Consider the following 144,179-nt stretch of genomic DNA (forward strand, 5'->3'; position numbering starts at 1 on the left):
ATCACTGTAGAAGGGCTAATAGCAATTATGGGAAACATGAAACCCACGTCATGTGCTGAGAATGTTCTCCCTGCGCATATTGTACTGGAACACAAGGTACAGTTTGCACCTGTCTTAGTGAGAATTATAAACGCTTCCTTCAAGGAGGGCATAATACCCAAAGAACTAAAAAAGGTCACTATTACCCCTCTGGTAAAGAAAGCAGGTCTTGACCCCAAGTATCCAGCCAATCTCCGTCCCATTACGAATGCTAATTTCTTGCTCAAAATAATGGACAGAATTGCCACCCTCCAGCTACAAGATCACGTAGAGCAACAGGAGATACTTCACCCACAACAATCAGGATTCAGGGCATCTGACAGCATTGAGACTGCAATGCTGGACCTACAAAACCAAGTGTTGGGGCTAATGGACAGAGGAAAGACAGGGATCTTGATGTTATTGGATCTGAGTGCGGCCTTTGACTTGGTTGATCACGATCTGCTAGCTAAAGCACAGAGGGATAAAGTGAGCTGCTCTAAAGCGACACTAAGGTGGTTAGTATCCTTTCTTACGGACCGCAAAGCAAAAGAACATTGGGGGAACAACTTTTCGGACCCTTTGGCCATAATATTCGGTGTACCACAAGGTGCAAGTTTATCACCAATGCTGTTCAACATTTACATGCGCAGTTTATGCGACATCTTAATGAAGGCAGGCGTGTTTTTCACAAATTATGCGGATGACACGCAGTTGGTCATTGAAATAAAGGATCATACAAGGAGGACAGTGAGAGAATAGCACTCGTTTATAGCATAATAAACAAGGGGATGCAGAAGAATTGGATGTGCCTTAACAACACAAAAACGGAACTCATGTTATTTGGACATAGTAGTGCTCTTGATAAGTTGGGTAAGGAATACGGGAGTTTCAGGATTAATGAAGCCACAATCATGGTATCAGACCGGGTAAAAACACTAGGAATGATGGTCAATTCCACACTTAATTCAGAGGCTAACGTAAATTACCTGCTAAAGAATTCAGCCTACTACTTACGCTTAATGAGGGCTATTAGCTCTTATCTGGAGGAAAGTAACATAGAAACAATAAGAAGGGCAATAGTATTATCCAGATTGGATTACGGTAACGCTCTCCTGGTGGGCATAACAGCAAAAGATTTAGGGAGATGTCAAGTCCTAGAAAACAACACAGTAAGGATTGTAAAAAAAACGAAAAAGACACGATCACATCACCTTAGCGAGATAATCCTTACATTGGCTTAGAGGAGCGCATCAAGTTCAAGACCTTGACACTTGTGCACAAGTGTCTCTTTGGCAAAGCACCCATCTACCTCAAAAATTGATGGGTGCCGTATGCCCCGTAGAGAAGATTAAGATCAGAGGGCAAAGGACTGCTCGTGGTACCCAAGCATAGGTTGAAACGAGGGCTGGGCAGGTCGTTTGTAGTGCTTCCACCACAGCTGTGGAATAGTCTACCACAAGCTGTAAGACTGGAAGAAAGCCACCAAACCTTCAGGAAGAGAATGAAAACCCTCCTTTTTAAATGAACTCGTCCACTTCAAATGTATCTCTGATCGGACTTCCGATCGGGAGATACTTAGCAGCATAGGATCCTCATATATCTGTCTGTTAGTTTTTGTTCTGTGTAAAGCGCCCTGATGCCCTCGGGCTGTCGACGCTATAGAAGCAGACACATACATACATACATATATACATACATACATACATACATAGATACATACATACAAAACAGTACTTTGCCACCTTCCTGAGTTGGTTTGGTTATTTGGACTTGGAATTATTCTGTATGATCCCATTCATTACACATGCACGTTCCTAAAGGGCCCTATGCTCATCCCACTCTCTCTCCTCAGCACCGGAGTCTCTCGCTCCTCTCCACCCATGAGTCTCTTGCCTACTCTCCAGCCGCCAGTATCTCTGTTTCCCTCTCCTTCCACCCACACTCTCACCCCTCTTATGCTGTCAGTCTGCTCTGTCTCTTACTTCCAGTCCCACCCACCTCTCTTTTCCTCCTCACATTTCTGACAGAATCTTGTATTGGCTTTCTTTGTATATCAGATGTGGGTGTTTAGCAAATTTCTAAGCATTACTAATGTTGGCAAATAGAACAAAGGCACTTGGGGTAAACTGAAAACCCAGGATCAAACAGTTTTTGTCAAGTGAGGCAGATGTATTAGAACTCTTGTAACCTCTTTTCCTCAGTCAGTAGTGGAACCGCTTGGTCGCATATTCTTCTCTAGGCTCAGGCTGTGATGGACAAAATGTATTAAATCTGTGGATCAATGAACACACACAAGCTACCGCTGGAATGCACATCTTGTTGCATACAGAAGACTCTTCCTGTTTTAAGGGCATTTGTTCACTAAGGGGCGCATTTAGACATAGTAGTAACAGGAAAAAAGGCAGTTTTTCTGAATACTGGCTGTTGTACTACTCTGTCTGTTTATGATGTGTGGCTTTTTACCACATCTAGTATTTGTAGCAATATCATATGTTGTAAATACTTCAGGAATATGTGTTTCAAATTCTGCTCAAAAACCTCCAATGTTTACCTCTACCCAAAAGTTGGAGGTAAACATTGGAAAAACTCAATATTAGGGATTTTCCTGAAGTGAAGGGAAGCATGCTTGGGGTAATCTATGGTGCCCCTTTTTCATCGTCGTTTCCATACAATGCACAAAAAGGTCAGAAGAAAATGTACTTTTTTTTCAACTGCTTCTGTGTGCAATACATTTACATCCTCAAAACGAGGGAGATATGGTTTCAAAAAATGCTAATGCATGCAGATTTCCAGAAATACCACATGGTGCACTTTAGGAAATCTACATCCGTTACCACCAACGAGTCAGTATCCTCATAAATAATAATACTCATCGTTAATTTCCAAAATGTATTTAGTACTTTCAGTTGTACTGGTTAACAATCTTCCTAAAACAAAATGAGGCCCTAAGTGAACCTGGTCAAACACCCTGACAGGCCCTGTAGAATGGTCATTAGTTCCCTCTCTGAGGGGCCAGAACTATAATCAATCTAATCTGTCAGAAATAGATAAGAGAGACAGAAGAATTTCCTTACCCTACCCAGCCCAATTAAAGGTAGAATGACAGCCTTAGCTTCCCTGAGCATTGATTCCTTGGCGCCCCATTCCAGACCTGTAGGCCCGCTCCCACGCAGATTGCTTAATATGTGTGATTGATAATGAGGCCCACTCTGCTGCTGACGTCCGCAAAGGGTCTGATTTCAGACTGCTAGGGCCGCCCGAGGACTCCCTGGGCCTGCATATAAAAATAAGTCTTTCTGGCTCGTTCTCTTGGCATTGCCCAGTCTCAGCCTGCCAGGTTTTGGATCAGCAGGCCACATCAGTAGGCGGCAGCTCTGTCACAGGCACCTTTGCACTGATCTTGTATTGAATACAATTTAAATAAGTGCATTAGCTTACACTTGTGTCGATGGGCAAAATGATTCACTTGGCTGATGCACAGCAAAAGCATAAACAAAATGTGTGCCAGCAGATCAATGTCTACTCAAAATACGGGCACATATATTGGAGAAAATATGATTTGAAGAGGATGCATGGGAGTCTCAGAACTTACAAAAATATATATAATTGCTCACGAGTTATTATTAAGTATGTTTTGAGGAGTTTTTGTTTTCTATGAGATGCAACTGCATGTGGGGCTGCCTGAATGAATGGAGTTGCCTACATAAAATGCTGGGAGAAGTAGCAGCTAAGATGCACGGCTAGGGGAATATGGGTGAGAAAAGCATCATTCACACATCTCTCTCCTACTTGGAAATCTCCCCTACCACTACAAAATGTCTGTCACTGCAACAGAGCTTTCAGCAAGATACAATTGTTATTCTTCACGCAGCAGCAACTTACTTATAGCAGGGCCCCTCTACGTGTCTGCATGAAATAGGTTGACAGAGTGCAAAGCTTGTTCCTGCCAGACCTAAAAAAAATCAGACATTCTGTTTCAAGCCTGCACTGGTGTCAGTAATGACAAATGTTGCGTTGATTCAAAGGGGGTTATAATTAGCAAAACGGTCTTCAGAACAAACGCAGATTTATGTTCGAAATATAACGAGTGCTCATGATCAATGTATAAAACATGTTGTCCTTTGGCTATTCCTAAATAAGTTTAAATTTGCCCCACCCTGAATATTTTTCCCTTTGTTTATTCTGAATTCGCAGTGCTTCGTCCCGGAGTGACTGCACTAGTGCTGAACAGCTTTTCATTCAAACGTTTGTATGCCAGAAAACGTTGTTCTCTGTAGGTAGTTATAACATGTAAGGTACAGAAGGAGCTCAAAAACAGAGCACCCAGTTCACGTGAAGCTGTTTATCCCAATACTGTATTGTGGGTCTTTATTTCTGCTGTTGCACAATGTTTAGATCTGCATCTGGGGTCCAATGTTCTCATGATTGAGACGAGTTATATGTGCAACGCAAACATGTCTGTGCCATTCACAATCATTTTTATCTTGATCATGTACATGCCATTGATTGGTGTATACATGGAAATGCTGGTGGTACTGAAAGCATATTGAAGAATTCCATGGAATTCACTGGCTCCAAAAAACCTATTTATTTACTGAGCAAAGTCTTAGGGAAATGTGTTTAAAATGCCCTATCATTTCTCAAAAGGTTTCAAGGTTTCTAAGGGTATCTCCACTGAAAGGAGGTGCATCTGCTTGGTGGTTTAGAAAGTGCTGTCCTGGATTTGCTTGATCAAGTATTATCTGTGAGTCATCCGCCTAAAAAGTGTAAGAGAACCCAGATTTAGCAATGATAGCCAAAAGAGGGGAAGTACAAAGAGAAATAAGTAATGGTCGAAGAGCTAAGCACTGGTGACCCCTGAAATGGAGTCGAGGGGAAGAAGTGCCAGCCCAAGATACTGGAAAAGAATGGCTGGATAGATAAGAGGTAAACCAAGATAAAACAGTACTGGAGAAACCCATAGACCAAAGTGTGGACAGTAAAGAAGGGTGATCAACTGTCTCAAAAGCTGCTGCAGGATAAAGAAGTACAGGAATAGAAAATTGTTTAAAGTGAGTCGCAGAAAGTAAAGAGTTAGTGACAACAAATAAAGCTGACTGCACAGAATGCATCAGACCGAATCCAGATTGATAGAGAGGATGCAAGGAGTAAGTACGCAAAACGTTGGAAATGTGAGAATAGACAGTGGGCCTCATTACGAGTCTGGCGGTAAATTACTTTGACTGCATCCTATAACAATGCAGTCTGTATTGCCACACCAGTTTTCAATATGCACCCTAGGAAGGACTCTCATTTCCTGTGTTCTGATGCATGTTTGACCCACTCTTTGATGTAACCAGACCAGGACTGTGTTCTGAGCGCCTTCCTTCAGTCAGGTTCCCATGGCTTCACAACACTGGTGGGTCGTGCCTAGAAACATGTGTGTACAGGCGCGTTATAAATGACATATCATATCATATCATATCAGGTATGATGTTCCTCAGCTCCATAATAAACCCCCTTAAGGGGTTTTGAGACTTTCTAGTACGAATATCCCTTGAAGGTGGTACATAAGATGTAGTATAAGAAATAGCCGCAGTTCCAACTGACTTTGAAGATGATGGTGCAACACCATAGGGGGATTCTGCCACTGATCTAGAGACGAGACAAGCTTGTTCTGCCTGATGTTTTAGATTTTCAACAGATTCCCTGTTAGAAATTCCCATGTCATAAGTTTCAATTAAGTTTATGTGACAATGTTGAGTAACCCTGTCATGAGTACGCCCTAACAGTATGTACCCGAAGTACCCTTGTGCCCAATGAGGCGACCCAGGAACAAAATTCCACAACATTTGTACAAGAACTGAGATCACGTATATTAAGCTCCTTAATGTTCTGCCATCTCCCTGCATTAATTGATTCATCATCCATCCACCTATTATCCATAGAGGACTGCACCAAAGCTTTCAGATATCACATCCTCCATCCTTTTCGTAGGGGACTGCATTGCCAGGGATAAAGAGGACACTAAACTATCATAAATGCCAGCTCCAATTCCTAGTGGTGTTTCCCCAATAACACAGGACTGGTCAGCCTGATTAGCTGTTACCTTCTTCATCAACTCCATACCACACATGGAAGTGTCCTGAGTTGGACCTGGGACAACATCATCATCATTGACGGGAGATTGACATTCCTTGTTCTGAAGTCTCTTTCTCGTCCTGGCACTCCATGCCAACACTTCAGACAGTTGACTCCTGCTCCCAAGGGGGATGGAGCCTCAAAAACAGTGCCAGGCTTCACAGAACGGTGTATCATTTGAGGGCGTCTGTAGCATTTCTGAACTCAAAAGGAAAAGTCACAGTAAAAAGAGTAGAATTCAAAAGTGCAATACGATACAGAAAGACAGAAGGATAGACTTCATGTATGAAAGAGGCAGGCATAGGATTGTCTGGAGACATAGCAGATTGTGCACAGTGAAGAAAGATTGAATTGTCAATATTATCAATAGACCACATTACAGCACAAAGCCAGCAGAACAACTGGACCCCTATCCTAGATAAAATCTCCCTTAAAACTGCTTCACTAACTTACAAGTCCCTCAATGACACGGCCCCCACCTACCTGACCGACAGATTTCACAGACTGACATCCTTGAGACTGACAAGGACAGCATACAGAAACTGGCTCTCAGTCCCTAACTTCAAACGTTCCACCATAGGTGGTAATAGTTTCCCAGTAAAAGCAGCCAAACTGTGGAACTCCCTACCACCCACTCTCAGAATGGACCTACCCTACCAAAACTTCCGCTCCAAGATAATGTCTTGGCTGAAGACAGCCGCCGTCTGAAACATAGTGGGCTAGGCTCTGCCTCTCCCTTCTGCCACCTGACATAACAGGACACACATCTTCTAACTGTATATACGTACATATTCCTGCTTTCCTTCTTTATTACTGTGTATATGCCATGTATATGCCATGCTTATATTTTATTGTCTGTAACTAAGTTTCGCAAATTCATGTGTCTGCTGCGCCTTGTTACCCTAGGGTATTCTGGCGCATTACAAATAATAAACTAAACTAAACTAAACTAAACTAATAAGAATTAAGGAAGCGAGGGTTTAGTAACAGAAGGGGAGAGGAGGACAAGAGAAGGGAGGAGAAGAAGGGCCAGAAGATAAAGATGATCACAGTTGCAAGACGCTGTTAATGAAGTAAAAAGCAGGGTCTGATGAAGAGGGAGTGGAGGACAGAGCCAGATCAGGACAGAGAGGAGAAAGAAGGTGGTTGACTAATAGGAAAAGTCAACAAGGGTTAGGGGAGTAGGAGAGAATAAGGTCAGAAAAAGAGGGTGTTTTAGCAGCCAAGAGAGGAGTGTCATTCTAAGAATAAATAGAGGAGAGATGGACATGGACAGTGGTAGAGTGAGATTTTCACCCGCATCACTCTGCATGCCTAAAAGAGGTGCAGAGGGACCAAAGCTGTGGAGAAACCCAAAGTTGGTGTGAACGATGTGTGTGGATAGCAAGAACCAAGGGTTTTGATAATCCAGGAGTTCAAGGAGGTAGGAGCCACATCAGAATAAAGAAGGAGGAAGAAGAAAGAGATGGTACAGAGGATCGTGTTGAAAAAAAGCATTAGGCTTAATGTTCTTGGGATTGTGACAAGTAATAGAGAAGGAAGCATGAGGGTGAGAGAGTCCAGATGCAGGACATGGGTGGATAAAATAAAAAGTAAGAAGATGATCAGGGGAGTAGAAAATGGAAACAGATGGAGGAGAAGTGAGAGAACTAGAAGAGAGAATGAAATCAGCACCACAATGCTTAAGGGCTGCTGCACACTTTACAAAAATAAATGCTAATAAATAAATAAATCAAGAGGAGAGCCAGAGAGATGATTGGGAGGGGGACTGTAAGATTGAATGATTGTAGGAGAGGGAGGATAGGATAGGATGAGTGTATAGAAGAGAGATGGGGATTGAAGTATCCTAGATGAAAACATGTAGAAGGGGTAAATAAAGTAGTGGAAAGAAGAATATCCAGATCTTCACAAAAAGAAGTTTCCTGGCTTGAGAGGATCTGTTATGATGAGGATTACTCAGCCTCTTCTCTAGGTTTGTCTGGGAGGAGTTCATCTGGGAGGATACAATTTGCCGTGATGCCTGTCTGCGAGGGTCTTGGTGGTTTGGTCTCTGAGGGGTTTAAAGGCAGTCCCAAGACACAAATTAACTTCCAATGGCCATGTTGGGCCTAAAAGCGCAGAAATCCTTTCTTGTGATTTGAAAGCACACTGTGAACTGACAGAGAAAAGGCCAGCCATTAATTTTCAAACTGCAAAATATAAAGACGCTGTGTCCTTTCATAAAACAGAACTGCAAGGTTAAATATGTGCATCTGCAGCATGGAAAAGAACATGTACAATGGAAAATCCCTTGCCTGTGTCAGTTAATAAAAAGTATAATTTAAAGATGGACATTAATGGCCTGGGGCAGTAGAAAAACAAGATGTTGTGCTGTAATATATTTATGAAGGACTGAGCTATAAAGAAATACATTGTGCCATTTAAAGCACAGATTTCTGATCATTAGAGCTGACTTCAACACTGAGATTCAAAGCCCAGGTACTGCTCACCTACCCCCATCAGATACAAGGGTCCAGGTCTGCTCCCCTGTTCATTTAGAAATCTGTTTGACTATTTCAGGGCCAGAAAGGGGGATGTACTCATGCATGACCAAGGAGTTTATTGGGGCCAAGTAAAAACAAATGAGTAAACAGAGTGTCAGCCCTTGATGGGTTGAAATTTGAAAAACCTTTGGAAAACCTTTGGAATATAAAACTAATTTTGTGATCCCTCCTTGGACTGACTGACAAATGATATGCAGCAGCAAAACACCTCATGATGACAGGAGGTGGAACGTGCTCCTCTGCTCTCAATGATACATGAATAGACGGTCCATTAGTCCTGGGGAAAATAATGTAAATTACTTTATGGAAGGCTTGAGTCAGCACAGGCCAGAGGCCAGGCCTAGACCTAGATCTTGGGAGCAACATTCTGCCAGTTAATTGAAGGGAAAATATGCATGTCGATAATTTTTACATTGGAGTGTAATCATGATCATACTCTGTCCACTATCTTTGGAACCACGACACTTACAAAAATGGGACAAATATCACTGAAAATCTTATGGTACCACCTATCTGTTGCTTCAACTCTGATACATTTTACGATGGGAAGATTCAGGGAAATCATAGCTGTGCATGTGGCCACTTGATTTATAAGCATTGTGTGTGATCGTGCATCTGAAGACCTATTAAAAACAAGCATTGCCAACAATGCCTCAACAAAATTGCACACCGCTTCCATAACCAGTGAAGACAAGCACTGGCAACCCCAGTTTTGTCTTGTTTGTAGGTATGTGTCAGGCACTCCTATCATATGCCCAGGTACTCAGAGAATGTGCAAGCTGTTCCCATTCTATGACCAGTTACTACCATGATAGCGGTGCCTGGAAATTGCCTATCCCATGCCTATATACAAGCCAAAACAATTGGATTATGCAGTCTAGTTGATCCATTTTTTGGAAGGAACTATGTGGTTTACACCACATCTGCCTTCGTGCATACTGCCCCTTCCCCTTCATCCAGATGAAACCCACCAAGTCCCTACTACCGCCTTTCACTCTCTGCTGTGACTCACTCTCCATTCTACATTGTTGTTTTAGTGTGGAAGTCATGTCTACTCACATACCAGTGTTCACATATTATGCTGAGGTGAATTTAATGGTGTCCCATCACTATGCAAATATTGTATTGTGAACGGGTGCATTCGATCCTTGCAGGTTCATAAATGTTTAAATGTCTTCAATGCCTGAATTTTACCTTTGTTGACATCTCATGATTCTGTTATTTCCAAGCATTTTCCGGCACATATGTGTTTACCACATATTGGCAATATTATATGACAAATGATATTGCATACATACATTTCACATTAATATGTAGTTCAACAATTGTGTGCTTGGGTTGCACAGGCATCAACTAGGCACAGGAAGACTGATTGCATACCATAGTGGGATATATACGTTAAATGACACCTGGCAGCTGTCATCACTTATTGCAGCAAATTCCTATTTGCCTGGTTGCAGGGAGGTGTTTGGCTGACCATGTCAACTGCTAGTTTTGCAAGTTCCATCATAGGGTGTCCAATGCCAAGGGAAGTGCCATAGGGTTGTTTTAGCATAATCCCTCCATCAGGAATTGTGAATGCTGAATTGTGTATTGTGAATGTTTGGAGTGAAGAGGAAAACAGGAGTTGGAAGGAGGATTGGGGAGAAGGAATGTGAAGGAGACTGCTGGAAATCATATGGAGGACGTTGGGATAAAGGAACAGGTGCTTGGTTGGAAGCATCAGAAAAAGACTGGTGCAAGGAGGCAGGATGCTGTTTGGAAACATTGGTACACGATTGGAGGAGAACACCAGATATGCAGAGAGGTCGTAGTAAGTAAGATCACGAAGAAATGTGTAGAAGAGGTGACACAGCAGACATTGAGTAGGAGCAGGACCAGAGCAGGAGTAGAAAAGTTGTGAAGAAGGATGACAACACCAAAGAAGAGGGCGGTGGCAGGACTTTTCAAAACCACCTGTTTAAAATGGGGATGGATTGCCAGTCCAGTTGTCTCTGTCTCAATCTGTAGAGGCGGTCAGCTACTTCTGACAACGACACACGCATTACCCTGAAATGTGTAGAATACACGCAGAATGGTAAAGCAATACCTTTCAAAATAATATGTTAAGGATCAGCTCCTGTAACTTTCACAACGCAAGTGGTTTTTGAGGAACACTTTGATACACAATGTACAAATATACAGTATTTGAGACCTAGCTAAAGAAAAATGAGTGGAGATTGAGAAGTAATGAATGCATTTACAGAATCCTACAAAGAAATTACATTTCAAAAGAGCTTTCTAATATGAAAAAAACATATTCTAACCAACATGAGGAATCCGAGGAATAATCACTTTACCCAAATGAGCAAAGCATAATAAATGAATGTTGGATTATTTAGAATCTTACTATATTCTGGAAATAGATGGAGCATAAGAAACATTTGAATTTACATTGCCAACATGACAAATTCAAAATAAACAAAGAAATATGAGATTGGCTTCTCTAGTAGGTTAAAGAAGAGATTGTCATTAATTGTCCAATTGCATTCTAAAAACTATATTCTGAATATTGTGTTCAATAAGTATATAATTAAGCAATATGACCCGAGCGGCGGGGGCATTACCAACTCAGGTAATGCCCCGGAGCCCATAGTTAATAAAGGCCCCAGGACATTAACAGAGTCGGTAATGCCCCCGCCGCGAGGGTCATATTGCTATTAGTACCCCGGCCCGCATTATATGCGTGACCGGGACACTAAAAGCATTTTTTTCTGTCCCGAAAAGCCGCTGTGTTTCGGGACAGAAAAAAAAAAACAACCAAGAAAATGGCCGCCGGGAAAGGGAAAACAGGAGTCTGTTTTCTCTTTCCATGGCGGCCTTCGGGAGGGTGTCTAGTCAAATAGTCGACAGACAAATAGCGACAGACAAATGGTCGACACAATTTGGTCGACAGGTCAAATGATCGAATTTTTTTTTTAGTTATATATATTTTTTTAGGTTTTCGTTTAGGGAAAAAAAGTGTTTTTTAGCAAAAAAAAGAGGGTTGGGGGACCCCCCAAAAAAAAATAATAATTAGAAAAAACAAAAAAAAAATTTGATCATTTGACCTGTCGACCTTTTGGTGTTGACCATTTGTCCTGTCGACCATTTAGATTCGATCATATGACCTGCAACCCTTCGGGAGCGGACGCCCTGGGAACACAATTGTTTTTCTCACTCTTGCTCTTTCACCTCCTGCTCCCATGTGTACACCTCATCCTGCCTCTGTCCTTATTTCTGACCATCCACTTCCTACGGCTTCTATTATCACCTCTGCTCCTCTGCCTCCCACACAAAGCTAGTGATAATTGTCTGACTCGTATAGTGTGGATGATTAAATGATTGGAGCAATAACCGCTCTGATAGGTGGAATTTTTTTTTTGCATTCGATGTCCTACATCAACCATGTTCCTCCACCTGTGTTTAAACCACCTATTGGTGAGGGTAATTATGTAAGGCTTAATACAGGCTCCTGCATTGGCTCTCAATATCAGAATCATGCAGAGGAATAATGATGGCGTCTTGAGCCAGTGTTCTGCTTTCCTAATTTTTTAAAGATTGGCTCTCCCCTCCATACTCCTTCATAGAGAATTGAACGCTGGTGATATTGGTTGTGTGCCACATATAAATGACCAATTCTTGCTTCTGTCATATGTTTTATTTGGAAGCCCACACCACAATCGATGTTAGGCTATGTCTTTTGATCCAAGCCGAGCTTAGACTCTCTCTCCACACATGGATCTGTAGACCTCAGACAGACCAGACAGCATGTGTTCTCAGTCAATATATGCTCCTTGTGTGGGTACATAGGAGCTATCTACTCTGAGTGTGTATTTACTTCCAGCTAACTGTGGAAGGCAAATGTGCGATTTTCATTTCTTGCCAGCATGAATGGAACTCGCTGAATTCCGGGGGATTACCTATGTAACACCCCCAAGAGTTACATCATGGCCATTCTTTGTGTGTTGTAGCAGATCAGAAGAAGGACGCAGATGCTGTAAAGACATTTTTACTGTGAGGATTATTGAAAGTGAAATAAGGCCTATCTTTGCTATGACTACAGGTGTTCCCTACCTATCTTACTGAGTCAGGTGCTTGTCAGTCAGTTTCAATGTCCAACACAAGTCAGCCCACTATCCAAATCTAACATATCTAACCTTACCACTAATATAACTAACTAAGACAGGAGAATGACTCACTTCTCCCGGATACTGTGTTTTTCACAGGGATTTCACTTTGATTCTTCTGTTCCACTCAGTAGACATTTGATCCTCAATGTAGGTGTATTTTCATTTTCTGCTGCACTGGGAAACATTAGGCCTTTGTCCCACTACCCAGGAAACTTAGATCTAGCTGTGTTTTCATTGACTGTTGCACTGTGAAATCTAGGCCTCTTTCCCACCATCCTAGGATTGTTTCAGACACTGCTGGGCCGGAAACTAAGGCCTTGGCCTCCTCCCCCTCCTTCCTCCCTATGCAGGAAATCAACACATCAGGAAACTGCTTTGCTACCTGAGCGAAACCTTAGCTGCCCACCCTCTATTAAGATATCTAGACATCCCCATACTGAAAACACAGGAGCATAGCAGAGCCCCCACCAACATAGAAGGGACCCTACCCTAGTTTACCATATACTATACTCTGATTCCAAGATAGGCCAGTCATAGGATAAGGACACCGGAGTCCTCCTCCACCAGCATCCCCTCCCATTCCATAACTACAAGTCACAAAACACCAAGAAGCCTAAAAACCTGTACAATCCCTAACCCCCGGAAGGTGCTGCAGGTGGGCTACAGCCCATGCGACCGAAACATAATGCAAACATCTAAAACAACATACTCCAAAGGGCCACAATATGTAATGACACAGAACATGGCAAAACGAAAATAAAAGAGGAGAAGGAATAAATCAAATGGAACCACACCACGCCACCTCTCTATTAGACATAGTCATGACTATGGAACACCCCCCCACAAACACGGTCGGATACAAAACAAACTCAGCAAGAAGAGAAAAATATCAATACCTAAAACCTACCAGAACAGCTCACTACCATCGACAGTGCTAGTCGCTTCAGTATCATCCAAGGACCATGCAGGAAAAGAACAGAAACACCCAGAAGGAACAAAAACATATTCAACTTTCCCACTCTATTTATCACCAAATGCCTGGGGCATCTGCATCAACCGCAACAAAATATAGAAGAGGATCCGGAACACATCAGAAACCCAATATGCAACCTAGCAGACGTAGTCAACGACAAAATAGACCCCACCGAACAACCCTCACACCGGGAAAGCAACACCAAAACTGACCAACACGCCAATGACGAGATGAAGCCAACAATAATAACAAAACTAAACCGTGCCCCAAAGATTTTCTGCAACCTAATCAACGCAGGATCAATGTCCAAACATGCTACAGAGATATACGAATTACTCTGCGATGGTGGTATTGACATCCTATTTGTCACAGAAACATGGTTAGAAAACATCTACAAAATCACACTCCACAGCTGCCTACCTGACAACTACAAATGTTCACAAGTAAACAGAAAAGAAAAAGAGGAGGAAGACTTGCAGTAGCCTATAAGGAACACCTGAAAATAAAAACAGACGACAGACTAAACATCAGAAATTGTGAATCTCTTGTCTTGTTCAGTTGTCAATAAACCCCAAAACTAACCTCATATTCATACTGGTCTACAGACCACCGACCTACAATGCCACCTTCATTGACACCTCGTTAGATGCCATCACGAACCTAGCCATGAAACATGAACACCTGGTAATCTTCAGGGATTAAACATATGGTTTGAGGAAGAGAACGCAAACTTACAAAAATCACTAATCAAGCAACTCAAAACAATGAAACTATGCCAGATGGTCAAAGGAGTAACACACACAGTGGGAGACGCGCTTGTTGCAATCTTTGCCAAAAAACAAAAAACTAATCACCACTGTGCCACCAATACAGATACTCTGTAGTGGCCACATCATCATTCCTTTTGTGATCAAACTACCAACTAAGGAACTCAAAGAGTTCCAAACACTTCCCACAATCATGAAAGGAAACTGGAAGCCCATCAAAGGTAGTAACTTAACAGAACAACTGGAACTCACAAAACCATCAACCACTAGCCTGGATGGAACCAACGTTGACAAAATAACACACCTAATTCAGAAATGGATCATCGAAACAATCAACAACATCTCGCCTCAAAGCAATGGCAAGATGGTTTATGCCTCTCCTCAGTGAAAGAAAAAAAAAGCAACAAGAAGCTTGAACTAGAATGGAGGAAAAATTCCGACCAGGAAAACAAATACTGCAATACCAACGACAAATCGGATCATACAATAAGGAAATACGCAAAGCCAAAAAGAAATACTACGACAACAGAACCTCCTGTACATGGTGGACATGGCCTTGTCTGTTGCAAGGGTAGATGTGCATAACATCTAGATATACATCTACATAAACTGTGCTTTTATCATAGGATACACAAAGTGTTGAAAGGCAGCAGGAACATTACAGAGGCTGGAAGGCATGGCAGCCTACTCGAAGGGGGCGCACTTGGTGTTGAATGCAGTCTTCCATTTTTCTCCTTTTCAGATCCATACTAGATACAATGCTCCTTGTAAATACAGTGTAGGGAACCAGGAAGCATCTTGAATTTGCTCAATGAGGTTGAAAATGACAGGCACAAATTGTTGATCGTGAGCTGGTCCTACTCTTGGTAGTGAATACACAGCCAGAGCACTTTCCTTTCTTCTTCATGAAAACATCAGGCTCCAGTAAACGAGGAGAAATGTTGATGGAACCCCTTTCACGCAGGATTTTAGAACTCCTCTTTCATAGACTAGAAATAAATACATCCATTCAGAATCTTCTGATTAAGTGTGAGGTTTATCATGCAATCGTAGGGGCAGTGTTGCAGTAGCATCTCACTCCCATCATCATCAACACAGTGTGAACGCTTTATTTTTTTCTGTGGATTCTCACTCAAAGTGGCAGCTATGGTGAGGCATTTCAGGGATACCTGGGGTACCTTTCTGACAAATGCAGGCAACCGCCATACTTGCTGACAGTCATGAGATGAGAAAATAATGTGATACTTAACTCAGTTTATGCTGGGATTGTGGCAGGAAAATCAAGCCTCCCCAGCATATTTCCTCACAGCAGATGATCCCCTTATGATCTTGGATGGGCATACTAAAAGCAATCTTTACATGAGTGAGCCATGCAGAGTTCGGGGGGAATCATGGAAGATGGACTGGCACATGGATCTTACTAGTAAACTGTAGAACTATATAGTTGCCTGGTGCCCCACAACCAATCAAGTTAACAACTTTCCCTGAGCCTGTAGTAACTACAAGTTCAAAGGGTACATTGGCATGCAGATATTGGGCAGTCAAAGAAGAGGCATATGGGGAGCACAGGAGAGAATTAGATATGCTTGAACAGTTTCCCATTATCTTATAAATGATAGCCTCATATAAAGTGCCTCTTGTTTCCACACACATGCATAGGCCTTCCAAGTATCTCTTATTCCATGTGAATGATGTAAGAGGACCGCAGAGTTGACCAATCTGCATTGGTGAAAGTTCTTTCTCAACCTCCGTCTTAACGACGATGGGCCGACTGTCCCGGAAAGGATGCAAAGGTCTACTACTTTCAGGTTTCTTTCATTCAGATTGGCGATCCTGAATTTTTGGATCAATTCAAAGTGCCACTTCAATCAGATCATAGAGAGTGGCCAAGGTGGCATATGCTGAGGTATCCTGAATTTCATCTCAGAGTACACAGTGAAAAACATCCATCTGAAAATGTTTGGACCAGTAGAACTCTGCTTAATTATTGGAATGGCACAACATAGGAAAGTATGTCTCAGGCATCCTGTTTCAAAGTCAGCATTTCCAGAATCTTGGCCTGAGATGAGGAATGGCTAGAAAACATTTTTTTTTTAATGCAGCACTGTAACCCACAATATATTAAAGAATTGTCAGAAGGGAGTATTGGAATGGTCCATGTCAATGCACCACCCCCCAAGTTTGTTATAATGCCAACAACCTTGCATTGTTCATTTGGAAACTGTGAGGGTTTTATGAGCAATGTTGAAGGTGCTGCATTTGTTAGAATCCATGCATATTCGATTTACCATCAAAGAGTTCCAGTAAGCTGCATCTCTGTTTGCTGCGTTGAAGCTGAGTGTCAAGTATTTGAGGAACTAGCTTCACAACCCAAACCCCCCCCCCCACTCCTCCGAGTTTCCCATCTACCTTTTCTTGCAAGGCCTTTACTGATATGTGCACAACAATCGTTTATGAGTGATGGTCTGTGACCTCTGTTTGGACGTGGACCAGCTGGGCCATTCATTGTTGATGCTCAGTGGCAAATTCCAACAGTTCAAGTGAAGGAAGAGGTTAGCTTCGCAAACTGTCAGGTTTTGGACTCTCTGTTATCGCGCAGGAGCTAATGTCGACCAGCACCCACCCCCTCACCTCCCAAATACTCTTCAGACGACAGCGAGGTGTGTTGGGAAGGCGAATGTGTCAGGACCATTTGAACAGGACAGCAGCAAGTGTTTCCCTCAAGCGTACAGCATAGAAGTGGGAAGGACTGGGATGGTTAATTGCACATTGGAAAACCAGTGGGGCTAGAATGGAGATGCATATTAAACCTTACCCAGACTTGTCCAAAGCCCTCCTTACTTCCAATGTGCTCAGGATCTCCTGAATGTCCACAGTCTAGCCGAGGTGGATGGTCCAGTGGGTGATAAACACTGCTAGAGGAACTCTGGCAGGAAGGACTTGATGGAAGACTTGTGGGCTTGTCCATATATTTATTTATTATATTTGTAAAGCGCCCAAGCACATGGGCATCAGGGTGCTGTTGCAACCAGTTACACTTGAGGGATAAATGATGTGATAGGGGATCACAGTGGGAAGGTAGGAGTGCAGATTAGGCAAATCAGCATGAATGAATCACGAATACATACAGCGGGTAGAGGAGCTCTTTCCCTGGGCTACGGCAGTTGATAAGACACCAATGATGAATGACAAGGCAGGCGAAGGGCAAGGGCATGCAGCCAACTTTTGTAGATGGCGGTTTACAAGTGAGGTGAATCTTCTGATGAGAACTAGGCCAGTTCAAGGAACTGCAGACAAATCTAACGTCACTGCCCCTAATGGTCACTGAGGCCTGTGTAATCAGTGTCTGTGTGAGAACCTGAGCTGATTCCTGTGTGTGTGTGCATGTGTGTGTGTGCGTGTGTGTGTGTGTGTATGCGCGTTTGCGTGTGTGTACGTACGCGCATGGGTAGGAAACGCATGTGAAAATACTAGCCCAAATATGGGGGGAAGGGCAGTGCTTAATTTGTAAAAAAATAAGTGCCAGTCCCCAAAAAATATTGGCCCTATAATACCGGGCGCGGTGCCGACCGCAGTGCGGGCGCGGTGCCAGCGCGCCGCCCTCACCAGTTCAGTACTAGACCTAGATCGGCCCACCACCAGCCCATCACACTGCTGCTGCTTCATGTCACATGTTTGGCGCTGCATGAGCAACTGCTGGCACAGGCTATTAGTGGGATGGATGGGGAAGGACACACATGGGTTGAGAAAGTATAATGCTTTAAAGTTGGAAAACACTTGTTATGGTAGGTGTAGTGGTTCCAGCATTCCGGCAACCCCGGAGGCAAAAGAGTGCCAAAAAATGCCAGAGGCAAAAGAGTGGGGTTATTGCCCCCTCAATCAATCCCCCCTTTAGCAACGCCTGCTCCTCCTCACCCCCGCCCACAGACTCAACTGTCCCAAATGTCAATAAGGTAATGCCCAAAGGCCTGGTCCAACAGGGAAACAGGGGTCTCTTTTGTATGCTACCGTGGGCATGTTTCATCACTTAGTGTTAATGCAATGTGCTGTCGGCAGTATTGACCAATTTTACTTGCACAGTGTGCATGAGAAAGCAACATTAAACACGCACTTTCCCCAAACTAAAATCTCAGTTGCTATGAATTAAGGTATACATTATTATATGTATTGGTGAATTATACAGATTAACTATTCAAACGCGCCACTGGCATCCAAAGTGCACAAACTGAACATTATTCGGTGTTCCATGAAGTAAATGTTGCTATCGATAAATCATTCATTGTGTTTGAAAAGGCATTTTAAGTCCCGGTGCCTATTTGAGTCCCCCCTTCTGGCCTTTCTGATCATTACCGGCAGGGGGCCAAATTAGGGCAACTGCACCAGTGTCACAAAACTCACAAATGAAGAATGCAGTGCTGCATTGTATTTTTTGGCTATTCTGCTCCACTGGTGCTAAACCGCACTGTGCACAAGGCAATATTGGGGATGATGGGGATGAATTGCACTGGGTGACATGTTGAACTGCTTCATTTTAATTTTTTCTAAAAATATTAATGCGTCATTGATGCCGGCTCACATCCACCGCACATTAAAAAGAAAGCCACATACCAAGATGAACGTCTGAACCACTGATATATACCATCACCATGTTTAATAATGGCCTGGTCGAATTTGTGGCACCTGACAAGAGTATAATAACACAGAATGGCCATTTAGTGCTATTATTGTTTGTATATATTTGCTTGCATAATGACGTAAACGGTAGGGTAGCCACCTAACTTGCAGGCATGGAGCCCTACTGCCGTCCCCCTTCAGACTGCGCCCTCTCTCTAAGCAGACCGAGACAATAAATAGGAGGTTTCTGGCTGATTGAACCCTTTATATACCTCCCTCGCAGTGTCGGTAGAAAGGACCGTGATAAAAACCACCTCTTAAAACTAAATTCGTCACACGCTGTTGCCATAACTGGGCCACCCCGTAAAGCAATTCCTATTTGGACCTGTGACAGACATGGCACGTCCCTATTGGCACAGCGGGCGCTCAACTCACTGAGCTATTTTACCAGCCGAAGCCCCTTAAGCACAAAAACTTGTGCCAAATAAAATGTTTGTTCCTGTGCACCGCATTGGATGGAACAACGAGCGAAGCAAATCACAATCCATGCATGTATTTTATCGCAGCACATAAACCCCTCTCACCTCTCATTCCAGTTCCTGGCAATAAACCCCCTGGCATAATCCATATGGCTAAATGGTCTTAAAACTAGTGCGGCTTGGTGTCCATCCACATAATGCTATGCTGGCGTGCTCCCCACCCCCACTTAGGCACCCACACCAGCTGGGGAAAACAAGCGTGAATAAATCACACCAAGACATAGTAACGCCTATGGGGAACAAACTCTACATGCCTCTCTGCCCTGCGCGTGTAATCCTACCAAAGAAGGGATCTTTAACACTGAATGAAAAATGGGAGCAGGCGCAAAAAGCCATCTGAATGAAATATAGTAACTTAAAGTGTCCCGGCCATCACTACAGTGATTGTAATAACAAACCCCATGCACGATTGAATTCGAAAGAAACTACGGTTATTGCGCCCATTTCCCATATGACCTTAATCGAGGTGACGGATATTAATGCGTTAATATTAATTAATTTGCAATGCTAGACTACAGTCCCACAACATTATTTGTTTCCTTTTGCTAGAGAGCTTAATTAAAAACACCCGTCTTGTTCATGGCCACTAGTAGCCAGTATGGCGATCGGCCTGCAAAAAAAAAAAGAAAAGAAATTTGATTCCAAGTTTATTCCTGCAATGGCTGCTGCAGCATGGAGAAAATGCGCAGCTGAGCTTAACTGCCAACAGATAATTGTCAAGATACATATGTGGGGGGCAGAGGGGATAAACCCACAGGTGCACTTTTTATAAAACATTTTCAGAACACTGAAAAGGCGTGCGTCCCAGAGGCCAAATGCAACATGCCTGATGATAGGTAGCTCGAACCCTGCATGTGGTTTCTGATAGGCTGATGCTCTACACGTTGAGCTATTGATGTTCCATGCGCAACTAGCCATCAACTTTACAGTAACATAAATAATCAAATGCACCAGCCATGCCCAACTGCCCATGTACCGCAAATTCACAACATGGCTTTAAATTAACGCGGCTAACGCGCTAGCCTAATTAATTCTCCCGGAAAGCAGATGTCACGGGTTATCCAAATAACAACCGCAGCCCCCTCATCATCACCCAGGGCGTAACTAATGTTTAACCCTTTGTCGCACCTGCCTGCCGAGCCACCTTTTGAGCAGGGCAGGCCCATCGGCAAGCCCAGAAAACATTCGCACACACCCAGCTGCCGTACCATCCCGCTGCTAGGACTATGCTAAGAGCAGCAGGCATAACACCGCTCCGCTCGCATTGCCCCGCGGCCTGCCTGCCAGTTTGGGTCAAATCCTGAGCCTGCGGCGGCCGCGGGCACGCAATGTGTGGAGCAGGCAAACAGCTGCCTGCCTCCTGCATGCGCCAGTCACCACAGCGTGCCACACCGGCCGGCCGTAGTCAAAGTTGGGAGGGGTGGGGAGGCTTAGTACTTACCGTTACTTTACTGAGTTGAGTTGAATTTACACCACACACTAAGCCAGCCAGCCAGGCCTTCTTAAGCTGCCTGCAGGTAGGCCATGCACAGGACCACATGTGCAGGGGCAGGCTTTCCTTCCTCACGAGTCACGCCACGCCTTAGCAAAGCAAGTGTGCCTCGTGAGGTGAAGGTGGCCTGCCTCGGCAACAACAACAGACCCACGGTATCCACCCCCACACGTCATCATGTCATTTCACTGGCTGGAGACTCAGATGAACAGCCAATGAAAACTGTACATTCTGTGTTACTATACAGAATGTATCAAATACTGCATCGTAACAACAGAATGTTGGTTTCCATTGGCTGTTTGTTGCTATACTCCCAGGCCCAGCAGCCAGCCATGGCCTGCAACTGCAAGCAGAGCCGCAGAGCAGACTCGGAATGATTTATGATCTTGGAACTTTGGAAACTGAACAAACAAATGAATTGCATGTGCCCCAGCCATGTTCTGGTCCCCAAAAAAGAGTGCTGGTGTTGGGCACCGGCAACGACCCCCACAAATTAAGCACTGGGGAAGGGCATGTCGTAGTCAGAGGTACATGTTGTTGAGAGGGTGGCAAAATCATGTTAAGCCTATGGTGGCAAATGTCCTTGCACCGGCCATGCAAACAATCAGAGAGAAAACAATGCAAAGGGAAAATCTTGTGACGCAAATGAAAACAACAGTCCTCAAAGGTGAACCGAAGTGGGCAGGTGGTGAAAAAGGAATGGAATGTGCGGACAGCATTGTCCACTGAACATTAAAAATAATAATAATCTTGCTCAAAACTGACACTGCAAGCAGCAGTAATCTTTAAATCAAAGATTGGCTCTGAAATGGCCAATATAAAATAGCAAATGCATGCAACTACTTACAAAAAATGATAGCATGCCATGCATCTTAAAGGCAAATATTGGCAACATTATTTTTGCAGATAAGCTAGCGTCATAGCATTGTTTTAGGTGTACACTACGTGAAACTCAAGGGCCACTGTTGAGGCGAAAGTTAAAAGAGCACTGCACCTTTGGAATGGTTTAAAGAATAAAAGGTATTGCAACAATTTCCCTTGAAAACAGTGGCTGCTTGTGCCCCCCCCCCTTCCATTTATGTTTATTGGATATTAAATCAGAATTGGAAAATACTTGAATAAACATCACCTTTGTCTGACATTTCAAAAGCATTGACGACAGTCTGACAAGTAACATCTGTCAGGGGAATAGTCTCAACTGGTCTGAAGAAGAGTGAAAGTCACTACCCATTTCACATCTTAACACCCGTGGTCTGTACATTGTCATTGTATTGTAACCTGTTCATTCAGATTATTGCACAGCTTGTTTCATTTGTGCTATAAATGATTTTTTCTACCAATCATGCTTATTATTATAATTGTGGGCTTGCGCGCAACTCCATTGGGCTAATTGCGCTTTAGAACCCCCCTCAACATTCTGGCCCATTGATCACCGGACCATAGTTAGAGCTTTATTTAAAAGGACAGGATTCCGAAGTTAAACAGTGTCCAGGTGAGCACCTTAATAAGGGCTTGGCAATGAATGTGTTAGCACATCCCTCTGACATCGGCAATAGTTTATCTTAAGTGTAAATTAACTGCGATGGGCCATTTAAAAATGAAAGCCCAAGTAAAGCTCCACTTACCTACAACATATGTGCCTTCTTCTAAAACAATTATAGTGCGTCACAGAATAAAACCTCTTTTCTGTCATTTATAAAGAAAAAACTACTGGCTTAGCGGCACATATAGAAGAGGGATGAGTTTTGAAGAGGGCACACAGTTTATGGTTGTTGTTGAGATTTTTACCTCCCTGTTGACCGCCCGTGGTCATGTTAATCCCTAGGGCCATCCCAACCTGCTGCTGACAGCTCCCATCCAATAGACACCCTCCCGTGATCTGTTTAAAACAGCTCTGTAATGCAGTACTACGAAGCTATGTTTTTTTTTTTAATGGGATTGTCAGTAAGCAAAGTTAATGGATAATTACAGTTGTAATAAACATGTATTAACCAAGTGTGACTTCTGCTAGTTGATTTGTAAGCAATACATGTGATCTCCACATGTGACATATATTGAATTCCTGTTAACAACAAACATTGGCAAAGCCAACAGTTGTGGTACTTTTTATAGGCAGAAGATATATAAGCATTTAGTCTAGTTTAGTTTATTTATTTGTATAGCGCAGCCAAACCCTGGGGTAACTGGGTGCATTAGACTTGTGAAGCAACATAGGTTACAGAAGGTTGCCTATGTGATAGAGAGCAGAGGACAATACAATAAATATCATGAGGGACCATGTTACAGGATGGTACCGAGAGTAGTAGGCATAAAGAGTTACCTAACGGACCGGGTTACAGAGTGGTCTGCAACTATAGATAACACGGAATTACAGGGTGCCACAGTTCGCTGAAGACAGGGTTATAGAGTAGTCCACAGCTATAGATCACATAGTGTTACAGGTTGCGAGCATTTGCTGAAGTCAGATAACCGGCTACTGCTGAGTCATGAACAGCTCCTTCTCCTTGGCTCTGAACGACCAAAACGAGGTGTCGGCTCTAATTACCATGGGAAGTGCGTTCCAGCATTTCGCTGCTAGCACAGGGAAACTTGCTCCCCCTAATGTTTTCAGGTTAAACTTCGGAAAGTTAAGTTGGTGCAGATATGTGGATCTGGTAGGTCTAGATGAGCTTTGTCTAGTGAATTCATCTGATAAGTAGCGTGGGGCTGTCTGGGAGAGGCATTTGTGTGTGATCACGAGTGAGCGTAACTTGATTCGGTCATGGATATTGAGACAGTGAAATTCCTTTCTGATGGTGGAGAAGTGGGCCTTACAGGGAAGATTAAGGGCACATCTGAGGGTGTTATTCTGTAGAACCTGTAGTCTGTTCAGGTTATGATTATTAGAGCCAAGGAAGAGTGTGTTGCAGTAATTCAATCTGGACAGTATCAGAGCCCTAGCCAATGTGAGGCAGCTGTTGGTAGATAAGAATGGCTTACAGGCAGTGATAAGTTTATTAGTGTAGGCAGTGGATGAAATAGTAGCGTTTATTTGTTTTTTGAGTGAGAGTGTTGAGTCAAGATACACACCCAGTGTTTTGAGTTCTTTTGAGACTTTTATGATGTTGCCATCAATGGTGAAGAAATAGTGCCTGGGATCGAGTTTGTTAAGACGGGCCTGGGAACCAATGATAAGCAGTTCTGTCTTGTTGTCATTTAAGCAAAGGCTATGGGTGGCCAGCCATGCTTGGATTTCGAGGTAGATTTCATTGAGTTTTGCAGCAACTTTCTCATAGCTCCCAGTGAGCGTGATGAGGACCTGGGTGTCGTCTGCATAGTTTGTATATGTAACACCCAGGTCGCCAAGGCGGTCAAAGAGGAGCTTGGTAAAGATGTTGTAAGGCGTAGGGGAAATACAAGGTCCTTGGGGGACTCCACATTGGATTGGGACGGGGTCGGCGGCTGCGGAAGGGGCGAAAACCCTGGTCGTTCCGTCGCAAAGGAAGGACAAAATCCAATTGGTGGCATTCTGAGAGAATGCGGCAGTGGGAGAGAGGTGTTTGGTCAGAATTTGATGGTCGACCAGGTCGAAGGCTGCAGACACATCCAACAAGAGCAAGATGGCCAGATTGCCCTTGTCTTTAGCTTCATCCATTTGGATTTTTAGGTCCGGGAGGGCTGTTTCGGTCCCATGCCTGGGTCTAAAGCCAGATTGTCGCAGGCCTAGGAGGTTGTTGTCTTCCAAATGTCATTGTATTTGGAGGTATGCCACTCTGTCTATTATTTTCAAGAGGAAAGGGACAGTCGTGATGGGTTTGTAGTTAGTCGGTATATTAGAGTCTAGGTTAGGTTTTTGAGAAGAGGTAGGACCCATGCTTCTTTAAGGTTGTTGGGGATGGATGAGTTCTTAATGAAGAATTGATCAAGGTGGCGATGAAAGGAGCTAGGTCTTTAGCCCCATTTTTGATTACTGAGGCAGGGCACAGGTCACCTTGATAATTACAGGGTTTTAGGCTAGCAATTATGTTAACTACTTAGTCCTCTGTGAATGGGGAGAAGTGGAAGGGGGGCAGTCTGGTTGGGGAAAGCTATGTCTATTGATAGAGTGGTCTTTGGTGGTGAGGTTAGCTTGTTTGGATTCTATCTTGGCTTGTAAGAGAGCTATTTTGTTTGAGAGCGCTTGTTGGATGTTATTACACCAAGCCTTGTCCTTGATGCAGTCATCGGTGGGGGGCACTGGTGATTCCAATTCTCTTGAGATAGAGAATAGCTCTTTCGTGCCAGATTTGGCATTGTGGATTCTTGTGTTGAAAATGTCTTTTTTGGTGTTCGTAATGGCAGCTTTGTAGGTGGTTGCTGCAGTGGAGAACCTTTCTTTTCTCCTTTCTGGAGAGAGAAGGGGCTTTTCTCCAGCTGGTTTCAGATGTTCGTTTGATATTACAAAGTGCTTTTAATTGTGCAGTGAACCATTTGTTCAGGTGGGCAGTTGGTTTGGCCTTTCTTAATTTAAGTGGTGCTATTTGGTTTAGCGCTTGTACCAGTTTGTCATTATAGAGTTTGACTAGCGAGACTAGATTAGAGTTAATGATGGTATGATCAGTATTGGTGATTAGATGTACTAGGGGTCTGAGATTCTCTATAGTGATATTGTGATTGTTCCTAGCCATAGTTTGTGGTGTAGTGGTGGTAGGTGTACTTTTTAGAGTATCTCTGGGTATGGCAAAGGTGATAAGATGGTGGTTTGTCCAGGTGCATGGTGTGATGTCAATCAAGGAGATGTCACAGTTGATGTCTGCCAGCCAGTCCAAGGTTCTACCTGTGGCATGTGTAGGCTTATTGATGTGTTGTGTGAGACCATATTGAGTGATAGTGTCATTAAGCAGTGAAGCGTTGGCATCATTGGGGTTGTGAAGGCCAAGGTTAAAGTCACCCATTAAAATAATTTGTGAGCCTGGTTTTGTGTTGGATGTCAGTAGATGGTAGATGTCCTCCTCAAAGGAGGAGATGGCACCTGGGTGTCTATAAATGAGGTGTAGTAGTATAGTTTGGGTGTTAGTGGGAGTTTAATGGATAGAAGGACAGCAGAGGGTAGACATAGGTTGGCGATTTCTCTGATGTTCATGTTGGATTTCGCAATGAAAGCCACTTCACCTCCAATCCTGAATTTTCTGTCTGCTCGGATAACTGCGAGGAAGTCCAAGTGATTGGAGGGCACTGCAAGGCACTGCAATCATAGGCTACGGTACTTACACCATTTGCCAGCTGTTACTATTTTACACCCTGGTAGTACCTTCATTGAAGTTCTTGACTGAGGACTAGCCCATACCTACCTAAGAGCCAGAGCACTTGACTGCTTGATTAAAGCATAGTTTCTGGCCATTATGACTACTGGTTTGTCACACAGAAGAGGTGTGCTTTCATGTAGATCTTCACCTTGTTTTAACATTATGCATAACAAAAATCTGGACTTTTTTTATACACGTGTACATTAGGCAGGTGACTTATAACACAATAAGCCTCATTACGAGTCCGGTGGGAGCGTGCCAGTAAAACCGGCAGGTAGCCACCGAATCTGTAATGAATTATCGGCACCTGACTTCCCGCTGCCACCGGGTTTTTCTAAGTCCGGTGGCTGGGAAGTCAGGCACCAGTAATTTTGTTAGTCCCCATTCCCATGGAGTCTCGTAGGACTCCATGGGAATGGGGACACAGGAGCACCGGTACCATTAACAACGGTGCCGGTGGTCCCGTGAGAACTCTGCCAGTCGGTGCCGTTCCGCCCGGCAGGTCTGACCATGGTGGGTGGGACGACACCCGTCCGTAGAGTTGTACTGTGCCGGTCTGGTAACAATGGTGCTGGTAGGCTTACTGACACTGTTGCGACCAGACCGAAACAGTTATAATGAGGCTCAATGGGCCTCATTACGGGTCTGACGGTAGCCCTGCCGGTGATATTGGTGGGTTGCCACTAGACCCGAAAAAAATTACCTGCACCTGACTTCCCGGTAACACCGGGGTATTAGAACCCTGGCAGCCAGGAAGTCAGGCGCTGGTAATTCTGTAAATCCCCATTCCCATGGAGTCCTGTTAACATTGGTGACGGTGGTCCCGTGAGACCTCTGCAGGCAGGAGCCATCCCGCCCTGCAGGTCTGACCCTGAAGTGCAGGATGGCACCCGCCCGCAGATTTGTACTGTGTCCATCCGGTAACAACGGTGCCGATAAGCTTACCGGCACCGTTGTTACCGGACTGGCACAGTCATAATGAGGCCCAATGTCTTTTATTGTGCGTCTTTAAGTGCTGAAAATACAGTGGTGTTAAACAGAAAAAGTGTTTCAGCATTGCATCCTGGGAATTGTACTACAATGATGCTGTGTTGGATTAACTTGTTTCTATAAGGAATTATATATTGCAGCATTGCTTTAAAATGTGATTTGTGTACTTTGCAAGCAAACTCTGTAAGTCGGTATGATTTTAGATTTTGAAGCCAAGAATGTGTATAAACTAGAGCCTGAAAGATACATGGTCAAGACACTACATTGCAGAGTGGGTTAAAATCCTGGTTTCACTGCTTCACCAAAGTGTGTGATCCTTGGAGAATAATCTAACATCATGTGCCTTATCTACAAAAATTGTGAGTTCTTAGAAGTGAATCAGATCACACTCTTTAAAAAAAAAATACCCTTTCTTACAATGCGGCAGATTTAAGACATCTAGAGACAAAATACTATCTATCCCCTTTTTACTGCGCTGCTTGTTGTTCCTGAGGTGGTTGCCTAGAATTGCATTATTATTGCACCAGTCCTGCCTCAGTGCCATATCACGTGATTTGACAGGATAATCCTCACCAGTCGGTCAGGGAAATAGAGATTCTTGTGTTGGTTGTATGTGATTTCTCTGCAGGAAGTTTTCAGCAAAGCCCAGTTCACCAGGCCCGGTTTCGGCACTGCAGGGAAAGCACTTTGCCATGGCAAAGCCCTGCTCCTAATGCAGGGGACACACCTCCATTGCCCGTCCCCCTCTGCCACCCACCTCCCTCCACAGCCAGGTGCTTGTTCCGCAGGGAACACCCCCACCATCCCCTGTCTCCTGAACTGTCCCCATTCCTGAATCTGAATACATTTACAGACACATGCATGCCCCCCCACACACACATACATACATTCCCCCCCACAATTCCTCTCCTTCCTCCCTGGCCTCCTTCTCCGCATACACAGTATGCTGAGGTGAGGCTTCCCTTCTGGGCTTCCATTTAAAGCCAAAGCCTTGGCTGGATGTTTACTCAGTTTGCCTAACTTTTAAATTTTGCACCGATCTAAATAGCATTTTAAAAATACCTTTCCTGCTGCTAACGTGTGCGTGTGTATGTATTACTTTAGGACTCCGCATTGCGGTCTAGTCCTCTTTCTACCTTGGAAGTGGACGGTCTTCTGCCTCACTTACCGGACTCCCTACGGCCTCATAAATGTGCCGCGGGATCGCTCGCGAGGATGCTGAGGTGAGGCTTCTCTTCTGGGCTGCCATTAAAAGCCTTGGCTGGATGTTTATTCAGTTTGCCTAACTTCTAAATTTTGCACTGATCTAAATAGCATTTTAAAAATACCTTTCCTGCTGCTTACGTGTGCATGTGTATGTTGATTGAACTGGTGTGTTTTTGAATTCCAGCGCGCCGAAGGAGCGCTTAAGGCAAGCCCACCGTGCCCGTCTGTGCTTGGTCGGCGCAGGAAATTAGCCTGCCTTTTGAAGATGCTGATGGAAATATCTGCCTCTCTCACAGCTCCCTCATTGCTTTGGCCCCATGCACCACTAAGTGGCCAAATGGCTTTTTGCACAGTCCTTATAGTGCTGGTGGAATAGGTAACGAGCTCCAAAGCAGACTTTTAAATACCCGCTCCCTCGTAGCACACTCCATGGAGTGTCATGATCTTATAACTGCGCTGGGTCTGGATCTGCTGTTACTGACTGAGACTTGGGTTAATGAGTCATCGGCTCTACCATTGTCCAGTCACTCCTGCCTGATTATGATTTGATACATGCCGATCATAAGGCTATCCATCCTGGAGGTGGACTGGCCATTATCTATAATACTAAACATAAAGTACATTTTACTATTCCTAACCATACCCTGAAAATGGAATTCCTTCTTGCCCGCATCTCGATATCTTCTACACTTACCCTGCCTGTATTATTAATATATCGGCCGCCTGGAACCGACACTTTGTTCTGTTCGGATTTCCCGGCATTAGCCCTTGAATTATAGATTCAACACCCCAATCTGGTGATCATGGGAGACTTCAGTATTCCTAACAACCTGGCCCTTAGTGGTCATGGGGAAAAATGTCTCAATCTAATGCTTGATCTTGGCCTCCATCAGTGGGTGACCAAACCTACCCACTTACGGGGTAGTACCCTAGATCTAGTCTTTGCTCTAGAGCAATCTATTACTCTGTCTCCTCCTTCCCCTATTATTTGGTCTGACCATTATCTGGTTCCGTTCTCCATCTCTCTGCCTTCTCCTATTGTCGCGCAGCCTAAGCCTGCCATTCTGAAACACAGCTGGCATAGGGTTTTAGGCTTGTCCATATCGACTGCTTTGGCCACACACTGTGGTCAGCCCATGTCTTGCTCTTCGGCTTTTTTTTTAATCTGCCTTCTCCATCACTGCTGACCAATTGGCTCCCCTTAGGATGTGCAAGTAAAAAGCACATCAATCAGAGCCTTGGTACACTGATCAGCTTCGTGCTGAAAGGCTTCTGTGCAGACAGACGGAGAGGCCGAGAGAAAGTGGCGTGCTGACTACCTGCCTGAAACTTAAGCTGAATTCCGCCAACAAATTACTACCTACCATAAATCGGTGGTAGATGCTAAGAAGTTGTTTTTTGCCCTCAAGTTTGAAGGAGCCCTCAACCAACCTAGAGTTCTTTTTCGGCTTGTTCAGTCTCTTTCTTCCCCTGCAATGACCAACATACAGGTTAACCCTTCTCAGGCTTTATGTGACTCTCTGCCATCCTTCTTTGTGTCTAAGATTGCAGCTATTCGTGACAATATTAATAACGATGTAGCTTTCCCTCCAGTCGCTAGCACATCGACTGAGTCTTCTCACGAAGATAGGTCATGGTCCTCATTCCCTACTTTTCTAGAATCAGATATTCTTGCTGCCATCCTTGCGCTGAAATCAGAGTCTCCCACTGATCCTATTCCACTAGTGCTTTTGAAGGAAAACTCGAGGGCTATTATCTCTCAAGTTACTGCAGCTGTAAATGCCTCCTTTAGGGAGGGTTTTATCCCATCTACACTTAAACACGCCGTTGTGATCCCTTTATTAAAAAAACCCTACTTGATCCTGAGGTGTTAGCGAACTATCGGCCTATTTCTCTACTCCCATTTCTTATGAAACTGTTGGAAGCCCTGGTTTCCCATCTTCTCTACACTTTCCTGGAATTCACATCCTATTTTGATCCTTTCCAGTCTGGGTTCTGGCCTGGCAGGGGTACTGAAGCAGTCCTGAACTCAGTGCTCGACGACCTGGCTCATCTGGTGGACCAGGGGGGTGTTGGCGCAGTTGTTCTTTTATACCTCTCAGCTGCATTCGACACCATTGACCATCCCACCCTTATCCAGTCGTCGAAGTGTACGAAAAGAAGTAGTGGAGCTATGTTCCCTGGCAGTCTGTTCCACTCTCCACAAACACCATCGCTGTGGCCCTCCCACACACAGTCCAAACCCCCAAACAAACGCACCCATTATTTAAGCGAATGTTCAGTGCATTGCATTGAAATGCAAGCTTCAACTTCTTCCTACACTTTTATTTTAAAACGAAACCGTTCCGGAACGGTTTCTTTTTAAAATAAAAGTATAGGAACTGTGAAACATAAAAATAAAAAGTATAGGAGCACCGCTCCCGACCGCTCCCGCCCACTTCGACCTCTGCCCTTATCTCCCGCCTTTCTACTTTCAGGCTGTCTGGCAGAGTCCTGGACTGGTTTGTCTCCTTTCTGGCCGACCGCTCACAATCTGTGTCTTTCCCTCCTTTTCGCTCTAGCCCAGTCTTATCATTGTGCAGTGTACCGCAGGGGTCTGCCCCTCCCCCGATTCTTTTTAACTTGGATATTAGGCATCTTCTGGCTCTCCTTCACTCCCATGGTTTCTGCTATTATTCCTACGCCGCCGACACCCAAATTCTGGTCTGTCTTGGCCTTAATCATGCCAATACGGCCAGTCAACTTAGGTTGTGTCTTCAGGAGGTCGTGGAATGGATGTCATCAAACTGGCTCAAATTAAATGGTAGCAAACAGAGTTATTGGTGGTCGGTACCACTTCATCTCTCCTTTATTGGACCAATGATTGCTGGCCGGCCTCACTTGGCCCTCTCCCGGTCCCTGTGGCATCTGTAAGGAATTTGGGGGTTGTTATTTCCTCCTCTCTTGCGATGGATACCCAGGTTGCGGCAGTATGTAAGAGCGGTCATTAAGCTGCGCATACTCCAGAAAGTTCTCCCTTTTGTGCCAGAAAAATGCCATGCTCCGGTGGTAGCAGCACTCGTTTTGAGTGGTCTAGATTACTGCAACTCATTGTATACTGCCCAGCCCCGCTATGTGATTCATCAGTTGCAGTTACTGCAGAACGCTGCTGTCAGAGCCACTCTTCGGCCCCCTATTGGAGCCCACATTACCCCTCTGCTGAGGCAGCTCCAATGGCATCCGGTGGACAAGAGGATATTGTTAAAATCCTTGTGTATGTTACATCGGGCTTTCAACGGCCTTGGGCCAGAATATATTCAAGAAAATTCCTCCATTACATACCAACACGATGTCTCTGCTCTCACTCTGCTTTTTTGGTCAAGGTCCCCCGGTTTAGACTGACTCGTACTGGCGGCCGGGCCTTTTCTGTGGCTGCCGCCAAGGCCTGGAATGCTACTCTCCTGCCATTGCGGATGACAGCTGATCACCTTACCTTTCGGCGTATGCTCAAAACATCTGTGTTTTAATTTGTTATATGGTAGCTCTGTACTTATCCCAGTGCCAGGGTGCCTTTGGGTGTTTGTGCGCTCTATAAATTCATCTAACATAACATAACAGTAATTGAGCATGCTGTGTTCCCTGACCGGCCATTGCCTGGTGAAAGCGGCCTTTCGGGAACATTTTTAGAACAAATCGGGCAGTTCCCTTGTATAGCGATGTGACAGATTGTCATTTGCGAGAGCATGAAAGCCCTATCATTTTATTTTTAATACAAATAAAACGATGCTGGAAATTCTCTTTCTAAAAGATAAGTCCGATAATCACACTCCCTCTTTCATGAAGCTACATGCTAAAAGCATAGTGCACCCATATGCCTTATCTGTAGCTGCATCACTCTCCTGAAATTTGCAGCCCATGCTCTCCAGGGGCACAGGGACGTCCAAAGGTCACATATGCATCTCTGACAGCTGCTGTGACCCAATGTCACTGCAGCCAGAGGTAGCATTTCAACTGCTGCATCTCTGAAATCAAATTAAATAATTTTTGACTTTCAGTCTGTTGGCTGGGTAATTTCTAAAAATAAACCAGACAGACCTGATTATGGTATGGTGACATATAAGTGCACACAGTTATTGAAGCCATAGCAATTTGATATCATTCAAGGTCAACCCTGTGAACCAAGGTCAGTAATGGTAAGGTGATGAATATACATGGCTAGCCTGCCAGTTTCTTCTGGTCCCAGAGAGATAACAGCCAAGAAGCTGTCTTATTTAGATTTCCCAGCAGGCAGGCTAACACCTCCCCTCAGGCCACAGGATCTGTCATCATCTCCTGGGTATTCTGCTTCAAAGAGGAAGTCACAGCCTCACACTAGGGAGCAGCACTACAGAGGACCGCAGAAGTCAGCAGGCATTGGAAAGGGGCAGAATTACAGTAGCCAGAGAGGGGAAGGTCGACCTAAGAAGAGGTTTCACCAATTTGGTTTTCTGTTGGGTCTCTTTCCTTTGCTGTCCCCTCCATTTTGCTCAGGTCAAGGCACTCTATATGATGTAATCAGGCATGGGCCACCTATTGCAGCAACAGGGATTGTAGCCCTTCCAGCGTGCTTGCTTTTGTCCAATCCCTAGTGAAAATGTGCCTTTATAAAGAAGTGCATCTCTAACTTATTCTTTTGCATGATTCATTTTGGATGTTAAAGAACAGAAGAAGAATTCACTGAACCTCTAGTGGGAGTGCTGTCCATTCCAAAGTCCATCAACAGTGATCTGAAGATAAAAGGCACCAAGACAGAGGGGAATTTGTTCCGATAAACATTCCCTGGTAACAGTGGGGTGAGCTGATGGTGTCCAAGGCACTCTGTCAGCTGCACTGGAAACAGGCTCCCTATTGCCTCACTGTCAGCTTAACTCCCTGGACTGGGAGAGCAGAGTATGAAGGAATGACCTTGTGCTGGAGCCTCTGGATTGGGATTCCCAGTAACAAGAAAGAGCAGCTGGAATCCAATTTGCACACCTTCGAACTGCATTTGAACCATGTTGAACACCCTTTAAGCCAACAGATCACATGATGATTTTATTGGCACACCATGCATCTTCCAACTGCTCACCTGCATCTTCCAACTGGCTTGATGCTGCTTCATACCAGTAGCACTCATTGCCGTCTTGACTTGTACACCGCTTCACCAAGGTGTAAGCCTTCAACTCGCTGCATCTTCAAGCATTGCAACGAAACAACAGAACTACAACTCGATCCAACACGAACATCTATTCACACCACTGGAAGCCCTTGTGTCACTTGCCGACTCGTGCCAGTGGTAACATCGTCTCAAATCGACTCTTTTTTTAAAACTCTGAACCGCATTGCTTTGAATGCTGACTCAATCCACACAGACCCCCATCTAAAAACGACTCAACACCAACTCGCAGCATCTCAAACCCAGTTTGACTGCAAGGAAAACACAGAAAAGCCCACATTGATGCTGCCAGACCTACCTCAGACCAGAGCATAAGGTACTGCCGAAAGGCTGTGCCACCCTGGTCCATTTTTTTCAGGACAACAATGACTTATAAGCCCCCTTTTCGATCAATGTATTGAAAGACTTATCCTTTGAACAGTGCCATTGCTGACATTGCTTGCCTGATTATCAGAGTGCTATTATATAACAGGACTTCATTTTCTGTGTTCTTGCTGTACAGATGGGTTTTACTTGAGTTTTCTAGTCAGTTTCTTGCATTTTTATTGTTTAATTAATTCATTTTAAGTTCATATTTTGTATATATTTGGTTTGTATCTGTTTTATCTTTATGATTGGGATCACTGTGGGTTAGTAGTAGTGTGCAAGTGAGTAGGTTTTTTAGCCTCTACTCCCTGGACTCCCTCAGATCACCAGTCATTTCTAATACTAATTTCCTCCCCTGCTGCTACCAGTCATCAAAGCATGAAGTGGGATAAGGGACTAACGGAGGCGTAGAGGGGATAGAGCTGTGTTGCAACGTTGATGTTTGGAGATCTGAAAAGTTACGGTTCTGTGTGATATGTGAGTTTCAGATATTCGGTAAATTGTCTGTAGTAGTTGTGGTTTTCCGTGCTGTCTGGCAGAGCGGTGTCTAAGGAGAATGTGAACGGCTGCGTTGGCATATCTGTGGTTTGTTGGTGACGTGTTTAGGGAAAATTACTGCAGACACGTGTCTTCAGGGGGTGTAGCAGTGACCCGAGACGTGTTATCGGTTGCAATTGGAAATATAAACATTTAGAGGTGGTTGTTGCCATACCTTTCCCAGCAGGCTACCCAAAACAACTGTGGACAACCATTTTGACATTTGAAACATAAAGTGATTGTATTTATAGTATACACTTTCCTTCCACCACCTATGCTTTGTTCTGATATATCATGTGATGTTAGTAATGCAATATCAGGTTATGTTAAGCAGAAATTCAGAGTCATCAATTTGTAGTCAGTTTCCAGGGCCTTGCTGCAAGACACCCCAATCATAGCACCAATGAAGCTTACAAAGATTATGGTACAATTCAGCCAGATATGCGTCATGAACTAGCAACCGACAAAGCCAACCGCACACCACATCTCAACCACAGTATGCCATGTTTGTCATTACCAATAGAAATGTGCATTTTGTCTTTAAATCCTATCATGGTTTCGAGCAATGCCATTGGCCCATTGTGCTTTTGATTGCACCATTCTTTGGAGAAGAAATGCATACAACATTCGAACAAAGTAAACCCCCACCATGGGCCTGCTCACTTGAAAATGAGATGGCTGCCCTTTCATGAAGGGTTGCTTACAAGTGGAAATACATGCCATACCATGGATGGGGACAGACCATTCATCTTTGTGAATGTGTAAATGCGCAGGAGCAAGACATGCGCAGAGTGGGACTAGTGATAAGGCTGAGATGATCCGTATGGATGAGGAATTACTGATAAACACTGGTTGAGAGGACACAACAATTGCTCATGTGGACTAAGAGGGATTGTTCGCTCTAACGCACAGAACAGCATGCATATTGTAGGAGCCTTCCCGACTGCTTGTGAAACATGATAGCTCTTGAACGGTTGGCAGTCGGTACAAATGAATAAATCACTAACAGAACGAAGAAAGGAAAACTAAAGATGCACTCAGTATGCGTCCTGCTTTGGGAGAGAGTTTATTTGTGTAATGGACAGTGTGTGGCTACTGAACAACGTGGCATAGACAAAAATACACAGTTTGTTTTAAGTTGGAGAGATAATTAATGAGCTGCATTTTGTAAATCTGAGACGTTATAACTGCGTGCACTTCATAGCCACCTTTGCTGGATATGACGACGTTCCATGGCGCCTAGGTTATGTAGGAACACATTCAACTTTGGCCTCTATTTCAAAGAACGAGTTGCGTCTGTCTCTGTTAAAGTCATAATGGTCGGATGCTAGAGAGCCGACAACCATTGTAGACGTGGAGCTCTGCTCCAGCCCAGGGAAATTTAAATCCTGTTTTACATCCGAATTCGTTCCCAAGCCGGTACCTTTATGGCTCTGCAGTTTCCTATCCTACGCCAATTGAGGCAACAGTGACCTGTCTCGCACCTAAGGTTCCAGGGGGGATGCACCGCAAGGCATGAAGAATGGGAGCTCTGTGAACTCTTCCGCTGCTGACACTGGACCATCCCCGGCCGAAGGCCTGAGGGCAGGGTTGGCCTTAGCAAAGGCAGTGCCAAAGGCGATTTAAAAAACATTGGCCCTCTCTCCCCGCACGCCCCTGGTCCATGGGGGCAGTGGGAGTGGCAATTTTCTTTTTCTAACTCCCCGCTCCGGCGCCTGGCATGGAGTTAATCACTGGTATAGGGTGCTCATGCTAATGCATGAGCACCCCATTCCAATGAAAACTGCCTCACTCCCACGTCAGAGTGGGGAGGTAATCATCTGCATAGAGTGGTGATGCAAAGCATCAGCACCCTATTGTTATTAAATGTGCCCCACCGCCGCAGGCACACTTAATAACAAAAGGGCGCCTGCAGCAACTTCTCTGACTATACCAGCTTGGTGGATCCCTTGAAAGACTCCCCCTAGCTGACCGGGTGGGGGATAATGGTGCCCTGAGGGACATGGCACCCTGGGCTGTCGTCCAGCCCGCCCTGCCCTAAGGCTGGCCCTGCCTGAGGAGATGGATGTGAGGTGAGACTGAGACTGCATGTACAGCATTGAGGATTCACAGAGGGGACTGTCGACCCCCACTGTGGTGCAAGACACAGTTGGCGGGTCTCTGATGGGCACTGAAGGCCCTGTGGTTGTGTGAACTTAGGGGCTGAGCAGCCACACGAAAGAGCTGCGGGTGGTTTGATGTCTCTGGGGTGCACTGAGTTGCTGTTTTGGCTGGGGTAATCCTTCCACCCCACAACTTTACTTGCCTGGTTGATGACCGTTACTTTCTCGACAGAAGTGATGAGGGGTGGGATATTACTGTTTTTTCTGTATTTCCCGACAACTCAGCCCTCCTTTCCCCCATGTTATGATGCAGTGTCTGGTACTGTGATGAAATTGGCGGCGCCACACTCATGAAATATTAATGTGTTGTGATTGGGACAAAGCGACCTCTGGATTGACCTGCAATCTATCCCTGGATCCCTGTTCTTTACGGGGCTGCTATTCTTGGGGCTGAAAATCCTTGGCCTATTTCATCACCTAGTCGCACTTCGGAGGAGACGGCCTACACAACCAGGACCCTGGGGCTGAGAAACCGCTCTCCATGGCAGATGTGGTGTTGGTTATCACTGATTCTAGATAGTTAACTGCCTACGCCGCACGAAAACAGATTAGTACTGTAATCAATAAAAACCAAGGTTTTGGAAGGCAGGATTGAAGAGGCAGAAGGAAGGGCAAGAGGAAGTAACATTCGTGTCCTTGAGCTTCCTGAAGGGGTTGAGGGTCCGTCCACTGAACCTTTCTTGCAACTATGATTCACTGATCTCACTGGGCTTATTGGAATCTCAATCTGTTCTCTATTGAACGAGCCCACCGGGTGCCGGCCAAACCCCCACCCCTGTATTCTCCCCTGCCAAAGAATCATTATAGCTGGAGTTCTAAACAATAGGGATTTATACCCACTGCTCCAGGCCAGTCAAAAGAAGAGGCTGCTTGCTTTCAATGGCAAAAAAGTTGCGCTCTTCCCTGACTACATGAAAAGCCAGGCAAAACACACAGAAATTGTTCAATTCAGTGAGGAAGAAACTTCAAACCCTTAATAGGAACCCTACCCTGTTCTTTCCTGCAGACATCAAGATTTACTCTAAAGTTAAAGTACTTTTCTTCAATAATCCTTAGGAGGCTTGGTTGTGGCTTGATCTGCATCATGGTCCAGACGTTGGAAGGCAACACCATAAGACTCCGCTACCCCTTCCTGCCACGCCTGGATTGAGCCCAACATAAAACTCGTAGCTCAGTGTAATGCTATCTGAGGCTGGTGAATTGTGCTGGTCTGTTGTTTCTGGGAATGTGTATTTTTCAGTGGGCAAGGAGGGCTTGTCGGTGTAGGTGATGGGTGTGATTTATATTCTATTTCAGTTTTGAGAGTGGGTGCATGCTATGCTAGATCCCGTTCTGAATTTTATGAGTATATGAAACCCTGTTGCTTATTTATGCAAGCGTTTGGCCGATGGATACAGCATATTGGGAGATGTATGGCAAGGGGGAGTTGGTATTGTTTATTGTTTGATGCTGTGGTAGGCATGCAGTATACACACTCAATATTCAGGGGTTCTGGTTTGAGGTTGTTTTCTAACATTTTTAAAATCGATCTGATGGAAAATAACGATACACGTGCATGTTCATGTATGGCTTGGAATGTAAATGGTATGTGTGACAAAATCAAAAGGGGCATCAGTCTTTAATTTTTTAACAGGCATATGCCTGACTTTGTGCTGCTTCTGGCTGGGTCAGAATGCAAATTCTTCCTTAGCACCAATTACTCTGTCTCCTTGCACTCTGTGTTCTCACATGGCACGAAGGGAGCCCTAACTTTAGTCAGGAAAATGGCCCCATTCACCATCATTAGGATTACCTGTGAAGACATGCATCTAAGTTTTTGGGGACCTATATGTGGAGACTATAGTTCTACTCAATTTCTATGCACAACTTCCTTGGCAAACAGAATTGATACTTTATATATAGGACAGACAACTGCGATGAATCCGGCGGAGTCCTCACAAAAATCCTACCTAGAGTCTCCTCCCAGGTGGCGAGGGGAAGGCAGCCACTACTTGATCCTGATCCTGGGGGTTGGAGTATCACCAAGGAGGAGAAGGGCAACAAAGGGAACAGTAGGACTCTGGTAGGAGAGACGTGGTATCTGTCTTATTCAGAGGAAGAGATGTCAGTGATGCCAAAATATGTATTGTCTTAGTGTTGGAATGTGGTTTCCTTTCCCCGAGCTACTTATCTTGATTGTTGTGAAAAATTTCAGAATCCTTTACCAGGAGTAAGAACTTCCTCATTTATGGCGATACAATCTCTTGTAGTCAACATGTAGATGCTAAATGCAAGTATCATACGTTAACATCTCAAGTTCTGATAAACATACTTCTCTTCTAAATCAGAACAACTCATTGAGTCCTTCTAAAACTCTTTTAAATGAGGTGATTAATGATAGAAATGAAGTAGGTACATTTAAAAACAATATCCAGAATAAAAGAGGTAATTTGAACATTAGGACTTCAAGTCCCACAATGCCCAAAGTACTGGGACGAAGAAGAGGGATTCAGAGGCACTGGACTGCAAGGTGGAGCCTAATAGTGCTTATGACCCACACCTGAGTGGGACTGGGAAGTATAAAAGACCCCCTCAGGTGCAGGCCATGAGGAGTAGTAGAAGGTGGAGTGCTTGCAGAGACTCCATGTGGCAGTGGCAGAGGAAGACAGAGAAAAACAGAGATACCACAGCTGCTGCTATTGACAGAGTGGATGTTGGTCCAGACAGAGTCTCCAATATTGAGGGCCTTGAATGCAGAGGTTGCGCTATGGGAAGCTTTGCTGTGAGAAGTGTTCCCTCCTTTGGCCTTGAATGCAGAGGTTGCGCAGCAGGAAGCGTTGCTGTGAGAAGCGTTCCCTATTTTGGCCCTGAATGCAGAGGTTGCGCGGCAGGAAGCGTTGAAGTGAAAATCTTTCCAACTGGTAACTTGTGCTCCAGTGGTAGGCGAGCACCAGAGTGTCCCCGGAACAAGGAGCGCTCCTCTCCCGACTGGTGTGGGTCGAACGAAGTGAAGAGAAGCAGTTCCTTGTACAGAGTGAAGCAGAGGAAGCAGAAGGTAATACAGCAGCGGAGCTAGCAAACATGTATGCAACAGCCAGTGAGTTCACTGGCGTTGTGTAACTCTGTGATCGCCCACTGGCCATATATAATAGTTTTGAATACCAAACTAATACAAAGAAGTTAAATTGGCAGGATAAGAACTTTGGGAGCAGACAAGAAGGTTATAATTATACTTCTAGAGGTCAAAGTAATTGCCAAAGTTAAAAAGAGGGCAATCTTACAGGAAGGTAAGAAGAACTTTCATTGCCAATGCCAAGAGATGGCAATTATGAAGCACGTTGATTGTAACCCCTATTGCCGAGAGTGAGAAAGAGGCAATAGTTGGAAAAGTCCTACACAAGCATTGTCTAGGACAAAGAAGAGGAAGTATGAGAAAAATCCATTATCAGCGTTTGGTTGAAGTAAGAGTGGGAAAAAAGACTGGCAGAACAGCAGCTCTTTTGATAGAAAGTATACAGGAGGAGAGGAGCATAACTTGCATTGTATGTGGCAATCACAAGTGTGGAACAACAGCACCAATCTGTCTCATGTCTTCCCAGAAGAAGTACTCAATACTGTTGTTGTTGAAAGTCAAAATACTTTGCTAAGTTGTTTGAAGCAAACTTTACACAGAAGTACTCGTTGTAGAGGTAGACGCTTTTGAGTCCTGACAGGGAAGTACACCAGAGCATAGACTTTGTATTGTTAGTCCTGGCAGGGGAGTTGACAAGGAAGAAGTCATTGAAGTACTGTGTTGTGGTTAAATACAGTGAACAAGAACTTGCAAGACCACTATATTACTTTGTGAACTGTTGTGGAATCATCCCGACAAAACACTGTTGTTGATACAGATGACTTATGGAAGTGTTTTGTTTCCTAAGAAGTTGTGTTAAACTCTTTGCTACAAGTGGAGAGATACAAACTTTTAATGTATTTTGAACTGTTAATCAAAGCCCAAGTGAGAATCGTCTAGAACAAGAAGAACTTTATTATTAAAACACTGTTGCAAGACAGGACTTTCACATTTTGAACTGTTGATTGAAAATCCTGCTTTGAATTTGGGAGGATTCCACCCAGGTTACAAGGACAAACAGTTATCAGGTTTATGTTGAACATAACTATTATTTCTGTTATATTTGAATTTTCATATAGTCCCTTCATAGTTGTTTTGTATATATAAGTGTGAGGGAAAGATTCCCTTTGTTAGAGTGCTTCCTTTAGTTTATTTTTATAGACAGGGAAATTCTATTCCGGGTAGGGATAGTGAGGCGTTTGTCGAACAGTTTTGAGTTAATAAACTGGCATCTTATGAAAGACCTTTACCAAGTTGTCCGCTGCTCATTTCTTACCTCTCAGAGAATACGCATGAAGCATTCCTGGAATCAAGGGGTAGAATTTATGAATCAGTGAGTAAAGAGGGGAAGATGCTGTCCTGGCTTGAAAAGTGAGACAAGGCTTCCAGGCATGTTTGTCACATGTATGACGGCAAAGGCGTGCCACACTCCAATGAAGTGGCCATTGCTGATGCATTCACACATCATTATTTGCAGTTTGATGGTGGCAATGGGCAGACCAGTGAATCCAATATATCCCACTTTCTCCAACATATCGATCTACCTATGTTAACCCCACAACATGTAATCAGCCCGGAACAAGAACATACAGTAGAGGAGATGATATCTGCCATCTCAGATCCCCAGTCTCAAAAATCTCCTGTTCCTAACTGTTTCCTTGTGGATATATGGAAGAGGCTCTCATCAAAAGTGGCTGACGCTATGCTAAATATGTTCAGGGAATGCAGATCCCAGGCCGAATTAACTCCTGACCTGAGATAGACAACTATAATCGTCTTACCTAAAAAAGACAGACCGCCTATGGATTGTGCCAGATGTAGGCTGATATCCCTTATTAACCGTGAAATGAAGATCCTAGCCAGAATACTCGCTAATCAGTTGCTGCCTCTTATGCCTGGACTGGTGCATGCTGACCAATGTGTTTGTTTGCCTGGCAAAGCAGCCAAAATGAATGCATGCATATTGCACATAGCTATAGACCGCACACACTTTCTTCCTGATCCGCTGGCCATACTCGCAATCGATGTTGAGAAAGCTTTTGACACTGTTCAGGAGATTCCTATGGGGTGCACTAGAAAAGATGGGTTTGGGGAAATGTGTCATGCTTTCAGATCCCAAATTCCTGACTTCGCAGCAATCCCGCAGTACTCACTGTTAGAAGCTAACCTAAATCATGAGAACATCCCTGCAAAAGTTGTTTCAATGTTATATAAGGTCATTCTTTCTTTGACCACCAAGCCGTTACTTCATTTGAAATCTAGATGGGAGACGGATCTGGGTCTTCTAGGGGAAATTGGAGTGGACAGAGGCTCTTATTTATCCCTGTGAATGCGCTATCTTGTCCAAGAACCGACTTATCCAATCAAAATATTGCATAAGATATACTTTTCCCAGGAAATGCTTTTTAAATGTGGCTGTGTGCCTGATCCACACTGTGTCCGGTGTGGATCCAGTACTGGATCTTGCTTCCTTCTATGGCAATGTTATAAGATACAAAGGCACTGGGGGGCAGTAACATGACATCTCTCAATGGTTGTTGGGGAGAGTGTGCCCTGTGATACTAAACTGTTGTTGTTGGTAACATGGGGAAACCTTTCTCTTAATAAATATGATCAATTGTTCATATCTACTGCTTTAGTAATTGCCAAACATAATATTTCTAGAAATGGTGTGCAGTGACCACACCCGGGTTGACCTCATGGAAATCGGATCTAGATCACAGTATGTCACTGGAAGAAAGAGTTTACAGGACACGTGGATGCCCACAACAGTTTGTGAGAATATGGAGTAAATGTGACGACTCTAATTGAGACTTCCTATGATTTTCTTTTGGGACCGAACCTTCGTAATCAATTTTTATGATGCCTTTACCACCTAGCAGTATGTTTTATGTATTTTGGTTATCTCGCTAGCAACGTTATACTTGTTAACTTCCTGGTATATGTTTCTGTTTCACAGTAGCCGTGCCATACAGCGTTTTGTGACAAATCTAATAAAATGTGTTGCAAATAAAACAAAAACACTGTTTAATTGTTTTAAGTATTGTAAGAGGATTCAATCCAGCACTACAGCTAAGTCAATGCCTAGTCTGGGATACTGAATGGAAACATTTATTGATATATCTTTATGTCCAGTTCATGAGTTCTGGATGACTACCCCTATATAACACCCCTCTCTTGGAATCCCCCTGACCCCACTGAGCCAAGAAGTAGTTCTGTTTTGCAAGTTTAAAAGGTTTATTTGAGAAAAATTAAACAATATATATATATCACACTTTTATGATAAATTAATAATTAATATCACACTTCAGAACATGAGCAGTTAACAACAATGGGTAATGTTCTACTAACAAACTGATTTGATTACCCAGGAGTAGTATAAAGGATGAAGTAGCACGCTTGGGAATAGGAACAGATTAATAAGGTGGTAGAGAATGCTTTATCTAGTTTCAGATGGATGCAATGTTGAATGAAAATGCAATACAGAAAATACTCAATATGATTTCAACAAAACAATGTAATCACTTTTCTCTGGCAATCCACTCCCCCCCTTATGCAATGTAAGTAAATGAAGGGGAGAGCACACAGTTCTTAGAAATGCAATCAAATGTAATTCAGTTCACCCCAGCAAGCTTAGACTACATAAGTTTGAAACACAGGCAAAAGGCTTTGAATATGATGACAATGCAGTGAGAAATATACTGAAAATGCTTTTAATTCCCTTCAGGAGGTTCAGGGTGAGTGGTATCTAGTTAATATGAGTTCAGGCTCACTCTAGCAATGATTCAGGGATGGTTCTTAAGAGGCAGACGAAATTTAGCAGTTCAGGCCAAAGCAGCTATCTTTTTACAAGTAAAGAAATCGGGCCAAATCGCAAATCGCGGCAAAATTCGCGAGTGCGAGAATCGTGATTACAGCAAAAGTATAAGGAGTAGCAAGTCGGTTCTAAGCTTGTTGAAAAGCTGATATTCTAAGCTTTCAGAGGAAAGTTACACCAAGTTCCTAGTACAAACGGTTCCAGAGATACGGACGATTAAATAAAGGTAGTTTTTCGGATTTGAAATTTTAAAAGTTCAAAGCGACAGGTTACAGCTTGCAGCTAGAAAATGACAGGTGACAGCTTTGCAAATGACAGGTGACAGTTAGGAGGCAGTTCTGGTTAGATTTAAAATAGATTGAATTATATTATTTTAACTAAGAGATTGGTTCTGCACAGTTCTGCTAGGTACTCACAATATATTTTGAAATAGGCCTCCCCACGGATCTGGTCAGGTTTTGGACTGGACTCCGGTTCTGGTCTCGGCACTTCACAGTGATCTGGGTCAGCTCTCTGGTTCTGCTAACAGCGGTCTGGGTCACTCTGGATCTCTGGCCTCTGGTTCTGGATACTGCTCTGCTTTCTCTGGGTACAGCACTGCTTCTGGATCTTTCTGGCACAGGGTTTCAGGCCAGAATCAACACCTGGGTCCGGCTGTGAATAGTCTGCAAATGATTTTTGGGCCTGCTGACAAATACTTTTGCTTGCAGTGGGCCTTCTTGGTTCAAAGTTCTGTAGTCTCTGTTTAGCTTGGAAGTCTAAGTGTAGGATCTCTGGATGTGAAGTCGTCGGTCAGCATGCTCCGCAGCAAATGGAATTGAATGTCCCTACCTGTCCCAGCAGTCTCTTTTTATGTGTTTTGAAAGTGGGCAGAGAGGCTAGCTTTCTAGGCCCAACCCCTTCAGAGTTCTGATAGGTTGGAGAATTCTTTGCGTTCTCACTGGAGAGCAGGATTGTGTGTCAGAATGATGTCATTTAATGGCTTGCAGAAAGGACACTCCCCTGTCAAATTGCACACAAATCTATATTTGATCAAAATACACATTTCTCAAATACATAGTGGTTTGTCATTGCATGTACATATTACCTATCGCATGAGGTATACTCTGTTCAAACTCTGCTCTTCCTGAGGGCTTGCATTCAAAAATGGCAACTTATTTTCGATTTTAGTGGGTTATGCAACCTTGGTTCTTCATTAAAAATTATACACATATACACGGCCTGTCCTTACATACTCCAGTAAATTCCCATGTCTCTAGCTTAAACACAAAGTCTGTAGTATCCATAAATAGCGGGGTTTTGGCCCAGAACATCACACAAATTCCCAACGCGTCTTAAAACGTGCACAGAAAATTCACAAGTATTATGGTACATTTAAATAATTTTGACAAGTCCGCACTGTGAGTTATACATCTTTCTTAGAATCATATTCTGGCCAACAGGGGTGTGTCTTTTCAGGTCACATGGTGTAGAAACCAGTTTATCCAGTTTCTGCCAAGCTCAGAGACCCTGCCCCTCCCAGCTTCTGCCAAGAGGAAGCTATTTTACGGTCCCCCTAATAAACCATCTGCCTGGGCCCTGGAAGGCCCATTGTTCAAGAGGAAGCCATTTATGGCCTCCCCCCAATAAACCCTCTGCCTGGGCCCTTTGTTTAGTCTCTAGAAGTCCCTTGGTAATTCAATCAGAGAGGGGTAACCTCCGTTCAGAATGCAGCCAGGCCTGAGAACTGCTGTGGATCCAGTTTCACTCCAATTGGGGGGAAGTTGTCGGGCAGAATCCAGTTCCTTAAGCCAGGCCCCAGCTACTGTCACTTTTAGTTACCCAGTTTTCTGCATTCAAATAAAACTAACAATTTTTACACATGCAGCTGGAATGCTGATTCTAAGTTCAAAACTATGACATTTTAACAGTGACAAACTATGTGGCAGTCACAAGTCTGTCCCTCAGTTTATTTACACATTTCGATTTTTGGTAATTTTAAATCCAGTTTCAGTTTAAGCCGCTGCAGACCTGCAGAGCTCAGCCAGTCTTGTTATAAACCTTGAAGTCACTTCAGAATATAACTTTACATTGTATCCACCTCTTAGTCTTTCTTTGGCCTGCTTTGGGTTCATTTATTCAGTTTTACACAAATGTCTGGTGTTGTTTTAAAACGCCGGCTTTCTGATAGTGGTGAGTACTGGTAATGCAACCATTTTTGGGATTTAAGAAAATGAATTCCCCACAGTTCTAGGTTGCTTTTGGCAATCAGCATTGCCATTCCCTATGGTTTCAGGCTACTGTGTGGGTAGCCCATGGTGGTTTTAGGCAGTGCCCTTCTGTGCCCATAACATCGGCAAAAATGGGTGGCAGTCTATTCTTCATGCATTTCCCTGTGCATTTTCTGGGAAGCTCTGGCCATCATGATGTTTTCAATGCCAGTAATGCACAGTTTTTTTTTTGTTAGGGCTCGGATGCATGGGTAAAAACATCCCACAGTATTCTTTTTACGTTTTGTTTTTAGGGGTTTAGGAGCTCTGTTGGATTACAGGAATGAGTAGTGAATTCAGTGCCTACTGAACCCTGCACTACTCATAAAACAGCAGTGATCACAATCATACATATTTTGGTAATGTGGTCCTTAGTAGGTCTGTACGCTTAGGGGAGAGCTAGCACAAATGCAACACAAACAAAGCTCTACAAAAATGCACACAACTAAAAAAGAAACACTGAAGGCCAACTGGTGTAAAGAAAACACTGGGCATGCCCATTTTGAGTGAAAAGGTGTAACTGGGTGAAGACAGGATTGCAGGTAATTCATTTGAGAAACAAAATGTCAAAAGAACTTGAGAGCAGGAGACTTATACGTCTCTACGCGGAACACTGCGCATTTCTTGATTGCTTGTTATTGCTTGGTGCTTTGAGACTGACTTCTTGGCACATTTTAGCACATTTCTGCTGTCAAGCTGATGCCAGTACGGTGGCTTCGAAAATAAGTTCTCTGTGGATCAAACTGGCATTCAGAAAGGGTCGGGTTGATCGCTCCCAAAAGGTCAAGTTGGCAGTCAATTCAGTTTGAGACAATGCTTTGCACTGCAAGTGCACTGCAAGTGCTGTAGCAGCTGGGAGTGAGTTGAGCCTGATTAGCTAACTTGAAAGGATTGTGAGTGGAGAAACAGGGATCTGAACTGCTTCTCGGCTTGTGAATTGCTTGAACGGCCAGTGTAGGTGAGTCCTATGTTCTGCAATTGCACTCCTGGAAGATTGTCTGGCACCTGCAGGGGCCCTTCAACTCCAGTGAGCGGGATTCTGGTTCCAGTGCACTGGATGCAGAGTGGCCTTGGTCCTCAGCATTTTCACCCTAAATTTGCCGTTGAGGTGGGTCGGGAGAAGCGCGTTCCACAACCATGAAGTCTTCTGTCTTTACCTTTGAGGCTGATGGCTTTGGAGGACTGTTTCCCCAAAAGATTTACAGGTGACTTATTCTTGTTTTAAAGTCCAAAGATGAACCAACTAAGGGGAGGGATTCCTCCCCTTGAAAAGGTGAAATGCTACAGCATAGTGGTCCAAAGCAAGCCTGGGTTTATAGGTTCAATCCAATCTGATGAAACTAGTGTCCTTTGCCTTCTGATATAGTACGGATCTAGTTCTTTTGCAGCAGGCACAGAGATGTTAAGGTTGAGATTTGATTTTGCTGGCAATTAACCTAAAACATCCTAAAACATGTTACGCTACATACCGTCTACAACGCTAGTCACCCGCTCTGTAGCCTAAGGGAAACCTCTGATCAACACAATGTCGAGGCACTCGTGCAATTTACATTAGACTCGTTGCTATTTCATCCTAACCTTTCTGACCGTTAGATGAAACCTGCACTGTATGCGAGGAGGCTTTACAATCCTGCGCTTTCTTCTGACCTGCAAGCCATTTACATTGACACTGGCAGCCTGTTACTGCACCTGGACTTGACTGAGAATGTACCTTAACTTTCTTCTAATATACAGCATCAATTCATCATGCACATCTTCTTGCATACCTGATGTAGCCGCCCACAACATGAGGCGTGGCCTGCAAGTTTATGCTTCTACAACCACCTGTAGGTTGCACTCAATGTATGTGCCCTTGCACTTTTATTAACGTTACTTTGCACTCACTGCAACTAGCACCCTGGTAACTAAGGATTTGGTGTGCTGTTATATGTAACCCACAGATTGGTCCTACAGCCTTGTGCTGTTCATGTGTTCTGTACTTGCCTTTAACCTATCTGACTTTACCTACAGCATCTCTCTGAAGACTTAACTTTACATACCTGTATTATTTAGCTGACTCCTCAGTTAGTAGTCTATGGGCCTCATTACGACCCTGGCGGTAAGGGGTTTACGCCAGCGTTAGCTGCGCCGACCCCTTACCGCCAATTACGAGGTCCCTTAGCGCCATGGCGCTTTTAACACCTGCTTTTAGCAGGTTTTAAAATCCATGGCGCTAAGGGACCATGGAGTTAATTACGCCACCGTAATTTACGGTGGCGTAATTAACGCCTTCCCCACTCCCATTATGCCCTATGGGGCAAAAATGGGAATGGGGAAGGGTAAATGGGGATTGGGGACTTACCGCCCCGCCAAGGTTGGAATGGGGCGGTAAGTCCGCCAACCACCATGGCGTAAACGTAGTTTACGCCATGGTGGTAAAGTCACGGCCCAGGCGGTAACTTACCGCCTGGGTCGTAATGAGGCCGTATGACCTTGGTGCGTTCCATCCCGTTTCCTTCCCATTATTTGCCGATCCACCCGCTGTGCATAATGTATAGTTTTGACCTGCAGCCCCATGTTGCTTAAACCTATTTATTATGTCTGCAACCTACCTAATTGTGCAGTAACTTACCTGACCTGACATGGCAGTCTTGCGTTGCACCACTTGCCGATTGTACCGTACTTTAACCGTAATGTAACCTAAGCAGTGAGAGTAACATGTATGAAACTGCAACCCAAACACTGAGAGTAATGTGTATGCAACTGCAACCGTAACCACATGCAAAGTGTGTAACTTGTAACTGTAATGCAACTTTAAGCAATGAGAGCAACATGAATGTAACCGTAACCCAAGCACTGACAGTAACATGTATGCAAACGTAACCTTATGCAATGAGAATACCATGTATGTAACAGCACCTTGATACCTAAGGGTTTAGTGCACTATACAAATGTAAAAATAAATAAATAAACTTCTCTGAGCCTTTTATTTTTTAATATTTACAAGAAACCTTTGCCTCGTTTTGTGTATAGGCAGGGATACCCAGATGATTTGTCATCTCGGGTATTGGGGAAATGAGGCTATTTGTTTTTAAGATTGTCTTCACCAATCAACCAGAAGATGATCCTTAATTGTTTGAAACATAATGTCAATGAAAACAAATTGTGCTTTGGTCTTATTCCTTGTTGCACAATTGAGTTCATTGTTGATCCAGTAGCATTTCTGAATTTCAAGGATACAATGTGTGGTCTGAAAACTTGTTACCCCAAGTCCCAGACTCTGGGACCTTGTCTGGTCTCCTCGAGGAAGGTCACGAATTTGGGAGTGTGGCTAGATTCCCATCTATTTTTGGATTCACAGATAAGTATAATTTCCAGCACCTGTTCTTTTCCATCTGATTGCTCCCAACAGTTTTGTAGATTATGTTTTCTTTCCACATATTGTGCAGCTGGTTAACACTTTTACCTCCAGCCAGTTGCATTTATGTAATGATGTCTATGTGGGTTCGTCCAAATCTGCCCTGCCTATGTCCCAAATCATGCAAAATTATGCTACTAGGTTATACCTCTGCTTGGACCATAGAGAACATATGTCTCCTGCTCTTTGGATGCTGCACTGACCGCCAAAAGAAGGACTTGTCCTGGTGTTTGGTCTGTTTGGTGCATACATCTTATTATTCCCAGGCTCTCGATCCCTGAGTGACCAATTTGTGCATTACAAACCCAGGGGAGCTTTATAAACAGTAATTGCTAGATAACTTAAAGATCCAAAATATAGCTGCAGGGTGGCCATGATTTCTTTGTCCAGACATCCACACTATGATATGCATTGCCTCCAGATGTTAGCTATATTGTGAATCATTGAAAGTTTAGACATATATTGAAGACTTTTATGTTTCCTTATTACCTTTTTAGCTTTCCAAAGTAGGATCTTTTGAGGTCGTTTATCACCCAGATGCCTTAGGGTAGCTGAGCGCTTTATAAGTAACTCTACCATAGTTTTCATACCTTGTCATACCCAGAGAGATTTGTCTGCAAGAAATAGGGAGGGGACAGGACATTAAGGGAACCCTTGCTGAATCCAATATGGTGGATCCACACTCTGGGGTAAACCTCCCCTTTGGGCTACTCACACTCCACCCCTTTCTCTATCTGCCTACATTAGCCCTCTTAACTCAACTAAGCATCTCCGTTGTGAGGCAGGACAAATGTCATTTCTAACTGCGTTTGAAGTATTGGTTCCTAGTGGACTCCCCGGGAGGTTTGTGTCTCCTGCAGGAAGGTGTCAACCTTCCCCAGGGCGATCAAAAGAAAAGGATCTGGGGCAAGGTCCCACACAATTTTAGTTCATATTGCACATGGCTTTTTTGTGCACACCCAAGCCAGACAACTAATACACACCCAGCCTTGTCATAAATAAATAACATCACAAGCTGATGAAAATATGGCATCCAAATTATTGTGGCTTTATTATTGTGTAATCACAATAGCCACCATGTCATATTCCGACATGACCTGTTTTTAGATCTTAGCCTGCCACCAGGCTGCTGGGGTGCACAGTTATACACATTTGAACCAGGCATGCAGAGGATTAAAAAGCCACCTACGCCTTTTCTAACCTTGTTTTCCAGTAGCACTACAGGACTGCATATGTGGCCTTTGAACCTACCCTTCTGCCATCAAAGGTACATGGTTATGAGGGAAAACCTATGCTCAATATCAATGTTCCGGGAAGGTTGGTCTGGTAAAACATTAATAGCAGCATAGCTGAAGATGACACAGGAAAGTACACATAACACAACAGCGTCAGACAAACGCACCAATCCTTAGTGTCCCCTCACCGTGTATCAGCTTTTTTAGGTTTCCTAATAAATAGGAATCTATGTGCTCAGCAAAGAATATAAGAATGTAAGAATGTATGAATTAATTTAAGGATTTTCCTTTGATACCCAATTATCCTCTAGGCCACACTCAAGCAATCAATTAAACGTTCATCCAAATACTCCCTAATTCTTCTAAACGTTATCAGTGCACATGTGTGTGTGTTTATAATTAAATGTACAGCCTTTGCCCAATCGAGTCAGCATGTGCTGGACTGTAAATTAAGCAGCTTGAGCAAAATCACATGAGCAAAGCTTAGTGCAATGAATAATAAGTGAATGAACATATGATAATTTCTGCGTGCCAGAGCAGAAGTCCACCTTGCAAGCAATCATTCATATTTTCAAGATGGATTCCTCTAGCTTACCAAGCCAGTGCAGGACTATACAGCCTAGTCTAGGAGTAGTAGAGTAATTTCACTGTTTTTCAATTTTCTTCTGATTACAAAACATTTAATTCTAACTTCCTTGTTTTTTTCCTCATTGCAACTTACATTTTTGCACTGCAATTGGTGCAATATGTTTTTGGCATGGCACATTATAAAAGGGGGTTCATATTAGCAGGCTTCCGTTTCAAAAACAACATTGCCCACATCAGTAAATTGATAAAAAAATAAATAAAAAAAGGTTCAAGCTATCAAGCTATCCCACAATTACACATTCTATCACAGGCAGAGGATCTGGGGTGGGCTTCATAGTGGCGTTTCTTTTTGGCAGTGGCCCTTGAATATTAAACTTTATAATATATTTACATGGAACAGAGTGATGCTCAATAGATTGCAAGTGCCAGCTGCTCTCTGCTCGTTCTTTGTGACCTGGAAGGCTGGATCTAACTGAGACTCAACTCTAACTTTGTTCTTTCTTATTCATAGGTAAGAAACAAAACTCCTGCCACCCATATTACACTCGCTGGCAGTCTATATAGTGAGCAGCTTAAGTGATTGGGGGACAGTACTGGAAAGTGAAACAGATGTTGAGTTACACACATGCAAACAAACACACACACAGACATGCACTCTTTGTTTGCTGTGATGTCGCTGCCTCTGTTGCAGTCCCATGCTTTGTTGATTACTGGATTATATTGGGTCTGCCTTTATAAAAAGGCATGGATTCAACATCTTTATGTGGTCACTATCAGACAGAGAGAACGAGGGTTAAAGGAAGCAAAGAAACCGTCTATGACAGAAGTAAACAGGATCATGGGTTATATTTATTGAATGGCGTGTCTGACAGAACAGTAAAACCATTTCAGTGTGCCATGGTGCCACATTCTTCCCTGAAACCTGTTGTGAACTGTAGGCTCCAATCCCTCTCCCTGAAGTCCCCTCTGGATCACTGTTTAATTACAGCCCCCACAAGCGCGTGCCTGTGATAGGAACACAGCAACAGCCACACGCATATAAATAGTTTATACATGTTTGCACGTATTTGAAATTGGAGTAGTGTAATTTGATTAAAAGTACTGTGTATACGGCACATAAACTGTGAGAGCAATCATATTGCTTGGTGTTTTAAAGAGAGTCACAGAAAGTTAATTGATAAATAAGCAATGGTATGGTGTGAAGTGAGCATGAGGCAGGAAATGTGGGTATCACAAGAAAACACGATGAAGCCGACTTACTATTGATTCCCATTTACAACTATATGAGAAGGTCCAGAAAAAAGCTACTGGCAATGATGAGATGTAAGAGAGATGGGAAAGTGAAGACATTACATTTTGGTAATTTCTCAAAGAAGAGGTGTGTATTGAGGTTGAGGTACTGTTTTTGATTTCTAGTGCTAGGTAGTCCCCATGTAGAGGAGGGTGAATGAGTGAAAATCAGTAAATGGTGCAGTGTGTTAGGGGGCAGATAGGTTGAGGAGAGTGATGAATTAATTATGTCCATTATGTTCCTTCTCGGCCCCTCTGTTCTCAGACTGCCCGCCTGCTATCAGTACCTCTTGCCCGACGATCCCGGACTTCTGGCCCGGACTTTTTCGTGGTAGCCACGTGGAATGAGCTGCGGCTCTTTGAGCTACTACCAACCATTTGGCCTTTCGGCGGTCCTTGAAGACCCTCTTTTTTTCGTTTTTTAGGTGACAATCACTTCCTCATTTCTACTGTTTAGCGCCAAGATGCCCTCGGGCGTATGTGCGCTGTATAAATTTATATAACATAACATAACAAGGTATAGTTGATGAATACTGAAGTATACCGCGTCAGACCCAATTGCGTTTCAGTAAGTGGACTGCAGCTGAGCATGTAGGAGGGATTGTAGCCGAGCCGAGTGCTGGGCTTTTAATCCTCCACACTTGATTCACTGGCGGATCTTGGGATATGTGTTTCTGGGGCAGTCTAGGGTCACTTCTGGGGTGTAGAGCAAGGGTGTAATCTGGGCTCTCTTGTCAGTTCTATGGTCAAAGATAAGGTATTCCAAAGGGATAAAATGCCTCTTTTATCACCCACACACAACCCTTCCATACACTTTGCTCTCGATTTAATCCCATTTCGAATGCCCCTTCCCACTTCACCACAATCCTCAGGAAGATGAACGTTCATGTCAGTTTATCCATTCAAGATTTGAGGATTTAAACCTCTGTGCCGAGCTATTCAGAATGTTTATGCACCACGTGATCTACAGTATTTTAACAGAAAGAGGGATATGATTCAACTCCCCATTGAAATGTGCTGAGCCAAAAGTATGTACAGAAAACATCTCAGTACTCGCATATGAGTACAAACTACAAGTCACCATGGAGGAGCACTATGAGTGTTCAGTTCATGCCTCAATATAGGGACAATAGTGCAAGATATAGGTCAGACAAGAACTGCATTCTGAGAGCCCTGGAGATGTCTCAATACACAATACAAGTCCATTCTGTAGGTTAGGGAGGAGATGCATTTCAGCACTTAGGCAAGGTAAGGGGTGCTCCAGAAGGGTGTAATATGCCCCACAAACAGCCTGATTGAGTCTGAAAAGACCTGTGTAGTAAACAGGCAGCTTTTGAGAAAATACATGCATGCCCAAACCAATCCCTTTGAACCAAACCTAAATATCACTTATTTGTTTTTTTGCAGGATATTGTTTTGCCCTTCACTCTCATTGACGAAACAGAACAAAACATTTTTTTTTAATCAGAGTTCGGTCTGTATTTTGCAGTAAAATGTCATATACATTTGCAGAATGTTGTCAATGTAAGCCACCCAAAATTGCCTTTTTTCTATGGAAGAGAAATGTATTCATAACTACAGGGTTGCTATCGACAAGGCCAGTACTCTGAAGGGACGAGAACCCCTATCATCCGGGGGTGGGAGGCCAACCAGGGACAAATCCAGAGCCAGTCCTGCCCATGAGGGGAAAGATGGGAAATATGGCAGTTGAGAGGGCCCAAGTTCCTGCCACCCATTGTGCCAGTTTGTCGATGAGCAGTACACCTTTTTCTCATACTGTACCTCCTAAGCAAGAAGCTCGCCGGTGTCTTTGTGCTTTTCGTAATGACACGGTCGACCATCACATCCTGCCAAACCGACAGAAAGTGGTAAGGCAGGTCTCCATTAAGGCCATTAAGTGGTTTGGCTTATTCCTGGATTGTCAACAACAGCAAGTCAAGGTCAGGGTGTTTATTTCAGACGCCATTTTGAATGGATATGATATGCCACAAGGATCATCACTGTCAGCCGTCTTGTTCAACATTTACATACGTCCCTTGATGGATATTCTGAGGAGTGACGGGCTGAGTTATCATTCTTACGCTGATGACACCCAGATATACATAAAAATAGGGAACATTGAGGACACATTCTCTAAGGTTAAATCATGCCTAAGTGGATGGCAAAAAAACAACTTCAGCTGAATGCCTCAAAAACAGAACTCGCACTGTTCGGCCCTAAGCATTTCATTATGGCAGCCAAAGAAGCATTTTCTCCAAATATCTTAGGCGAAGAATTAAACTTTGCCTCTAAGACTAAAAAAGTAGGTTGCATCTGGCAAGATAACCTAGGTTGCGAGGCACAGGTGAGCGCTAAGCTTCAGGCAGTATTCTATTCGCTCCAAATGCTTCGACAAGTTCTTCCTTTTATTTCCAACGAAGACCATGCGACTGTGGTGGGGGCACTGATGAATGCTCACCTATAGTATGGTAATAGACTCTTGATGGGGATTCCTGCAAAACAAATGCACATGCTTCAAAGAGCCCAGAATGCAGCTGTCAGATTGATTGTGTACTTGAGGAAATCAGACCACGTTTCCCCTCTCGGTAGATCACTGCATTGGATAGCGGTAGAGGACTGCATTAAATTTAAGGTAGCGTGTCTGATCTTTAGATGGCTGAATGGCCTGGGACCGGAGTATCTGAGAGACAAGGTTCACTGCTATCTACCTTCTATGTCCCTCAGATCAAGGGACCAACTACCTTTAACCGTCCCTCGGTCGGTATGTGTAACTAGAGGAGGCAGAAGGTTTGCTGTTTTTGGTCTTGGACTTTGGAACAGCCTACCTATTAAGATCAGGACTAGCAAGACTGTTTTTCAATTTTCATAAGACTCTTGAGACTTTCCTCTTTAACTAATAAGACAGACTGTTGCGAGTATACTATCACTCCACTATTTAGGAACACGATCACCCTTCCTCCTTGAACTTTGGTATGCTAACATTGTTAATAACAGCTGCTCTTTTATATGGTTAAGTCCATTCTGCGCGCATTACAAATGCACAAATCAAAATCAAAATCAAATCAAAAATGCCCGATCAGGGAAACAGTGCAAAGCAGTATAGAGAGCTATCACCCAGTTCCACACGCCATCTGCAAAAAAGAACTGAGACCGGGACCTGACCACCAGCAAACTGCCCTTCTGTGTTAATTTGTCTGCCGCCGGCCGAAGGAACAGGGTGCACCAACAATACAAGGCCGTCCTGGAAACCAAGCAGTGCTATCAGGCAATAGTGGCAAACACTCACAGCCACAACCCACCCTGGCCAACCAGGGACTAAAACGGGGGATACAACTTCTCCAAACATGGCTCTTACCTTAGAGGTTCCAGAAACAAGCATCCTCAACACACGTGAATACATTCAACTTTTTGGATCACTGTTGCCATTTTGCAGGGCCCACACGGGGAAAGTGGACGGAGGTTAGCTTGCTATTTCTAACCTTTGCTACCTTCAATACTTCCTGTGTGTGGAAGACAGTCCCAGATTGACCACAGCCAGTGATTTCATGGGGGGAGCAGAAGGGGCATAAAAAGAATAGCAGGAACCAGGATTTTGTGGGTCATTTGGCAGAGGACAGAGGAAGAGACGGTGGCAGATCTAAAGACCAGCAGGAGGAAGGAAGGAGCAGCAGGTTGTGGAGTGGATTTCTGGAGTAGTTGACTTGCGAGTGAAGTTGGTACTGCATTAAAGTGCAGCAAAGGTGGTTAGTAGAAAGAGAGTATGGAGTGATTGCTATGTGAATGTGTCAGCGAAAGGAGGGTGTCTGTACAAGATGTGGGTGGAGTTGTAATAGTAGTGTGGGGGTGGGAATAGTAGTGGGGAGGAGGAAGTAGAAGTATAGAGGTGGGCATAGTAGTAGGGAGAAAGGATTAGTAGTGTGGAGGAGGGAATAATAGTGTGGTGGAGGGAGAAGCAGCGTGGAGAAGGGAGTAGCAGCAAGGAGGAGTGACATCAAAGGGTGAAAGTGAGACTTAGAAAGTGGAGGAACAGAGGAGAAGAGAGAGTAAAGGTGGGAGGACATAGTAAGGGGGTGTAAAGAGAGACAAAAACACAGGAAAGAGCTAACATGATAAGAGAAAAGAAGGCATCAAGCAGGTAGTCTGAAAGTCACAATCCCATACACCTTTAGAGCAATAACAGCCTGGGTAGAGTAGGTAAAGTTAGGAAGCCCCTGGGGGAGTTTAGTGAGCTAAGGCCAAAGTCCTTTAGGCTGACATTGCAGTTTAGTCAGCCTATCTGCATACTGAGGGTGAAACAATCAATAGTTACTAACTGGGAGCTAAGGATGCCAGGATAAGTGTAGAGTAGCTTTCATACAAGAAAGGAATAGCTATAGGGCCCATTGAAAATTATATTAAAAACTCATGAACAGCCTTGAGAATGTATTTATGTATTAATATTCTGTCAGGCCTTGCAGATGTACAATTATGTATAATTTAGATCAAGTGCAGTACCTGGTTGTTGCAAACTTGGGTTCCAGCAAGTAGTTTGCAGGAATGCACATGTCACTCTGTAATTGCCATGTTGCCAAACTACAGGGCATCTTCTGGGGTTGTCAGCAGAGTTACCATGAGGCAATGAGTTACCCAGTAGAGTTACATGTTTACAGTATAATTGTTAACATGGATCATTACGAAAGCAATGACATCAATTTGTAGACTGCACTCTAAATTTCAACAAACACATCAGAACGAAACAATATTTTTGCAAAATATTATCAGTGCAGGTAGTAAGAGCTATCAGCTCATGCCCTATCGAAGTAACATTTATATTTGTTGAACTAAACAGATTACTGTAAGCAACACCACACACACATCGGGACACCTAGAAAACACTTCATAATGTCCAATTCATTTCATGGAATTCACAGACAAATCACAAAACGACAGACCACATATGCATGTTTCTCGTTTATTTAAAGAAAATCAGAAATGAAATCTTAAATAATTCACAAAAAGGGAATATAATTACACATTTTAAAACACTAGTCCATCTTTCAGTGCACTAACAACATAGGGTAAACATTGTTTAACAGAAAACAGAGGCTTCTACAAAAGTTAGATATCTTATGCAGTTGAAAACATCACTAACAGTACACAATTTCATCAATCTATCTCTGCCATGGAATGATACACGTATGTTAGATATCCCTTAATAGTTAATGAGTATCAAAGAAGCTCTACGCATTTCAGGTTAATTTACACCCTTCTTCCAGAGTTGAGGATTCTAACTTCTTTTATAAAATTCAACAAGAAAATCAAATAATAGTTCATCAAGCAATGGAAATTCCTCAGTGTCAGAAAGGGAATTGTAGAAGGTAAAGTACAATAACTAATCTTCTGAATAAGCAAAATAAGACATAAATTCAAGTCGCTAATAAACATCATTCTCATGGCCCATAGTTCAATCGTCAATCTTCCAGCAAAGGGGTAACTAGATAAATGTAAGATATTCAATGTGTGATGACCTGCATTTCAAATGAGGCATTTTAGTATAATAAGTGAAATATGAATTGCGTACCTAGTATAGAATAGATCACAACGGTAATACACATTTTCAAGCCAAAGGTCTCCCTCTCACTAGAGTGAAATCAAAACCATGGCAAATGCCATGTTTCCCTTATGAAGGAAGTTTCCCTCTTGTTAGGTATAGCTGAAACAGCAATCAAAGTTGGAAAGTTGTAACAATATTGCTACCATCTTAGGTGAGGAAACTCAACATGTTTTTTTATATCAGTTAAGATTCATTTATGAGGGAAATCTAAAATGAATTGTCAGCCAATGTGTTGAATGTCATTTATCATGACATTGTAATAATATCATAAGTAAAAGGCACAATCTGAAATGCACATAAATAAGTATAAAAGTGTCACACCATTTTCGATAAATAATTATTCATCATTATTATCAGGAACCAACCAAAATCCCAATCACGGTTAAGCTTCTTTGCAGTAAAAGTTGAAAGTTTGTGTATTCAAAACATCTCATTTTGCGAAAGTAGTTCAGTTATGTTCCCACCATATTTTGGCAATCTAAGACATTCAAGAATAACAAATTGTATCTGTGGGACATTATGACATTTATCCATGAAATGGATAGCTGCAAGGATTTCATGTTGCGTGTGCACATGTTAGATTTATGTTTAGACCATCAAATTTTGGATTTCCTTGAAGTTAGGCCTACATAATACAATCCACAAGCACATTGAATTGCATAAACAACATTAGATGAATCATACGTTGCAAAATTCTTCAACTAAATCGACTTTCCAGTATAGGGATGCCGTATTTTATTCTCTTTAAAAAGTATTGTTACAATGCGAGCAATGTAAACAAGAAAAAGTACATTTTTGAGAAACATGTGTAATTTAGAGAGGGGGATCATATTTCACTAATATATTCCTCAAAGAGCTTTTCTTTTTGTAAACAAATGTTGGGAAACCCTGAAATAAATATTTGGTTAAATTATCCAGCTGTAGGATTTTCCATTTCCTTTTGATAATTCTCTTTATTTTCATGCTTTGTCTTGAATAGGCTGTTACAAAAACAAAATTAGTTTCTGTCTTCTTATTTTTATTCTGCAAGAGTGTTTGTCTGTCAATCTGGCATGCTTTCTGTAAAGTTTTGCGAACTGCTTCCTCACATTAGCCTGTATGTATACTTTTCTTTATAAGATTTTCTTTCTGTATTGTCAACATTACAAGATCAGACACAATCCTCCTAATATGGAGAAATTGGCTGTAAGGGTGACTCTTCATAAGACCATTTGGGTGAAAACGTTGTTTTTTATCTGATTGTCACCCATAGTGAGTACATCCAAACAATTATGGTGTGTCTACTGCAATTCATAAAAATGTTTGATGCGTGTATACAGTTGGTTCCACTCACACAGAAATCGATGTAAGTTTTCCTCATAACCAGTCCATGTAAAGAAAATGATCAATATATCTCTTATAACATATAAGATGCTTGCCTAGTCCAAATTGGAGAAAATCGGTTTTGGTTAAATCCAGAACATGCAAATGTTCACATAGACTAGTGCCGTGGAAGCCCCCATAGCCGCCCCAGTTAACTGTAGGTAATATTCAATATGACAACTGAAGAAGTTATTATTCAAAATAAGTTTCATGAGTGTTGTAAATAAGGTCTCATTTGCCACACTATTGTTATGTAGAAGTAGGAAGCATTCACGCGCTTCAAGTCCCTCCTCGTATGACATAGATGTATAGATACAGGATACATCCATTGTCATTACCCAATCAATATCAGTGTTAATCCGAGTTGAATCTTTGTGTCGCAAAAATGTCCTGTAACTTTGAGGAATGTATCTGTATTTTGGATTAATGGTTGTTGGATGATAGCGAGATACTGTGCCCGAGGTTCCAAAACACTGACTGTGGCAGCAATAATAGTTCTTCCAGGAGGTTGAGACAGGCACTTGTGAATCTTTGGTAAGGTTTAGGCATGATCAATTAAGAGTTAGTTAAAAGTCTCTTAGCAATTTATGAGCTCCAGTCATTATGTTCTGCCTCTGTCAAAAACTCTTTCACCAAGTTCACCACAGTATTATTTGAGTCTGTATAAATTAGGGAATATCTAGTAGAATCTTATAATAGTCTATGGCATTCATTTACATACATTTCTGTATTCATAATAACAATTGTCCCAACTTATTGACTGATTTCACCGTAATATCATCAATCAGAGAAAGGTTCTTTATAACTTAAAAAAAAAAATCGGTCAAATTACAGTGTTCAGATTGTTGAAAACTAAAGTTTTTAAGGTAATCTAAGACTGAATTTGTAAACAAGTATCTAATATACTGTTTGCCATTTGTGATGTTATCAGTGTACATAGAGACTGTGCAATGGGGGCCTCATAGTTGAGGTGGAGTTGCTTCCACCAACTGCCAAATTTCATGTGTTTTGATGCATTAAATCTGCACCTTAACGTCACTTGATCAAAAGCCTTTGGGCCTCATTACGACCCTGGGCGCTAAGTGTTTAACGGCGCTGTAAAAGGCTGCGGCGCCGTTAAACACTAAGCGCCTTACTACGAGGTCCCTTTGCGGGACCCGACCTTAACAGCTGGTCTACACCAGCCGTTAAAGTAGGGACCCGCAAAGGGACCTTGGTGCTAAGTACGGTACCGCAATTTGTGGTACCGTACTTAGCGCCTTCCCCATTCCCATAGAGCCCTATGGGGAGAAAATGGGAATGGGGAAGGGCCATGGTTCAATGGGGAATTGCCACCCTGCAAACCTTGGAATGGGGTGGTAATTCCCCATTGAACCATGGCAGACCCGTTACAACAACCGGCACCAACCATGGTGCTAATAGCGCCATGGTTTAGCGCCGGTGTTGTAATGAGGGCCTTTATTTCTGAGTTTCAAGGGTTTCATTGCATTAGATTGTTTCTCCTTAACGGTGCATCAACTAATGTTTTTTTCACAGAATTTCAAGGGTTATGGTGCACTGAAATTATTCACCTTAACTGTCCCTTAACTTAGGTTTTTCACTCAATTTAAGGATTATGTTATACTACAACTCTCACCGCCTGTAATTCTGCCTTTATTTCTGATAACATATCTGATGTCATCATTTGTTATCAATATGTGTTCTTCATCTAGGCAACATGGGAACTATCAAGTATTTCCTTTTTCTATTATTCAGATGAGCATGGTTTACTAATGGTGTACTGGGATGAGGACAAGTCAGGTGGGGTTTTGTGGAACTGTGGTGAGCAAGAGTGAGGCGGGAGTAGTGCGGGACTGTGATACGGAGCAGTGTGGTAGGGGCAAAGGGAGAATGTGATTAGGAAGAGTGAGATGGGAGAAGTGGGGGACTGATATGTGGAAGAGAGAGGATGAGTTATTAGGGGGCTATGATGAGGAAAAGTGAGGTGGGAGCAGTGGGGTATTGTGCTGAGGAAAAGTAAGGTGGGAGTAATGGGGGATTATGATGAAGAAGTGTAAGGTGGGAATAGTGAAAGAGTATGATGATGAAGAGCACGGTGGGGGTATTGGGAGTCGGTCACAAGGAAGAGTGAGGTGGGGATAGTGGTGAACTTAAACAAGGAAGAGTGGGGTGGCAGTAGTGGGGGACTGTGATGAGGAAAAGTGAGGTATGGATTGTGGGGGATTGTAATGAGGAAGATTGATATGGGTTTGATGGGACTGTGAGGACGAAGAGTGAGGTGGGATACTGAGGGACTGTGAACAGTAAGATGCTGGTGGGGTCAGTGACAGGGAATAGTGATGTGGGGATAGTGTTGGACTTTTCCGAGAGAGAGTGTGGTAGGGATAGTGGAGGAATGTGACACGGAAGAGTAGGACAGGTAGTCAGGGACTGTGATGCAAAAATGTGAGGTGGGGTAGTGGGGGACTGTGATGAGGAAAAAAAAAGGTGGCTGTGGTAGAATGAGAAGAGGAAGAGTGAGGTGGGGTAGCCATAGATTGTGATAAGGAAGAGTGAGTTGGTTGGTGGGGGGCTGTTTTGAGGAAAACAGAGGTGGGGCAATGGGGGACTGTGGAGAGGAAGTGTGAGGTGGTGCAGAGGGGGATTGTGATGAGGAACAGTGAAGTAGTGTAGTGGAACACAGTGACAAGTAAGAATGGGGTGGGGTAGTGGGAGACTGTCATGATGAAGAGTAAGTGGTGGGTGTATTTGTGGATTGTGACAAGGAAGAGTGGGGTGGGGTACTGGGGGACCGTAATGAGCAAGCATGATGTGGGGAGGGGATAGTGGCGGACTGTCATGGGAATGTGGGGTGTGGGAGTAGTGGGGGACTGTGACATGAAAGAGTGAGGTGCGAGCAGTGGAGGTCTGTGATGAGAAAGAGTGAGGTGGGGTAGTGGCAGACTGTGATGAGAAAGAGTGAAGTGATGTAGTGGGGGACTGTGATGGGAATGTGGTAGTGGGAGAGTGAGGTGGGGTAGAAGGGGACTGTGATGAGGAAAAGTGAGGTGGGGTAGTGGTGGACAGTGACGAGGAAGAGGGATAGGGTATAGGTAACATTACTATTAGCTACTGGGTGGTACTAGGGATGTGGGGGTACAGGTAAGATTACTATTGGGTAATGGGATGAGGAAGAGGGATGTTGTGGTTAAGGATGGATTACTAAGTAGGTACTGTGAAGAGGAAGAGGAATGTTGGAAATTAACTTATCTTCTCTGATCGCATGGCGTGAAGGTCTTAATCTTGAATGTTAAACATAGTAAAGCACTTATCCAAACAAAATAAAGTGTATTGTATACACACATCGGCACCACTCGTGCTTCAGTGACACACTTGCTTTTATAAGTAAATTACCTTATTAAGCTTTTTTTTAAATCCAAGCCCACAAACATTATTAGCCCTGTAATAGCTCCCCCACAAACAGGTTTTATTTTAGAAAGCAATCCCTGTTATTTTTTTTATAATAAAAAAGCATTGCTTCCTAAATTAACTTCAAATACTCCTCTTTCCCAAACTAACACTTTGTGCTTGCCAAATATCCATATTTAATATTTGTAACGTATTTACTCTCATCTTTTGGCCCTAAAAACAAATTAAGATCTTGGAAAAAATGCCCCCAAAAAAATGACTTTGTCCCAGGCCCCAAACATTCACAAATCATCCTTTTTACCATGCACGCATGCTCCCTAGCCTCAAAACGACCTTATTTATACCATGCTACCTACTCTACCTACTCTTCTCCTTATCTTATCAACCTATTAACTCATTGCCTCATTGTTTACACTCTAATACATGTAGCCACAGGCATACAGCAACCTTACCTCTCATCTGTTAGTTAGCCATTTCTCATATTCTGGTGAGCTATGCTAGTTGCCTATTTCTTGTCTATGCAAATTAGTCAGTCATATCTCACATCTAGGCGAATTGTGTTTGCAAGCCACATCTTACACTTGGACACTATGGGGGTCATTACGAGTTTGAAGGCAGCCATGGTGCTAACAGCACCATGGCTGCCTCCAAAGTCGTGTCCGCGTCTGAGTTCTCTGAATGGGGACTTACCGGGTCATTCCAACCTTGGAGGACCAGGTAAGTTTCCATTCAAAAACCCTTCCCCATTCCCATTCGAGCCCCCATAGGGCTCAATGGGAATGGGGAGGGAGGTAATAACGGGCCTGTAAATTACGGGCCCGTTATTAGCTTCCTGGTCCCTTAGCGGCTCCCGCTTAGGACAGCCGGTTTTACCAGCCGGCCTTAGTGGGACCCGCTAAGGGACCTCAGAATGCGGTGGTAAGGGGTTAACGGCACTGGCATCCTTACTGGTGCTGTTAATCCCTTACCGCCGCACTCGTAATGACCCCCAATGTGTCATTTAGCCACATTTCACATCTAGGTACATTTTGTGCCACTACCTAATTTTCATATACCCAAGTTGGAACTCATGGTTAGGTATTGTGGTGCACTTAGATGGTATTCAGGGGTAAGAAATAATGTGATGTAATTAGATTGAATTTGGGGGTGGGAGATGATAATCACTTTGATGGAACTCAGGGGTAGGATATTTGATGTACCTAGATGGTATTCAGGGGTAGGAAATGTGATGCACTTAGATGGTATTCAGGTGTAGGAAATGTGATGCACTTGGATGGTATTCAGGTGTAGGAAACGTGATGCACTTGGATGGAATTCGGGGTTCGGGAGTGTGAAGCACTTGGATGGATCCCCAAGATTTCCATCAACTAACCGTACTAAAAATTCACTCTTCTGCATACACCTCCCAAATGCTGAACGGAACACAACCAAGCCACTACAGCATCACAATCCGGACTAACTTCACAACACTGCAACCACAAAACAAACCAAATCACACACAACAGCACATGACGATCAACTTCCAAAAATCGCATCTCGGCTCAGTGAACTGTGTTTCCAAACTGGAGCTTCCAACAGCACATCACAGCTCTCTTGCTCTTTTCTCAGTCAATCCTACTAACCACTCTCCCTCTCCTGGCATTAGAGATCTGCCTGATCGCCATGAAACTACGCAAATGGCAAGAGTGCATGGTCTTAACATTAACATTACAATCATAGATGTCATATTCCATATTATCAGTCTCTTGTAAATCTGCGCAATATGGAATCTTTCCACATTATGGGTTTGTTTCTCACTGGTCATGGCCTGTGGCAATGGTCAGCGGCACTTTATTGTAATGAGAAACCAGGCTGACAATGATGATACAGCACACATTTTGAAAAGGGTTTTTCATGACCCCTCCTATTCTCTCAAGATTGCACCTTGCAATTGTACTGCAAGAATGTATCACAAGAAATTACCCTGAGACTTTCCTGTAAGGTTATCTCATGAGAACAGAAACAACACAATAAGCTGCTATCCCGCAAGATGAAAATATGAAAGGGTATTTATAACCTGCTTAATACCCGATACCCGAAGGTTTCTAAGCGTGGACCCGGGGATTAGAACGCAATGCGAGCGTGTTGCTGCCGAGCTATCCTCCCGAGACAAATAAGTTATGATAGGTTATCTATAACTGCTCGTCAATATGTCAGATATACATGAAAGAAAACAAAAAAAATAACATTGGCTTATTCCATGCCCCCCACGAACTTTAAATGTGCCCGAATGACTCTATTTCACTCTCCTGACATCCACCTTAGAGGCAAACTGGCAAAGTCCTCCTTCTTATATAAGTTAAACCACTGTCTTATTCCTGTTTTTAACTTGGCATGCCAACTGGAAGATGTTCCCAGAGAGAAAGAACGTATTAAGAACAGAAGGAAGACTAGGAATTAACATTAAAAAGCGAGTGCAGTAACGTAGTCACTTGCAAGATCCCATATTAACAAATAGGACACAGAAGCAGTTGCTCAGGAAGAACACGATTTTCCACAATCACCTACCATCAGAATCTGAGAATGTCTAAGGGTACAGCCTTGAAAAAAAACAGACTGGCGAAACACTTGTTGGCACACAACTGTGCACAACTCAAGTGGAGTAGAACTTGCATTAAGGAATTTGACAAACTAATACCATTTGTATGATGCTGATTAACAACATTTATTCATGTGTATCGCATTACATATGATGGAAAAATGTACAGCAAATGTCTCATAGTGTGCTCAATGAACTAATATGATATATAGGGGACATTTTGATGATTACCATTTATCAACTGAAAGCAGAATATGTATAAACACAAAGTTAAGAAAGATACCATTAGGTCTGAGTAGTATTACCAAGTCCTTGGGCCTCATTACGAGGTTGGCGGTAAGGGGTTAACGGCAATGGTAAGGGTGCCGTTGCCGTTAACCCCTTATCGCTGCATTACGAGGTCCCTTAGCGGGTCCCGCTAAGGGACCAGGGAGCTTATAATGGGCCCGCTATTAGCAGGCCCGTTATTAGCTCCATCCCCATTCCCATTGAGCCCTATGGGGGCTCGAATGGGAATGGGGAATGGTTCACAGAATGGGGACTTACCGGGTCCTCCAAGGTTGGAATGACCCGGTAAGTCCCTATTCCGAGAACCTGGACCCGGAATGCGGTAAGGGTGTAGGCATGGTGCTAATAGCACCATGGCTACCTCCAACCTCCTAATGAGGCCCCTTGACTTGCTAGACTCTGAAACCTGGCAAAATAGCAATCAAGGGGTGGCACAAACATATACGTTCACACCTGGTGACAAATATTCCAGTGATGCACTTGAAATAGCAAACCATATTGTCACGCGAACAGTAACATTCTTGTGAAAAGCTGAAAATGATTAAGAAGAAATACTATCCCTAGCCCGTCAAAAACTCCCACACATCAAAGTTGCTACTTTTGTCCCCTCCCCACACATACCTCTTACCTTAATAACTTTCTAATATCATTTTCAGAATGTTGCAATTTCACATTCTTATGCAACCACCCACAGGAGCACCTTCCACTCCTGAAGAAAAGGGTGGCTTTTCATCTCTGAAAAGTCTCAGTGACTACAGTGCACCATGGGGCACACTTTTCGCTGCCAAGCTTTGGGCTACAATATAATACTGTAACGCTCACCTGAATCCCTCGGAGGCGCGGGTCTGGTCTGGGCGTTCTCCGAACCTTCCAAAGTCACTCGCAGGTCTTTGGCACCACCCTGGAAGGGCCCCCTCCTTACTGTGATCTTAATCTGGAGAGTGAGATGTCTGCGGACAGAGAAGAAACAGGGGTTAACGTCTGCCTGATGAGGTTTCGGCCCTTTCCCCTTCCTGACACTCCTACAACTCTCCTAGGCCGCACGTGCTCACCTTAGGTAGGTAAAAGCGGCGCTCTCCATCCTGCGTCTGTGCAGGGGCGCTGTAGCCAGTTACTTCACTGGACGATAGTTCAGCCTTTTATTGCGGAGGTAGAGTCCAGAAGGCAAGACCGTCGTTAGCTGCACGAACGGTGAGTGCCTTATATGAGTCTTTTTATTGTCCTTTCAGAATCTTGCCTCTTTGCAGGTCCGGTATGCTGATCCGGTAAGTGGAGAAGTCCGGAGTTTTTGCAGGCAAGCAAAAAGTTCATCTGAAGTTAAATGCACTTTTAAAAGTCTTTTTCCCCTTTCTTTCAGGTCGCGGTGCAATCGGCGATGAAGACTGATGCCGAAGGATCGCGTCGGAGGATGGACAGGTATCACCACTTAAGGCACGTGAGTAGAAATGGAGTCCTGAGCTCTAATAATGTCCTTCTTGTATTTTACAGGTGCGGACAAATGGCGCTGAACGGAGCTCGCGGAGACCGTGGCACAGGTAAGCAGATATCACAGAGTTATCGCTAACCTGTATTCTTTGTAATTGCAGATGGCTGGAGAACGAAGAATCGCGGCACGAGACCTTGAAAGGCGCCGGAAGGTGGTAAGAGCAGCTCTGGTACTTTCTCGTGCTACTCTAATGTTCTCGTTTTCCTTTTCAGATGTCGCGGAAGGCTGGAGCTGGATTCAGGAAGGTAAGTTGAAGATTTTCCTGTTTTCAGGTGCAGAAGAAGAAGATCAGCTGGAGCCGACACGGTGAGCGTCCTGCTGCTATTGCAGAATAACGCGAAGCACGTGAAACCAATCGGGTGTGGTTTAAATAGGCTTCAGTAGTGCTTAGGCGTCTTCTTCCACAGCCTTCAGAGGTAAGAAAAGAGTTCCAGTATGTAATTCTTGGGAGTGGTGCTGGCCCCACCCAGCAGTTAAAGTAGTCCCAGCAGGATTGGATGAAGAGTTCATCCTGCAGGTAGGAAAGCAGCATGGTCTGCAGGAGGTAAGTCCACCCAAGCACCAATCCTTTTTATATGAGCCCGGCGCTTCCAGTGCCGGGACTGGGTCCCTTTATGAGCATGAGCCTGGCGCCGCTGGCGCCAGGACAAGGTCCACAAGGCCCCTACGGGGGCCGGCTTGTGCCTGGAATAAGGGTCATGACCCTGCTTCCAAGGATGTTGGGCTAGGTCTGACACCTTGGAGGCAGTGGTCATGACAGCACCCCCCCTCAAGGCCCCTCCCAAATTGGTCTTCCCCGGAGGCTTTGGTTTGTTGGGGAAGGTCCGTTGAAATTTTCTGATTAGACGAGAAGCATGGACATTTTCTGAAGCTTCCCAAGATCTCTCCTGGAGGCCATACCCTTTCCAATCAATCAGGTAATACAGTTTTGACTTGAAAAACTTAGAATCCAAGATGTTCCGAACCTCGTATTCGTTTTCTCCGTCTACTTGGATTGGCTCTGGAGGTTTAGTCAGACGGGTTCCGGGTTGCATAGGTTTCAGGAGTGAAACATGGAAAACAGGATGTATTTTCATTCGAGTGGGCAATTCTAATTTAACCGCCACAGGATTTATCACAGCCGTGATCGTGTAGGGTCCTAAGTACTTTGGATTGAAGGTGCGTGGTCCTTTTAGAGACAGATGTTTAGTAGACAGCCAGACTTGGTCTCCTACTTGGTACTGAGGGGCCTCTTTCCGATGTTGATCAGCACCTTTCTTATAAGATTCTTTGGCTCGTTGAAGGTGTGCGACGGCTTCCTTAAATGTTTGAGTTATGGTCGCATGAAGATGGTCCACAGCGGGTGTTCCGAGATCTTGAGGCGGATCTAAATTAGAGGTCCGAGGGTGAACCCCATACAACAGGAAGAAAGGGGTTTTACCTGTTCCGGTATGTATTGAGTTGTTGTACGCATATTCAGCAATCCAAAGAATGTCTCTCCAAGTACCCTCTGATTGTTGTAACATGCAATGAAGATACTGTTCCAGAGTTTGGTTAGTCCTCTCAGTCTGCCCGTCAGTTTGAGGGTGGTGGCTGGTAGAGAGTCGCACGTCAATTTGTGCAAGACGACAACAACTTCTCCAGAAATGGGAAATGAATTGGCTCCCTCGATCAGAGATTAGGACTGAAGGGAACCGGTGCAAGCGAACAATGTTTTCAAGGAATTCTCGGGCTAGAATGGAAGCTGTGGGTAATCCTTTCAGTGGAACAAAATGAGCCATCTTTGAAAAAAGATCAACAATTACTAGAATTGTATTATATCCGGAACAAGGGGGTACATCCGTGATAAAATCCATTGAGAGGGTGTGCCAAGGGCACGGTGGAATGTCTATCGGATGCAGTAGCCCGGCTGGTTTTTCTCTCTGGCTCTTGTTTTGTGCACAGATGCCGCATGAGGCCACAAAGTCTTTGATATCCTTTCTCCAGGACGGCCACCAGAAATGTCTTTTAATTTTTTCAGAGGTTTTGGCTACACCCGGATGTCCCTCTATTAAGGAATCATGATAGCAGGTGATGACCTGTTTCTGTAAGTCATCACACGGTAAATAAAGTCTGCCTTGGAAGTATAATAGATCTTGATCTATCGTAAAATCCTTTCCTTTCTGCAGCCAAGTCAAGGAATCTTCGGGAGTTATCATTTACTTGATCTTCCTTTTTATGTCGTCAAGAGACATTGTGTTGATGACTCCCAAAATCTTTTGTTCGGGGATTATGGGTACAGGTTCTGGATTAGCTGCGAGTTCGTTAACGCCTATTCGTGAAAGGGCATCAGCTTTTCCGTTTTTGACGCCCGGCCGAAAAGTAATCACAAAATCAAATTCCGCGAAAAATAAAGCCCAACGGAGTTGTCTTGAAGATTGGGCCTTGGCTGACTTCAAATATTGGAGGTTACGATGATCAGTAATTACAGTGACAGTGTGCCGGGCTCCTAGGAGATAATGCCGCCAGGCCTTAAAGGCAGACTTGATTGCCAGAAGTTCCTTGTCCGTGATTGTGTAGTTGATTTCCAGGGCCGAAAATTTGCGGGACCAAAACGCCACAGGGTGTAATTGGTGTGTTTCAGGATCTCTTTGTGACAAAACTGCCCCCATTGCAAGGCTAGATGCGTCGGTCTCAAAGATATAAGGAAGTTCTGGACGAGGATGTTTCAGGACTGGAGCAGAAATAAATTTGGCTTTCAAATCCTGGAAGGCTTGTTCGGCCTCTGGAGTCCACTCGAATTTTTTGTTCTTTTTTAGGAGAGCCGTGATAGGTTGGACTATTCGAGAGAATTCGGGGATAAACCTTCGGTAAAAATTAGCGAAGCCCAACATGCTCTGTACTCCTTTTACCGAAGTCGGAGACGGCTATTTGGTGATAGTATCCACTTTTCTTGTGTCCATGTGAAAACCGTTGGGTGACAAAATGAACCCCAAAAATTCGACTTCCTTTAAATGAAAGGTACACTTTTCCAACTTAGCAAATAAACGATGGTGGCGAAGCCTCTGCAAAACTGCGGTGACATGTCGTCGGTGTTCAGCTTCTGAGGAGGAGTATACCAGGATGTCATCAATGTAGACGACTACACAAACATCAATAAGCTCTCAGAGAACGTCATTCATAAAGAACTGGAAGGCGGCCGGTGCATTACATAGTCCAAAAGGCATTACTTGATACTCGAATAATCCGTATTTTGTGCGAAAGGCCGTCTTCCATTCGTCACCCTCCCTGATTCGTACCAAGTGGTAAGCTCCTTTGAGATCTAGTTTTGTGTAAATGCAGGCGCCTTTTACTTGGTCCAATAGTTCGGGAATCAGAGGCAGCGGGTACCTGTTTTTGACTGTAATCTGGTTCAGGGCGCGGTAATCTATACACGTTCTCATGTCACCTTCCTTTTTCGGGACGAAGAACAAAGCTGAAGAAGCTGGAGATTTTGAGGGACGAATAAATCCGTTAGCCAGGTACTGGTCTAAGTATTGTCTGAGGTGAAGATTTTCTGGCTCAGTAAGAGCATATATTCTACTGCACGGTGGAGTGGATCCGGGTATCAGGTCTATCTGGCAGTCGTATGATCTGTGCGGGGGCAAGGTGTTGGCCTGATCTTTCTGGAAGACATCACTAAACTCTTGGTATTCAGGAGGCAATTGGAGGTTCTCGGAAGCGATGGCTGCCAGCCTGATGTCGGGCCGAGAATAACAAGTTTGGGCGCACTCTGGAAACCGGATTACCTTGGCTCGCCAGTCGATCTGAGGATTGTGTTTTTCCAACCAAGGAACTCCTAGAATTACTTGAAACTGCGGGGCCTTGATTACATCAAACACGATTCCTTCCCGATGTCCGTCCTGGCAGAGCAGCGTCACTTCCACGGTGGTGTGAGAGACTGGTCCGGAAACTATTTCTGTACCATCCACTGTAGTGATTACATCTTTTACCAATTTAGGACATAAAGGAAGATTCATCCTAGCTGCCATATCTTGATCCACGTAGTTACCGATTGATCCGCTATCAATGAATGCCTTAATAGCATGCATACGATTTGGTTGGTCGGGGCTTATGAGGACCATGGGCAGTACGAAATGCGAGGTCAAGGAGCTGGTTTTTACGCTCGGCAAGCGGACCTCTACGCTTGCCGGGCGAGGTCGTTTCCCGATTCTTGTTGTTTTGCATCCTTATCGGAAGCTCCCAAGGCTTTCTTGACCGGTTTCACTGAACAATCTCGAAGGAAGTGTCCAGACTTCCCACAGTAGAGGCACAGCTGTAACTGTCTTCGCCTTTCTCGTTCCTTTTGAGTTAAAGGTCCTTTCATGATGCCTATCTGCATGGGTTCCACGGAATCATTTCCTTTAGCAGGGTTTTGAGTCTTTGAGAACGTCCGGGTTTCAAATCTGGAGCGATCGGCCTTTCTGTTCTGTAGTTGATGATCTAATTGAACTACTAGGTCGATATAATCGGTGCACTCTTGCGGAGGATTTACCACCTGTGCTAAGACATCTTTAAGTTCTCCACGTAGCCCCCTGTGGAAAAGCGTGATCCTCTTGTCTTCTGGCCACCTGGTTTCAACCACCAGTCTGTTAAAAGATGCTATGTACGCCAGGAGATCTTGGTTACCTTGTCTTAGCGATAGGAGTTCATTGTCCAAGGCCTGCCCTTGTGAGTGTCGTGCGAACAACTTTTCCATACTGGCCTGAAAGTCTTGGAAGTTTTGGAGGACCGGATCATCCTGTGTCACTAAAGGAATGGACCAATCAGCCGCATTGCCACTAAGATAGGAAAGTACAAACGCTACTTTAGCTTGGTCAGTCGGGAATGCAGCGGGTCTACACAAAAAGTGCAAGCGGCATTGGTTGATGAATACTGCGTAGCGTTTAGGATCACCTGAGAAACGTTCTGGTGGAGCCAGGGGCACATTCCCTGGCAGATTAATCTGCACCGGATTGCTTGAGGTTGTAAGTGGATAATTCCCTCCCGAGGTAGGCAAAGGTGCTTGCCCAGCTTGAATTTGTAGCAATTGCCTGGCCAGGTCATCCGCTCGCTCTTTGGAAACGATCAATTCCCTTCGTAAGGCATTTGTTTCTTGACGAGATGCATGTACCTCGGCCCTCAGCTCCCCAAGCAATTGGGCCAATTGGTCTGTATCCAAGGTTTCCATTGCGCCTGGGTGGGATATTTGTGGTCGGCTTCGCGTTCTGTAATGCTCACCTGAATCCCTCGGAGGCGCGGGTCTGGTCTGGGCGTTCTCCGAACCTTCCAAAGTCACTCGCAGGTCTTTGGCACCACCCTGGAAGGGCCCCCTCCTTACTGTGATCTTAATCTGGAGAGTGAGATGTCTGCGGACAGAGAAGAAACAGGGGTTAACGTCTGCCTGACGGGGTTTCGGCCCTTTCCCCTTCCTGACACTCCTACAACTCTCCAAGGCCGCACGTGCTCACCTTAGGTAGGTAAAAGCGGCGCTCTCCATCCTGCGTCTGTGCAGGGGCGCTGTAGCCAGTTACTTCACTGGACGATAGTTCAGCCTTTTATTGCGGAGGTAGAGTCCAGAAGGCAAGACCGTCGTTAGCTGCACGAACGGTGAGTGCTTTATATGAGTCTTTTTATTGTCCTTTCAGAATCTTGCCTCTTTGCAGGTCCGGTATGCTGATCCGGTAAGTGGAGAAGTCCGGAGTTTTTGCAGGCAAGCAAAAAGTTCATCTGAAGTTAAATGCACTTTTAAAAGTCTTTTTCCCCTTTCTTTCAGGTCGCGGTGCAATCGGCGATGAAGACTGATGCCGAAGGATCGCGCCGGAGGATGGACAGGTATCACCACTTAAGGCACGTGAGTAGAAATGGAGTCCTGAGCTCTAATAATGTCCTTCTTGTATTTTACAGGTGCGGACAAATGGCGCTGAACGGAGCTCGCGGAGACCGTGGCACAGGTAAGCAGATATCACAGAGTTATCGCTAACCTGTATTCTTTGTAGTTGCAGATGGCTGGAGAACGAAGAATCGTGGCACGAGGCCTTGGAAGGCGCCGGAAGGTGGTAAGAGCAGCTCTGGTACTTTCTCGTGCTACTCTAATGTTCTCGTTTTCCTTTTCAGATGTCGCGGAAGGCTGGAGCTGGATTCAGGAAGGTAAGTTGAAGATTTTCCTGTTTTCAGGTGCAGAAGAAGAAGATCAGCTGGAGCCGACATGGTGAGCGTCCTGCTGCTATTGCAGAATAACGCGAAGCACGTGAAACCAATCGGGTGTGGTTTAAATAGCCTTCAGTAGTGCTTAGGCGTCTTCTTCCACAGCCTTCAGAGGTAAGAAAAGAGTTCCAGTATGTAATTCTTGGGAGTGGTGCTGGCCCCACCCAGCAGTTAAAGTAGTCCCAGCAGGATTGGATGAAGAGTTCATCCTGCAGGTAGGAAAGCAGCATGGTCTGCAGGAGGTAAGTCCACCCAAGCACCAATCCTTTTTATATGAGCCCGGCGCTTCCAGTGCCGGGACTGGGTCCCTTTATGAGCATGAGCCTGGCGCCGCTGGCGCCAATACAAGGTCCACAAGGCCCCTACGGGGGCCGGCTTGTGCCTGGAATAAGGGTCATGACCCTGCTTCCAAGGATGTTGGGCTAGGTCTGACACCTTGGAGGCAGTGGTCATGACAAATACATAGTTGGTGCAGAATATAAATCATTAGCACATTCACAATGTCCATTATTCATCACCTACATACAGGTCCTAATAATTCTCAAAACTTAACCTGACATCATCATATGAAGAGACATTCTGGAATCCCTATTGGTTGCGATGGTTACACTTGCAATATTGGGTGAAGAGAACAGTTAATGTCCTTCACACCAGATGCCCTCTTTAAATGGGCAATGTAGTGAAAAGAAACAATTCAAGTCCTCTGTTTGCTCATAGCAACAATACCCACTATCAACACATATTGTCACCAAGAAGGAGTGAGGCAGGCTTCAGTGGAGAAGAGGGGCAGAGCATGGGATGCGGGCAGGGGCAATACACAAGGCGGGGATGTGGGGGAGGATGATGAGCTGCTGTCGGATCAGAGGGGCCACAAAGGTAGGTCCGAGAAAGACATCAGTGTGTATCCATAAAGTAACAGACTGCAGCGCGGATAGGTTATTACAAGCAGTAGGCAGTCGCTGCAGGAGAGTGAGTGGCTGCAGGGTAAGTTCAGGAAAGGTGTGGAATAAAATCAGAAGGCTGAAGAGGCTTCAAAGAGGGGACGTGCAGGAATAAGAGCCGCTGCATGCTGCGGCGGAATACTAGAATAGTGATGTTACTTCATATCTTGCGGGTTATGTGCATTATTGGCTTGGTGATATGTGTTTTCTATTCTTGAACATCATTGGACTGTTGGAGTTCAGGCACAAACATGCAAGACCATAAACTAGAGCTCATTAAACAACCTGCAACTTAGCAGAGCATGTTATGGCACCCCAAGAAGGCCCCCTGCTCAATGAGCATCCCGGCCTATTTAGTTTAAAATGCATTTGCTATTTAGAATTCATTCACTGGCAGTGACAGAGGCTGAGGCCTGCAACATGATATCCACTGAAACAATAGCCATAGAATGTGCTACTCATTTTCTTTGTTAATAAAAGACACATCCGCAGGTTTTGAGGCTTTTCCTGAATTGTTGTTTTACAACGTGACCCAAATTGTGCAGAGAATATGCTGTTAATAGAAAGGATTCAGCCGTAGCCTAGCACTGGAACGAATAGGGCATGTGCATGTGATTCGTCGCTGCAGGTCTAAAGCAGATGCCTCGCATATTTATCAGTACATTATGACGTTAAAATCAATGTTTATATTTAACAAAAGCGCTGTAATCATATGCTACATTTTTGATAATTAACACTACACCATTATGAGAATATTTCAAGTCTAACTCCGCTTTTTTAGCTATTGCAAATACGAGTGCATTAACAAACGCTTTGGGAATCAGGCACTAGGTCATTAAATGGTCAAATTCTTCAATTATTATTTCTATGATGCCATGCTCAAAAGATCAACCATGATTTGTTCTTCATGAATCCTGCCCAGAAAAGAAACATTAGAAGGCAATGCTAAGTAGGCATGTGGTGGAAGTGCCTGACCTTGTTATACACCAACACTTGAACATTGCTTTCCTAACTGAATCATGGATGACTGCTACATCTGGTCCTGATCTAACCATGGCCGTTCCAGGTGGATATCATATCCTCTGCAAAAATAAGCCTAGCGTGCTGGGGGGCGGGATGACCATTATCAAGCCACTCTGAATTTCCATGCATTGGACATAGAAGAGATTGAGGGGGTTTTAAGCACTGATGGTAAAACTGTAGATTAATCAGTGCACTGTGCCAGTTTCATCCTTCTGAATAGACCACTTCATAATATGCCTGGTTTTGAAGAACAATCCCCCTCCATGCTCCACTCCTTGTTGAAACCATCTTCCAAATGAAATATTATCTGGGCCTTCATTCTCTGGTTTAATGATCAGCAAGATCGCCTTGCCCTAGTCATTAATCAATTACTGCTGATTAACCTACCCTCCTCTACAATGCTGAATGTATTTGTCACCTACTATTCTCAGTGCTTAACATCAGCTTTAGAAGGTATTGCACCGGCTAGTATATATAAATCCACCTTGTGCAGTTGTGGAATACAAAAGAACTACAAGTCATTAGAGCGAAAATGAATTAAACCCACGGATTATGGCAGAAATCACTTCTCACTACAGATTAAGATATTTATAGCAAGGCATCAGCCCAATACAAGAAAGCTATTGTGCAGGCAAAAAAGGATTACTTTGATGGTCGAATTTGTAATGCCTCCTCTAATACCAAGGAGGTGTTTAAAAATGTTAAAGAACTAGAAAAGCCTGATATTACTCCAGGGAATCATGTGATTAAGGACAAAGATGGGTGTGTCAGGATATAGCAGGCCTTGTTTGACAAAGTAGCAAACCTGAAGTCTGTGGCTATTAAAAACGCTCATTCAATGGTACCCGTGAAAACCTGCTCGCCCACCACGACTGCCATAACTCTCTTTGAGTTAAAAAAAAGTGACTGAAGTTGAAGTACTGGAAGTATTTCAGAGTCTCAAACCAACGAGCTGCCCAGGGGATCTTTGCCTCTCTAAAGTGTTTTTAAAAAGTGTGCCTCAAGTCTTGCATGTACCTTTCCTTAGATCGCATTGCGCATTTGCGAATCCAGGCTCATGTGGAGCAGCACAATCTGTTGGGCCTAAAACGGCCAGGCTTTTGGGACTATCACAGTACAGTATCAGCCCATCTTGGTCTAAAAGCTAACCTGTCAACGAACATGGATCATGAACATGTCTCTTTGGTTTTATTGTTAGATCTATCTGCAGCTTTTGGGTGGTGTATTGTAATGTTCTTTTTAATAGAGTTAAATATGAAGCATTTTTATCGAGATAAGTTGTCAATTGGATTGTATCTTTGTTAACAGACAGAAAGCCAAGAGTTTTTAGTGGTCAAGTGACAGCTGATTCAATTGAACTTTAATCTGGGGTTTCTCAGGGATATTGTCTCTCTGCCTCTCTCCCACACTATTTAACATTTTTACGAAACCACTTTTTGATATGCTTGACAAAGAAGGTTTTCCACTCAAAAATTATGCAGATGACACACATATTCTATTAAAGTTGTTGGGTAACTATGCTGATGACACTGCCAGGATTAACTCTGTTTTTGATCTTGTTCAGAGATGTATGGCACACAATGGTCTGGCCCTCAATGAGACTAAGACAGAGTTGCTTCTGGTTGGACACAGCAATGTTTGGACAAACTCTTTACATCCTATAAGAAGGTTTCCATAGCAGGTTGCCCTATGGAGCTGCATCCCAGGGTCAAAACCATGGCGCTCTACCTTGACTCAACATTGTCCATGACAGACTAAGTCAATTTTGTTACTTCTTTGGCTTATTATTTCTCAGAAAATAATTGCGCCATACTAGCTCGAGCAATTGTAGGAGCCAGGATAGGTTACTGTGGGAGCCTTCTAGTTGGCAATTCTGGAGTAAATGTGTCAAAGCTCCAAGTAGTCCAAATTCAGGCAGTAAGGGCATTAGCATGCTTAAAGCGCAGAGAACATGTCACGGCAGCAGAAGATCCTTGCACTCGGCTCGCTATTAGGGAACGCTCAAGTTCCTGTTGCTAACTATTACATAAAAGTCTGTTTGGTAACACACTTATTATCTACCTGAGACAGAGTCTTAGCTTCAAACAAAATAGTCATGTGCTTAAATCAAGTAACAGAAATATGTTATCTGCAAAACAGTACAAATTGGAAAGGGCAGGCAAAGGCTCATTTGACTTTCTTGCTCCAGACCTTTGTAATGGAGTGTCCATTTAGCTACGTTCTGAGTTTTACCGTGAACATTTTAAGAAAATGCTCAAAACCTTTTATTTTACATAAGCTTCTGTTTTAACTCGCTTTTATTGTTGAGTCTGTATTTACGCAATCATTTTATCCCCTGATTAATTGACTTCTATCTTATTGTTCCTTTTATCCTTGTTGCAGCTCATGTCCTCCTTTTTACTCTGCTATTGTTCATGTTTGCTAGTTTAGGCCGTTTTATTCTTGTTTTTACTTTTCTCAGGTCTTTGTTTTATTATTCTTGTTTTACCTTTTATCACACATTGTTTGTTTGTTTATGGCGCATGTTTGCCTATGGGTCTAAGGTGATTCATAAATGTTCGAATAAATAAATTAATATTGGTAAAATCTAGACAGCTGGTTAATTGGAGAAATCCATATTTGTTTCTATAACTCTCCATGATAAACTGTAGGAGATTGCATCCTGCTGGTAATGGATAGAGATTTTCAATAGAGGGTATCACATTCCAGTGAGTGAATGTTATTATTTTCCTAATAAGCCCTTGTTGACTATGGGAGAAAGCAGCTGCCTCTTCCATGCATGAAGAATCCCACTATGACTCTGCAGAACAGTATGGGAAGACATGTGGCATTAGATAAGCCTGACCTAGCTTTATATAGTACACGCCAATGCCCAATGGTTACCATAGTGCTTCCCGAACACCTGGTGAGCAGACTCCATGCAGGACAGAGTTGACATGACTACTAAATAAGCAGGAGATGGGGCCAGAGGCTTAGTAGATTGATTTTAAATCTGCATTCTGATTCTAAATTATTTGTATTATGCCAAATGTTACTATTTCTAATTGTAATCATCTTACTATACTACCAGGCCTGAATTAGCCTTTTGTTTCAACTATATTAGCATGTTTGGAAATAAATCATAATTAACATCATAGTTTGAACAGATATTGCCCTCTCCCACTCCCCACTCATAACCCGCCCTCGTTTCCCTAGTAAAGAAAGAATAATCTATCAAAATATAATGTTGAGTGAGCTCAGATAGCAAACTGCTTCAGTGCGCCTAATCTTGTTGGACACAGTAATCATACATTGTACGTTGTCACTAGTTGTAACAAGGAGTACCAAGTTGCATGAAAGTAACTAAAGATGCTGTGTAGGATAGGAGTAATTTGTTCCATCGCTAAAATGCTCCAACTCTTTGCCAACCACATTGTTTTAGAAGGATAAACCATTGTACCACATAGTGAACCAATGATCCACTTGGACACCAATAATACATTCCTAATCATGTTCCTTTCTTGGGAAACATCTCTCTTCATCATACATTGCCACCAACATAATGAAGGCTGATTTGTGAGGGATAGTGCATCCCACCATGTTCTTCACAGTCGATCTACTCTCTTGCCAAAAAAACCTCAGTTGTGGCCACCTGCCAAATGTTCGGTCAGTATTGGAGATAAAGCCATATAAAAACGTCATGTGAATCCCGGTCTCTTATGTGGTCTAGGGGATTTGATTGCCTTAGTTCCCTCTTCTAAGTTGATAGTCCTTTCCTTTTCTTCTCTTTGGTCTGTAAGAAAAGTGGGTCAGGTGATCCCCTCTAAATAATGATGCTCTTTGTTTGGGTTACAATGCTCAGCCACATAAGGTTTTCATAAAAAGGTATGACATGGTTTTCATCAGGTTTTCTGATAAAATGTCATCTGCCTCTGATTTTCGAATTTTTGCCTGGATATGTCAAGACAAGATGGCCTGACCCATATTTTAACATATTGATGTTGAATATGTTCATCTGACCCCTGGCTGCTATTAACTTCATGTGGAGTGTTCTGTCTGTTTTGGTACTGTTCTTCCAGAAGCTTACACTGTGATTATAGCAATTGTTATGTACTTTTTCTGGGTCTCTTATTCTCTGATGATATAGCAATTAATGTGCCTGAAATCACATGCTTCTTCACTTAAGCCCTGGAGAGATGTCAGAGTTTGGATTATCATAAATAAATGTACATATCTCCTCTTTTCATTTTCATTCCTGTATATTATGTTATGTATATTTGTAGAGCGCACAAATGCCCGAAGGCACCAAGGTGCTAGAGGAGAGAGCAAGACCCTAACAGCCAGGATTTAGAATACAGATGTCTTTAGTAGGCGATGAAAGGCGAGGTGATCCGCGGTCTTGCAAAGTAGCAAGGGGAGAGCGTTCCAAGCCTTAGCGGTGGCAACTGAAAATGCACGACCGCCAGTGCACATCAATCTGAATCGGGGTACCACAACGAGAAATGCAGATAGTGAGCGCAGACAACAAGTGGGAGTGTAGTGCAAGAATTTGTCCTGAATGTATTCAGGTCCCACACCGTTCAATCCCCGGTGTACCATACACAGAGATTTAAACAAGATCCACTTTTCTACCGAGAGGCAATGGAGCTGCCACAGTAGAGGGGTCATGTGGGTGCTGAAAGAGGGCCATAACACAGCTCTAGCAGCAGCGTTCTGCAGCAGTTGAAGGCGGTTAATCAAATAACGTGGCTGAGCTAAATACAATGAGTTGCAGTAGTCTAAGCCACTCATGACAAGCAAAGCCAAACCAAAGTTTAAAATAGCCGCTTTTGCATTCTGCCGCCACCTGACCATCCATGGTAAGAGATGAGGAGATAGTCACCCCCACATTTTTCACAGATAGCACAGGTACCGGAAGGGGGCCAAGTGCGGTGGGCCAACATTCATTTGTCCAGTAAAGGAGAGGGGTAGTGGTATCAACCACTAGCACTGCAGTCTTACTGCTGTTAAGTTTCAGCCAATTGGATGTCATCCATTCCCGACCTCCTGAAGACAACATCTAAACTGAGTGGTTGTCTCAGCTTGATTTAAGTCAAGCTGAACCAGGATTTGTGTGTCGTCAGCAGAAGAATAATAATTGAAGCCATGGCGCAGTATGAGGGACAAAAGGTGCCTAATGTAAAGATTAAACAAGATAGGGGAGACAGCAGATCCCTGTGAGACACCACAGGAAAGTAGGACTAGGCTTGAGTGAAAAGCTGGAAGGGAAACAGATTGAGAACTTTGCCAGACAGCCCGGCCGAGGACAGCCTGGAAATCAGGGTGGGATGATCAACTGTGTTGAACGCGGCTGACAGGTCTAATATAACAATGGCGCTGACACCCCCCTGATCCACCAGACGAGCCAGGTTGTCCATCACTGAGTTAAGGACCGATTCAGTTCCCCTGCCCGGCCTAAAGCCTGATTGAAAAGCGGACATTCAAGAAATGTAGGAGAGACCAAGCCTTCCAGCAATTTCATGAGGTCGGGAAGCAGTGATATAGGTCGATAATTGGCCAGTACTTCAGGATCTAGCGACGGTTTTTTCAATAGCAGACTCACAAGAGCATGTTTAAGTGAGGAGGGGATAATTCCATCTGTAAATGAGGCATTTACTGCGGTAGTAATAAGCGAAATAATGGACTGTGAATTTTCCTTCAACAGGGCCAGCGGAATGGCATCAGTCGGGGAGGTAGATTTCAGCCTTTGAATAACTGCTAGAATGTCAGGTTCCGTGAAGTTAGGAAACAACGACCAGGACCCTCGAGTGAGGGGGGCTCAGTAGGGCCATAGGCAGCCGACGGAGATGTAGCTCCAGTTTTAATGTTAGTGCGAACTGAGGAAATCTTAGATACAAAGAAAGCAGAGAGGGAATCACAAAGAGCTTGAGACAGAGTACGGTGCAAACTCGACATTGCTGGAGTGCAGAGTGATTGGACAAGCTGAAATAGAGCCCTAGGCTGGTTAAGGGCACTTTCGACCTTGGAGGCAAAGAAAACTTTCTTTGCATCGATGACCAGCTTGTGATAAATGGTAAGAGCACAACGAAAGACGGATTTAGACTCAGCTGAATAGTTAACCCTCCATTTTCGCTCTGTGTGTGTACATCACAACATTTCTGCCTTAAGCTGATCAAGGGGGCCGATTAATATATAGTCCCCATCCTCCATTGTCTAGAAACCAATTGCCATGCTCATACTTTCACATGGACTGTAATTGGGTCAGAAAGAGTATTGCTCCCGAAATCAGCCTCTGTGAACAAGCTGGCAAAATATTTGATGGGGAGATCATATCTATATTTGAATAAGAGATGTCTACCTGCAGTACTAAATCCCAGAATTGTGTCTGTTCTACTCTAGTGCAGCTCTTATGGGGGGGGGGGGGGGGGGGGGGGGGGGGGGTGTGTGTGTGTGTGTGTGTGTGTGTGTGTGTGTGTGTGTGTGTGTGTGTGTGTGTGTGTGTGTGTGTGTGTGTGTGTGTGTGTGTGTGTGTGTGTGTGTGTGTGTGTGTGTGTGTGTGTGTGTTTGAAGTCTGCTAAAGTGATGTTTTATATATTAGGTGTGATACTTCATTGTAAACAGTGCAAAAGAAGTTATTCCTCGGAATTTTTGGTATGTAGCATATAAAATGGGGCTAGCTCGGTGACTTAAGTAATTACTGCTAGTTTTTGCATACCTCCTGCAACCCATCACAATAATTAATACTTGTTTGGCCCATCTGGTAACACAATGCAAACATCAAAGAAGGTATGTGATCCCAGAGTCCAGGTCTATCCAGGAGATGCACTGATGAAGATACAAACGCATTGTTAGGCAACTCCTGGTGGATAGTTGTCACTAACAAAGCTAACCTTGAGGCAAAGCAAGAACTATACCTGCCTGAAGTCAAACCACTTAAAGTGTAAATGTTTATTGTTTCAGTGATAAAACTATGAAAGGACTTTTTATGACATCTAATGTTAATCATTTGCACAATGGTAATGTGATTTAGCTCCTAGATGTTCTTGGGTTATACTCATGACAGTTTTGCAAATTAATTGTAAACCCGGCAGGTGCTCTATGGTAGAAGTTTCTCTTGCAATAACGCACACAGTTCTAACTGTTTCTGGAGTCTTGTATCAGGTATAGCACTATCCTCTTCTGTAAATTCTATCACAGCTGAAGTGGGAGATTCACACTGCCTGTCTGCAGGCTGTCGGCTCTTGCAAGGGGGTATGATAAACATCTTGACAATCTTGCTTTTAGAAGAGGAATACTGATGTGCCAGTTACCTGCATTCACGTCTCTCCTTTCCACTTAAGTAGCTCAAGATCAGTTCAGTGGCAAGAAGCCTCTGGTTCTATGAGAGCTCTGAAAAGTCTCTTAGACATTGTTGGTATGTACGCTCTGCAAAATCACACAGTCCTTAACACCCCGAAAAACCTGAGCAGGTGCTTATTACAATTGTCAGCCCACTTGGACTTTTCAAAGAAACTGAGATGCATATTACATGAATTCTGGCACTCAAAGGCAACACTCTGGAATATAACAGAACAGATGTGCTATTATGGCACAGAAGCGATGCATTAACCCATAAAACAAAGTTCAGTGAATGTAGTGTTTGCTTCAGAGATCTGTGTGTAAACTGCAGCGAAAAGTATGAATCCAAATCGGACTGACTTTTCCCTTCATCGTTATGAAGTCAATACATTGAGCTCTGTAAAACTGTTTAATATTAGCAATTTTATAGTACCTGGATGGCAGGAGGAATCTAGCAGCAAAAAGCAATATAGCATGTCATATTAGTTTTATTACGTACAGTTTTAAATTCATGTTAATTCTTCTGGCATAGAGTTGCCAATGGCCAATTACTCCAGTGATGCACACTGTATGTTAGAATATACTTCTACTGTGACATTAATATTTGCCTGCTGCACATCCAAGCATTTGCATTAGGCACACACTTCTTTTCAAAGCCACATAATGATTTGCTGCTAAGGAGAAATACTGCTCCTGATTCTTGTGACAGACCATGAAATATTAGAATAGCCTACTCGTTCCCCGGAGAACTTGCTATTCAACTTGATAAATGTACCTTTTTTCCTCAATGTTCAAACATTGTTTGAGGCAAACAGAGCATAAATCCCACCTGCTGAGAGCCTGGCTTTCTTGCCCCCATTCAATGTTGTACTGGTTCAAGGGATACTTTTGAATCCCGATCCAAACCTTTTCAAGCATTGCCAAAGCTAATAGTGTGGGGCTTTGCACAGCATTTACATTGGGCCCCACATACTGTGACTAATCCAAGGAGTGTGTTACCTCTCCCAAGGGGGAGCCACGCCCTTTGGGTTTAGGGAGGAGAGCCTGCTACACTTAAAACCCATTATTAGATAGGGTATGCAAGATCACTCTGGGACCCCTTTGACTACCATTTAGGGGACAGGAATACCCCAGAGAGGGACTTAAATCACCATTGCCTCCCCACAAACACTAACACCTTCATGGGGTATGTAGGAACTAAGGTGCATGATAACCCTATAACCCCTTTAATGGCTAGCTTTGCTTATGACCCAAACGTTGCTCAGTCCTTATGGGAGACAGCAGAAAGACAGAAAGAACAGTCTTGGAGGCACGCGTCCTGGGCCACACTTTGGGCATGGCAAATGCAGCAATGACTCACAAATGGTTAACTGTAACTGTCTGGCACTGCAATGAGAACAGGGGCAAAGTACCTCAATGGGTGAGGGCAGGCCCTGAGGAGGAGCCACCTGCCGATCCTCAAACGGAGAGATCGGGAAAGATGCAAAGCAGAGTCCAGTTAAGAAGTTGCAGCATGGGAAGTGGGTGGCATGGCAAGACAGAGGGCCTAATTACGAGATTGTTGGTAAAAAAGAAAATTACCGGCATGCCGGTGTTACCATGTCCGTGTAGCGCTTCTGCCGGAATCTACAGTAGATTCGGAGTCAGCGTGCATGTGCATTCTGGCATGCCGATAACGGTAGCACTGGCATGCCGGTAATGGCAGCCAAACCCTCGATACCGGCATCCATGATGCCGTAATTACCACTACGTCAATGCCGGTAATAGCGGCACTGGAGGCAACGTCATCGCCCCGGAACGGGAAATGCACCGGCAGCCACCTTTAAAAACGCAATCCATTTCAATCATCAGTCTACAGCAGTCCAACAGGATAACTGAGTAGGCAGCAAGAATCCTGAGCAACATGTCATCCAGGCAAGGCACCGTCCATGTTGGTGGGTACACTTATCGAACATGCCAACGTGGTCTTCTGTGCTGACCTGCGGTGGCCAGCCCAACTACGAAAGAAAGTCATATGGGAGGAGGTGGCTTGCAAGGTCTCAGCAGTGGGGACAACTCTCCGGACTGTCCACGATTGCCGCAAGCGCTGGGAAAATCTTCGTCTGCAGGTCCGAAATCTCCTTGCTGCAGAGCTCAGCCAGGGCCTGGCCACAGGAGGCAGACCACCATCCCCCCCTGAAATTGACGTCCTGGGAGAAGACATGCAGCACCGTCATCCATATGGAGGCAATCAAGGGTGTCGAAAATGCAGAAATGGGAGCTCCAACAACAGATTATGATGGTGAGTGTCCTTTACAGTAATCCCAAATGCACACCACACACCTTCATCCCCAATGCCAAAGTCAAATAGCCAAGTAGGTGGCACCAGATTCCTGCTGCATTTGCACCCTCCGAAAGCCACCTCCCACACAATTGCAATGTACCTGCCACAAACACATTCAACAAACCCCACTGACACACCCCACATGACCCCTGTATTGCCAACACAAGTACCATCTGCATGTGCACACACACACCACTGTACAACTGCAACCGTCACCACCGTGTCACCTCATGGCAAGATGCACACATCACCACCACCTGTTGCACACCTGTTGCACCCATCAGGTCCATGCACGCAGAGTAAACATGAATGTATCAACGTACAGAATGGGAACACATCAGTTCCACAATGAAACACCACATGCCATACAGCTCCTGTGGCATGGCCACAACACGCAAGCCACTTTACACCTGTACCCCACCCAACAGACAACGTGTACAACATGGCCGCACCAGAAGGATGCTCCCACACTGCACCCCCCCTATTCTTGTGTACACCATGCCAGTCCCTTCAACATGTCCATGAGAATGCGCATGACTCGGAATGTACTAGCATTGAAGTATGTCAGATGGATGCACACCCATATCTAATGCTCAGCCTCACTCTCCCCGTCAGGCACAGGAACAGACAGTGAGGGCGAACATGCCACAACTCCCCGGAAAGCCACTGCATGTCGGCGCCACGGCAAAGACACTGTTTCCAGCCAGGAGCTGTCTACCTCCACGGCAAGACACAAGCGTGGCACTACATCCACAGCACAGCCCCCCCAACAAAAGGAAACACCAGTTGGCCATCAGCCACCATCATCCTCCAGCAAGGACCTCTGGCACACATGCACCCCTGCCAGCAATGCCCCCAGAATCCCCTGTGGCCAGCGAGCAGGAGGAGGCACTATCTGCAGTGCAGAGTGAGCAGGGTGAGGCGGCTCAAACTGCACTGCACAGTGAGGATGAGGATGCAGTGTCCCCAGGCCACATCCAGCATGAAGAGGCCAACTCAACGCCACCCAGGCAGGCACGGACAGGTGCCACACCTGAAGAAGGCCCTGGTGCACATGGCGCAGTGGAGGCCAGTGGGCCTGACACCCACAGCAACGACACTGGGTTCAGTCCTGCAAGCCCTCACAGCCCACCTCCCCTGCCAGTACCTAGTCTATAGGACACCAGGGACCTCAAGGGGCGACTGTCACACATGGAAGGGCGCTAGCAGGCAATGCAGGCCCTGGTGACACAGTACGTGTGAGACGCAGAAAAGAAACACCAGGCAATGCAGGAAGCCCTGCAAGACATGGCAAGTTTGGTCAGCAGAGCCATCTACTGCGTAGCCAGGTGTGTGCGGGAAGGCAAGGCTGTGATGTCTGACATGGCCCAGTCCATCACACAGTTGGCAAGTGCCATAGCGGAACAACGCAACATCACCACAACCCCACAACCTGGCCCACCCACCAGCACAACACCAGCCAGTTCGAACCAAACAGTGACTTGTTCGCCACACAGATGGTGAACTCCCTCCTCCAAAAAGGGGGCGTGAATAGGACAAGTCACTAGTGCATGTGGGGATGGAGTAGTTGTGAAAGTGTTGTGGCGGTAGTGGGGGAGGGGGTGTTGTGGTATTGGGTGTGGGTGTAGTGGGGGAAGGGGTGTTGGGGTATTGGATGTGGGGCTAGTGGGGGACAGGTGTTTGGGTATTGGGTGTGGGGGTAGTGGGGGAGGGGGTCTTGGGGTATTGGGTGTAGGGGTAGTGGGGGATGGGGTGTTGGGGTATTGGGTGTGGGGTCAATTTAAGGGAACAGTAGTGGTAGATAGTAATGCAAATTTGTAAATAGTTATACATTCTTCAATATAGCTGGTGTGTAAAAGAAAAACACATGATTGGACATTGCTTCTTGAGTGTGTGACTATTTAATTGTGTGCAGTGCCCAGCGTGACCCATGCCCAGTGCCTTCTCTTTTCCAGTCCATCAGAAGTAGTGGGCAATTAAATCTTGCTGTATCGCACGTCCTTCATTTACATTGTGCCACTGAGGAATTCCACCTTCTTCTTCATCATCACCCTCATCCTCAGGTGGCATCATGTCCATTTCAGGGGGCATGGAGATGTTGTGCAGGATGCGCATATTGTGTGGCATGGTATATATCAACACAATTCTTCCCAGCTTCTCAGGCCCAAACATGAGGGCCCCCCCGACCTGCTGAGGCAGCAGAACCGGGCCTTCAACAGACCAAATGTCTGCTCAATGGTGACACGAGTGCGTACGTGTGCACGGTTGTAGTCCTCTTCATTTCTGTTCACTGGTTGCCTGGTGAGGGTCATGAGCCAGCCCATCAGGGGATACCCAGCATGACCTGCATGGGAGGAAGAGTATGGATACTTGTGGTTATTTTGCTGATGCTATGTTAGCACTGCCTGCACAGTGTTTATGATCAAGAGCTACTAAGGATACATTACTGTACATGACATATCCATTTTTCAATGAGCCACGTAAGTGTACTTAGGGGTGAACCTTGCAGTTACAGTTCAAAGGACCATTCAATGTGAACCTGCACTCTCACATATCAAGTCCAAATGTCCATGATGGGCTCAGATTTCATTGATGTGTTACCAATGGAAATTGTCTGTGCATGTACAGTGGATAATCACCATTTGCCTCATTGGCTTATTGTCAAACGGTGATATCCCCAGAATGCATTCTACTTATGCATGTCTCCATTTACATGTCCATCGGCACCCTCCCCCATATGAATAGATTAGATTTACATTGGTCGAATGAGCCACGGGTGAAGGGTTACATTTCTGTGATACGGCTGGGTGGTGTTTGGCATGGTGGAACCAAGGTACTTTGGATGAGTCCTGCTCCTCTCAGACATATCTTGGTGGTAGTCAAAGATAGCAGATTGCAATCTTCTTCATATTTGACCCATTGTACTTGGAGGTGTCCTTTAAGGTGAAATGACAGGCATACAGATCTGCGGTGTACCTGTGGACTGATATTTTTTGGTGTGGCAGATGGGGTTCTCTCAGGCAGGGGAGCATGACTCATGATTCCTCTGCTGAGATCATGTAATTCATGCATTGTCACTACAGGGTGGTGCATTGTGGTACATGTGGGTCAGGTTTTCTGGTGTGTGCAATGTGTCTGTTGATTGCATGTGCACATCTTTGATAGACTAGGCAAATTGGGTATCATTTATACAAATTATGCGGACGACACCCAAATACTACTCTCAATCACTGCGGACTATGACACAGAAATCCAAATCCCTCAACTCTGTCTACCTCGCTATTCAAGCCTAGATGGCGCAACGTGAACTCTGTCTTAATGACGATAAAACAGTGATCCTGATCATAGGCAGCCCAGCGCGACACAACAACCTCCAACCTTCCAACCAAACCTTCAACATTGATGGTAACAGCATCACGGTAGCCAAAGAAGACAAGACACTACGGTGTACCTAGACTCATCGCTCACCCTCTCCTGACAAGTTAATGCCATCACATCGGCCTCAATTTACAGTGCCAAACTCATCACTGAATGCAGACCTTACCTTACTGTGGAGAACCGTGTCATATTGGCTAGAGCACTGATCCTCTCCAGGATCGACTATTGCAATGCCATCTTCACAGGCTCCTCAACAAAAAGCATTAAGAAGCTCCAGATTGTACAAAACAATCCAATCAGAGTAGCTCTTAAAATCCCAAAATCAGACCACATAACCACAACCAGTAGAAACATTCACTGATTACCAGAAAGAGACTGTATTAAATTAAAAAAACTATCGCTCACTCACAAATGCCTATCTAAAACCGCTCCACGCTACCTTTCAAACCTAATCTCCAAAACTCAATCAGCCAGACCAACCCAGTCAGCCTACTTAGGGCAAATGACCACCCAAAGATACAAAAGAAAAAAAGCAGGAGGATCTAGCTTCCCTGTTATCGCAGTCAACTACTGGAATGCCATGACCACGAAACTGAGGATAGACCCTTCACCATGGTCCTTTCACAAAAAAACTAAAAACATGGCTCTTCAATCAAGAAATTAAGAATAAACCATGCTCCACTAATGAGCACTAGGTCTCCCCCCCGCCCACCGATTGTAGACAAGACCTACACAGCATAACGAGAAACTGGGATACCGTATTTTGTATATGCTCTTTTAAAAATGACTATGCCTCAAATGTAATTGAACATTCATATATGACTATTGCATCTGTACAAGCATGTATCAATAGTATACCTTACAGTACTTTCGATAAGCATGAAAGTTTTGAGAAAACAAATGGACAAGAGTGATTGTGAACGATGGTAACACGGGTAAGTGTCGACCTCAGAGGTATTGAGGTTAAAACTCCACAGGGAGGCACATTCCAAAGACAGATGAGGTGGGAACCTACTATACATGGGAAGTGCGCCTGAGACTTAAGATGGTCCCAGGATTGGTTCACACAAGGTGTACACAACAGTCTTTACAAAACATACACAAGAGGGGGATGGTACAGTTGTGTCACGGGGAGCGACAAAGGTGTGTTTCGGCCAAAATAGGGCTTGATTGAAGCCTGACTATATGCTGGCCTTCGTCAGGAGGGACTCCAATTATGGTGCTTGTCCGTAGAATCTGTAGGTTTAAAAGAAGCTGTCAGGATCTCAGAGAATAATTGACTGGTTCATAATAGTATTCAATACTGGCCGAGTGGTGCCGTGGTGATACATCACGTGGCGTATCAAAAAACAGCTTACCTGCTGCTGCAATAGCAGTAGGATGCTGTGGACAATCCTCAGATAATTGCTGGATTGCTGGTGCGAAGTTGCACTTTCAGAGTTGGCCGAAGTGTCCTGGAGGCCGACGTCTCTCAGGGTCCTACAGACTGGAATGGGCTGGGTCGGTCCCAAATCTGAGAGGAAAACCAAGGGAGGATCATGACCAAATGATTCTCAAGGAGGTCTACTATTGGTGGATTCGGTGGTGGTGAGGGAATCCTGCCAGGGGTCTGTGCCCCCTATTTGCCATGGTAGTAGTCCATACATGCCCATATGGTGAAGAAGTATTCTATGTGGAACTCGGCGAATAGTTCCGGTTGGCCGTGAAGTATCAATGGAGGTAAGTGGAGTGAGGTGTTTCCACAAGTGGGTATGGCTCCAGGTGTAGTGTATCCTCTCTGGTGCGTCGATCGTAACTGGGGATGTGCAACAGTGATACAGGCCTGTGCAGAATGCCTGGTAGACCACCAGGTGTATCAGGGTGACGCATGAGTGAAACAATGTGGTCCATGTTCAAATATCTGGTTCTGAAAGCGTCCGGTCCTATGCTTGGTGCAACGTGAAAACTGTGCGTTCTGGTCTAAGGAACACAATGCAAGCTGCAAGTGCATAATTTTGGTGCACTTTGGAGCTGTGGTTGGATCGTTTCAAGCCCCAGACAACTCTGAGAGTGTTGTTTTGGATGAACTGCAGTTTCTTGATGTTTCAAGAGGAGGTGCCAGCAAGAATGGCATTACAGTAGTCAGGTTTACTCCCTATGATGGCTCTGGCCAGTGTGAGACAGTTGTTGGGGGTGAGGAACTTTCTGGAGAGTTTGATGAGTTTAGTGGATTATGCTGTGGATGAGGCGACAGCCTTTACGTGTTGTGCATTTTTAGTTCAGAGTCAAGGTAGACGCCCAGTTTTTTTTACATGGGCTGAGAAAGAGATAGTGTTCCCATCCATACAAAAGAAGGTGAAGGCAGGGTCAAGGTGTTTGAGGTGATGCGGAGAGCCAATGATGAGCAGCTCAGTCTTGGCATCATTAAGGCAGAGGTGGTGGTTAGCCATACAGGTTTGGATGATGCTGTAAACTCGGTTAATATTGTTGGAGTGAAGTTTGTGATTGCCGGTGAGCTTAAGGAGGACTTGTGTGTCATCAGCAAAGTTGGTGTAGGGGATGTTTAGGTTGTCCAAGTGGTCAAAGAATGGCTTGGTATACATGTTGTATATTGTGGGTGATAGGCAGGATCCTTGGGGGATACCAAAGGAGACAGGGGTGGTGTCAGCTGATTCCAACCCAGAGAAGACCCTGAAGGTTTGATGATCGCTCAGGAAGAATTTGATCCAGTTGGCTGCTTCGGAAGAGAGGTTGAATAGGCCAGTGAGGTGGTGGCACAGGCTATCATGGAGGACGAGGTCATAGGCTGCCAAGAGGTCAAGTAGGAGGAGGATGGCAAGCTCTCTATCATCACGGATGTGGTCAAGTTGGATCTTTAAGTCAAGAAGGGCGGATGCTGTGCTGTGTCTGGGCCTACAACTGGATTGACGGGTGCTGAGTAGGTTGTTAGTTTCTAGGTGTGTTTGGAGTTGGGAGTAGGCAGTGCGGTTAAGGATTTTCAAGAGATATCATACTGTTGTAATGGGGTGGTAGTTAGTAGGAAGGGTGGTGTCTAGAGTAGGTTTTTTCATGAGTAGTGTGACCCATGCTTCTTTGATGGATTTGGGAACAGTCCAGGTGTTGAAGGAGATGTTTATAATATTGGCGATGGTGGGGGCAAAGGGGTCTGGGCATATCTTTATGAGATTGGCTGGGCAGATATCACCTATGCAATTGGATGCTTTAAGGCATTGGATGGTGGAGATGACATCGGGCGGGGAGATTGGGGAGAAGGTGAAGGGAGTTGTGGGGGTGGGGCAGTGGCTGCAGTGGTGATCTCATTGGTAGTGAGGAGCAGGGATTTCTTTATGATGGTTTGTCACAGAGTTTTGTCCTCCAGAGATATGCTCTGGCAGGTCCTATGGAAAAGAAAAGCCCACTTGATTGCTATAATCCAGGAGTTGTACCACAAAAATAGCTGCAGTAAGATATGGTTTGGCTTGTGAGATGACTGTCCCCTTTGTGGTTGATAATGGTGTGAGACAAGGCTGCGTCCTTGCCCCCCTCCTTTTTTGTATATAAATATATATATATATGGAGGACATTCTAACATCTTTATTAGAGGTTTGTGCAGACTGGCCAAAGATGGGCCTGGATAGATATTCTGCACTATTCTATGCGGATGATGCAGTACTATTGCCCACAACCCCCTGGGGGCTAAAACCTGCCTAGGAACTTTCATGAAGAAATGTGGTGACCTTGATTTAAGCCTGAATGTTGAAAAAACGAAGGTCATGGTCTTCAAACCTACATTTGCTAAGCATTGTAGACTGAGTATTAATGTGGCGAGACTCTCGCTGAAAGTTAAATTCTATAATTACCTTGGTATGAGATTCAGTAAGAATGGTCTCTGGCCCACACAGGTAATAATGGCTCTCTCCACATTGGGGAAGTATAGTGGGCCAACAATATCATTCTTCAATAGGCATGGAAGAGGGGCACACCCCCCACCATTGAGGTTTCTAGCGAAAAAGCCATCCCTGCCTCCTTGTGTGTCTCAGAACTGTGGGGCAACACAAGCACAACACATTTCAACAGGGATGAAAATACATTTTTGAAACATCTCTGACAGCTCTCTTGTAGTATTCCTAATGCCTCCTTACATTTAGAACTTGATGTATACCCAATAAGTGACCAAGCCTCTATTCGCCCAATACTGTACTGGATGAGGCTTTGGAGCTCCAATGGGCTGGGAAGTACCAAAATGCCCTGAAACATCTTCTGAGCCTCGAGGGTGGCAAAAGTATCCCCTGGGTGGATCATGTCAAAAAGGTCTTTCTTAAATTGAATGAGGCTAGATTGTGGGAGGAACCATATCGTGCAGACACGGTAGCCTCTAGAAGAATTAAGAAAGCAGCTATTGTTTTTTCTAGGAAAGGGATGATAGAAGACGCAAACAGGCTGAATTCAAGAGTGGTCTATCTGCGCTGTATATCCGAGTTTGGCAGGGAAAGGTACCCACCTTATTTAATTCCTTATTATGCAAGGAAGTTCCACCTCTTAAAATGTGAGCTGTGTTGCTCAGTATTTTCATAGAGCCTGGCTCCTAAAACAAAAAACAAGCAGGTCTTTTAATGAGGAAAGTTAGTGCTGGATTGATCAAAACCAGCGTATGGTCAATAATCTCTAATGTTATTAAGAGTTAGCGGGGATGCGATTACACTCTCCCGACTGGACTCTTCAAAGAGGTCACATCCATTGTTCTTTTACCATGCACCTTGCACTTTAATCTGTTGAATTTGTTTACTATGCACTGAACTTTTAGCTGGCTGTATTTTAATATTATATTGTTGCCTTTATGATTGTAATTGTATGAACCTTTATGGCTTTCACGCCGAATAAAGTTGTATCGATTGATTAATTGGATTGGTTTAACAAGAAAATATTACAGTAAAAAATGAAAGATAACAATTTAGCGCATTTAAAAATATATGTTATGCATACAGGGTATACAGTCAAAAGACTGCCGAGTTTTCCTGAAGAATGTTTAAGAATATGTTTTTAAGCAGGAACAAATTCATGTTTGCTGCAATTAGACAGAGAGAAGACCGGAGGAAAGAAACGAGATCCATTTTTGTGTGAACCAGAACTGGACAGTCTAATGGATCGTAGTAGAAGGAAGAAGAATGTAGACTTATTTTTTCTCTATCTTTTTCAATTTCACAGCAGAAGAGCCTGAAGTAAACACATGAAGAGATCAATTAATGAACGTAAGGAACAATGTGATATGGGATGTGTGGGTGACGTGGTTTGTGTCAGGCATGGAACTAGTGTGTATGAGAGGCAGAAGGTGGGTTTAGGGGAGCTATCGGGAGCAGAGTACCACTTCTTATTCTTTTTACTGTTAACAGCATCACTGCTTTTTACAACCATTCTGGAATTGTTGTTTTTGAATTTAAAATATACTTCTTCATTTTACCACCCTACCACTGAAATCTGTTACACTGTGCATTTACAAAACCTCTATTACATCTCATCCTGGATGAGCTCTATATAGCTTGATCTTGACTGGTGGAAACTGGAGGCGGGTGCTGCTTACACTAAGAAAATATCTCTCACACCACCCTATCTGCCCTGATTTTTGGATAACTTGTCAAGCTGTTATCTCAGGTTAAATCCTTAGATGTTACATTTCATTCACTCCTGTGGGATACTTCAGGACCACAAACCATTCATCCCTCAGTGTCTGTCAGACATGGGGAGATAAAAGATTTTCAGTCTTGGGATCCAGGTTTTGTAATTATGTTAATGGCTGCACACGGCTGTTCAGTTAGGTGTTAAGTATGGGTTTCAGCACAGTTAAGTCTGTCAAGGGTTTTGACCCAGGTTGAATCAATAGACTGGGTAGATGTGGGGATGAGCTGTCGCCGCCCACATTCACGCCAGAATCCAGGAGAACCGTGCAGTTTGCGCACACCAAAATGGTCACCTAATCTGCCACCCACCAGTGCAAAGAAAGATGGTTCTGTTCGAAATCCGTTTTTATTGATGTCAAAACGTTGCTAAAATCATGGGCACAAGACCACTCTACTGTAAGGATGCCATCAAAACAATGTTAAGCAAGGATCCTATACTATCAAGCAAAAGACCACTCTATTGAAATGCATTAATTCAAGACAGATCCCAGAAATGGGTGCAGTACCAGCTTTGTCCACAAACCGGCGCTAGCGGTCTAAACTCTGACAGGAGAACTGCTACTTCAGAAGCTAATCAGCATCCTGAGAAAGCTGGAATATTCAAAGGCCCGCTAGTTAATTAAAACTCTTAACCGCCTGCTGTTCCCAGAGACAATCTGATTGCATTAACAGGCCAAGAGACTGGGAAACCTTCTCACCTCAGAGACCCACACAACAGCCCATGAAATCACAGGTTCATGCTAACCAAATGCAGAGTGGCCTCCTGGCCTGCTGACCTCAGCCGGCACAATAGACTCTCTCCCTTGAATGGGGTATGTTGATTTTCAGTGTAGACTGTAAACAGAGCCCTGCCTGGGAGAGGAGGACATGTGGTACTCCCAAGTTTCTGGGGGCGGGCCCAGACACTTTTGTGGAATCATATTGCAGCAAATATATGTTTAAGTTAAATGCTTCTAAAACATTGTATTAATCTCACTAAAATGTGCAATTTGGAGAACCTTAATCTAAGAAATGTACCCATAATTCAAGACTTGCTTCAAATTTGTACCATGTTCTGAGGCAAAACCCCACTATTTATTGATATTACAGACACTGGGTTTATGCTAGAAACCTAGTAAATTACTGGAATGTGTGTAGAAGGAGGGTGTACATTTGTGTCATTTTTTATACAGATTTAACATTGGTAAACCAACTAAAAATGAAAATAAGTTGTCCTTTTTGAATGCAAGCCCTTAGGAAGATCAGAGTCGAACAAGCATGGACCATAAGTAATCTGCAATATGTACATGTAATGTCAAACAACTGTATATCTGGGAAGTATGTGTAGTTATAAAAAAATGATTTTCCAAGCAAAAGTAAAGGGGCGTTCTTCAATAGATCATAAATGGCTGACATCACTCTGACACTTCATTTCCTTCCCCCAATCAAGGAAGAGAGGAGGAACTGGCCAATGATAAGTTGAGAGGGTTGGGCATGCAGAATTAGCCGACCCACCCACTTTCTAAACACATAAAAAGAGCCACTGGAAGCCAGATAGGACTTTTCTTTTTCACTTTCTGCGGAGCATTTTGACAGACAACTCCACATCCTGATTTCAGACTTCACATCCAGAAACTCCAAGAACTCTAGAACCCAACAGCTGAACTCCTATCAGCAGGCCTTCAAAACCTAGCAACCAAACCAAACTATTCAGACAGCTGGGCTGAGCTGTCTGATTCTGGCTAAAACCCTGTGCCAGAAACACCCAGAAAGCAGAGCTGTACCCGGAACCAGAGACCAGACCGCCGTGCAGTGCCAAGAACTTTTGTCAGAACCAGAGATCCAGACCGCTGTGCAGTGCCACTAGCAGAGCTGACCCAGATCGCTGTGAGCAGAACCAGGCAGAGATCGTCCATGGCCAGAGAACCGCCAGGAGTCCAGTCCAACCGGTTGACCCGATCCGTGACGAAGTCGCCTTCCTGTCCAAAATCTAGTGTGAGTACCCAGCTAGCACTGTGCCAAAACCAATCTCTTAGTTGAAAATAATCGAATCCAAACTATTTTAACCTATTAGAACTGCCTCCTAGAATCGTGTCATCCTGTCATCTTTAAACCTGAAAACTGTCATCTGTCATTCTGAGCTTTAAAATTTCAAATCCGACAAACTACCTTTACTAAATCGCCGTATCTCCGAAACCGTTTGTGCTAGGAGCGGATTTTAACTGTCATCTTAAAGCTAAGATTCTAAGCTTTCCAACGAACCTAAAACCGACTTGTTACCCCTTATAGTGCCTCTGTAATTGCACTCGACGCACGCGACTAAATTGCCGCAATTTGACATTTTGCTTTATTTCAGCCACGTGTAAAAATATTTGTCCTTGCTTTCCTTTGCTGAAATTCGTTTGCAACCTGACAATCATTCATAGAGCATTGCTAAAGTGATCCTGAATAAATTTAAAGGATATCTCACTCACCCTGAACCTCCTATAGGGAATTAAAAGCAATTTGAGTATATTTTTCACTTCATTGCCACCACATTTAAAAGGATTGTGCCTGTGTTTAAAACTCCTACCTGTTTTCCTCTAAGCTTGCTAGGGGGGAACTGAATAATATTTGATTGTATTCCTGAGAACTGTGTGCTTTTCTTCCATCTCTTTACATTGCATAAGGGGGGAGGGGTGAATTGCTACCAGAGGCAAAAGTGATTACATTGTTTTGGTTGAAATCATATCAAGTTTATTTTCTGTACTGCATTTCATTCATCATTGCATTGTCTTTATCCTCTCTATAAAAAAGAGTGTACCACTATAACATTATCCATTGTTGATCAACATCATATTCTCAAGTGTGATATCAAATATTAATTTATTATAAAAGTGTGATATATATATATGGTTTAATTTTCAAATAAACCTTTTAAATTTGCAAAACAAACCTACTTCTTGGCTCAGCTGGGTCAGGGGGATTCTGAGAGAGGGGTGTTATATAAGGGTTGTCATCCAGAGTAAACGAACTGGACATAAAAATACATCAATAAGGGCTTCCATCAGCATCCCAGACTAGGCATTGACTTAGCTGTAGTGTTGAATTGAAGTCGCTTACAAGTCAGCAGAGCTGAGATTACTGAGTATAGACAATTGATTTCGATGGAACACAATACAGAGTGCCTCCTTCTTTTACAATTACCTCTTGCTAGGTTGTAAACCTGGACCTTCCACAACCCCTTGACACACGTGTTGCTCATTCTTCCATCCCACCTACCCGGTCTCTGCCGGAGTTACAGTTCACTACTTTTTTTTGGCACACTTTTACCACTGGACGAGATGGTGTGTGAGAGAGATATGAGATGCTGAGAGAGATGGTGTGTGGCAAGGGGTGTGTGTGTGTTAGAGAGAGAGGGAGTGAAATGTAAAGGGAGAGGTTGATGGAAAAAGAGAGAGCATGTGATGTAAAGTTAGAGACAGATACATGCATTGCATCCAATACTATCGCATGATCACATTTGGTTGTGACCTTGATGATGGCTGTGGCCCAGTCTTATGTGAGGGAAGGACTGATCACTGTTTCAGCAAGTAAAGGTAATCTAAAAGCAAATTACATTGTGATTAGTGTTTGTGGTGTCTCGTTTTTGTAAAAGGGTAGACAAGGAGACCAGTGTGTTGTGATTCTGTTTGTGAGTAAGCTACTTTAAGCACTGCACCAATAGCCAGTTACACAGAATGCACACTGTAATTTGCATTTCTTTTCAGCAACTCTCCGATTTTTAGAAGAATAATGCCATTTCTTGAAAAAAAAAAGATTGCAGTATTCATCATTTGTACGTTTATTTCGTTGTCAAACGATAAAAGGTCAAACTTCAGTACATCACCAAATACTCGAGACAGAATTCGTACAAATATACAATAAATGAATTAAAACCAAATATCACAATATAATTCTGCTTGTGTGCTATGCAGCAATAATTTGCACAAGTTACTTTGGATCCTCTCTCTCCTCCCCCAAGCCTTCCTGACATAGCTCAATACAGCAGAAATTATATAATTTGAGCTTGCTGTTTTACAAAGTTCCTCAGCAGTAATTATAGATTGTATGACTCTATTTGACAAGCATAAATTAAGGTTTTGGGTCCTGATGTCATCATACATTGGCCACTGAAAGAAAAAATATTGTGGGCAAACCAGGGCAAAATGGGCAGTAATCTGTATTACTGTTCCACCAAGCCTTAAGTGAGGCTATAGGAAGAATGCCCAATAGGATTTTTAGGTACAGGGCTCTCTGATTTGGGCTTTCACTAATACATAAGTAGTCTAGCAATGCATTGCTTGGCTTAATTGATAAATACTTATACCCGTAGACAAAAACAGACACATATTGGCCCATGGTCAAATCTGCACGTGCATCATTAACAGACTACTATTGTTAGTAGTACCATCAGGATTCAACCATAGGTATATCGCAAGTGCAAATGTGCACCCAAAAAAACAATGATTTAAATGCTATCTGGTCTTCGATCCACAAGAGGCCGAGTTCTAGGTGCAATGGGATATTGGGTGCATTATTTGGGACCCGAGGAAACGTTAAAAAAACTTATTTTCAGGAACAGATATTGATAGAGTCTTGTAAAGACCCCAGACATCTGCTCCATAGAGGGCTGCTGTGATGGCTTTTGCTCTATACATTTCAAAGGCTGGGTTTAATATATTAATTATCTATTGATTATGAAAAGCTCAAAATGTCATTGAACTTCCTCCCCAGAGCCAGATTTGCTTTGTCTATGTGTTTGGACCATTTCCCATCCCATAATGTCCTAATCCCCAAATAATCAAAACGGGTCACCATCTATTCTTGTTCCACCTATGCTAAGGTTTATTCATGAGCGGGATCACTTTTGTTTAGTCCGTATTCATTTGTAGACCTTGCTTATCACAGAAATTGCAAAACCTGCTCTTTTCATTTTTAGACGCCAGACAGCGTTCAAGAAATTAGCCCCACATTGCCAGTACATTTTACAATGACAATCCTCTCATCCCCCAGAGAAGGTGCATGCGAGGTGTTCACTGCTAATTCAGCCAGCAGCCCATCAAAAGATAGAATAAAAAAGAGTAGGGGCAGTATTATGTTTATGCAGTCATTAGTATACACCAAATGATGGTCCGAGTCTGGCATTGGTCTGTTTGAGGTCTAGTGGTGGTAATTAATAGTGAGGGGAAACTGAGCCTGGCAATTCAGGGTATGGTGGTATTTATTAATATATGTATTTATTTGTTTATTGTAATATCTGGACTGGTTGTCTGCACTAGGTGCACACTGTGCAGATAGTGGAATGTCATTATACTATGACTTATGTGTCATCAAGTTTCTGAATCCTATAGTTGGGATCTTCAGGATGGGAGAGTTTACTGACTGGATGTATCTTACCTAGCTCCTGTCGCATTCATCTAAGCTTACCCTGTAACTAGAAATAAAGCTAACTACCTTTACACTAATCAGCCTCCAGCATCTTACCTGCTTCTCCAGTACTGTGAATACTACAAGTGGCGACGAGGATGGGATCAGGAGGCGTTTTCTGCTGATCCCTAGACATAAAGGACCCACTGGAGAAGTGCTGCTGGTTCCATGAATATTTATATATGAATGCTGGAGAGAAGTCTGCAGAAAAGAAGGTCTGTTGATCCTGATTGATGAAGATAGTTATGGCTGATTTCCATGATGAGCCCAGCAGTAATGAAGCCCTGTGTACCAGCTGCCCATGAGAGGTGTTTTCAAATAAATAATCTGTGCAAGGTTTAAGTCCTGTGAATACTTTGCAGGCAGCCAACACACAGCACCTACTGAAGAATATGATTGATTACCACACGAGAAGGTACCGTACATGCTAAGCCAGCTGGGAGCACCAGAGATACAGTTAAAATAAGGGCTGCTTTTCCAGTGACTAAGGTGCTGTGATGTTTGGTAATAGGGCAAGAAAATGGTTGGTGAAATGCTCTCGCAGAGGCAACGTTTATTTATTTGCTGTGTCAGGACAATGCATTGAAAATGCCAATCTGTTATTTAACTTGAGCGCCGTGTAAGAGGAAGCGCTGTTTGACCATTAAACGGTCATGTCAATGCCAACCTGTTATTTGACTTGAGCGCCGTGTAAGCGGAAGCGCTGTTTGACCGTTAAAAGGTCATGTCAGGGAGCTCTGAGGCTCGATGTACATGGAGGAAATGATGACGTCTGAGAATGCTTGAACGTGTTGGCAGAGCATTGAACGTTGAAGCTCTCAGTGTTTGAATTGGTTTAAGTGAAGAAGCACGTCATTTTCTTTCTTTCCGGGCGCTGTTGATGACATAAGAAGAAAGGACATTGAGTTGCGTGCTATGTAATGACGTATAAGGAAGACAGCGGTGTAAACGCATCAAAGGAGCGGATCAGATTGCAGCGTTTGTTCCGCATAGGCGTGTTTATTGTCTACATTGGTACCGCATCGGCGGGCATATTCAAGTAATTATTTCAATTTTCTTTCAAAATGCGGCCACGATGCTGCCATGCGAACTTCTTCCATCCAGATGCAGTTACTGTTGCTCCGGGACAACGAATCATTATCATTAGGAATGTATGGAGCAACAAATATGGTTCCAGTTTTATTGCATCCTAAGGTACAGTGTTTTCTGTGTTCGCCATCACGTTTATGTCTACGTGTATTTTATTGATTGCGAAGTCTTCGTGCAATTGATGGACTGGAAAGTTTTATCTGTTTACAAGTCAGTTATTTAAATTCTGTGTGGAGGCATTTTGATATATGCATTTTTATTTATTTTGGCTACTTTTAAAGCATTGTTCCACGTGAAATGTATGGACCATGGTTAAACTGCTGGTGCTATTGTTTATTTGAAAGCATCTACTATTGTATGATGTTGCGAATACAACGTTCATTATATGTTTTTTTCTGGCAAAATGATACGTTCATGATATGTTGTGAATAATTCGGATACTGTCATGATATGTATGAATTTGTTATTGTGATGTGACTAGTTGGTGTGAATGATAGCGTGCCTGGCTGGGAAGGTGCCTGGATGCAAATGATGTCTTAGTGTGGGAGCATGGTGTATGCATGGTATGTTACTCATTAAACTACACCAATAAACAACACAAAAGAAACATTTTAATACTTGTATATATTTCTGTTTAGTGTTTAACTATTTTGCAGGTTTTAAGGGAAGAATTATGGACTGCAAATTAGGACATATCATTCTAAGATTTGAATAATAATATGATGTCATTTAGGAATTGTTTATCTGCTCTGTTATGTTGATTATTTTAAAGAGCAATGATGTTGTTTATCATGATGATACTTCATGATATTTTTGAGGGCATGTTCAGTTTAATTTTACTAGACACTGCATCGTCTGTTGTCATTTTTGATTTTACTAGACACTGCATCGTCAGTTGTCACGTGATTTAAATATAGCCTTTGTTATGCAGATGTGGTTGTGTATGATTAGTGACACCACATGATTGTGTGCTAGTGCCATGAAGTTTCCTAAGCACTGATGGATATGTATTATATGCAATTAATATAGCCCTGGTCATTGCAATTCCTTTATTTGTTGTGTGTGAGAGGGCATGTGCGTATTTATATGATCTGCTTTGGAAGCAGTAGTGAAATATTCATAGAGAACCTGTATGTACTTGGCCATGTTTGTTTAAAGTTTGAATGCTTTCATATGTTTGACTGCATTCATGGTTTTGTAAGATCTTGTGCACTTGGACTGAAAATCTGATCAGTTTTCTGTTGTGGTGTTTTTTTACACACTGTTCTCCTTTCCAGTTGCGTCATTTACATGTGATCTTTGTTGTGTTTGTATCTTTTTTGTATTTTTCCCATTTTTCTATGTTTTCTTTGAGGTGGCGGGTGTATGTTGATGCTACTAATGGAGGAAGTAATTGACAGGTGTTTCTGTGGTGAGAATGGTGGTGTGATTGGTCAGTGTTTTGTGATGAATATGGTGTATAGTTGATGGTTACTGGATGTCAGTTTGTATTTCTTGACAGATTGTGTGTGCATGCGAATGTGCTGCATGCGTGGCAGGCCGAGTCTTCGCGTGGCAGGTGAGGAGGAAGGTGATACGATTTGATGGATAGAATGTGGTAATGATTCTTTGTTGCTTGCATGTGGCAGCTGCGAGGCCCGGCGGTGGCAGAGTCGGGCAGGTGGTTAATAAGGTATTTGGTGGCATGGATGTTAGATACGTGAATGTGGCATACGCTGTGAGAATTGTGGATGTGGTGGTTGGTTGATGGTGACTGTATGCTTTTGTGGTGGTTTCAGAGTGCCTGTTTTGAGGTTGTTGTTTATGTGTTCCTTTCCGAAGAAGGGGAGATGTGAAAATATCTGGACTGGTTGTCTGCACTAGCTGCACACTGTGCAGATAGTGGAATGTCATTATGTCATCTCGAACCTTATGTGTCAACAAGGTTCTGAATCCTACAGTTGGGATCTTCAGGATGGGAGAGCTTACTGACAGTATGTAGCTTACCTAGCTCCTGTCTCATTCATCTAAGCTTACCCTGTTGTCGGGGAGTTTCTCCCGGGGTCAGCTGGGCTGTCCGCGGAACACCGGGCTGGGAGGCCCCAACTCCTCCCGTGTTTCCCAAAAATGAGTATGAGACACACACAAGAAGCAAGGTGATTCTGCTGTTTATTGAACAACGACAGGGATGGGTCTAGGATCGTACGCGTCCGTCCAGACTCTCGAAATTTGTGGGGCTCGCAGGCCCCTTTTTGCCTCAGTGTGACGCGCTACTTGCGTCACCTGGGAAAGTTAGCAAAAAACCTATAGCCACTCTGGATTGATTCCTCGAGTGGTAGGGTTAGTATAGCATACGTATAGAGAAGATTGTTAGTGGTTAAGGGTCAGTCAGGTGGTATACTTGGGTTGTCCCTTCTATTAGATACTTGAAAATTGTTACACGAAGACCCCTAATGATTGGCTAATGTTAGTGGCGTCAGTGATGAGTGCCCCATGTTCTGATTGGTCCACTCGCGAGCCCCCCAGCCTGGGACCATCGTTGTTCCCAGCTCGCGGTGTACCTGTCATTTGCAACAATATGTAACTATGTGTTTGTGCAGACAATGCGTGGATTTGCTCATAGGCCTAAGAGCAGACCATTCCCATCGCTGTAGGTGTCCATTGGGTCATTTTATTGTTGCAGCCTGTGTCCCAGATGTGAGACCCAGGTGACTTCTCCCTCGTTGGTCTGGCTCCTTGTCAGGTTTGGCTTGGTCACGTGAAGAGAGACCGTGGTTGAGGCAGAATTCTGCACATTTAAAGTTGTATTTGCCTCTGCGTGCCTGGTTCTGCTTACAGGTGTGACCTTGGCGTCGGCTGGTAGCATGCGAGTTGCAACATTGCTCCCTTGGCTGCCAGCTCTCGCTGGGCTCGTTCTGCAGGGTCAGCAATTGTACTCTTGCTCGCTCAGTGTTCATGGCAGCTCTTGCTTGCGGCCTATTTGGGCCTGGTTCATAGGTGGGGATGTGTAATGCACGGCACTTATGTTGCGGTGTCACATGGCTTCATAGGCAGTGTCATGTCTTCGTTGTATTTTCATCATGATGCAAGGGTCGGGAGAAGCATCAGCAAGCATGTAAACGAGTGCTTTGTGCGTCTTGCGTTTCTGCATTTTGAAGAACCTATGTGAAAAATAATAAAGATGTGCGTCAGTGGGTGTGTCCGTCACCTACGTCATAGCACTGAGTATATTCTTCGTGTGGATTGGTGTGGGAGTGTCCAGTGTGCATGGTTGCACGCGTGTTCTGACAGTTGGCTAGGTCGTCATGGTATCTCTAACGATGTAGGTCCTTATTGTGGAAGGCTTAGTAGAGTTCATCCATGCCGCAGGTGTCGGCTTGAGTAGGGCAGGCTGGCGGGCAGGCTGGTGGGCACATCCGTATGTTCTTGTATCAGGGTATTTGGTCGTCTGGTAGATAGACAAATTCATCTCGTGGTGGGTGTCTGGGCCACGATCCTCTGGGCCAGGGGCGCGAGGAGATTGGGGGGAGTCTTTTCTCCCATTCTCCCACTTCAGTCCCCCCTCTGGTCGACTTGTCGACCACAAACATATCCTTTTCTCTCTCTCCTCTTACTCTCCATATTTTAGTCACTCCTCCCAGGTGTCCGTAGTGGTTGACATGGTCCTCAAATGACCAATACATATATACACAACTTCCTCCCGGTTTGCAGTATACCCATCTTCCGATGTAGCTTCTCGGGTTTCTTGGGTTTTCAAGCTTTACGGATGGTGGGTCTAGGTGGTTGGTGATGATCTGTCTGCGCAGTTTTTCTCTTTCCTTTATTATGGTGTCTGTGTGCTGGTCATCATCTGTTGGCATCAAGGGGTGCATACCGACCATTTCGATCATCTCGTGCGTGCCTTCCTGGCCTTCCAAAACCTTATTATAATCAATGCAGCTCCAGCCAGTATCGTGCATCCAACTATAATCTTCAGCCCGTCCGACAGCCATGATGGCATCCATGACCATAGCAATGAAAACCAGCTGTCATCCTTCTTCACTCCTTTACTTTCTTCCATCATTTTGGAGTGCATCTGGGCCAGCTGTGATACTGCTTCGGTGAGTGTACCATTGTCGGCATCGTTAGCAGGAATAAATGTGCAGCATGATTGTCCCATCTTTGCGCAAACTCCTCCTTCCATCGCTGTGAGGAGATCCAATACATATCTGTTCTGTAGTGCTACCATTCTCACCGCTCGTAGTTCCTCTTTTATTGCGTTGAATCCGTTTACTGTTGAATTAATGGTCATCATTAGTTCCCATCGGGTTATCTGGAGCCATTTAGCGTTTGCATAAGCTTGTAGTCCAGGGTGTACTATTGACGAAAAGAACATAGCAGCTCTGCTAAATAACCTGTGTTCTGGTGGGATAGAAGTGAGTGCTGTTTCCGACCTTCCCCACAGGTAGTTCCCCGTCAGAGGTTCTCCTTGTCTCTTTTTCCTGTTCAAGACATTATTGTTGTTGTTGTCGTCATCCCTCTCCCTCTGTGACTGTACCGATCTCTTCTTCCTCTTGTTCCCTTCATCCATTTTGGGGAAGTTGGCCATGTTCACATGTTTTTGGGGCACCACTAGTGATGGTACATTGATGTGTACCATTGTGCATATACCATTCCACAACGGGGGCAGGGTGTGATATGCCTTATTTCCGCAGGCCCAGTAGTGATCCATTATCACTGCCGTTCCTGCACCCCCCTCTGGTAACTCTAACATGCTTGCACAGTTGGTGTTGTATCCCACCTCCACATCTCCTCTGTGTTGGTAGCATAACTTGGGCGCGGTCAGCGGTAGTATGCCTATTGGGTCTTCATCTTTCTCCATCCATGTCAGCAGGGGTACGTACTTGCCCCATGTCGTCCAACATCTGTCATTGTGTTCCTTTATGGTGGTAGTATTTTCTCTTGTTACCATGTTGCTACCGACCATTCCTATGTCCCATTCATTGTTCATGTACACCTTCCCTGTTATTGTTACCAGTGGCCTTTCCCAACAGCCTTGTGTACCAGGAACTTCGGTGGCGTACCAATCACAGGGTAGATATTGTAGTGTTACTTTCTTCGTTTCTCCCTTTTCAGGTCCACTTGTCATGTACCTGAACGCTTCGGCATGCAAACTGCTCTTGTGGTAACTCAAATATGACTTGAGGAAATTGTTTTCGTACGGGTATGTGTCTCTTGTTTTCCACTCCATTCTCATCACCGTTTCTTGAAACCGCCCTCTCGTTTGAAATAGTGCCAGATATATTATACATCGTGCCGTCTTTTCTTCTATTTCTGTGGCTACGAATGTCCGAGAAGCGCTCATGGTGTATGGGATCAATGAGCAAACTTAACAGCTGTCTTCTGTTGTCTGCTTACCTATTTGGGTCATGTGCTGGTACCACATGTTGTTCGAGACGTGTGCTGAATCTGTTATGTAATTATCAATACCCTTATTATCTGAGTATGTGCTGCGTTTAACTCTACTTCCTTTTTGTGGAGGGTTGCTAGTACCACCTGACGTCACACCTGTTGCAGCCGTGGGAGGGGGTACGTTAGGTTTTGGTGCAGCCATAATATTGATAGCATAACTTTTCTGCCATACAGAGGCAGCCAATAGACCAGTGATGACCAATACTCCTATCATTTTTATTACAAAAGCTAGTCTCACCGGCATTTGCTCTTACCTTGCTGCAGTCCAGCAGCTTATTCTTGCAACGTTAAAGTTGCCCGCCTGAAAATTCTCAATACGCTTGTTATTATGTTTAGTTGTTGTTATCAAGCTCTCCCTATCAAGTAGTCGTTCAGTTCCCAGGCGAAGAGCTGTTCCCACGCCAACCTTAATGATCTATCTCTTAGAGCAGGTAAGTGCTGGTGAAGATGGGGAAATGATTGTTCTATGGCCAAAACAAATGCGGTGTAATAGACGTGTACCCTCCTTCTTTTTAGGTACTTTGGCCTTCTTATATGATATACAAATTGGTGTGATAGGGCTTCAGGGTAGTTATCATCAGTGGGTAGCATTGACTCCTGGGCAATGCACGCTGTTAGTTACTTATTTTCTCGACAATACAATTACACACGATACCTGCATGTGCGAGAGAAGAATAAGAGAAAACATACAAGTGTTTACATGTGTGTGTGCACAAAACAAAGTCCTTCAATTGGGGGTGACCTTAGCGGGCAGGGGTTTTGGGGCTCAATTGGCGGAAGTCTGTTTACTTTTCGATCTCGTGACCATGGGATGGGCTGTGGGCAAGTGTCAAGTGTCTATTTCAGTACTTGTCTCTGGGGACGCTGGGGGGTGATCGGGTGTAGTGACACTAATGTCGTCAGCTGTGGTCGACGTCTCCTTCTCTGTAGGTGATGCTGTCGTTGCTCTTCCAATGGCCCTGTCGGTAACGCTAGGGCGGGTCTGGAGTTTGTAGATCTTCACGTCATGTAGGTAATTCCAAGCACGCTTATCCTGCAATTGCACCGCTCTGGTAGCTACCTCCTCTACCAAATGAGGACCAGTAAAGCGAGGGCTGTTCCACTTTCTATTGAAGTTGCGGAGTAGCACGTGGTCACCTTTAGCAATTTTGCTGAGTCCTTCCTTTTCCAATTTTTTGTCGGTGTCTTCTTGTTGACAACTCTTAGACCCGCCCTGCGTGCATTCGAGCTGATGAGATACAAACGCTACACTAGTAATCAAAGAAGACACATATTGGTACATTTCATCACCAAGAACAGTTGCAGTGTTTTCATAATCTGTGAATGCTCTTGATGTAGGCGTTAGAGGAAGGCGCATTTGACGTCCTGTCACCACCTCGTGAGGAGTGAGGTGGTGGTCAGACCCTGGCCTATTGCTTAGCTCAAATAGAGCTAGCGGAAGACAATACAGCCAGCTCTTCTTTGTTGTTTGCTGTATCTTTGCTATTTCTTCTTTCAATAAGCCATTCAGGCGTTCACATATGCCATTGGCCTGCGAGTGATATGCACACGCAAATTTATGCTTAATGCCCAGCAAGGACGTGATGTGCTGAAACATTTCATTAGTGAAGTGTGGGCCGTTATCTGACCACAGCACTTCACACACACCCCACCTGGGGAAAACTTCCCTCACTAGATATTTAGCTGCTCTGAACGCATCTGTATGTGAGCAGGGTCCTGCCTCAATCCATCTGGAGAATGGGCATACCAATACAATCATATACCTATTTCCTTGACATACATTGATCATATCAACGTAATCAATATGAATGTGCAGGAAGGGTCCCTCTGGCCGGGGTATAGCACTTTTTATCACTTGCAGCGTGTGACTGGCTGTAAACTGTTGGCATGTAGGGCAATTGCTGATAAAATTTGTTACATGAGAATTTAACTCGGGGCAGAACCAGTCTTCCCTAATTCGTGCTGCAATGACTTCTTTTCCTGTATGAGCTGGTTGATGGAGCTGGGCTAGGGCGGTGTTCAATAGTGCCAACGGCATGACCACCTTTCCAGTGTTACCCTGACGCCACAGTGCGTCAGTTGGCGACATCGTACATCCTCTTTTTACCCATAGTTCCTTTTCTGCGATTGGTGCGGCCGCCTGTAATTCCATTATCTGTGTGGCTGAGAGATGGGTATACCCTTCTTTCATCAACATCTGTTTAGCTATCCCCCCTCCCTCTCCCTATCTCTGACTCTAGGGGGTTCCATATTTCACCAAAATATGCCGCATGTTTGGCATGTGTGTCTGCTGTTTCATTCCCTTTTGAGATATGGTCTTCTCCATTTGTGTGTGCCGGACATTTAACCAAAGCTATTTCTTGGGGATCATTGATTACTTCAATTAATTCAGCTAACAAGAGAGCATGTTCTACTGGTGTACCATCAGCTCTTCTAAACCCCCTTCTCTGCCATTTTATCAACCCTGAGTGGACAGTTGAAGTGACATATGCGCTATCAGAATATATAGTACTTCTTTTGTCAACGCTTTCCTTCAACGCCAAAATCAGTGCAACCAATTCTGCTGCTTGAGCCGAATAATGCTGTGGTAACTGTACGCATTTCACCGGGACACACACCAAATCTTCTGTCATTTTTACAACTGCTGCCTCAGTTCTCCTTATCCCATCACTCTGGTCTATTGTTGATGACCCATCAATGAGCAAGAGCTCTCCACCATTGAGCGCATCCTCTTCAACTTTTCTAGTACATGAGTACATTTCGATAGTCTGCGTACAGTCGTGAGCATAATCTCCTTCCTCAATAACTTCCGCTATAAACCTTGCGGGGTTAACTGTACTGCATCTAACAATAGATAGTTCTGGTCTAGATAAGATGATCTCATAACCTGACGCCCTCTGCGTTGTTAGTGTGGACTTAGGCTTATTCAATATTGCAAATAGTGCATGCTCCACGAATAGTGTGGTTGGGCACCCCATTGTGATAGATGATGATTTCTCTACCGCGAATGCAGCTGCGCCAAGACTCTGTTCGCAAAGGAAATGGCCTAACATAACAGGGCCCAAGTGAGCGCTGTAGAACGCAATTGGCTTGTTTCCCATGCTTGTTTTCTGAGCCAATACTGCTTTCATTACCGCTTAGTCGAAATGTGAAAAGATGAAGAACTGCCATTCATAATCTAGGTTTGCCAGTACCGGAGCAGTTGATATTGCGTTCTTCAACTCGTCAAATGCTTCCTTCATTTCCCTTGTCCACCCCAATTTTTTGTCCCCTTTGTTTGCTTCTCTCAATGCTTCAAGTAGGGGTCCTATGTATGAACTGTAATCAAAAATCCATGCTCTTCAGTATTTGCACAATCCCAGAAACTGCTGCAGCTCCCTCACTGTTTGTGGCCGTGGCGTGTTTGATATAGCCTGTGCTCTTTGTGGTGCAATCTTTCTTCCGTGTTGGAATATTAGTTGACCAATATATAATACTTGTTCCTGACAGTACTATAACTTTTCCTTGTCTACTTTGTAACCTTTTTCAGCCAATACGGTCAGCATTTTCAATGAGTCCTCCCTGCACCTTTTCTCGTTTGGGTGCAGATTTTTATGTCGTCCACATATTGCAGCACCGTACTTTCCAATTCAACGTTTCCCAAGTCCATCTGTATTACTCTGTTAAAAATTGAGGGTGACTCACAGTACCCTTGTGGTAACCTGGTGTGTTTCCATTTTGTGTTTCTGTACGTGAAGCTTGTCAAGTCTTGTGAATCTGGATGCAGGGGTATTGAGAAAAAGGCATTTTTGAGGTCAATCACTGTGAATCGTGAGGCCTCTGCTGGAATCCCACATAAGATTGTGGCCGGGTTTGCTGCTATGGGGTATTCTGCTTCCACAATGTTGTTCAATGGTCTGAGGTCCTGGATAAAACGGCAAGAGCCTCCTTTAGCTTTGCGCACTGGGTACACGGCCGTGTTACATGGTGATTCTGATGGTACCAGTATGCCGTCATTTATTAGGCCCGTTATTGTTTCGTATATATGCCCTCATCTGCCTCTTTTGATAGTGGGTATTGCTTAACTCTAGGGAGTATTGCACCCTTTTTCAGCTTTATTCTTACTCCCCCTATACTCTTTATGCAGCCCACGTCATAGGGACTGGTGGTCCACAATGATGTTGGAACTTTTGCCATATCTTCCTCGTAAAAGGGAACTGGGGTAGATGCGGGTGCTTCAAGTGCCATGGCAATTTTCTGTGCCACTTGCTTATATGTCACTCTTAGCCATATATCTACACTCATCATAAATACCATTTCACCCTCTTCCTTTTCTTCTGAAAAGAGCTCCTCATCGGATACCTGGGTGAGCCTGCATCCCTCAGCCAGCGCTATCACTGCCCTCCATGCTCTCCCTTCCTGGTCTTGGGCATGTACTGCGATATAATCAGCAGTCGCTATAATACTCTCGATGCTCACTGAAATCACCTTCCCTTCCGGTTCATTGGCTGGTGTCTCAGGTCTGAACAAGTATGCTGCTGGCCTCCTCCAGATCTTTCCTTCTATTCCTGGCATACCGGCGAATGCCATGTCTGTTCCGTACTGGAACAGTTCGCCATCTACTGGCTCAGCCCGAGTTACTGTCTGTCCACAGTATGCTTGCAGAATTTGCCGTGCAGTGAGCATGTTTATTCCTGGAGTGGAACAAATTATGCCATCCTCTGTGAAGGAGATTGTCATATTTAGCCTGCTGATTATGTCCCTCCCAAGTATGTTCACTGGTGACTCCCTTGAATACAGGAGCGGGACGGACATGTCATAATCCCCTATTGATAAGGAGATGTTATCAGTAAAGGGAACCAACCCCTTAGCCCCAAAGAATCCTTGGGTGTTCATGGCCTCACCTGACATCTTAAATTTACCTTCTCTTATGCAAGACCGGGTTGCCCCAGTATCAACAAGGAATGATAATTTTTTGTCACCTATCGTTACCTCAATGCGTGGTTCCTCCGCACTATTAGGTGTTACCGACAGGATGGGACACACCAAGGACGTCTGTGGGCTGTCCTATTGTGGGTATAATGATTGACCACTTCCTGTGTAAGGGTTGTGTCCCAGGACAGTCACCCTTCCCAGTTGTGTTTGTTGTAGCTGTGTATCGGTGGAGGTTACCTTATGGTCCTGTATTTGAGTGGGCTGCTGCACTGGCTGCACTTGGTGTTGTTGCGTTATCGCTACCTGTTGTTGCGGTAGTGAATATGTTTGTGGCTGTTGTTGTGTTACCAATTGTTGCTGCGTGCTGCCTTGTGGCAGCCCCTGCTGTTGTTGGTAACCCTGCTGTTCCCTTGTAGGCCCTTGTTGTCCCTGTTCTCCCCACGCTGGTGTGGATGGTGTTCATTTTACATGTGCGTGACATGTGCCCTAACATTCCACAAATCCAACATACAGGTGGTTCCCTGGTCTGCCATGGGAAACTTCCTGAATTATCCTGGTATACTGGTTGCCCAGTGGGGTAGAAGCTTCTGAATCCTCCCCCTTGCTGTTGTCCAGGATAGCCATATCCCCTCCCCCTCATCATTCCTCCCCTTCCCCTGTTGTTATTATAATATCCAGTTCCTGATGTCATGTTTCCTCCTCCCATGTTAGCCGTGTATGGTGGGGGTGGTGGCAGCTGTTGTGTTACAATTTGTGGTGATTGTATTTGGGAGGAATCTTGTGCGGCCACTACTTGCATGGGGTTTGGTGTCATTGTTGTAGGTGTGGTTATTAGTGCACCTTCCATCGTGTACTTAGTCAGTTTCTTCTGCATTCATTTAGCCTCTTCCGCTTTTCTATCTTCTTCCTTTTGTTTCATCTTTTCTTGCCACGTTCTACAATGGTGTACTATTGTCAGTTGTATTTCCGGCCAAGCCTTTGCTTCCATACCCACTACTTTCTTCAATTGCTTCTGTACTGCCTCCGGGAGCCCTTGTATTAGTATATGATGAAATATTGCCGGTGTCTTGTCCCACTGCTCTCTAGTTTCCATACGCCACTTCTCCTGAATTTCCTGGATATAATCAACAGGATCTTCGTTCTCACGCATCTTGCGTGATGTAATTGCTCCTATGTCTGAGGTGTCTGGGTATTGTACCCTTAGTGCTTGCCATAATGCATGCTTGCAGTTCGCAAATGGCACCCCGTCATGTGATGTGTTCGTAATTGTGACCCCGGGGAGTCCCGCTCTCTTCCAGATGTCATCTGCTGCATCCCCTAATATTGATATTAGTAGGCCCTTCACGTCTCCTACTGCCAGTTTCTGTCCTGCAGTGTGTTTTTCCATCTCGTATATCCATTTCCCCGCTCCTCCACTTAGTGATGGGAGCCTACACTTTATATTTTCCTTGTCTGCATGCTTCCAAGGGACGTATTGTGGTCTAACCCCTCCTCTCTCCAAAAGTGGCATTAGGTTGTGTCCTATCTGACCCCGCGGGTGTCGCGGTGTTGAGTCCGTATGCCCCTCCTCTTCTTCTGTGTCGTCCACGTCATCTGTTATATCCATATTTCTCCCGCTCATAGCTGCTTCCCCTTCATCTCTTCCCCTTCGTTTATTATTTCCTTTATTTGATGTGGGCGTGTGTGTTCGTTCTTCCTGCCTGCGTCCGGGGAGATCTCTAAGCTTGCCGGCGTAGGGTGTGTGTTCGGGAGCGGGCGTGGGTGGGCATGTTGGACGGGATGATGAGGGTGTAGCTCTTTGTCTTCCCGCCATTCCGTGCTCTCCTTCCTCACTAACCCCCAGTTCTTCCTTCCTTCTGCAAGCCCATGGTGATTCCCTGTTGGTTCGGGTGATGTACAATTTATCTAAGCTTTCCCTTTCCCTGTTTCTTCCTTCTCCCCCCCATTCCTTCATCTTCCTCGCTACAAAAATCATCCAGGAGCGACAACCACCAATCTGTCTTTTTCCCCCGAATCGTCACTGTTTTTAAATCTATTAAATCTGTTCCTCCCACTTCTTCTTTTCCAATTGCTCCCCTTTGTGCTGATGTTGTTACTACTTCTGTGTCCCTGCGTACATATTTCCTTATCCCACTCTCCCCTCTCCTATCTTCTCTTTCCCATTCTCTTTTCTCTATTATTTCTCCTCCTATTTCCTCTCTTTTCTTTAATTCCTCCATTACTTCACTACTCATCTTTTCTAATATCCTTTCTTCCTCTCTCCTCCTTTCCCATCTCTCTCTTTCCCTTTCTAATATGCTTTCTATTACCCTCCCTTCCTTGTATTTCTTTGTGGTTTCTGATAGTATTTTTCTCTTCCATATTTCCATTTCCTTTTCTTTCTCTTCTTCCTCCCTTTTCCTGTCGCGCTGCGCTGCTCGAGATACCCTTTCTGCTATCGCCTTCATTCTTTCAGCTTCCCTCTTCCGTTCTTCAGTACGTTCCCTCATTTTTTCTATCTCATTCTTACTTTCTTTCCTTTCTCTCCTTAGCTCTCTTTCCTCCCTCTCAAGCTGTTTGATCAGGGCATCTTGCTCATTCCTTAACTCTGCCAATCGTTCCTCCAAAATCTCCTCCTCCTCTCTTAACAGCTCCCCTTCCTTCCTTTTTCCCCCTTCCCCTTTTATCTCGCTCTTACTCTCATCGTCCTCGTTCATCTTTCTTACTACCTCCTTCTCTTCTCCCGTTAATGCCCCTCGCAATTTTAATAACACCTGCGCAGCTACCCACTCGTCGTGTCCTATGGCTGCAATTTGTTCTTCACTAGTCTTCCCTTCCCTTGCGGGCATCTTTGTATAAGTTGGCCCTACCGCACTCGTCACCCCCCCCCCGTGTAACCACCTGTAGTTGTATATGGTGGTGGGCTGTATGCTGGGTTCGAATACCCCTCAGCCGCCCTTAGTTGTTACCTTACCACTTCTCGTAGTTCGTTATAGGATATAAGCCCCCTTCCTCCTTTTTCACTACTTTCGCTAAGGGCATGTCGTCGGTCCGCTCCTTTTTTATTTCTGTTTCATTTACGTTGCTATGCTTTTCTTCTTCCTCTTGTCCTCTTCCCGTGCACTGTGTGCTTTCACTCTCTTTCTCCCCATTCTCTTGTTCCTCCTTAACCTTCTTCTCCTCCTTTGATTCCCCCACAGTGAACATTCCGGTTGGTCTTGGTCGGGACCCCTGGAACATCCTCCATAAGTTAAACACCTCCACATGGTGCGTCAACTTCTTCCCCTTGTATGTGTTATGTAGATGTGTCAGTAGTGAGTGCTGGACATATGGGTCGAAACTGCCGTTAGGCGGCCAGGGTGTCGTCATTTTGTTGTCCGTCCCCTGTGTCCATTCTATGCTGTATTTAATCAGTTTCTCCCTATGGGGTGACAGTGTTTTACATATATGCTGTAGCGGGGTAGTGAGGGTGTTCCCCCACCCTCCCGATCCTATCCCGTATGACATGGTAGCACTGTGTTGTTAGCTCCCCTCAATATAGTAGTTGTTACCTGGCTAAATATAAACTATCAAATTTGACAATTGCAGATGTTTTACCTGGCCCCATAGTTTGGGGACTTGCGATCGTCTGCTAAAAAGAAAACAGTCAAATATATTGCTTGCAAGTATGTAGTCCTTTCTCTGTCTTTGTTTCTCTCACTTAATACCGTTACGGCCCCCTACGGCCAAGGCGCACCTAGCCCCCTGCGGCTGCGTGCCCTGTGTGACGTGCTTATACAGCCGTCCCACTTTTCTTCACCCCTCCTCCACCTTCCTCACTCGTCGTGGCCGGCGTTCTCCGTGCGCGGTCACGTCCCCCTCTCCACCTTGCCCCGATCTAATTGTTGCCGTTGACCTCCGTCCCCTTCCCCTTACCACTATTCGCTTCCCCACCACTCTTCAACAATGCTGTGTGGTCGAGGTATCCTATGAAAGCCCTACGGGTGACGTCACCGACCTCTTCCAAAACTACCGGTAAGATCTTTTCATACTTCAAAATGCTCGAAAATCAGTTTTGCTATTTATCCCCGTTAACCCCACAGCTGTCCTCTTGTCACGCCTGGAACAAGGTAACCAAATAATATAATCAGACTGCACACGCTGCGTCGCCTCGCGTGTGATACGCCTCTCAACAGGAGGGCTTAACCAGCCAATTATCTTCCATATTAGGCAACCAGTTAGCTACCGCATACAGGAAAACGTCATCTATCTATCGAGTTTCTCTGCTCGATCAATAGGGATCCTCATCTACTCATTGAACAATAATCACCAATTCGTAGGAAACCGCACACACACACACACACACACCCTTACAGGTGTTCGCGACCAAGGCCAATCAGTGTCTACGAGTGGTCGCACGTGATGTTTTCGTGCTCCGCCCACTCTTCTTCGTAGCGTAGCGGACTGCTCTCGCACTTGTCCAGCTACCAATCACTTCACCGCCAACACTAATTTATCAATTCTTTGCCGCACACCTTGGTAACACCTCCCACCTCCCTTATTCCATTCCTCCCCCCTCCCTCACAATTTCACATTGCTTGTTGGGTGTGACATACTCACCAAGTTCTCTTGATGCGGGGCTGCTCGACTGCGTGCACCCCTCCAAGCGGCTCGCCACCTCCCCTCGTCTGGACCACGTCTGGACACTCGCCAACCGCGGGCAGGATACTTCTCAACCGGCTCCCAAGGGCCAATATCCGGATTGCGCTGTCCGGTCTTCTCGCAGTTCCGCGATGGTCCTGTAGTCCTCAAAAAGGGGGCAGCGGCAGAGGGGGCCACGCCGCCGGGCCTCCTCGCAACAAGAGTACTCGGAAAAAAAATAAAAGGTAGATCGTAACCAGATCTCAGCAGTGCCTCCAACTTGTTAGGGAGTTTCTCCCGGGGTCGGCTGGGCCGTCTGCGGACCTCTGGGCTGGGAGGCACCAACTCCTCCCGTGTTTCCCAAAAATGAGTATGAGACACACACAAGAAGCAAGGTGATTCTGCTGTTTATTGAACAACGGCAGGGATGGGTCTAGGATTGTACGCGTCCGTCCAGACTCTCGAAATTCATGGGGCTCGCAGGCCCCTTTTTGCCTCAGTATGACGCGCTACTTGCGTCACCTGGGAAAGTTAGCAAAAAACCTATCGCCACTCTGGATTGGTTCCTCGAGTGGTAGGGTTAGTATAGCATATGTATAGAGAAGATTGTTAGTGGTTAAGGGTCAGTCAGGTGGTATACTTGGGTTGTCCCTTCTATTAGATACTTGAAAATTGTTACACGAAGACCCCTAATGATTGGCTAATGTTAGTGGCGTCAGAGATGAGTGCCACATGTTCTGATTGTTCCACTCGCGAGCCCCCTAGCATGGGACCATCGTTGTTCCCAGCTCGCGGTGTACCTGTCATTTGCAACAATATGTAACTATGTGTTCGTGCAGACAATGCATGGATTTGCTCATAGACCTAAGAGCAGACCATTCCCATCGCTGTAGGTGTCCATTGGGTCATTTCATTGTTGCAGCCTGTGTCCCAGACGTGAGACCCAGGCGACTTCTCCCTCGTGGGTCTGGCTCCTTGTCAGGTTTGGCTTGGTCACGTGAGGAGAGACCGTGGCTGAGGCAGAATTCTGCACATTTAAAGTTGTATTTGCCTCTGCGTGCCTGGTTCTGCTTACCGGTGTGACCTTGGCGTCGGCTGGTAGCATACGAGTTGCAACATCGCTCCCTTGGCTGCCAGCTCTCGCTGGGCTCATTCTGCAGGGTCAGCAATTGTACTCTTGCTCGCTCAGTGTTCATGGCGGCTCTTGCTTGCTGCCTACTTGGGCCTGGTTCATAGGTGGGGATGTGTAATGCACGCCACTTATGTTGCAGTGTCACATGGCTTCATAGGCAGTGTCATGTCTTCGTTGTATTTTCATCATGATGCAAGGGTCGGGAGAAGCGTCAGCAAGCATGTAAACGAGTGCTTTGTGTGTCTTGCGTTTCTGCATTTTGGAGAACCTATGTGAAAAATAATAAAGATGCGCGTCAGTGGGTGTGTCCGTCACCTACGTCATAGCACTGAGTATATTCTTCGTGTGGATTGGTGTGGGAGTGTCCAGTGTGCATGGTTGCACGCGTGTTCTGACAGTTGGCTAGGTTGTCATGGTATCTCTAACGATGTAGGTCCTTATTGTGGAAGGCTTAGTCGAGTTCATCTATGCCGCATGTGTCGGCCTGAGTAGGGCAGGCTGGCGGGCAGGCTGGTGGGCACATCCGTATGTTCTTGTACCAGGCTATTTGGTCGTCTGGTAGATAGACGAATTCATCTTGTGGCGGGTGTCTGGGCCGCGATCCTCTGGGCCCGGGGCGCGAGGAGATTGGGGGGAGTCTTTTCTCCCATTCTCCCACTTCACTGTAACTAGAAATAACTCTTACTACTTTTACACTAATCAGCCTCCAGCATTTTACCTGCTTCTCCAGTACCGTGAATACTACATTTATATAACACCAAAGCCCGCAAGCATCAGGGTGCTTACAAAAACACAAAGGACTCAGGAGACTGGACAAAAACATTAACTAACGCATTGCTCATTTACTGAGGGGTGGCAGAATGAGGAACAGGACACATGGTAGGGAGGAAGTTGTCAAATAAGAACGTTTTTAAACATTTCTGAAAAACACCAAGTATCGTGGTCCAAAACTTAAGTCCATTGATAGCTTGTTCCAAGGTTGAGCTGCAAGGACAGGAAAAGATCCTCTTGCCCTTTTACATCTTGGAATGGTCAAGTATACACAATTACTTGAGCAGAGTGTTTTTAAAGGGGCATGCAGGTTCATTCGTTCTTTGAGGTAGACAGGTGCGTCACCATTGATACATTTATGGGTCATAGAAAGGGCCTTCCTTAAAATGTATTTGTGCTAACACATTCAGCCAGAGAAGATTCTTTCAAGCATGAGAGATGTGCTCCCTAGGGATATCACAAATTATTTGCAGAACTTAATTTTGAAGTATTTGAAGTCAATTTATGAAGTTTTTATTGGCCCCAAACAAGAGTGCATTACAAGAAAACAAGCGTGGCATGACAATAGCTCGGACTAGAGTATGTCAATATTTAAGGGACAGGAGTGGTTTGGAATGTCTCAACACCATTAGATGTTACTGTGTGCCATCAACCACTCTATCAACATGTGCATCAGAACCAAGGAAAGCATCTATGTAAGCCCCGAACGTCTTAACCCTGTCCGTGATGTTTATACGATTTCCCTCGAGGTACATATGGGTGTACTCAGTACCTAAATGGGCTCTGGCCTGCAGAGATCCAAAAACTATCAGCTCTGTCTTTGCACTATTCAAACACATCCAGTTACTGGACATCCGGCTTTTTGCCGAGCCATAGATGTAGTCTAATCTGATTGAGTCTCCGCTCAACTCCATCAAGAGTTGAGTGTCATTGGCATAATTGGTAAAATGAAGTCCCTGCGTAGTTAAGAGATCGCAGCAGAGCTTTATGTATAGGTTGAACAATGAGGGAGACAAAGGATCCCCCTGCAGGACACCACAGTACATTGACTCAACATCAGAAGAAGCATCGCCCGGCCATACCCGTGACTTCCTCTCACACAATTCTTGGCCTCTCAAGAACACTCGCCAATGGTGGACAAAGAATACAATAGGTGCTTATGATCTAGCAGGTCAAAAGTGGCTGACAGATCTAAAAGTATCAGCAGCCCAGAACAGCTTTCTTCCAAAACCTCAAGCATGTGTGTCTGTAGATCTAATAAAGCAGATTCTGTTCTGTGATTAGCTCGGAAACCAGATTGTTTAAGCTGGAGAATACCTGAAACTTCCAGATGTTGTTGAATCTGGGAGTTTGCTATCTTGTGGACAACTTTCAATAGTAAAAGGGTGTTTGTATTGGGTCGCAGGTTGTTGGAATCACTTAAATTCAAACCTGTTTTTTTGGCAAGGGTTTAACCACAACCTGTTTGATGGAGTCAGGGACAGAACCATGGCTGAAAGAGGCGTTACCAAAGCATGCCAAAAAAAGGGGGCAAAGACACAGGGATAGCGCAGGATACATTTAGCCAGAAGGATCTCACCAGGGCAGGAGGTGGGATTCATTCAGAAAGGTCTGTATCTCTGTCTCAGATATTGGATTAGGAGAAACCTAAGACTTCTTTATTTGCTGCTGTCTGAGTTTCTTGTTGAGTGTCAGTACTCAAGGAATTAGAGATTCTATTGCGAGTCATGGTGCCTCATTACAAGTTTGCCGGTCCGGTAACAACGGTGCTGGTAAGCTACCGGCACCGTTGCTAACAGACCAGCAAACTATGAGTTCTGCGAGCTGGTGCCTTTCCGCCCTCCAGGTCTGACATGGTGGGCGGACCGGCACCCGCGATTAGACCTCGATGGATGCACCGGCACCATTCAGGAATGGTGCCGGTGCATCCGGCCTCCTCATTCCCATTGGACTCAAATGGGAATGGGGAATAATAATCACCGACACTCGGCAATTAGGGATTTACTGGATCTGCCGGGCTGTAATGCCCCGGTAAGTCCCCATTGCTGGGTGCCGGTAAATTCATGACTCCAGCAGCAGCCGTGTCGGTATTAACTGGCATGGCTACCGCCAGGGTCATAATGACCTCCATAATTATTTTATTGGCAAAATGTCAGGAACTAGGTATCTGGAGGTTTCTATATATCTTGAAAAGTTTATTAGCATTATTTCCAGGTGACTTAATTTAATTGTTGTAAAAATCCCTTTTGAATGAATTGTGTCCTCCCACGTGTTCCTCCTCTTTTATGTTCAATATCTAGCCTCAGTCCCTCGAGGGCCTCCTTTTCGAGGATGATGTCATTAAAGGTATATAGCATGCACAGACCCTGTGGGCTTCAGTTCGGTTTTTCCCAGTAATCTTATGCTTCGAGAACTATAGCACGCTTCAATAGTTTCATTTGAAAATGTCTTCATCTTTGACACCCACTACCCCGAAGACTGGGTTTAAAAAGTGTCAGGACTGCAGCTACACAATGTCGATAACTGATCCACATGCAGTATGCTTGTGGTGTCTCGGTGTGGACTACAAGACTTAGCATGTTCCAAATGCCAATCAATGACCGAAAAAGCTCTGAAGGAGCGAAAGGGGGAATTGGCAGTCAGTAGAAACCCTAAGAACTCCTCATAGACTACCCTGTCCAAGAAACCTTCTTCGGACGATGCAAGAGGCGACTCTCCTCGAAGGAAGGTGAAAAGAGTCGAAAAAGAAACACCATAAGTAACTTCAACTTCTTCTACTGACTCCTCTCCTGAGAGAGCTATATCCTGTCCCCCAATGACATCCACTCCTGCCGAATGTGAAGAAACGTTACATAAAAGATATGTTTGGAATATTAGCTAATATTTTCATTACCTCCAAATTCACTCAGATAACTAACGGTCACCTAAGGTTACAATTCTCTTTTAATTGAGCTAATGTACATTTATGTCTGAGACGTTAGCATGTGTCCATGACTATAAATTATATGATATGATAGTTTATTTATATAGCGCCTATACACAATGTGTTTCAAAGCGCTTCAAGGCAAGGGAGGGAACAGGGGAAAATACAATGACATTCTTACAGGCCATGAACAGTAAGGGTGTGAAATTAACGTTCGTACTCGGCCTGACGACATTTCAGATAGTGCAAGAGCTAAGACATAGATAAGGAAGGGCGGGAGAGAGTGGGAAGGAAATGGAAACAGACAGACGACTACCGTACTAGGCCTGATGACATTTCTGGTAGAGCCTGAGAAAAACAAAAGGTGAGGGAGAGGGGTGCAGAAAGGGAGGGGAGGAACAAAACAAGCGACTATGATACTAGGCCTGACAACATTTCAGATAGTGCTGGAGGGGGCGTGGGGAGAAAAAAACAATAACGGGAGGGTGGAGGAAACAGACAAGGTTGCTATCATATTAGGTCCAGGTACAATTCTGATAGAGTAAGTACATAGAAGAAAGTAAGGGGAGGAAATAGGAAAAGGGAGAAGGGAAAGGAGGAGAGAACAGAGAGTAAGCAGTCAAAAAGAGTGGAGAAGCAAGTGTGGAGAGCGAATACAATTGCAGAAGTCAGTAGTAACACATAATGTTGAAAGCCAGGATACAGGATGAAGATGGGAACAGCATGATTCAGGGCCACCATGAGTACAAGATACAAAGGAAGTCCAGCATGAGAGTTGAGAAAGAGTGACGCACCGTGAATTAATGAAGTCCATAAAAGTCAAATCCAGCCTTGGCCACAAGACGGTGATGGTGAAACCAGAATCTATCAGGACAGACTCCTGTAGAAGTAGGCTGGAGGAGGTTGAGGGGGAGCAGGGTCGAAAAATCAAGCAAAACAGGCAAAATGTAATCCTTTCCAGCATCACCGTAATGTAAGCGCACTCAGTATAATCCAAGTGGGTTTTTAAGGTAAATCTCAATCATACTTAACGTACATATGTATTTTCAAGCTTACTCCATTTTTGTAACAATAACGCCATATGAGCTTCAGCGTGATGATGTCATGTCCTTTTTAAAACATAGACCTTTTATATTTTTAGTTGCGTTGCACACTTCTGCATCACGATTGATCTAAACTACAGGCCACTGAACAAGGGACCACAAGCCTTTGATATCAGGGTAAGACCCTCAGGTTAAGATTAGGTGTTCCATAAAGTCTTATTTATTTCATGCATATCAATTTTAGGCTTTACATAGTGACATTTTTGCACATACAGATACATCATGAATCCAAGGATTTTGTTGAAATAACCACAGACCAAGATGCCCTGTGGATCTTAATCAAGGTTGGCCTCTATTCTTTAAACAGCAATCTCTATGCATCTTTAACTGTATAAACTGTACCATTGAGGGCATTACATTATTCTTTTTTTAGTTTTCAATATGAGTCTAGAGTGTGTTATTGAATGAACACTGGTGAGGACATCAACGTTTTGTTTCACTAATTGCAGTCCTTGTTGGCTTTTTCTTCCTGTTTTGGCGATTTCAAGGTGCCAAGATTAGCTGATCGGTTTACCTGGATGCTGCACCCTTAAGTGTTATATTGCGACTGCAGCAGAATTAAAATTTATTTTTCTTTTTGAAAAACACTTTTGTGGGTTGCGCATCTGGTATAAATCCCACAAATAACATTATTCCTTATATGGTATTTATTCTTTGCATTAATTCCATGCTTTCATTAATTCACATATTCATATTTCTTTATTTCCTCTCTGTACACTTTTATTTCTCTCAACACGTGTTTCCCCACGGTTTTTAAACCTTGGTTCTTCAGGAGAGATACTAAATTTAAATTCTTTTATTTACACATACAGCGATTCCTCTGATTTCTTAGTAGTCCTTTTTCTATATCTTTTTATATCTCTCATTTATAATCTCATGGAGATATATATCTTTTTAGAAATTCTCTGATTTTCCTTTGTTTCTCCTTGGTGCAATTGCCAGTTGTTCGCCAGGATCTGCGTTCTGCAAGGATACCAGTTGAACCAAAAAAGTGTAAAGGTCAGAAATATGAAAATGCTAAATATTGGTAGAAAAACCTGAGTATTATGAAATCAAGTGGTGTACGCTGATTGCTGAATACCTTGGAGTTTAATTAAGTTGATTTTGTAATTAGAAATGTGTGCTTAATTGTAAGATATCATAACAGAAAATTGATTGACCTATCTTGTTTGAATACCTTTATAGAAAATAAAGATTGTACGCACCTGATGAAGAGAGTTTCTCAAAACGTTTTGGGCCAATATGAATAATACATTCTGTTTGAATTACTAACTGAATGGTGATTCATATGTTATCTAGAAATACTATTGATGAAATTGATTTACTGATAAGAATATAAAACCATAAATGTCACAAATTACTATGAATAGGCAATTTGAGTCCTAAATGGGACTACTTTGTTTCCTCAAAAGGTTTGGCTTATTTCTGAGCCATAGATAGTGTGCAAGGGACGGGATTTCCCAAATAGGGGACCTATTCTCTCTTTGTTCTATAAACAACCCATATGCCAGGGTTGATGTTTTCTCCCCTACACCTTGAACTAAAATATTCTTCTTTGTTGATTTGAGAAAACTTTCTAAACTTAGAATTTGTATAAAATACCACCTTTTATCTCAGGAGTGCTTAGTTTCAGTATTTTGAGTTTATCCAACCATCCCACAGGATTTGGATGATGAAAGGGTAGATGCATAGGCAAGACAAGTATTTTCTATGGGGAGCATGCCTAATCAATCAGCCAACTCCACATGTGCCTTAGCAAAGTTTTCATTCATTCTATGGGACTGTATTTCTATGGCGGCTGAGCATATTCCGGAAGGGGAGGAAAGAGACGCTTTCTTGGCTTTTGTTAGAGACAGCAAAGAAGCCATGTGTGAGTCTTGTCAGTCGGGTCTGGATTCTGCTGACAGCATAAGTACTGTAATTTGCAGATGTGCATGGTTACGGAAGTCTGGATTTGCACCGCATGTGCCATCTAGACCCCTTAACCTGCCATTTTCCGGGTCTCACCTTTTTGGCAGCATGGCTGATGAAAGCCTTGAGAAGCTGCAGACCTCGAAGGAAGCAGCCAAATCTTTAGGTGCCGCCATTAGGCAGCATCAGCCTTTTTACCCCAGTGGCCCTTCTTGGAGGGGTAGATCTTTTCGCTACTGCGCCTCAGTTGGAAGACCGAAAGGAATGGCTGGCCAACGAAGCCCAAGAAGATTCCCTTGTGGTGGATGGGAGAGAGGTGCAAAGCCTGCGCAAGCAGGGGCATATTTACCAACCGCCACATCAAAACCTCTCTGAGGTCTTGACTCACGAAACCCCAGTGGGAGGCAGACTGTCTTAGCTTCTGAAAGAATGGCGAGACATTACTTCGGATGCTTGGCCATTAGAAATCATTGCCCAAGGTTACTGCCTTACCTTCATTCAGAGACCTCAGAACCATGCACCGGGGAACCATTCTTTGAGGGTTCCAGATCCGCTCCTTGTGCAGGAAATCTTGACCGTGCTAGAGAAAGGTGCTATAGAGCCGGAACATGTAGCGGTGAGGAACAAAGGATGGTACTCTGCATGTTTCCTAATACCCAAGAAAGACAGAGGACTGAGACCAATCTTGGACTTGAGATACTTGAACAAGTGCCTCAGGAAGGAAAAATTGGCAGATCCTTCTGACCCTCCAACTCCAGGATTGGATGGTGTCATTGGACCTTCGGGATGCTTATTGTCAAGTGCCAATCCATTACAAGCACAGGAAATACCTGAGGTTTGCCGTTGGCGGTTCTCATACATTTTGAGTTCTGCCTTTCGGGTTGTCCTCCGCCCAAGGGTATTCATCAAACTGATGGCGGTGGTGGCAGTGAGTCTCAGGAGAGGGGGGATTTACATCTACCCCTACCTGGACAATTGGCTGATCAGGGCACGCTCACCCAAACAAGTCCTGGATCATATCAACGTCACCTGCCACTCTCTTCACAGACTGGGCTTCGCCCTCAATTACAAGAAGTACCATTGGATACCATCTCAAAAGCTCCAACTCATCAGGCCATACTGGATCCATCCTTGGGAAGGAGCTCGCCACCCAATGCCAGTGCTGAAACCATTCTGCAGATTGTGTCAAAGTTTCAGAGTGCCCGGCTTCTCTTGGCCTTTGACTTTTTGAGGTTGCTCGGCCTCATGGCATCCTGCATTTTTCTGGTGCCAGAGGCTCGCCTGAGAATGAGATCCCTTCAATGGGCTCTTAGGACTCAATGGTATAATTTCTCGGGCAACATATCAGACCTACTTCAGGTTCCAATCAGCATCGCACAGGATCTTCTGTGATGGGCCTGCAAGGACAACATTCGGAAGGGAGAACCTTTTTGGCAACCTTGACCGGACATAACAGTAGTGACGGATGCCTCACTCATGGGAGGGGGGGAGCCCACACCAAGGATCTGACAATCAGTGGTCGTTGGTCTCCATTGGAGTCCAAACTACACATCAATCTGTTGGAGCTGAGAGAAATCTGACTTGCACTGAAAACTTTTCTGCCCTCTGTCTGAGGAAAGAATGTCCTGATAATGATAAACAACACAGTGGCAATGTACTACCTCAACAAGAGTGGCGTTGTAAGGTCACTATCACTGTGCAGAGAGACAATAAAGCTCTGGTTCTGGGCAATACTGGAAGGAATCTCTCTATCTGCAGTTCACCTATACAGACAGGAGAACATGGTGGAAGATGCTCTGAGCAGACAGGGTACAGACTCCCATGAGTGGGAACTATCTCAGGAAGTCCTTCAAGAAATCTACACCCTTTGGGGAAACCCCTCAAGTGGATCTGTTCACAACCAGTGTCAACTGGAAGTGCAAACTGTACTGCTCCCAGGAATTTCCTCCAAGAGGAGCTCTAGGAGACGCGTTCATGGTGGACTGGGTGTTTCCACTCCTGTACGCATTTCCTCCAGTCCCTGTCATTCCTCACATAATCAGGATGTTGAGAAAGTTTGGGAAACACACAATCCTAAATGCCCCAGATTGGGCCAGGAGGACGTGGTACCCAGACCTTCTGGACATGCCCATCTGCCCTCCAATACGTCTTCCACAAAGAGAGGTTCTTCTCTCGTGAGAGGAGGGTTGGGTTCTCAATCCAGAGGTCTAGACACTCAGCCTTCACGCATGGTTTTTGAGAGGCTGAGATACAAGGATTGGGACCTCCCGGATGACGTAATGGAGATTTTGCTTTCGGCCCAAAAGCCATCAATGAAATCCTTGTACCACTGCTGTTGGTACAAATTCTGCATCTGCTGCAGGGACAAGAACGTAGACCCTTTACTATGCAAGACACCAAATGTGTTATCCTTTCTACTGTACCTACCCAAGCTGGGGTTCCAGGTTGGAACAATTAAGGGCTATTTGGCCACGATGTCACTCTCTAAGTGCTCATCTGAAGAAACTTCATATTTTAAGATACCACCGGTGATACAATTTCTCAAGGGTCTCACCAATGTGTTCCCTCCATCTCCTTATCAGGTTAACGTTTGGGACCTTAATTTGGTGTTAAAATTTCTGATGTGTGCACCATTTGAACCTCTACACTTATGTACATTAAGGTTACTAACGTTCAAGACCATTTTGTTAGTAGCACTGACTTCAGCCGTAGAGTGAGTGAGTTGCTGGCACTAGAATCTAAACCACCCTTTACTGTATTCCACAAAGACAAGGTCATCCTGAGTCTTAAGCCTTTGTTTTTGCCTATGATCATTTCAGATTTTCATATAGACAAAAGATTATGTTACCCACTTTTTACCTGCCACCTCATTCTGGCAAGTAGGAAGAGAGGTTGCACATATTATATCCAGGTAGAGCTCTAAGTTTCTACATTTCTAGATTGTCCAAACATCGTCTGGATGATCAACTTTTTATAGGTTACACAGGTCACAAACTGGGTCAGGTGGATCATTCTAGCAATTTCAGAATGCTACAGGCTGGCGGGCAAAGATGCTCCAGAAGGCTAGGGGGCCCATTCCACTAGGGGCATGGCTACCACTTAGGCTCTGCAAAGCAGTGTTCCTATTAAAAACATTTGTGAAGCAGCTACGTGGTATTTGATACACACGTTCACAAAGCATTACTACCTTGATTCTTCCCTTGGTCAGGATGTAAGCTTTTAAAAAGCTGTCCTCCATTCGGTTCATTGAAACCATTGATACATTCTTACTCCCTCCACCAAAACAAACACTGCTTTGGGAGTATATTAAAGATGAGGAATGCGTGGGAGGCACAATCCATTTGAAGAACAAGTTACTTACCGCTGGTAACGTTCTTTCGTCTGGATGTTCCTCCCACATATTCCTCATCACCCACCCAGCCTACCCACATTATAATTTCCCATACTATTACAGCTTTTGCTTCTTAAAAACTTAGCACAGTCAAACCCACATTTATACAGCTAACTCTACTGAAAGAAAGAACAGAACTGAAGCATTGGGTGCTGCACATGCATATATACCTTGGATGACATCATCCTGGAGACAGAGGCCCTCCAGAGACATTGAGTCGACAGCATCGATGCACAGCGACTTCTGCCAAAAAAATTATTTTGAAAATTCTGAAGCAGCTGAAGCTTGCTATTGAATATCAAAGATGAGGAATATGTGGGAGGAACATCCAGTCGAAAAAATGTTAACAGGGGTAAGTAACTTGTTCTTTTTCCTCGTAAATTTGATTTGGGTAGATTGTTTGTAAAGTGTTCCGAATTTCATTATTCTCAAACCATGCTCTGTTTGATTTGTAACCCATGAACGTTCAGCCTGTCTTTTTTCTTTTTTGAAGTTAGGGCAGATGTAAATTAAGACTGCAGGCATAACTTTTCTCTGAGCAACTATGATTTAAGAGGAGCTACTCTGTCTAGGAAGCAGTTCAAGTGGGTGTTGTATGCGGTCACCAGAGTCTCGGGAAAGTCTGTATCCAAAGTGTTGCCTATAATTACTTTAAGACATAGTTCCAGCTCCTTTGGAGTAATCCTTTTCATATTTCTACTAATAATAGTTTCTGGTAGGTTACGTACTTGGAAGGCAAATAAGACATTCCATGAAAGAATGATCAGACCAGGTACAAACCCAAGTATTTGCAATCTTCATGGAGAAATTTCTAGAGGCGGTCCAGTCTAGAATATTTCCACCTGAGCCTGGGTTGGCTGGGTGTTGTGGATAACAAAATCCAAGCTTTTCAGAGGTTTTTCCAGATCTGGGGCTTTCTTGTCTACAGGATTTCTCAACCAGCAATTGACATCTCAGAGTAAGATGGTATATAGCAGTTGGGTTTATCAAGGGCTGCTAAAAGGAGTGGCAAGTCTTTGTTACAGTGAGACATATTCACGGGAGGCCGATAGCTAAAAATAAAGTGCATGCAACTATTTTCATTAGGAAGTAACTTTAAGTGAATGATTTCACAGCCAGCACATTCAATGATTGCTTTAAAGAAATACAAGTTTCTATTCGCTAGAATGGCACCTCTCCTACATTTCCATTAACACCATTGTTTTCAAGAAATCTAAAGTCTGTAGGGGTGGCCAAGCTTATTTTGGGACTGCTTAAGCCATTAGAGTGATGGTTAATAGAACAGTTGCCATTCATCTGATTAGGCATGTGTATTAATATATCAATGATATGAGATAGTTCAAACATTTTGTAACTCTGTGTTATTGGTATAGTGCCACATTCAATTTTGTTTAGCAAATACAGTGCCAGAGAATCATTGTTTGGAGTATGCAGTGATAGACTGTGATCTTGGGCTGAATGTAACATTGCGTAGCTATTTATCAGGAAGCACAATTCCATATTGATTACTTCGTAATCAGAAAGTGGCATCGGACATAGATTTATGTGACAGTGCCACATAGATAAGCAAGTGATTGAAGCTACAATGGCATGTTTCTTGGAAGTCACTCTGCCATATTGGATATCTACTTACCATAGCATGCAGGGCCACCCACATTAGAAGATAAAGTACCATATGCATTCATTATTAATTACACAAGATGATTTCAGATAGAACACAAACAGTCCCACATCGCGTAGCTGGTGGTCGGCGGTACAATGTGGCAGTGGTTAGGTATGACTGGAGGGTGCAGTGTCCTACTGATCATAGATTGAAGAAAGGGTACAGTGCCACCCTGTATGTCTAACAATTGTAGTGTGCAACATAGGAGTGGTAATGTTTTTAGTTTATACCTGGCTCACCTCTTCTGGTGCCCACTACACTCCTGCTTCACCTTGCCCAGAATGTTGTGCAGGGTCTGGATCTTGGAAATTATGGTGTCCTTTAGTATCCCTATTGTATAAAGGTCTACATAAGTCACATGGAGCATGCTAGAGTGAGGAGTCGAACACAGAGGTGGCAATTTTAACAATATATATATTCAACCAGTAAAGGCCTACCTTTCCCTATCACTATGTTTTTTTTCCTGCCCCTAACTAAAGTAATAAAGGGATGCTTGTTGTCAAGATGGATGTCCATAGCAACATCTGTCTTCTGTCCAATCTCCTACCCTAGCTCTACCACCAACAAAATAATACAATCTTGAGACGTACCAGGGGCATGACTCCCTTTGCCTGGTAAAAAGGGAAACAGCCCTAAGGGCACATTCACAAACTAGTTCAACTTCCATTCAAATAAATAACCTGGAGAATTACTCCCTTCTCCTGGTTCACAAAGTAGATCTACTCAATAGTCTTTCAAAACCCACCAATGATCTTTTCTTGATCCACAATACCACTTTATCTGCCATAAAAACAACCAGGAGAATGACTCCCTTAGTTCCCCACAAAGTTCCAATTTTGCCAAACGACTCTCAATTCTCCTAAATAGAATTTCTAAGTCTACTAATGATTTTTTCTTCATCAACAAGGCCAGTCTCTCTGGCATAGAACCAACCATGTACTTTAGCTTCTGATTCAACAATGACGATAACCAGGAGAATGAATCCCTTCTCCTGGTTCAACAGGTCTTATCAGTTCTTGCCATTCTCTCAGAGTTTTCACAAATTTAACAAGGGATATTACTCCTGAGGTTTCTTTCAGCTACTACACTTTTTCACGCTTAGACCGAGTACTGAGATTAGGGAGATTACTGCTGATGACTTGTCCAATCTTCTCAATCTTGGGGCAAGTAATGCGACAAAGTAGATTACTTCAGATGTCTTGCCCAATGTTCTTTCTCTTGAGACATGTACTGTGATGAGGGAGATTACCCCTGATGCTTCTTTCATCTGCACACTTCATTCACACTTGGACCAAGTAATGAGATGAGGGAGATTACTCCTGAGGCATCTTTCATCAGCCACATTTAGTTCACACTTGGACCAAGTACTGAGACGACGGAGGTTACTCCTGATGATCTGCCCAATCTTCTTACTCTTGAGGCAAGTACTGAGATGAAGGGGCTTACTCCCAATGACTTTTGGATCTTTGAGAATCACTTTAACGAGCTTGAGCAGCTTTGATGCTATGTCTTGCCCCCCTCCCGGTTTCCTGCTACGCCTGCTACCTTTTTTCTGCAGGGCTGGCGTCACTGATTCTGTCTGCGGGTTCAGGCATCTTTTCTCATTGGTGTGGCTACAGCACACCAGTCTGCTTCTTCCTGGCAATAGTGTTCTTCCCTGGAGGCATTGGCAGTATCGTCAGTGTTTATGGACCAGCCGCTCCACCCTCTTTGGGTCGTGCCACTTTCTGGAGTTCTCTCCTTCTTTTGGGGTCAGCGCTGTGCCTCCCCTTTTCTTCTGTGGTCGGGATTGGACACTCTCCGTCTCAACCATTGTTCTCCCGGTTCTCCTGTCTGGCCTCACTGTTGCTCCATGTTTAAATCTCCCAGGCTTCCGGAACACTGACGGTTAGTCCTTTCTCTATTTTATTTTTGTACAGCTGGTCCTTCCCCAGTGTGTACACATAGGGCCTCATTACGAATGCAGCGGTGAGGGGTTAACAGCGCCGGTAAGGATGCTGGTGCTGTTAACCCCTTACTGCCGCATTATGAGGTCCCTTAGCAGGTCCCGCTAAGGACGGCTGGTTTTATTAGCTCCCTCCCCATTCCCAATGAGCCCTATGGGGGCTCGACTGGGAATGGGGATGTTTTTTTTTTATGGGGACTTACCAGGTCCTCCAAGGTTGGAATGACCCGGTAAGCCCCCATTCAAGGAACCCGGACCCGGACACGAGTTTGGAGGCAGGCATGGTGCTAAAAGCACCATGGCTGCCTCCAAACTCCTAATGACCCCCAGAGTCTTTCTTTTGTCTTTGTAAAGTGATCTCTATTTCTCTTTCCCTCTTCTTCATCTCGGTATGGTTGGCTTCCAACCAACAATCACTCTTTATGGATTTCCATTCTTCCCCTGCTCAGTGATTTTAAAGAGTGTATGTGTGAACGGGACAGCATTATAATAATAAACATATTTGAGGGGATGATACCTTGGAAGGGTAAGAAGGTGTAGGAATCTCCTTTAGGAGGTTATCATGGAGTTCCCTAAAGGAAAGTTAGTCCTTATCCCTCAGCGGGGAGTCTTTCCCCATTTGGTACTCCCACTTATTACCACCCCTAGGGGGACTACTGGGTATCAGTCTCACCTCCCAGCCTCTTGTAGGAAAGTGTTCCCCGCTGTGGAGAAGTGACAAGAACCTGAGAATCATCACATACCCTTTCTCTTGGGAACTGTCTTCCCCTTTTTAAATTGAGGACTGTGTTTATCGAGTTCTATGGATAGGGTGTTGATTACCACCCTGTACGGATTTTACTTTAAACTCTATTCAGGCAATTTGTATAAATAGCAAGCAGCTCCTGGGCCAATGCATATCAAAAGCATTGCCAGTTGCCATGCCAGATATTCTTCTTTCAAACACCAACTCCCCCATCTCTCTTCTGTACGGATCAACGTGTTGGCCATAAAGGAGCATATGCACCACCATGTGCACCACAATCAAAAATGCCCTTAAAAGGCACAGCTACAGCCTTCAGTGACCTCCTGCTGTGCCTTGCTCTCACTTTTCTCGCCCTTGTACAGTCTGCGAACATCTTGCACACATTTCACGTAAGATGTAAGTGTATGAAATGGGTGGCGTAGGTATTTCCGAGTGAAATCTTTTGGAATATGCAAAATCCCTACATCCACTCTTTACAATTGTTCCAGCCAGCTAGGGTCACCATTTATGCAAAGCTAGCCCACGTCAGCATGGCCCAGCAATGGCATGTATCCTTTCAATTACCAGCAGTGTGTTGCCCATCGAGGCATAATGGCCAGTATGTTTATCTTTTTTGAAAAGCATGTATTCCATTACCTATCATGTATTTTTCTCTGCTCTCTAATTATTTATGGACGGTGTGTTCCTTCACGGTTTGTTGCAAATGTTTTGGTCATATTGATTAAAATAAAACGGTTGGACCTAATGCATATTGTATTATTGTATTAAAATGCATAGCTTTTTATTTACAAAAAAAACGTAAAAACGTTAACCGACGGTTTAGATGGAAGCACAACTCTGGGAAAAGACTGATGCTCTATCTCTTAATTAACATTCCGGTAATAGAGGTTGAAACGTCCAAGGAGAAAAACATAATCAAAGCAGAAGCTTAATCGAACATACTAATTTGACAGATGATGCCCTGAGCTAAACACAGGCTCTTCCGAGCATCGTCAGCATTTCTTTTTCATTTTACTTCTGTGGCAGGGGAGCACATGAGATGAGAGCTCGGGTCCACAAAGACATGCTAATACATCACATTATTCCATCAGCCTGCCTACTAACCAACAACCACTGGCATATGCCGTCCGAATGTGCAGTAATGTGGAGTATGTGCGCCTAAGATTCAAATCAGAGGTTTTCCGCAGACCAGCTGGGGGACGGTAAACATAATTTGTGGGGCGGTAAAAATAATTTTTGGGCAGTGCCAGATAGCATGGAAAATGTCTGGTTCAATTAAAGAGCGTACTAAAAACAATATGCATTTCTGTGGACGAGTTTAAATATGGCACACTTAAACTTAACTGCTAGAGATGTTCGAGGCTACAAGGATATCTTATGGGAATTCCGGGCGAACATAAGGGGTTTGGGAAGAATTGCCATAGTTGTCAGGAGACTACTTTGCATGAGTGGCACCTTAAACCTGATCCTAAACAGCAGCTTTAATCACATAAACTTTGGGCCATTTTAATGATTGCTCCGATTACTTAACTGTCGTCTTTATAACTTCTATTCCTACTCTCTCTCAGCACGCTACAGTTCTCATTTTGAAGTTTACCTCTCCATACACTACACACTATACAGCAACCCATATCTACTTTTTTCCTTTTCTCTGTTTCCCCTCCCCAACAGGAGGTTTAAATACTTCCCCCAAACACACAGTCCTCAGCTACCTTTTATTCTTGAATTCCAGGCCCCTTCATCACTTTCGGGTGGGATAGGCTGGTCGCATATACTTTGACAAGGAAAAGTACCACTAGGAGTAATGAAGATTACCAGTAAGGAATCAGAGCATTATTTCCACGCCCCAACGTCTTCATCCCAGTACTTACTTTTGAGGCATACCAGCAAATGTAGATTGAGAGTCTATAAAGAATCTTACACACCACAGATTGATGCACCCCCATCGCCTTTATTTCCTTAAGGAGGTCTTGAAAGCAGTGCTGTACTTCCATTTCAGTGTCTGATCTCATAACCCCACTCAAGAAGCACAGGAGTTGTGTCCATGCAAATTCAGCCTGCTGTGTTTGTGAAAATGTTCGGGCCTGCCCAGTTTGCCACCCTGCATATGTCCAGGAAAGGGATCCCTGGGCCTCTATCCTGAATGCCACTAAACCCCTAGTTGATCTGGCCTGCACATCAGCTTGCAGTGGGGTCCACGCAATTTCAGGGGCTTCTGAGAGAGCTACCCAAACCCATGTGCTAATGTACACTACAGATGCTTCCCTCCCTGCTCCTGCATCAACAAAATGAACAAAAAAGCTGTCCACCTTAGGAAAAGGAGCAATCTGATACATGCACATCACTATATTTGCCCGGAAGCAATGCAGGTAAGCCTAGATCAGCTACTTCAGAAATTAATATTAATAGCGTTTCTTTGCACAAAGTCTACTCTTGCAACAGCAACCTTCTAAATCTACCTGTGGGTGATATCTTTGGATCCTTTGTGTTTAGCAGCGTTTGTGTTTTTAACCCTGCTTTTTACATCATAACAGCTCATTCGGGCTGTTCCACTCCATGTGGCATTAAGCGGCTGCAACATGGCCAATGTCATTCCACACACTGGAGGCCCTCACCAGCCTGCCTCACCTCCTCTGTGATTGGCCTCTCCAGCAGCCTTAATCACCAATCAGGGAACCGGCGGGCTGAGCCGACCCCAGACAAAGGCCCACCACTAAGGCCCCTGTTTGACCCTGTCTGTAGCTGAAGGGAGCACTTTGTCGGAGCACATCTCCCTGCAGCTCCTCAACATCACTCTCACCTACTCTCATACTGATTTGGAGATCGTACTGTCCACAATAATTTTTCAGATTTCAATTGTTCTTGTAAGCAATTCTTGGACCTCCCTCGTCCCTCTCCTTCATTGGACACTTTCTCTTCTGTAATTTACTGTCTGCACCTTCTCCTACCTGCCCTATCTGCAACCCATATCTCTACACACCATCAGCACCATGCATTTTGATGTACATCATCATTCTGCCTGCGATAGCTCACTTAATGCCCTACTTCAATGAATGAACTACAAAATGAATAACTCGTGCCTTTTAACTCTTCTATTCTCTGGTGTCCATCCAACTGAGCACCCTCCATCATTTTGTACTGCGTTTAGTGCTTTTGGCTAAAATCGAACTTAGGTGTGCATACAACTGTGCATCCACCGCCATTCTGCACTGCTTTAGTGCTTTTGGCTAAAATCGAATGTAGTGTGCTGCTTTAATGCTTTTGGCTAAAGTCGAATTTAGGTCTGCATCCAACTGTGCACCCTCCACCATTTTGTACTGCGTTTAGTGCTTTTGGATAAAATCTAATTTAGGTGTGCACCCAACTTGCATCCACTGCCATTCTGTACTGCTCTAGTGCTTTTCGCTAAAATTGAATTTACATGTGCTTCCAACTGTGCATCCACCACCATTTGCACTGCTTTTAGTCCATTTGGTTATAATCAAATGTAGGTGTGCATCCAACTGTGCATCCACCACCATTTTGTACTGATTTTAGTGCTTTTGGCTAAAATCGAACATAGGTCTGCTTCCAAGGGAAATGGCCCAAAATGTCGCCCTCACAATTGCACCGGCCGAAATGCCTGATTTATTTTTAAACACCCCCTTTACACCACATATATAAAGTGGGGTATGGTATATTATATTGTTATGGGAGATACAATGGGTCTCCCCCTGCATATCTATGTGGTGTAAACAGGGTTTAATTAAAAAATACATTTGAAAAAGTCAGCGTTTTTAGGCGTCACAATTATGTGTGGTCACAGTGACCACATAGATCCCTACCAACTGTGCATCCAACACCATTTTATACTGCTTTTAGTGTTTTTGGCTATAATCAAAGGTAGATGTGCTTTCAACTGTGCATCCACCACGTTGTGTACTGCTTTTAGTGTGTTTGGCTAAAATCGAAATTAATTGTACATCCAACTGTTCATCCACCACCATTCTGTACTGCTTTAGTGCTTATGGCTAAAATCAAATTTAGGTGTGCTACCAATTTGTTAACCAGTCTGTATATCTGGGCATTTCCAACGTGCTCAATGATCTCTTGCTGCTTGGCCAGCCGGTATGATCTACTGTTGCATAGTGCTTGACCCTCACCCTGCTATCCTCTGGCCATCCCACCCTCCTCGCCCTCTTGTCTCTGCCCACATGGCTCTCTCCTCTAGACCTATCACTGACATTCTCTTTGTCATTTCTTCATCTAACCTATGAACCCCCATGTGGTCTCTCTCCTCTCCCCTTTCTCCTCCTCTCCCATTACTGGCAGCACCAGATGGGAAGTGCTCTTGGCGCCCTTTGCATTGTCCAAATGCACCAGTAATGTCTATCATAATGGCCCTATCATGACCCAGGACTCTCAGCCCAACCTCTGCCTTTTTGACAAGCACATTCCTTCTCTCTTCAACTTCCCTCTGTCTCCTTCCATCCCTCCTTCCCTCATCCCTCCTCCTGAATGCCCCTCCAGTGGTGCCCCCCCACCCCTGTGCCCCCCTTGCAAATCTTTTAAAGGGGGCAACCAGCTTCACTTAGACACACTCAATGCTCGCTCTGCTATCAAACATTTCTCTGACATCTGTCACCTCCTTGAAGACCTTGACGTCCTTGCTCTCACTGAGATGTGCTTCAAGGCCAGCTCAGTCACTGCTTTTGACACTCTTCTCCCTGAAGACAACAAGATCCTGTGCAATCCCAGGTCCTCACGGGCTGGTGGTGGAGTGACTCTGATCTTCCCTGAGTGGGTTCATGTCTCCATCATCCCCACTTAGACCGACTCAGACTTTGAAAGTCTACTCTGCAGGGTATCTGTCTCAACCACCTTCTCTCTTGCTCTCGCTACCATCTACAGACCCTCTGGACCGTCCTCCTTCTTCCTCTCAGAATGGACCAACCTGTCCTCCTCTCTTCTTGCCTCCTCCCCCAAACTTATCTTCCTTGGGGACTTCAACATCCATCTCGACTCTCTCGATGGGGCCACTGTTCTCTTCCACAACATTTGTGCCACTCTTTCCCTCTCTATCCATCCTTCTGGCCCAACCCACTTGACCGGACACACCCTTGATGCTCTCATCTCAACAGACATCCCTTCCTCTAACCCTCTCATAACTCCTCTCTCCTGGTCTGACCACTCGCTCCTTTCTCCTCACCTTGTCACCTTGACCTTCCGTGTCCCCTTCTGCCTCCACCTGCGCTGACAGTCTCCTTCTCTGTCATTCAACTGATGAAGCGTGTGTCAGTCACTGCATTTGCCTCTTCCTTCATCCCTCCTCCGCCCCATTCATTAGACTCTCCCTCTGACTTTGCTCTTGCTAACCTCCACGTCTGTATCTCCAAAACCCTGGACATTCTTGCCCCTGTAATGAGGATCCGCATGAAGCCTGCCTCCAAATGCAACTCTTGGGATGACTCTGACTGGGCCGCTTTGAAATGCAAGTGCAAAGCTGCAGAGCGGAGGTGGCTGGCATTTAGCTCATCCTCTAACAAACTCTCTGGAGCTGCCAACAACACGGCTGAACTCTTTAAAATCTGAAAGGACCTTGCCAATCCTACCACAGCCAGCTCTTCCCTTCCCCACTCCCAGGCCCTCTGCTCTGCACTAGCGGCTCACTTCTCCTCCAAAAATGTTGGGAATCCTATCCTCTCTGTCATCTGCTTCTCACCCTCTACCCCCTCACCCCTCTCCCGCCTCACCTGGCCCCCCTCTAGCCCCTATTGTCTCCTCTTTCTCTCCCATTGCGCCAGATGAGATCTCTAGAGTTGTCCACTCTTTGAAAGTCTCCTCTAAACAGTTGCTCCCCTGCTCCTCCAGAACCATTAAGGACAACATTGCCTCTCTTGATCCAGCCTTGGCTGACCTCTGAAATGACTCATTTGCCACCCGCTCTTGCACTCTCTTGAGTACCCTCACCTAATAAAGCCATCTACTGACCCATCTGGCCCAGCTAAATATCGCCCTATCTCTATAACCCCTTTCTTGGTCAAACTCATGGAGAAGCTGTCATCCCCCTACTGACCCTCCAGACCAAAATGATCGACTTCCTCCATGATCACCAGTCCGCTTTTAGTGCTGCCAGAGCACAGAAACTGCTCTCCTGAACACCCGTGAAGACCTACTCTCCAGCCTGGATTCAAACTCTCCCTCTGTCCTGATCCTCCTCGATCTTTCTTCTGACTTTGTCACAGTCAACATCTCCATCCTCACAAACCGTCTTCATGATACCCTAGGCATCAGGGACAGGGCACTGGTGTGGCTTACCCCCTTCCTTTCAAAGAGACCCTCCCAAGTGCAAATGGGTCATTTTCTCTCCTCCACCACACTCTCTACCTCTTACGTCCCTCAGGGCTCTATTCTATCATCATGGCTCTTCAACATCTACCTGGCTCCTAAAGCTTACCTGATCTCCACTTTGTCACCTAATTTCCAGTGTCATGAAGACGAAACACAGCTCTCCTTGAAATTGCCATCCTCTACCTCTTCCTCCTCCCTCATACCTGGCTGCCGGACTGCTATTCAGGCATGGTGCTCTACCAATGAACTCTGCCTTACTGCCAGTAAGACAGAGATCCTCCTAATTGGGATGCCTGCTCCTTGCCCCCCTCTTTCTGGCCAAGCTCCTTGGGTCCAATCCCCCACCCACCTATGAGGCAAAAAATCTTGGGATCATCTTTCACTCCTCTCTCTCTCTTTCTCTCCACACATCACAGACCTTGCCAAGAAGTCCAACTTTCAGCTCCACCTTCTCAAGGGAAATATACCTTTCCTCAGCTTCAGCCAGAAGCTCAACATCTCCAGAGCCCTGGTTCTCTCTAGGCGTGACTACCGCAACAGCCTCTTCATCAATCTGCCTCTTTCCTCCCTTCGCCGCCTCCAACTAATCGAGAATAGGACTGCGAGATTTATCCTTGACATCAATCCCAGTGATGACATCTCTCCTGCCCTAATATCTCCCCACTGGCTCCCAGTGACCACAAGGATCAAATTCAAGAAATTCACTTGCCACTTTGGCCCGCCCAGCACTTTCCTGCCCCTTTCCCTGGGAGCAACCCACTCCTGCACTTCTCCCTCTACCCTCTCACCCCCTGCAGTTACCACCTTCTCAATCATTTGCATGGTAGGATTGTCACAAGGTCAATATAACAGTGTTTTTGGGATGTTTTGTTCTATGCTCATAATTCCCTTGTCCCCACCCCACCCATCTTAGCCCCCATCTTGTCTTGTGGCACCTGGCACAATTGTGTATAGGCTCCATAATATTAAATATATCAGAACTGCTCTTCTGACATCTAGATTTTGGCCCTCATTAGGACCCAGGCGTTAAGGGGTTTACGGCGCCGTAAACGGCGCCGACCCTTAACGCCTGATTCCAAGGTCCCTTTGCGGGATGGTGATTTTAACGCCTGCTTTTTGCAGGCGTTAAAACCCATGCCGCAAAGGGACCTTGGTGCTAATTACGCCACCGTAATTTACGGTGGCGTAATTAGCGCCTTTCCCCATTCCCATTATGCCCTATGGGGCAAAAATGGGAATGGGGAAGGGTAAAATGGGAAATGGGGATTTACCGCCCCACTCACCTTGGAATGGGGCGGTAAATCCGCCATCCACCATGGTGTAAACATAGTTTACACCAGGGTGGTAAGGGTACGACCCAGGCGGTAACTTACCGCCTGGGCCACGTTCCTTTTTCAGGAAGATTTGATTTGACATACAAAATCACCTCCAATGATTGATGACATTTTGAAACCTTTCTTCAGAGTAAAAGTGAATCACATTTTAATACAATTACTTCCTCTAGCACAGACTAAAAGGGGGTTACATCAGCAGAACCCCCAATTACTCCCATCCTTTTGGCAGATGTTATTCCTTCCAAAAACACTGGCCTTAAAGTAAGGTTAATGTTACATCAATTTCCTCAAGTGGCACCAAAGTGGAGGACTGAAGAACTTTTAGAACCAATGGCACATTCCATGGAGAAACCCCAACCATGGGCCAGGAGGAAAGAAAACTCATGAAAGGTGGACACTGCCAAACTACCTGTGAAACCATTTTGCAAAAACTGCATTCCTTCTATCAGCCCACAACATAGGGGGGTGATACTGTTCCGATCTCCCCAGGAGACAAAGTTCTTCCAATGTTTGCTGCAAGCTTTAAATGTGGCAGGCAGCCACAAATAGTTCACAGATACTGCTAGCTGTGGAGAGACACCTTCAGCTTGTTGATTCTGCCTCTACATTTCCACACCGATCCCCTTGTCAGGAGAGAGCCCTAGGTTGGAACCCAAAACTGGAGTAGGGAAATGGGGAATCTGTTGCACTGTCTGCACCACCTTCTAAATTAGGACATTGATCCTCTCTGAGGCTAGAAAGAAGCCTCTGGAATTACCAAGGCCCTGTAATCCCTGGTCCTCTGCACGTCTTTAGGACTCAAGGACACTGGAGGGAAGGCATACACAGGTCCTCTCACCAGAGCAGGGTGAAGGCACGCCTCTAAACGCTCACACCAGAAAAAATACAACCCGTGAGGGGAAAAAAGGCCAAGAGATTCTTGCAACGATAACAAGTTTTAATCACACAAAAAATTATTTGGCCAGCAAAGAACTCTTCTCCTCGTGATCATTCTGCCAAAAAATAGCACAAACAGAAGGTTATAAGGTAACACATTGTCACTAATGAGTCACATATATTCAGTAAAAACCCACTTGGCTGGTTGGGCTGACCCTATACATGGACGGCCTGCTCCATAGGGGATACCAGGCTGTGATTGGTCCCAGCCCTGTCCATCCATCTTCAATCATGTGGGGTCAGCTGTGCTCATCATCTCCAGGGAATCAAGGCTGAGTTTGTCATTAATAACTGTGTAAGTCAATGCTACTCTCTCATTGTGGAGTGCACCTGGGAAACTCAGGTACTGGCACAGGGGAGGCTTAATATCATGCTGACCCACACATTCTTCACTCAGTTCATATCGCACTCTTCACATCAAAGGTTTCCATCCCGCTTTGGACTATAATTTATTCCACCCAGTTCCTTGTATTACAACATGTGTCATTATGAAAGAAGGTGGAATGGCCATGTTCGTTTAGATCTTTTATGATCACTGGGTTTATGGTTGGTGGTCTGGGGTCACCTAGTATCGCAGAATTTAGGGTTATTTGTCTGGGGCAGTTGTCAGTGTCATAACTCCTGGTGGGCTGGGTAGGGGGTTGGAGGTCTGCTTTTGGTCTGGCTGTGAAGAATGTGCATTGGAAGGAACCTGGGACTGTCTTGCTGCCTTGCAGGGCGCATTTCCTCTGGGGATAACACCTATTCGCAACAGTTATGGAACAAAGGAAAGTTTCTATGAGAGCTACCAGTGTGGGTCTCTCTCCCTCATCGGTGCTTGGGCCAGCTCAAGTTTCTTTGTTGGGTCTGTGTTTACTGTGCCGTCATGCAGGGATGAATATTTCTACCATAACTACAAAATTGGCACTTCCTTACATGTGCACACTAAGGGGGTAATTCATAGAATTCAGCGCACAAGTGGCACACGCGGCTGGCGCACAGTGTGCGCATGCTGCAGTCTGCGCGAGCCGCTAGCGCCAAAATCCATTTCTGCGCACAGCGTATTCATGGATTTTAACATCCATAACCAGCCGTCACGCAGAGTGGCGCAGCCACCCTGCAGCAGTGCCAGTTATGCCCCCAACCCCTTGCCGTGCGCCATGAACAGCGCACAAATCCCATACATGGCGCACAGGCCAGTGGACCAGCATACAGCCCCCCAACCACGAAAACGTCCGTAAAAATCCCTGCGCACCTTTCCGAATACACGTACCCCGCTGCGTGGGAAATGTTACACGCGATTGGCCCTGTGCGAGCTGGGTACGTGTATTTCGGAGGTGCGCGGGAAGTTTTACACACAATTGGCCCTGTGCGAGCAGGGTATGTGTATTTCGGGGGTGCGCGGGAAGTTCTACATGTGATTGGCCTTGGGCGAGTGTGGTACGTGTATTCTTAGAGGTGCGTGGGGAGTTTCACAAGCGTAAGCCTTGGGCGAGCGGGGTACGTGTATTACTGGGGTGCGCGGGAAGTTCTAAACGCGATTGGCCTTGGGCGAGTGGGGTACGTGTATTCTGAGGGATGCGCAGGGAGATTCACACGTGATAGGCCTTGGGCAAGCGGGGTATGTGTATTACTGGGGTGCGCGGGAAGTTCTAGATGCGATTGGCCCTGTGCGAGCGGGGTACGTGTATTACGGGGGTGCGCGGGAATTTCTACACGTGATTGGCCTTGGGCGAGTGGGGTATGTGTATTCTGAGGGGTGCGCAGGGAGTTTCACACGCAATAGGCCTTGGGCGAGTGGGGTACGTGTATTACTGGGGTGCACGGGAAGTTCTAAACGTGATTGGCCCTGTGCGAGCGGGGTACGTGTATTTCGGGGGTGCACAGGAATTTCTACATGCAATTGGCCTTGGGCGAGTGGGGTATGTGTATTCTGAGGGGTGCACAGGGAGTTTCACACGCGATAGGCCTTGGGCAAGTGGGGTACATGTATTACTGGGTTGCGCTGGAAGTTCTACACGCGATTGGCCCTGTGCAAGCGGGGTATGTGTATTTCGGGAGTGCGCGGGGTGTTTCACACGCGATAGGCCTTGGGCAAGCGGGGTACGTGTATTCCGGGGTGCGCGGGAACTTTCACACGCGATTTCGCTGTCTGAGTGGGGTACGTGTATTCTGAGGGGTGCACGGGAACTTTCACATGTGAATTTGCTTGCAGAGCGGGGTACGTGTATCCAGTGGGGTGCACGAGGTGTTACACATGTGAATTGCCAGTGTGGGTCCCCCCAGGTGTGTCCTCGACCCCCTCCCTAGCCTGTGCAGGCAGCCCACACCACAGGGGACTACCCTGCACCCCTGGTCATGTCCCGCAGGCAGTCCATCCACCATGTACATACCCCCCAGCCAGCCCACATGTCACCTTGCACTAGTGATCACCGACTCATGTCCCTCAGCAACCCCACCCACTCAGCATTGAGGGGCACCTGCCAGGAGGCCCCGACTCATGTCCCTCAGCACCCCCACCCACCCAGCATTGAGGGCACCTGCCAGCAGGCCCGACTCATGTCCCTCAGCACCCCCACCCACCCAGCATTGAGGGGCACCTGCCAGCAGGCCCCAACTCATGTCCCTCAGCACCCCCACCCACTCAGTATTGAGGGGCACCTGCCAGCAGGCCCCGATTCATGTCCCCCCAACACGTCATAAAGATGCACAATCATGGGCCTCATGTGCACCAAAATACCACTGCACGCCACCCCAGTCTTGAGAGGCAATCAAGTCCCCAATCCACCCCACACTGAAATGGCTATTCCATGACACAAACCGAAAGTCAACTATGTACATCAAAACATGTCCCTCACACACACACACACTGGGTACAAGTGATTGTCTAAATCTACTTTTTCACATGCAGTAACCCAATGAGCGAATACCACACATGGAAGTAAGAAACAAAAATGTATTATGAACAAAATGAATGAAATGAAATGAAAGCATAAAACATATTTCAAACAATGAAATGAAATGTATGTCCGAAACAGAATAAAAAAACATATGAAGTACCAATACAAAGTGATGAAAAAAAAACATGTGTCCAATCTCACGGTCCACCAAATGAAATACAAAGGAAACGTAAATTGAAAAATCCATTGATCCATGGTGATAAAATAAAATAAAATCCTCACATGATCCACTGTTCAACTATGTACACCGAGTTCATCCAGGGTCCATGAGCCCAACGAAAGAAATGAAACCTATCCAAAAAACTACCTAAGAAAAGAACTATATACAAATGTGTGGGGCATAGTCCAAACACCCCAAATCAAAGAAAAACGAAAATGAAACCTAACACTAAAAACTATATACAATGGCGGTGGGCTAGTCCGATGGCTCACTTTCCGATTTCCCGGGCCAGGGCATCATCGAACTCCTGCTCAATGTCCTGGAGGCGGTCCTCTTCCATGTCCCCGAGGGTTCGCAGGGATGATGCCATGTTGACCTCCAACTCCCTGCTAATTGCCTCGAGGCACTCGGCCCACCACAGTGCCCTCCGCATGGAGTTCTCCGCCCTGACCATTGTGAGCCATGCCTCTACCACCCGCCGCCGCTCCGCATCTATGGCCTGGCCCAACCGCTACCACACGGAAGACACTTCCAATCCTGGGTCCTCCTACCCTCTGGCCGATGGCTGCCCCTCGGATGTTGAAGGCCCTGAGCCATCATGGCTCCCACCTTGTTGCTGCAGCTGCTGTGCCTGTGCCCTGGCTCTTGCTGCCTGCACGTCCTCCTCTGGCTCGGGTGCAATTGTTGTGGTGGCCACCCCTGCTGGACGTCCTACTCCTGACTGTGGCAGGGATGTGTCCTCCGCCAGCCTGGCCGCAGGGTCAGAGGCAGCTCCACAGGGTACCCAGGTGATAGATGGGTGGGAAGATGGCATGGAGGACGACTGGCTCATAGGGGGTTCAGGTGAGGGGGTCGGAAGAAGGTCCAGCATACAGAGGAATCCAGCCCTGGTGACCCGTCCCAGTAGGTCAAAGCGGTCAAAGATGCATTTCAGATGACCTGCAGTGTCTTCACGAAAACACTGCAGGTCACCTCGCATGCCCCGTTGACGCAACGCTATCCCAGCCAGGACAGGCTCAACCCAGTCCTGGATTGCCACGTACGCAGGGAGAGGAAGACCAGTTGTTGTGCACTCATCCCCTCCCTGAAAACGGGTCTGGACGTAGGCATCCCTGCTGGTGCGGGATGATGCAGTCACAGGATCGGGGACAGGATTGCCCACAGGCACCTCCACGGTGGCCTGTGCTGCCTCCTGTCCCTGCACAGCACCACTAGCACCAGTGGATTCCCCACCTCCAGACCCCGTGTGTGTCCCTTCCACGGCCTCCTCCTCCACCAAACCCCCCAACAACCTGGATGACTCCGTGCCATCTTCCTC

Source organism: Ambystoma mexicanum, chromosome 5p (genome assembly GCF_040938575.1).
Source record: "Ambystoma mexicanum isolate Mex_15411 chromosome 5p, UKY_AmexF1_1, whole genome shotgun sequence".
Taxonomy (NCBI): Eukaryota; Metazoa; Chordata; class Amphibia; order Caudata; family Ambystomatidae; genus Ambystoma; species Ambystoma mexicanum.